General features: G+C 42.4%; 1 protein-coding gene and 1 pseudogene across 2 annotated transcripts; both read right to left on the bottom strand.

Moving 5' to 3' along the window:
- Positions 1 to 5,448: 5,448 nt before the first annotated feature.
- LOC116634629 lies at positions 5,449 to 7,498 on the bottom strand (annotated as a pseudogene).
- A 16,072-nt stretch (positions 7,499 to 23,570) lies between these two features.
- On the bottom strand, positions 23,571 to 139,327 carry PREP (prolyl endopeptidase). Of its 2 annotated transcripts, none has more exons than XM_032408154.1 (15): positions 139,259 to 139,327; positions 134,100 to 134,174; positions 115,911 to 116,044; positions 114,620 to 114,750; positions 111,961 to 112,170; positions 106,484 to 106,605; positions 90,091 to 90,196; positions 76,395 to 76,586; positions 71,952 to 72,149; positions 66,255 to 66,358; positions 36,637 to 36,773; positions 33,884 to 33,978; positions 30,748 to 30,879; positions 27,210 to 27,366; positions 23,571 to 24,336 (listed from the first exon to the last, which is right to left on the bottom strand). In XM_032408154.1, the coding sequence occupies exons 1-15, from the start codon at positions 139,301 to 139,303 to the stop codon at positions 24,042 to 24,044; spliced, it is 2,133 nt and encodes a 710-aa protein (XP_032264045.1). In that variant the 5' UTR covers positions 139,304 to 139,327; the 3' UTR covers positions 23,571 to 24,041. The 2 variants fall into 2 exon arrangements, with proteins under 2 accessions (XP_032264045.1, XP_032264046.1); XM_032408155.1 differs by lacking the exon at positions 139,259 to 139,327 and adding an exon at positions 138,988 to 139,026.
- Positions 139,328 to 144,179: the final 4,852 nt, after the last annotated feature.

Genomic DNA, 144,179 nt, shown 5'->3' with positions numbered 1-144,179 from the left:
TTTTCAAGAACCAGTTCTTAGTTTCCTTGATCTTTTCTACTGTGTTTTCAGTCTCTTTCATTTCATTCTGCTCTGATTTTTTTTTTTTTAAAGATTTATTTATTTAGAGAGAGGGCATGGACAGGAGGGGCAAAGGGAGAAAGAATCTCAAGCAGACTCTGTGCTGAGTGCAGAGCCTGACAAGGGGCTTGAGCTCATGACCTGAGATCACAACCTGAGCCAAAACCAAGTGAGATGCTTAACCAGCTGTGCCACCCAGGCGCCCCCCTGCTGTTTTTATTATTTCCTCCCTTCTACCAATTTTGGTCTTCATTTGTTCTTTTTCTTGTTCCTTTAGGTGTAAAGTTAGATTGTTTTGAGACTTTTGTTTTTTGAGGTAGACCCCTATTGCTATGCTATGAATTTCTGTCTATGAACTTCTTAGAACTGCTTTTGCTGTACCCCATGGATTTTGGTATGTTGTATTTTCATTTTCATTTGTCTCGAGGTATTTTTTTTAATTTGTAAATTTTAATTCCAGTGTAGATAACATACAGTGTTATATTAGTTTCAGATGTATAATATAGTGATTCAGCAGTTCCATATATTACTCCGTGTTCATCAAGGTAAGTGTACTCTTTATCCCTCAAAGTGTACTCTTTATCCCTCAAGGTATTTTTTGATTTCCCCTTTGATTTCTTCATACACCTATTGGTTGTTCAGTAGCATGTTGTTGAAAATTCACATATTTATGATTTTTTCAGTTTTTTTGTGATTTCAGTTTTATACCATTGTAGTCTGAAATGATGGTTGATATGGTTTTAATCTTTTTAAATGTATCAGAACTTGTTTTGTGACCTAATAAGTGATGTATCCTTGAAAAAGAATAGTGTATTTGAAAAGAATGTGTGTTCTACTGCTTTTGGATAGAATGTTTTGTATATATCTGTTAAGTCCATCTGGTTTAATGTGTCAGTTAAGGCCAATGTTTCCTTATTTTCATCTGGATGATCTATCCACTGGTGTAAGTGGGGGGTGAAAGTCTCCTGTTTCTGTATTGCTGCTGTTAATTTCTCTGTTTAGGTGTGCTAATGTTTCCTTTCTATACGTGCTCCCATGTGGGCTATGTAGTTCGTTAAAGGGTTTAGTGTTGTTGTTACCAGTAGCATCCCATATCCACCTACTTTTAGTAGTACAGCTTCGAGTACCATGTAACCAGCAATAGTGTCTTCTGTGTGTGCTTTTGGCAGTCAGAGGTATAGCCTATAAAGGGGTGTTTTCACTATGAACACTATTATGCATGCAAGTCACAGGAAAATGTTAGATCGCGAGTTGGACACTGATCGGGCTCAGTACTAACTTAAGAAATTTAATGACTCTATGAGGTTTTGGTTGTAGATAAATGAAATGAGAAGTGGGAGTGACCCTACTAATGTATAAAGTAGGACCTAGAGCCCCTCATTCAATCATTCTGTTTGATTCCCTCAGTGGGTGATGATTAAGGTTGGTACTAGTGTGGCTTCAAACAGGATATATAATAAAATTCTGTGGCAATGAAAGTTATGATTAAGAATATGTGTAACAGAATTAGTATTATACAGCTTTTTCTGGGTTAGGGCTTCCATTGATAGATGAAATTGGCTAGCTATGAGTGTTAGTGGAAGAAGTCATGTTAGTGCCAGTAGGGGTCCCAATAGGGAGTCAGAGAAGAATAGTAATGAAAAGTTGAGGCTGTTGTTAAGTTGATTTAGGAATATTAGGCCAATAAGGCTATTTAATAAGCTGTAAGCTGTTTTGTTAGTTGAAATTATATTGTTTTTTGATAATCATGTCAGTGGTACTAGTATAATGGTTAGAATAATGATTTTTAGCATTGCAGGAGGTTACGGTTTTATACATAGTGCTGTAAGTATTAGACACCATAACTAGTAGAAATAGTCATAGTGTAGCCTCACAAGCCATGAATATTAAGAAGATAATAGGTAGGGGTGCCTGGGTGGCTCAGTCGTTAAGCGTCTGCCTTCGGCTCAGGTCATGATCCCAGGGTCCTGGGATCGAGCCCCATGTCGGGCTCCCTGCTCCACAGGAAGTCTGCTTCTCCCTCTCCCACTCCCCCGGCTGTGTTCCCTCTCTCACTGTCTGTCAAATAAATAAATAAAATCTTTTAAAAAAGAAGATAATAGGTATTATGCTAGCTAATGTAAAGTGGGTGTTTAGAATTATTATGGTTACTATAATGAAAAGTGAATGAATATACCCTCTAAACAGGGAAATGATATTAAATGAGATCAATATATTAATAGTTCCATGAAGGATACAATGATTGCTAGAATAATGTTGATATAGACTAGAGACATTTGATAATTATAAAATTAGCCATAATTTAATGAGTTGAAATCATTGGTTTTAGTTTAAACTAACTATCATTTGGTTCATTCTGATTCTTTTTGGGTTCATTCATAGATGAGACTTATGGCTGGTAATGAGATATTAATGCCATGATAAGTATGATTTTTAGGCTGTTTGGGACAGTGAAGGTAGAGGTAGAAGAACAGCATTTCTAGGTCGAATAACAGAACTGTAATGGCTACCAGAAAGAATTTTATGGAGAAGGGTAGGTGTGCTGATCCTATGGGGTCTAATCCACATTCATATGGGCTAATTTTTTCCATGTAGATGTTTAGTTGGGGAAGTCAGAATGCAATTAATATAAGCAATGAGTTTAGTAGTGTGTTAATTGATAGGGTTAATACTATATTTATTATTCTTCCTCGGATTGTACTGAAACTGATTAATTGGAATTGTACTATTTAATACTAAAAGAATAGGACCCTCCTCAATAAGTGGAGACATATAGGAATAGTCATACTACATCTACAAAATGTTAATATCAATTTGAAGTGATAAATAGATGTGAAAAGAAACTTTAGTTGCAGCAGGAAACAGATGATGAGGAAGGTAGAGCCAGTAATTACATGTAGTCCATGAAAGCCTGTAGCCATAAAAAATGTCTATTCATAAACTCCATCTGAGATTGTAAATGATGTTTCATAGTATTCGAAGGCTTGTAATAAAGTAAAATAAATTCCTAGAGAGACTGTAATGAATAGGGCTTGAAGTTTGTGTTTGTGATTTCCTCCTGTTAGGCTGTAGTGGGCTTAGGTGATAGATATACTCCAGAGCTAATAGGACAAAGGTATTGAGAAGTAGTACTTCCAGAGGATTGAGGGGATGGATGTCAGTGTGTGGTCTGCAACTACCTAGTTCAGGTGTTGGAGCTAGACTTAAATGGTAAAAGCCCAGAGGAAACTAGTAAAGATTTCCCCGAAATAATGAAAAGAATTACTCCATACTGAAGCCCTTTTTGAACAATTGGTGTGTGGTGACCTTGGAATGTACTTTTTCAAATAATGTCTCATCTTCAGTGATACATAGTCAAGACATTAGTTGTTGATGCCTAAGGATAGGAGGAAGATTGAGTTAAAGTAAAACCATATTACTAGACCTGATGTTACAAGGAAAGCTGATAGAGTGCCTATAAATTGTTGGGAGCAGGAGTTTACTATATGGTACATGTGGGTTTGGTGGGTCATTAGATGTTATCATGTAAGGGGAAGGCTTACTAGTAGAGTGAATATGTGAGCCTGAATTAAGCCCACAGTGAATTCAAGGATAGTAAAATTAAGAGTGATGGAGGTAATGAGAGCTATAGTGAGGCTAATTTTCATTAAGGCAAGGCTTCCTCCTACAATTAAATGAATGAGTAGGTGTTCAGCAGTGATACTGGTAGTTAGCCATACAGCTAGTGCTCTTGGTTGGATGAAAAGGCTAATGGTTTTGATAATTGCTAGTATTGGAATGAGTGGGATGGTTATTCTTTGGGATAGAAAGTGGGCTAAGATGCTTTTGTTTTGTGACACAAGCTATTAATTACTGTTCCTGCTCAAGGTGGAATGGCTATTCCCAGATTCATTGAGAGTTGTGTGGTAGGTGTACCTGAGTGTGGTAGTAGGCCTAGTAGGCTTGCTAAGCCAATAAGTAGAATGAGTAATAGGAATATTAGGGTTCAGTTTTGTCCTTGATTGTGTCCTATGATTATGGATAGTTATTTGTTTTGATGCTAACTGAATTAGTCATTTTTTGATAGCAATTAGATAGTTGTTGATTAGTTGGTTAGGTTGTAGGGAATATAGTAATTGAAACTATGATAGATAACCCTATCATTATTGGGATAATGAAAGAGGCAAATAGATTTTAATTTACTTTTTCTCTCAAGGGGTGAAGTACTCCAGTGTCTTTGTTGTTTTTAATTTTGAGTTTGATTGGTCATAGTGATTTGAAATTTTTAGCTGAAATACAACAAATAGGTTTATAATTATTAATATGAAGGTGATAAATTACACTGATGTGTCTAGTTGTGGCATATCATTAAGGAGAAGCTTAAACTCTGTCCTTAACCTTTTAAAGGTTAATAATACTACTTAGCTTCTTTTACATTTTTTTTTAATTTTTATTTTTTTAGGGGGGAGAGGCAGAAGGAGAGGGAGAGAGAGAATCTTAAGCAGGCTCCATGGCCAGCTCATGAACCTGAGATCATGACCTGAGCCAAAATCAGGAGTCGGGCACTTAATCAACTAAGCCACCCAGGCACCCCAATACTACTTAACTTCTTAATGACATTACAGTATAGTTGCAGATAATTTTTCTAAGTGTTTTAGTGGGATTAATTCAAGAATAACTGGTATAAAACTGACTTGACCCACAAATTTCTGAGCACTGCCCATAATATAGGTTTGTCTGTATAGGTATTAAGGTTGTTTGATTTGTTTGAGGATGGCTCATGAGTGCAAGGTATCTGCCAATGAGATTAATATTTGGATTGTCATTTCTATGGGTAAGACAACTTGGTTGTCAACCTTTACTAGTTGTAGTTCTGTTGGTTTTAGGTCTTGTGTGGGGATCAAAGTTTAAGGAGTCAAAGAAGTCAGGAAGTAGAAGTCAAAGTTTAAGTCTTTATAGTCCATATATTCATAGCTTCAGTATCACTGACAGCCTAGTTTTTCCAGTTACTGGTGAGGGGCTGTTGATTTCATCTATTATATCAAGAATTTATAGTGATGGCAGAGCAATTAAGATTAGGATAATGACTGGTAAGATAGTCCATATTGTTTCTACTTCTTGCACATCTATTTTATTTGCGTTAATTTAGCTGTTAATACCAGTGAAATGATATAAAGAACTAGAGAGTTGGTTAAGATGATTATGTATGGTCATGAAAGTGTAGGAGTTCTTCTATAATGCGGGATGTTGCATCTTAAAAGCCTAGTTGAACGGATATGCCATGGAGACATAAAGACTTAAATCCATAATTTAACTTTGACAAAGTTATGTAAGTTTTACTAATATTTCACTGTTGAAAAATAATGGTTATGGTATTGGCTTGAAACCATTTTTAGAGGGTTTTTTTTCTTATTTTAGGCTTATGTAAGAGGATTCTTTAAATATATGATATGGTGGAGGGCATCCATGTAGTCATTCAGGATTAGTGTTAGTTAATTCCACGATTGCTACTTCTCATTTAGATGCAAATACTTCTCAAATTATGAAGATAATTAATATTACTGCTGTTAAGGAGATGAATGAACCGATAGATGACATAGTGTTTCATGTTGTGCATGCATCTGGATAGTCAGAGTAATGTCAGGGCATTCCTGAGAGGGAAGAAAGTTACATTAGTTCCAATTACTATGATTGTAAAGAGGATTTTTGCCCAAGACAGTTGACTGTGTAGCTTGTAGAAAATAATGGGAATCAGTGAACAGATCTTCCTGTGATGGTGAATAATGCTCCTATTGATAATATGTAGTAAAAATGTGCTACCATATAGTATGTGTCCTGGAGAACAATGTCTAGGGATGAGTTGGCTAAGACAATTCCTGCTAGACCTCCTATGAATAGGAAGATAAAAGCTAGAGCTCATAGTATGGCTAGTGATCATTTAATGTTGCCTGTGTGAAGGGTTGTTAGCTAAATACTTTTACTCCTGTAAGGGTGGCAATAATTCTAGTAGCTGATGTAAAATATGCTATATGTCAACATCTGTGCCTACTGTTAATATATGATGGGCTCATACAATACACCTAGGAATCGAATAGATATTATGGCTCAGACTATTCCTGTATATCCAAAAGGTTCTTTTTTCCCTGAATAATACATAATAATATGGGAAATTATTCCAAATTCAGGGAAGATAAGAATATAAACTTTGGAATATCTGGAGAATCAAAATCAATATAAGCATTGGTGTCAAATTGGGTTGCCTCCTCCTACAGGATCAAAGAATATGGTGTTTTAGGTTATTGTCTATTAGTAATATGGTAATTCTGGCTGCTAAGACTGGATGTGATAGTAGTAATAGGATGGCTGTAGTTAGGAGGGATCCAATGAATAAAGGTGTTTAGTATTGAGATACAGCTGGTGGTTTTATATTAATGATTGTGGTAATATGATTGATAGCACCTAAAATTGAGGATACACATAGATGGAGAGAGAGGATTGTTAAATTGACTGAGGCTTCTAGTGAGTTAGGTTCCTGGTTAGGGGTGTGTATGCTCTTCAAATGGTTCCTGATGATGTAAGAGCAGAAATGATGGTGGTAATAGTCAGAAACTCATGTTATTTGGGGCTCCTGGGTGGCTCAGTTGTTAAGCGTCTGCCTTTGGCTCAGGTCATGATCCCGGCGTCCTGGGATTGAGCCCCACATCAGGCTCCCTGCTCAGTGGGAATCCTACTTCTCCCTCTCCCACTCCCCCTGCTTGTGTTCCCTCTTTCGCTGTCTCTCTCTGTGTCAAATAAATAGATAAAATCTTAACATGAGTTTCTTTTTTTTTAAATTTATTTATTTGGGGGAATGCTGAGGTGCTCTGATTATTAAGGGGACTAAACAGTTTCCAAATTCTCCAATTATAATAGCTAATACTATAAAGAAAATTATCGTGAATGCATGGGCAGTTATAGTTACATTATAAATTAGGTGATCTCTCAGTAAAGCTCCAGGTTGGCCAAGTTCCACATGGATTAAAAGTACCATTTAAAATCACACCAAAAAAAAAATATTTACGTATAAATCTAACAAAATGTGTCCAGGATTTATAAGTAGAGAACTTTAAAACTGATAAAAATAAACCAAAGACTTAAATGAAAAAAAAAATAAAAGGATTCAGACAGGGACATCTGGGTGGCTACATTGGTTAAGCGTCCGACTCTTGGTTTCAGCTCAGGTCATGATCTCATGACCAGTGTTGGGCTCCACGCTCGGCATGGAGTCTGCTTGTCTGCTTGTCCCTCTCCTCTGCTCCTCCCCCTGCACTCTCGCTCTCTCGAATAAATAAATAATCTTAAAAAAAAAAAAAAAAAGGCTTCAGGCAGTTCCTTCTATCCTAGTTCATGCACCAAATAGTAGGTATGGAATGCTGATATCTTTATGGTTTGTTGAGAATAGTAAGCAGTTTATGAACATAGGTAAAATAGCTGAGTAAGCATTAACCTCTAAATCTAAAGACAGAGGTAGAGTCCTCTTTTGCCAAGCCCTGTGGGGAATATCATACTGAATTACAAATTCAAAGAAGCAGCTTCAACTCTGCTGGGGCTTCTTCTGCCTTTCTTCCCCCTAGGTGGTGGGAGAAATAAATTGAAGCCAATTGATTCGGGTATTTAGCCATTAACTAAAATTTCATGGGGTGGCAACCCACAAATCTAGTAAGGTTTTAGCTTAATTAAAGAATTTGATTTGTGTTCAATTGATGTAGGATAAAGTCTTACAAACATCGTACTTTTTAGGAATTAAGTGAATACACTTAGGGCTTTGAAGGCTCTTGGTCTTTTCTAACCTAAATTCCTACTCCAAGATTGATAGTATTGGTGTTAGTGGGAGAATTGTTGTTGATGTTATAATTAGTGGTGTTAAACGAGTTAAGCATTTTGTACTTTCAAATTGTCCTTTTATTTTTATGTTGTTTATTGATGGAAATATAATTAGTGATGTGAAGTTAATTGCATGTAGAAGTACAGATTGAGTAGTGCTATAATGGCTATTAATGTTGGTATAATAAGCTAATTTTTTGTCAGCTCCTGGATAATTATCCATTTGGGCAGGAATCCCAAGAGAGGAGGAAGGCCTATTGATAGTATGGTGGTAAAGATTAATGTAGTGATTAAGGGTATTTTGTTTCATATATATGAGAGTGATAGTGTTATGTTGGATGAATTACACATAAAAATATGAATGTGGTGAGTGTCCTCATGATGTAGATTAATAGATTTTGGGTTATTATTGTTGGGTTATAAATTGTGATAGGTGTTATTCATTTCATGTGGGCAATTGATGAATAGGCTATGATTTTTCATATATGCATTTTTGTTAAGTCCACCTCATCTTCCAATTACAATTGATGTAATAGCTATGGTTAGAATTAAGTCTGGATTAATGGAGATGAGATTTGGTATAAGATTGACATTGATGCAAGTTTTTGTCATGTTAATAAAATCAGACCTGAGGATAATGGAATTCCTTGTGTTACTTCAGGTACTCAGAAGTGGAAAGGGGCAAGTCCAAATTTTATAATGAGAGCTATTGTTACAATGGCAGATGGATGCTGTTGGATTAGAGATTTTTGTAATTGTTCATTGTCCAGAGTATATTAAGTTAATAATAGCCATTATAAGAAGTACTGATGTTGTTGCTTGTGTTAGGAAATATTTAGTAGATGCTTCTATGGTTTAAGGGTTAAGTTTTTTTTTTTTTATTAAAGCTAGGATAATAGCTAGTATATTTATTCAAAGCCAATTTAGATAGTCAGTGAGAGCTTGTTATTACAATGATAGTTCCTGAGATAATGGTTGTTATAAGGTAAAAATGAGGGGGTTTATTAGCATGGGAAGGATATTAACCAATATTGGAGGGGATGGGCTCAATAGCTTATTTAGCTGACTTTATTATAGAATATGCTATAACTTTTAAGGTTTGATTCCTATAATTATAGGAATAAAAGAAATAACATTAAAATATATATTACAATAATATAATAAATAAGATTAAACCTCTATTATTTACTCTATCAAAGTAACTGTCAGAGGTATTTTTAGGATTGTGGTATAATACCTGATCTAATGATAGGCAAGGATATGTGTCACATACAAAGAGCTAATCTAGTGATAGAAAGTTTTTTCACAAGAGGTGTATTGGTTGTACTGGAATTGTGGGTAAGATGCCCAAATTCATGGAAAGGTAATGGTTAGTAGGAGGGTTTTGACAATGATATTAACTGTACATAGTTCTGGCATGTAGGGGCTGTGAAATGCTTCTAGGAAGATGATTGTTGTGAAAATGTTTATTAGGAGGATTTTGGCCATTCTGCTAGGAAAAATAGGGCACATGGGCCTGCTGTATATTCAGTGTTGAAGCCAGTGACTAGTTCTCTTTCTCCTGTTAGGTCGAATAGAGCTCAGTTGGTTTCTGCTAGTATTAAAACGAATCCTATCATGGCTAGTGGTCATGATGGAAAAATTAATCGTAAGTATTCTTGAGTAATGATTAATGTTGATAGTGTAAGCAATCCATTTATTAGTAGTACTGATAATAAGATAATTGCTAGAGTTACTTCGTGTGAAATTCTCTGTGCTACTTCGTGTGAAATTCTCTGTGCTACTCCTCAGATAGCTCCAGGTAATGCATATTTGAATTTGAGGCCTGTCCAGATCAGAGGATGGAACTTATAACTGAGCTTGATATAGCTAGCATGAATAGTACTCCTAGGTTTATATTGATTAGTGGGTATGGTATAGGAAGGAGAATTTCTATTGTAGGGCTATGGTGAGGGCTAAGATTGGTTCAATAATGGATATGGATATTGATGATGTTAGTGTTTCATTCGTTCTTTAATGAATAGTTTTACAGCATCAGCAATGGGTTGTAATAGACCATGAGGGCAAACAATGTCTGGTCCTTTGCAAGGTTGTGTATGTCCTAGCACTTTTCATTTGATTAGTGTGAGGAATGCTATGGCAAGTGGGGTGGGGATAACCAATGAGATAATGTTGATTATAAACATTTTGTTAGGAAGAGAGATTGAACTTCTGGGTATAAAGGCTTAAGTTTTACGCAGTTAATGGGCTCTGCGATCCTAACAAATCCTGTTCTTGGGCAGGGTAGATGTAAATTAAGATTATATAATCTATTAGTTTGAGGATGTCTCAAACTAATAAAGTAGGCTTCATTTCTCTTGTCCATTCATATTGGGAGAAATTTATAATAGAAAGAAACTAACCTGAATTACTTTGGTCTTAGATCAGGTAGGATTTTAATCATTGAACAAATGAACCATTAATAGTGGTTGCACCTTGGGATGTCCTGACACAACACTGAGGTAAACCCTATTGTTGATATGAACTCTAGAATAGGATTGCACTGTTATCTGAGGGTAACTTGTTCTGTTGATCTTGCTTCAATAAGTGATGTAATATTTTGGCTAGTGAGTCTAGATTTTAATCACTCAGAGGTTATTTTGTTCTTTAAGGTCACACCAACCAAAATTGCTAGTCCACTTAAAGTCTTACTATCCCTTATCACCTGATGTTGTTCCATAGGTCCCTTAAGTTATTTTTCATTTTTAAAAATTCTTTTTCTTTTTGCTGATCTCTTTGTGTGAGTTCCACTGCCTTGGCTTCCAGGTCACTGATTCTTTCTTCTGATTCATCTAGTCTGCTATTGAACCCCTTTAGTGTATTATTCGGTTATTGTATTCTTCAGCTTTATGACTTCTGTTCGGCACTTTCTAATATTTTCTCTTTGTTGAAGTTCTCTCTGTGTTCATCTGTTCTTCTGTCAAGATTGGTGAGCATCTGTGACCGTTACTTTGAACTTTTCATCAGGTAAATTACCTCTGTTTCAGTAAGGTTTTATTCTGGGATTTTTTATCTTGCTTTTTTTCTTTGAAACATATTTCTTTGTTTCCTCATTTTGCTGGACTCTGTGCTTGTTTCTAGTATGAGGCGAAAGAGCTCTCTCCCAGTCTTAAAGGAGTGGTCACCGGAAGACTGGAGATGTGTTTCAGTCTGCTGTCTGTGCAGTCCGTGCCCTGGGGGTGGTAGCCTACCAAGAACTGCCTCCAACTGCTATTGTTTTAGCCCCATGGGACTCAGAAACACAGTCCCCTCTCCACACCCCTCCACAAGAGCCAGGTGTTCAAGGGGCATCCTCTGTGGGGATTGCATGCACCTGCTGAATCTAGTGGGGTGGGGCCGTGGTGGGGGGCAGGATAGGGCTTTTATTTCTTCTTTGATTCATGATTGTTCCGTAGTGTGTTCTTTAATCTACATATATTTGTGAGTTTTTCAGTTCCCTTCTTATAATTGATTTCTAGTTCTATACCACTGTGATTGGAAAAGATGCTTGATATGATTTCAACCTTCTTAAATTTAAGACTTGTTTTTGTGGCCTACCATGATCTATTTTTGAGAATGTTTCATGTTTTCTTGAAAAGAACGTGTATTCTGCTTTTGGATGGAATACTGACATGGTATGTGTGTCTGTTGGCCATCTGTATGTCTTCTTTGGAAAAATGTCTATTCAGGTCCTCTGTCCATTTTTTAATCAGATTATTTGGGGTTTTATGGTGTTAAGTTGTAGAAGTCTTTATATATTTTGGATATTAACCCCTGAGTGGATATATCATTTGCAAATGTCTTCTGCCATCCAGTAGGTTGCCTTTTTGTTTTGTTGATGGTTTCCTTCACTGTGCAAAAACTTATTTTGATGTAGTCCCTTTATATTTTGGTTTTGTTTCCCTTGCCAAAGGAGACATCTAGAAAAATGTTGCTAAGGCCGGCATCAGTGACATTACTGCTTGTGTTCTCCCCCTAGGATTTTGATAGTTTCAGGTCTCACATTTAGGTCTTTAAAATATTTTGAGTTTATTTTTGTGTATAGTGTGAGAAAGTGGTCGAGTTTCATTCTTTTACATGTAGCTGTCCAGTTTTCCCCAGCACCATTTATTGAAAAGACTATATATTCCCCATTGTATATTTTTGCCTCCTTTGTCATAGATTGACTATATAAGCATGGATTTATTGCTGGGTTGTCTATTCTGTTCCATTGGTCTATGTGTGTCTGTTTCTGTGCCAGTACCATGCTGTTTTGATTACTACATCTTTGTAGTATGTCTTGAAATCTGGGATTGTGATACTTCTGCCTGTTCTTTCTCAAGACTGCTTTGGCTATTCAGGGTTTTTTTGTGTTCTTATACAAATTTTTGCATCATTTGTTCTAATTCTGTGAAAAATTGCCATTGGAATTTTGATTGGTATTGCATTGAATCTGTACTTGCTAAGGGGAGTGTGGAATATTTATTCTGCCAATCCATGAGCATGGAGTATCTTCCATTTGTGTTATCTTTAATTTCTTTCATCAGTGTTTTATGGTTTTCAGAGTATAGGTCTTTAACCTCTTTGGTTAAGTTTATTTCTAGGTTTTTATTTTTAGTGTAATTGTAATTGTCTTCATTTCTTTTTCTGCTTTTGCACTATTGGTGTATAGGAGCACTACTGATTTCTGGGTATTAATTTTGTATCCTACAACTCTACTGAACTCATTTATTACTTCTAATAGTTTTTTGGTGGTGTCTTTCAGGTTTTCTGTGTATAATATCATGTCATCTGCAAAGAGTGACAGTTTAATTTATTCCTTACCAATTTGGATGCCCCTTATTTTTTTGGCTTATTTCTGTGGCTACTACTGCCAGTACTATATGTTGAATAAAAGTTTGAAAGTGGATATCCTTGTCTTGTTCCTGATCTTAGAGGAAAAGCTTGCAGTTTTTCACCATTGAGTATGATATTATGTGTGGTTTTTCATATATGGCCTTTTATTATGTTGAGGTGGGTTACCTCTAAACCCACTTTGTTGAGAGTTTTGATCATGAACAGATGTTGAATTTTGTCACATGATTTTTCTGCATCTATTGAAATGATCATATGATTTTTATCCTTCATTTTATTGATGTGGTATAGCATGTTGATTGATTTACAAATATTGAACCATATTTGTACCCCTAGAATAAATCTTATTTGATCGTGGTGAATGATCCTTTTAATGTATTTTTGAATGTGGTTTGCTAATATTTTGTTGAGGATTTCTGCATCTATGTTCATCAGGGATATTGGCCTGTAATTTTTTTGTGTGTGTGGTGCCCTTGTTTTGGCATCAGGGTAATGCTGGCCTCACAGGATGTATTTGGAAGCTGTCCTTCCTCTTCTATTTTTTTGGAATAGTTTGAGGAGAACAGTTATTAAACCTTTAAATGTTTGGTAGAATTCACCTTTGAATCTGTGTGATCCTGGACTTTTATTTTTTGGTGGTTTTTTTTTTTTTTTTTAAGATTTTATTTATTTGACAGAGAGAGACACAGAGAAAGAGGGAACCCAAGCAGGGGGAGTGGGAGAGGGAGAAGCAGGCTTCCTGCATAGCAGGGAGCCCGATGCGGGGCTCAATCCCAGGACCCTGGGATCATGACCTGAGCCGAAGGCAGACGCTTAACAACTGAGCCACCCAGGCGCCCCTATTTTTTGGTAGTTTTTGATTACCAATTCAATTTTGTTGCTAGTAATCAGTCTGTTCAAATACTCTATTTCTTCTTGATAAAGTTTTGGAAGATGATATGTTTCTAGGAATATATCCATTTCTTCTAGGTTGTCCAATTTGTTGGCATATAATTTTTCATAGTATTCTCTTATAATCCTTTCTGAAGTGTGGTGTCTACTGTTAATTCTCTTTCATATCTGATTTTATTTATTTTTTGGGTCCTTTCTGTCTTTTTTCTTCATGATTCTGGCTAAGTGTTTATCAGTTTTATCTTTTCAAAGGACCAGCTCTTTAATTTTTTTGTTCCTATTTTTTTAAAAATCTTTATTTTATTTACTTCTCCAATTTATCATTTCCTCCTTGGGCTGTGCTTGTTCTTTTTCTAGTTCCTTTAGGTGTAAGGTTAGATTCTTTGAGCTTTTACTTGTTTCTTGAGGTAGGCCTGTATCACTGTATATTTTCCTCTTAGAACTGCTTTCATGGGGCACCTGGGTGGCTCAGTCAGTTAAGCGTCTGCCTTTGGTTCAGGTTATGATCCCAGGGTCCTGGGATCAAGCCCCACGTCGGGCTCCCTGCTCATTGGGGAGCCTGCTTCTCTGTTTGCCCCTCTCCTCTGCTCGTGTTCTCTCTTTCTCTCCCTCTCGCTCTCTCAAATAAATGGATAAAATCTTACAAAAACAAAAAATAAGACTGTCTTCATCATGTCCCAGAGATCTTTTGGACCATTGTGTTTTCATTTTCATTTGTCTCCATGTATTTTTTAAATTCTTTTTTGATTTCTTCATGGACCCATTGGCTATTTAGTATCATGTTATTTAGTCTACACGTTTGTGTTTTTCCAGTTTTTTTCTTGTGATTGATTTCTAGTTTCATACGATTGTGGTTGGAAAAGATGCGCAGTATGATATCAGTCTTCTTAAATTTATTGAGACTTGTTTTGTGGCCTAATGTAATCTATTCTGGAGAGTGCTGCATGTGCACTTGAAAAGAATATGTATTTCTGGATGGGATGTTCTGTATATATCTGTTAGGTCCATCTGGTCTATTGTGTCATTCAAAGACACTTTTCTTATTGATTTTCTGCCTGGATGATCTATCCACTGATGTAAGTGGGGTGTCCCCTACTATTGTATCATCATAAATTTCTCTCTTTACTTCCCTTAGTATTTGCTTTATGTATTTAGGTGCTCCTGTTTTGGGTACATAGGTTATTACAATTGTTATCTCCTCTTGTTGGATTGATCCCTTTGTCATCATATAATGCCCTTTTTTGTTTCTTGTTAGTCTTTGCCCTAAAGTCTGTTTTGTCTGGTATAAGTATTGCTACCCCAGCTTTTTTTTTTTTTCCCACTTCCATTTGCATGTGAGTGCTTTTCCATCCCTTCACTTTCAGTCTGTATGTGTCTTTAGGTCTGAGGTGAATCTCTTGTAGGCAGCATATAAATGATTGTTTTTTGTTTTTCTACCCATTCCACCACTCTATGTCTTTTGATTGGAGCATTTAGGTTGTTTATATTTAAATTAATTATTGATAGGTATGTACTTACTGCCATTTTGTTAATTGTTTTCTAGTTGATTTTGTTGTTCTCTGTTCCTTTCTTCTTTTGCTCTCTTTCTTTGTAATTGATGAGTTTCTGTAGTCCTATATTTTGCTTTCTTTCTCTTTAATTTTTGTGTATCTGTTATAGGTTTTGGGTTTTTGATTACATGAGGTTCATATACAATGTCCTAACTATATAGCAGTCTGTATTAGGTTGATTATCATTTAAGTTCAAACAAATTCTTAAAAACATTTTTTTACTCCCTCCATGTTTTATGTATATGCTGTCATATTTTATATCTTTTTATTCATAGTTTCCTTATGTCTAATTATGGCTATTTTCCGCTTGAAGTCCCTTTAACATTTCTTGCAAGCCTTGTTTAGTGGTAATAAACTCCTTTAACTTTTGTTTGGGAAACTCTGTATCTTTACTGCAGTTCTGAATGATAACCTTGGTTAAAGTATTCTTCGTTGTAAGTGTTTTCCTTTCAGCACTTTGACTATATCATGCACTTTCTTGTGGCCTGCAAAGTTTCTGCTGAAAAATCAGCTAATAACTCTATAGGGTTTCCCTTGTACATAATGTTTTGCTTCTCTCTTGCTGCTTTTAAAATTCTCTTTTAATAATTAAAATATTAAAGGTTAAAGATAATTTGCCATGGTGTGGACTTCCTTGGGTTTATCTTGTTTGAAGCTCTCTGTACTTCTTGAACCTGGATATCTATTTTTTCTCCTAGGTTAGGGAAGTTTTCAGTTATTATGTCTTCAGATAAGTTTTCTGCCCCTTTCTTTCTCTCTCCTGGGACCCCTATAATGTGAAAGTTTGTTTGCTTGATATTGTCTAAGAGATCCCTTAACCTGTCCTAATTTTTAAAAATTCTTTTCTCTTTTTGCTGTTCAGCTTGGGTGCTTATCATTACCTTGTCTTCCAGATCACTGATATGTTCTTCTGCATTAGCTAATATTTTGATTCCCTCTAGCATATTTTTAAATTTCAGTTTTTGTATTCTTTAACTCTGATTGCTTCTTTTTTGTATTTTCTATCTCTTTATTGAAGGTCTTGCTGAATTCTTCCACTCTTCTCTCCAGCCCAGTGAGCATCTTTACAATAATTATATTCTTTATATAAGCATATTGCTTATCTCTATTTCATTTAGTTCTTTTTCTGAGGTTTTGTCTTGTTCTTTCTTTTGGAGCATATTCCTCTGTCTCTCCATTTTGCTTTACTTTCTCTTTTTGTTTCTATAGATTAGCAGAACAGCTACTTCTCCTAAACTTGAAGACATGGTCCTGTGTATGTTCATCCTCTATGTAGACTGTGTGTGCTTGGTGACTTTTGATGGTTGGCTGGAGCTGTGGTTGGTGTGGGCCAGAGGTCTTGGGGCTCTCCATGCAGTAGGCACCCTGCAGGACAGCTGAAGCTGAAGTGACTGCAAGTCAGGGTGTCATGGGGCTCTCTGTGCAGCAGGTGCTTTAGCAGGATATCTGAAGTTGAAGTGAATGCAGGCTGGGGTATCCTGGGATTCTGCACACTGAGGGCACCCTGGCAGGATAGCTGAAGCTGAAATGGGGGCAAACCAAGGGCTCTACGCACAGAGGGCACCTTGGCAAGATAGCTGAAGCTGAAGTGGGTGTAAACTGAGGTGTTCTAGGACTCTGCATAGAACATGCCATGGAGGAGTGGCTGGAGCTAAGGTGGGGTACAAGCATGGGGGTCCTGGGATATTCCATGCAGGGGCATCCTGGCAGGATAGCTGAAGCTAACGTGGGCATGGGCCAATGTAGTCCATGCTCTCCACAGATAATGTGCCCGGGCAGGACAGCTGAAGCTGAAGTGGTTGCAAGCTGGTGTGTTCCAGGACTTTCCACACTGAGGGCACCCTGGCAGGAGAGCTGAAGCTAAAGTGCGTGCAAGCTGGGGTGTCCTGCAGTGCTCAGTACAGGAGATGCCCTGGCCAGGTGACTGGAGCCAAGACTGACATGGGTGGGGGTGTTCTGGGGCACTCTGCATAGAGAGAGTGCCCAGGTGTGGTGGCTGGAACCAAGGCAGGCACAGGTGCAGGGTTCCCAGGGTGCTTCACGCAGGGGGCACCCTGGTGGGGCAGCTGGACTTGAAGCAGATGGCAGCCAGGAGGTTCTAGAGCTCTCTGCACTGGGGGTGCCCTAGCAAGCTGCCTGAAATCCAAGTGGTACGGGCCTGGAGTGTTCCAGGGTGCTTTGCACCTCTCTCCCCGTGGTGCAAAAGCTGGAGTTATAATGATTGCTAACCAGGGATTTCCAGGTATGCATTGCCCTGTGGCTACCTTGGTGGGATGGCTAGGCTGGTGTGGGCTAGAAGCCAGGGGCTATTGACAAGCAGGCTGGATGGGGTGCCTGGACTGTACCCTGGTCTGTGCTTTCAAGGCGGAGAAGTGTAGACTGTGTCCAGCAGTTCTCACCTGGAGAGTTTTAGCAGCTCCCTTACTGTGTGGTGGAGTTCTAGGGCTGGTTCTTTTATATGCTAGTTACTTTTTTAACTGCAGTTCTTTTTTCTGTGCCCCATGATAGATGAATGTGCTCCCAGTCCCTCTGTACCATCCCTCCCCACTGCCATTTGCAGCATCAGGTTGCAGCATATTAATGTGTCTCCGTCTCTCTTGTTCTCTTTTGCCACTTCATCTTTTGTTGTGCAGAAGCTGTTCAGTTGGCCCTCAGTTCTTCTTCAGGAGGAATTGCTCTATAAAGAGGTGTAATTTGTTATGTTCCATGGAGGAAGTGAATTCAGTGTCTTCCTACATAGCTATCTTGGACTGGGATCCTTGATGGGTCTTGTTTTTTTTTTTTTTTTTATCCATTCAGCCACTCTGGGTGTTTTGATTGAAGAATTTAGTCCATTTACATTTAAAGTAAGTCAACAGGTATATACTTATTCCATTTTAATCATTTTCTGGCTGGTTTGAAATTCCTTTATTCTTCTCTTGTTCTCTTCCTTGGTGACTTGATGATTTTCTGTAGTGATATGCTTACATTCCTTTTTCTTTCTCTTTTGTGTATCTAGTATGTGTTTTTGCTTTGTGGTTGCCATGAGGCTTACATAAAACAACTTATAACAGTATTTTCAGTTGATGATGACTAGGTTCAAACACATTCTAAAGCTCTACATTTACTTCCCTCTGACCCCACAATTTGCTTTTGATGTCACATATTATATTTTTTTAACTTTGTGTATCCATTAATAACTTTTTATAGTTATTTTTATTACTTTTGTCTTTTAACCTTCATACTAGCTTTATAAATTAACTCACTATTTTTACATTAGATTATTCTGAATTTTATTATATATTTACCTTTGCCAGTAAGATTTATACTTTCATATGTATTCCTGTTACTAATTAGCACCCTTTCCTTTCCTTTCCTTTCAGCATTTCTTGTAAGGCTGGTCTGTCTAGTGGTGATGAACTCCTTCAGATTTTGCTTGTTTGGAAAACTCTTTATGTCTCCTTCAGTTCTGAAGCACACCTTTGCCAGACAGAGTGCTCTTAGTTGGCACTTCCTTTCAGCACTTTGAATATATTATGTCACTCCTTTCTGGCCTGCAAAATTTCTGCTGAAGAATAGCTCATAGTCTTATGAGAGTTCACTTGTATGTAACAAGCTGTTTTTTTCCCACTGCTTTTTAAGATTCTCTCCTTGTCTTTAACGGTTTAATTATGTGTCTTGGTGTGGATCTCTTTGGGTCCATCTTTTTTAGAATTTTCTGGGCTTCCTGGATCTGGCTGTCAGTTTCCTTCCCCAGGTTGGGGAAACTTTCAGCCATAATTTGTTCAAATAAAATTTCTGCCCCCTTTTCTCTCTCTCTTCTTCTGCGACCCCTATAATGTGAATATTGGTCTTCTTGATCTTGTCCCGTAAGTCCCTTAAGCTTTTTCATTCTTTTTTTCTTTTTGCTGTTCTGATTGGATGAGTTCCACTACCCTGTCTTCAAGTCCACTGATTCCTTGTTCTGCTTTATCTAGTCTGCTATTGAATGACCTAGTGCATTTTTTAGTATACTGTATTTTTCAGCTCTGTGATTTCTATTTGGTACTATCTTATATTTTCTGTCTCTTTGTTGAAGTTCTCACTGTATTCATCCATTCACCTTCCAAGCATGGTGAGCTACTTTATGACTGTTACTTTGAACATTTTATCAGGTAAATTACTTATCTCTGTTTCATTGAGGGCTTTTTCTAAGGTTTTATCTTATCCTTTTGTTTGGAACGTATTCTTGTTTCTTCATTTTTCTTTGAATCTCTGTTGTTTTCTTTTAAATCTATGATTTAAATAGCCACCTTTCCCAGTTTTGAAGGGGTGACATCATGTAGGAGATGAACCTTATTGCTCAACCCTGCCCTAGCTCTTGGCTATCTCCCAAACCTTTGTGATTGTTCAAGCAGCCTACTGTAGATTTAGTGGCTTCCAGTAGGTGAGGGTTTACCAAGATCTTAACCAAGATCTCTCAGTGTCCCAAAGGGGAGTATCTCGGTCAGCACCTAGATTCAGGCTGATTGGAAGCCAGACACTTAGACAGTTTTTAAAGTATGCAAACATATCTCTTTCAGGGGAAGCCTGGGAGATGGGCATTTCTGTGTACTCCCTCTGTGCTGAGCCTTGGGGTAATAGCCAGTTAGGAACTGGTTCTGTGTTTGCTACTGTTCCATTAACACAAAAACACAAGCCCTGTGAACACAAGCACCTCTGGCCACCAGAGCTAGGTTATCAAAGGATGTGGTATGGCCACAAATGCTGGAGACCCTGGTGACCTAGGGTGGGACAGAGGAAGCATGATGATGATACTTGGCAGCCTCCCTGGTCTCCAGAGAGGATTATAGTTGGCCCTTAGAAGTGCTTTTAATGAGAAGTTTGCCCCTTGGGCCACAGTTATGAAGATAAGCTAATAGGCACCTTTCACAGAAATACTGGATATGCATTTCAGACTGCTGTCTCTCTGCTGTCCCTTGGCAAGGGGGGAGCCAGTAAAGAACTATTTCTCTATTGGTTGCCGTCCTATGGCACCCACGAATGTAAGTCCCATTGGCCACCAGAGCCAGGGGATCAAGGGTTGTCCCATAGGCAGCAGCTGCAAAGACCAGGGCACCAGATGTGTGCATAAGTGCCTTTCCCAGAAATACCAGTGATCTGGAGGGAGGCAGAGGGAGAGCATGAAGATGGCTCCCACTGGCCCCTGCAGCCGTTAGAATACTTCAGAAGGGTGCTCGGTGTGTGTTAAGTTAGAAGCCTGCCCCTCCCTCAGGCCAAATCTTTCAGATAAGCAAGCAGGTGTCTTTCATAAGAAGACTGGACACTCTTCAGTGGGCTACCTCTCCGCTGAGCTCTGGGGGTGGCCAGCTCAGTCTGCATGAGCCCTCTAAGAACTATTTCTCTGGTGGGTGAAATGGAGAAAGGGGTCACAAGTTATAAGTTAAGTTCTGGGGATGTCACATACAGTGTGGTGCCTATAGTTAATAGTACTGTACTGTACATTTGAAAATTGCTAAGGAAGTAGATCTTAAAAACTATTAGAAATTTCTGTATTCTCATGGACTTTTTATCTTTCAAATAAAAAAATGTGAGTAGACTACAGAAAACGTGTAGTTTGCTGTAGCCTGTGGGTCTCATGGACACAAACCCCATTGGCTTTCAAAGCTAGATGTTTTGGGGGCTCGTCTCTTAGATGTAGGTCTTAAAAGTTGGGGTGCCAATTGTGGGGTCCAGACCCTTCACTCCTCAGGGAGAAGCTCGGAGTTGTGAGTTCCTTCCTGACCGTGGCTGGCCATGCTGGCGGAGGGGGGTGCTTAAGGGAAGATCGTGTCTCAGCCTCTCCTGTCCGTTTCAATGTGGGCTTTTTTCCTCATTTGCCCAATTTGTAGGAGTTGCTCATCTAGTTTTTGTTTCTTTCAGAAGATGTTGTCCTATATGTAGTTGTAGATTCAGTGCATCTGTGGGAGGAGGTAAGTTCAGGACCCTCCTGTGTCATCATCTGGAATGAGAACCCTCTTGTTTATTATCTTATTAATACACCAGTGGGTAAGGGTGCAGACTCCAGGGTCCAGCTGCTGGGGTTACTGTCCTGCCTGCTCACTTCCTGGCTGGGGAATTTGGGCCTTTGCCAGATTGGGGTAAGTGTAGCATGTGGCTTGTAAGGTTGCTTGAGGACAAATAGCCACACACAGAGTGCTTAGGGCTGGGTGGCACAGGGGAGTCAGTAAAATCATTTCTCATCTGTCTCCTCCTTCTTGAGTGTCAACTTCATGAAGACAGGACTTTAGTTTGTACCCCTAGCCCCAGGATGGAGAACACGGCTAAATATTCCATATTCATTGGCCTCATCCCTCATCCTGCTGGCCTGACCACCCCATTCCAGTCCGACCTTTGCTTTTTTTAGAATCTTCACAGCTTTCCATCCTGTCCTTTACTCATCTTTCTTTGAGTCTTTGTAACCTTTCGAGGCAATGGCTGTATCGTCTGTCCCAGGGAACTCCCCGAGGCTGGTTAAAGTGTCTGATAGATACAGACAGATGGGTGACAAGCTTTCTTAGCTGAAATTTAACCTTTTCAGCCTGCTGCACCATTTGTGTGTAATTGGCTAAGTTTTAGTGGGAGTATTAGGAAACCGTAGTTGCCAACTTTTACATTATTCCAGGCGTGTACGCATTAACTGTCAGAAATGTGACTTTATTTCACTAAGGTAGCAAATTCTGTGACCTGCGTGGCAAGTTAGACTACCTGTATAATGTGTGCTTTTTTTTTTTCCCCCAAAACACCATAGACCAACGTAGGACAGAGCAGAGAGGCGGAGCACCGGACATAGAGGAGGGTGGCATCTAATAGGGAAGGCCCTGGAGATCTGGTAAGGGGCCAACTTCATATACTCCCAGTGTTTAGGGCTTAAAAAAGGCTACCTTCAGTTTGTGGGTGCAGGTGTCCTGCTTAAATCTAGATGTGAAAATTAGCTTAGGAAAGAGAACTCACAATTAGAGGCCAGTTCTTTGGTAGGCACTTTTGTAAGTGTATTTATAATGTCTGTTCCTAATTACCACTTACGAAATGCGAGTTGGGATTCGACCCTGGGCCTGACTTCTCCTGAAGACCTCCTGAGACCCTACGCACTGTGCTCTTCACTTTCCACTGCTCAGTAAGAGCCCTCCGTGGGCAAGTAGGGCTGGGTTCTGTGCAAGCTTGAACATGCTCTGGACCGAGTGGGAGTAACTCGGCTGTCTGTACCTCAGACTACCCAGCAGGTCTAAGAAAAAGGCTGCCTCTAGCTTATCTCTGCAGATGTAGTTTTTTTTCTCCTGCCATGCTGGCCGACAGGTACCTGGCCGTTAGCCAGGGTTCGCCTCTCTCGGGGGCGGAGGTGATGTCAGTTCTGCAAGCGCTGATAGCCGGGGGCACCCTTGTTCTCTGGGGTGGGGTGGCCGGGGGAGGCTAGAGTGTGCATCCCGTGCGCCAGGGACAGCCACGTTGTACACAGTGCTCATGGACGCTTTACTAGAATACATGATCCTAGGTGAGAAAAACCAAAGTAGCCACCTTTCGGCTATGTTCGATTTGTAGTGATATGCTTGACAGAAAACTGTGTGTGTCTGATTTCAGACCACAATTTGAGAGGCAGAGCGCTAAAGGAAAGCACAAATATGTATGATTTGGAAAACAGGACTTCTCTGGAAAAGTACAAGTTAATGGAACAGCGAAGTAATCTTTTAAGCCTTTTTAAGGTTAAGATACTTCATACAAAACAGAGAGGAGTTATTTTTATCATCTGAAGCAAGACAAAGAAGAAATGGTTTTCTTCTCATAAATGAGATCAGCATTTCCCAAACTGATGCCCAAAGGAACAGTGTTTCATGAGATGCTAATGCCTTGAAATTGTATGAACAATAGTTTGAGGACTGGTATATCCTCCTCTTAAACATCCGGGGTGGCAGGGGTAAGGGGCCAAAACCGTTTTAAGTGTGACTATTCCTAAGAAGCGGTCTATGGGAGGGAAAAACAGCTTGGGAAATGCTGAAATTTCTGATTTGAAGGTAAGTTTGGATAAATATATCTGGATAGTTCACTCATGTGAGTTTTATATGCCAGGTACTCCGACGTCCAGGGATACTTTGTAACCAAATTGATAGGCCAATAATCTGAAGCTTCTGGTCCACTGTTTTTTCAGCATGAGTATCCAAATCAAGAGAGTCCGATTATCCGCTGACTGAGTGGTTAATACAGAAGCTAGCGAGCTGCCTGATAGCTTCATCACCATAAACAAGGGAGCTGGAACGGATGCACACACCTTCTCAGCACTAACATTCTAGGACTTCACTGTTTGGAAACTAACTTGTGTGGAAAGGTGAACTGCTTGTTCCAATAGAAAAGTGACACGATCCGGAGTGAGTGCCCCTCAACACAAAGGAACCAGAACTAAAGCCTCCCATTCTTAAATAACATTTATTATTGTTGCAAAGAAGTCTTTCATGAGAACAGTTCTCACATTTAAAGCTATATTGGTTATGGTTATAGAAGCAGATTTCATTGAGTGTTCTAGATGAAGTATGCCTGACTACGACTCTGAATTCAGCAATCTAATATTCACAATGTGTTGGCTGCCACTTAGCTATTGATCCAAACATGCCTTTTAATTTTTTTTTTTTTTTTTAAAACATGTGCCTGCACAGGGTGGAAAAAGAAACGCCAAGGGCTTGCTAAAAAGGAGAAGCCTAAAAAAGATAAAATTCCCGCAGCAGTTCTGTTCAACTGCAGTCTGTGAGTGCAGGAATAGTGTCCGTGGGGGGAGCATTATGCCCAGTGGTTTCTCCGTGTGAACGGTGGGAAAGCCCTTGAGGTTTTCTGCGGCTGTCAGGAGGGAGAGGGAGAGTCCGTTTACTGGATCCAGTCGATGTTCAGGCACCGCGCTATGAACGCAAACATATCTGAGACCTCTTCTATCACTTTGGCCGTGGGCTTCCCGGCCCCGTGGCCGGCCTTGGTGTCCACGTGGATAAGCAGGGGGTTGCTTTGCTTCCGGCTCCGGCCCACGACATACTGAAGGGTGGCGATGAACTTCAGGGAGTGGAGTGGGACCACGCGGTCATCGTGGTCGGCGGTGAGGAGAAGCATGGACGGATACTGGATGTCGTCTGCCTCCGGGAGCTTCACGTTGTGCAACGGAGAGTATCTGAAAGGCAAAGGCAGTGTGGTTTGTCCACGAGGCTGCTCAAGGAGCACTGGCGGGCACAGTAACCCACGTAGTTTACCAGCCTAACTTCACTAGCCATGACTGCGGCCTGACTAGTCCCCGCGTGACCACCGCAGTCTCTGCGTGCATCGCCGTGGAGGTCAAACTGGCCGGGGCTACTGCAGAGTGGGGAGCTGTGTCACTTCTGTGGCTCCCACTTTGGAAGACTGGGTAAAGAAGAAACTCCTAGGGCTGCTGAGATGACCCTAACTATGTGTGCACGCTTACGGTCTGGAATAGCTCTGTATTCTTTAGACTGACTTTCTCACTACTACAAAGTGGACTGACTTTAAGCCACTGATTGTGAGTATAATAGGAGCCAGCCTTTCTTTTGTTGAAAAACTTGAAATTCAAAGTGAATGGCAGCTTTTTACCCCTTTACCATCTATAAACCGTTTACTGCAGGCTCAGCATGGCAGTCTTAGGAAGAACCCGGGTCCTGTCTGGGCCTCCTGCTGGCTCTCACGGTCCGGCAGAAAGAAACGGCCTTTGGCTGATGGGGACAAAGTTAGTGGAGGGGCAGAGGAAGCGCCTTCTGAAGTACAACTTTTCAGGTAAGGGAACAAGAGGGTTTTAAGAATAAAAGTATAGTCGGGGGCGCCTGGGTGGCTCAGTTGGTTAAGTGACTGCCTTCGGCTCAGGTCATGATCCTGGAGTCCCGGGATCGAGTCCCACATTGGGCTCCCTGCTCAGCAGGGAGTCTGCTTCTCCCTCTGACCCTCCTCCCTCTCATGCTCTCTGTCTCTCATTCTCTCTCTCGCAAATAAATAAAAATCTTAAAAAAAAAAAAGTATAGTCGAATTAAACAGTAACTGATAGTAGTTAAGTGAGTGAAATCTCTGGACTTTTTTTCTTTACATTTTACTCAATAATATGGATGTCCTGTTTCTCAGTGTTCACTATTACTGAATATAATCGGCTATTTTAGGAGACTTTTATTTTGGAGGGTAAATAGTCAAAAACAGTAAAATTTCTGCTCAGTTAACCAAGTCAAGACTGAAAAGTTCTGGAGTTTAGCCTCCCAACAGATAAGGTGGGGGCGGCAATGGATCGGTTTTCTGATCTTATTTCAGAGTGTTGTTCTTGGATCAACCCTAGCCCTCCAGATAAAGGTTAGTTCTTGGGGAAAAAAACTCTGAGAGGTTCTGTAGAAAATTTATCCAACTATTCCCAAATGTGGAAGTCCAGCTCCTTCATGGGGGGGACACGCTGCCAGGTTTGAGCAGCTCTCGGTAAGGCCCTCTCTGGCTCGAGTGTGTAGGGCTGAGCTCTCTGCTGCTCTGGGAGCAGCAGTATGAGGAGAATACAGCCCCGTGAGAGCTAGGTTGGAAAAGTAAAGATACTTTTCTTTTTTTTCCCAAATTAATTTTAGAAGTATTAGGTTCCATTGAATATTTTGTTGCCTTTGATACACAATTCAGTCAGTATTTTTGAGTTTAGATGGGACTCCCTAAGTGTGTATTTTCTTTACATTAATTTGAACTATAGCTTCTTTATTTAGCTTTTACTGGGATTTGTCAACGAGGTTATTGCAATGATAAAACTTTGGTCATTTTAGCTGAGGAGCTAAAACCATAAAAAGCACATAAAATGAAACAAAAAAGCTTGACTGGAGAAATTATTGTATTGAAATGTGGAGTCGACTGAGAAGACTGGGACAGGGGACACAGGCAGTTCCTAAGTGCTGAGGTTGATCCCCAACCCCCTATGCGTGGGAAGCGAAGACAATGAAGAGCCAGAAAAGAATGTAGCTTGCGGTCTTGAGAGTCTAAATGTCTGTCATTTTCTCATTGGTCTTGCCAAAGCGGTTGAAGGATAGGAATGCAGTTGTACAATATTTTAATAATGTGATTTGCAGTTTCAAACATATATGGTTACACTGAGAGAACAAAACAAGTTTAATGTACCTGCATATATCCCTCTTTATTTCCTTCTTAAAATCCCATACATAGATGTTAAGTATAATGACACCTTTTTCTATTAGTTTTTGATTGCTATGGTAACAACCTACCACAAGTTTGGCAGCTTTTAAAACAACACAGATTTCTTATCTCACAGTTCTGTCAGCCAGAAGTCTGGGTTGGCTCAACCGGGTTCTCTGCTCTGGGTCTCAGGGCTGAAATCAAGGTGTTGGCTTGCTGGGCTCTTATCGGGGAAATTCTGGGAAAAAAATCTATTTCCAGACTCATTCAGGCTGTTGGCAGAACTCAGTTCCTGTGTGATTATAGGACTGAGGTCTCCCTTTTTTTGATGACCACTGGCTGGAGGCTGGTCTCAGGTTCTAGAGGCCCCTTCCTCCATCTTCAAAGCCAGCAATGGCAGATCCAGTCCTTCTCCGGCTTCTAATCTGACCTCCCTTTCTGCTGCATTCCCTGCCTCCAGCCTGAGAAAGTGCTCAGCCTTTTAAGGCTTTGTCATTAGACTGGGTCCACTTCAGTAATCTAGGATTATCTCCTTATTTTAAGGTCCACTGATGAGTAACCTTAATTTAATCTGCAAAGTCCCTTCACAGCGGCACTCAGATTAGTGTCTGATTTGAAGAGACCAGGGGACGGGAATCTGGGGGTGGGAGGATGACTTTAGAATTCTGCCTGTCACATCTTTGTCGTTTGTTGTTTTTGTAAAGACCAGATCAAAACAAGGAAGACAAAGAGGAATTTCCATCACTTCCACTCCTTTTGCAGTAAATGATATGCAAACAGGAGACACTGAAGGGGACGAAGAGTCAAACACTTATCCTTTTGACTGCGTTCAGTATTCTATCAAATTGTTAGCAACATGTACCATATGTATTGATAGGAATCCAGACTTACTTGATAAGCCATTCGAAGTGTTGTTTGCTGTCTGAGCACCCGTAATCGGTGGTCCAGGCATGGCCAATGGTGTATTTATGGAACTTCAGCATGTCCATTACTCCCACTTGGGCAATAACACAACCAAAGAGGTCCGGGCGCTGATTTGCACAAGCAGCTGAAAACCAGGACAGAAAGAACGGAAAAGGAGGGTGGTTTGTCTTTAAACATCTAAATAAACAAGGACAAATCACTTTAAATACATTTTTTCCTGGAGCACAGGAAGAAACCATCATAAACCACCTGCCTAATGGCCACAAGCTTTTCTCCCTGCTTCCAGTATATCTGAGGGGTAGGATGTTCTCACCGGTGATAGAGATTCATTCCCTGAAGTGAATCTCAATGGGGGAGTTATTCAGAAAAACTCAAGGATTTTCTGGAAAACTTGTGTCCACTGCTCTCATTCCTATTTTTTTTTTTCCACAAGGAAAACTTGTTCAGAATCTCAAAAGTAACCTGTGACATTGTGACATGATAAGAAATATATAGTTATTGTCCCCAGTTCCTGGCACAGAACTCCTAAACCCCTTGGAATTTCCTGAGTGACACAGGCGAGAAGCATGTCTTTTAGAACTCATGGCTGCCCCTTTCAACCATACCTGAGTTTATGCTAAAGAGGTGACACCTGGTGGGCCCCTAGGGGGCTACACGATGGGGGCTGTCACCACACAGCCAACCCCGTGGTTAGAGGGGTGGGACTCTCAGCCCCGCCCCTGACCTTGGGGGAGGGGAGAGGGGCTGAAAATTAAGTTAATAATGGCTAATGATTTCCTTTATCATGCCTGCCTAATAGAACCTCCATAAAAACCCCTAAGCAGTGGAGTTCAAAGAGCTTCTAGGCTGGTGAACACTGAAGTGCTGGGAAGGGTGGCCTTCCCAGAGAGGACATGCCCATTCTGCAAGCCCCCCCTCGACCACACACCGTACTCTCCTCGGGTCTGGGAGCTGTTCTCACAAATTACCAAAGCCGAGCAGGCGGAGCATGGGAACCCGACAGACAGCAAACAACACTTCGAATGGCGTATCAAGTAAGTCTGAACCTGAATGGGAAGCCAGTCAGTCAGAAGTATGAGGGCCCCGGGCCTTGGAACCAGTCTTGGGAGACTGAGCCTGTACCATGTGGGGTCTGTGCTCACTCTGGGCACTATCCGAACTGAAGTGCAGGACCGCCAGCGGGTGTGGGAGAGTTGGTTGGTGTGAAGGAAAAAACCCCATACACTTGGTGTCAGAAGTGTCGTGAGGAGAAAGTGTTCACACAGCCCAAGGCAGGCCTGAAAGCGAGCACAGGCTCTAACCAATACTGGTACACGTTCTTGTTCTGGTTTAAAACTACTTGTCTTCGTACACTGAAGTTACATAAATGTATTCTTTTGTTTTGATGACTCAACAATATTTACTGAATATCCCGCCACGTGCCTGGCACTGGAGTCAGATCAGTGAGTGTTCCAGTGGGAAAGTTAAGTGCACGAGTGATTACAGTGTGGGAACCACCACTGCGAGGGAGCCCAACCCGGGGTAAGGAGTTAGGGAGGCTGTGGGAGGAAGTCACATCAAAGCTGGCATGACAAACAAACAGTGAGTCAAGGGAATCTGGACTTCTCCCACTTCTGGCAAAAAACCTAGTTCTGATTTTGGTGCTTATTCCTAATACCAGATCCTGAGTCCTACCCTGGGAGACCCTGATGCTCTCAGATATTAGAGGGGCAGGAATCTGTCCTTTTAAATTAGCCTTCAACACCCTGAGAAGGGAAATCCATTTCTGCAAGTTCCTCAAGGAACCAGGTTTGCCAACAGATGTAAACCAATAAACTGAAAATATAAAGGAATTACTGGATGAAACTGTGAATTACTGAACAACTCTCCCACTATTGGAATCAGATGGCATTTTCAATATCCTTTCCCATTAAATCTTAGATTTATTTGCCCTTCGTGCTTCTCTTTTACAGTTTGCATATGATCCACATGCAAATTCAGAACAAACCCAGAATCTGACCCCTTCTAGCAGCCTCCATCACACACTCCAGGGCCAAGCCACCACCGACACGTCTCACGGGGACGGAGGCCTCCTACCTGGCCGCCTGCTTTCCTGCTCTTGCCTCCTCTAACACCATAACACGATCAGTGCAAGATCGATCCCATTAAAAAGTAAGTCAAATTATGACACTCCCCCAAAGGCTTCTCATTCACCCAGAGTAAACTAGGTCCGCTAGCCTGGCTCTGAGGTCCTGCCTGGTTCCACCTCCTGCCACCTCTCCTGACACTCTCCCTCGCTCACTATGCCCAGCAACAGCCGTGGGCCTCTACTCTGTTGCTGGAACACTCTGAGCCCTTGCTGGCCTCAGGGCCCTTGGTGTGTGTTGTCTGCCGCCTCCGACTAGAACGAAAGCTCCATGGGGGCAGACGTGCTGTCTGTTTTGTTTGAAACCTATCACTGCCCTTTCTAAATTTAAATTATTTTGGACATATATATTTTACCTACATGGGAATTTTTTTTTTTTTCAAGACTATACTGGGGTGAAGAGTAAGAACAGGTATTCAGGTTTTGCAATGACCCCGTATATTTCAAGGATAAGGAAACTGAGTGAATGTGCGGCTCCCCTGAGCCCGCTTCAAAAACAGTGGATTTTCACTTGTGTTTTAAGTTGAGCCTATATTTGTACAACGCCCCCTCATATACTGACATTGGATGTAGGACCCAGCAAGCAAAGCCACCATAAATGTTCATTACAAGGTAAAATGTCATTAACTACCAAAAATTAGGAAAAGCTACTTAGAGGCCATAGCACTTGCAGGTTAAAGGAACAGAATCTAAAAGCACAGTATTAGGTTCCGGCCCCAGCATCACCACTTTCCAGCTGTGTGACACCAGGCAAGCTGCTCAACCTCTCCGTGCCCCTGGGTCCTCGGTAAAATGGGAATGCTACCAGTTCCTGTCCCTCAGGCTGCGTGCATGACAAATGAGAGTGTGTGTGCGAAGGGCTCAGCGCCCAGCACACAAGGTGCTCAACAAGTGTGAATTAACACCATGAACGATTTCCTGACTATTCTGCTGTGCATCGGTCTGTGTGCGACCTCATTTTCTTTCACTACTCCTCTCTCTGCACCCACAGCATAGATATTCAACAGATAGATGTTTAGTGGTGATCACATCTTACAAGTAACACAATCACAGGGGTTATCAGGCTCAATCCTGTGCTGGCTGAATCCTAGAAAGGGTCTAGTGGATCTAGTTTGTGGGGCGGGGGGTCCCACCCAGTGTGCAGCCAGAAGAGCTCGGGGCATGCAGGGGAGAAGCTTCTCAGGCTATCGTGAATCAAGCCTGTGTACAGTGGGTTCAGCTGGGTCTTTATGTGTCTTTTATCAGATGCCCTGATACAAATGGGTTTTGCTTTCTTTGCTCCCATCCATGAGCCAAAATCAGTCAAGAGCTGTCTCCGGACAGTGTATCTGAAAGCCCCAAGAGTGTTAACTAGTAAGTACAATAGAATCCAGTTCTCACCCACTAAGAGGCCTCCGTTTGAACCTCCATTAATAGTCAGCCTCTTGGGAGATGTGTAACCTTCCTTGATAAGATACTCTGCCGCATGCTGGAAGTCATCAAAGCAGTTTTGTTTGTTTGCCAAGATACCACCTGCAATGTACCAAAGTAAAAGATGGTTAAGAAACAAAACATTAAAACACACGCACACACACAAGTTTAACCTAAAGGGAATTCAAACGATAGGGCAGAGTTTCAACTATGGATCACTTACACACAGTGGGCGAACACCACATTTAGAAAAATGCCTCAACTGCAATTTTGTTACACATTATGGAAATCCATCAACACCACAATCACTAATCCATAGGGTAGATGTGTGTATTTCTAAATACAACGGCAGTGCCCCATAGGGAAGAGATGATCTGTTAGGTCAGAGAACCATGAGGACAAAAGTACGACAACAGGTAACCAAAAAGAACCTAGATATTAGAGAGGCTGAACTTAACCTTGAGCTGTGCTCAAGCCTGTGCTCTGAGTAGTGAGCAACGACCCCCTCTCGGGGACGGGACGGCCATGTGCCCACAGGGGCGCTTCTCCACCCTCCTCTTGGCCGGAGCTGGAAACGGTCATGCTGAGAAATAAGCTCTTCGGTTCCGCCCTTCTTTAGGGAATGTAAGCAAGAGTGAGGCGGGGAGGTGGTGGTGTACAGAGCAGCCTGTTAGAGTTGCTCAATTCTTGAATGAAGATCTCAGACCTCTCCCCAGAGAATCTGGATTTTCTCATCCAGAAGTCATCCAGTGTATAAAACCACACAAAGAAATTATGTAAAGAGAGGAACATTTGTAAGGTCTTGGAATATCTGATAGTAAAGGCCAAAAGTCAAAGATGGGCCCTCAACGGAAGAGACGTCTGAAGTAACTGCCTATGAGACGAACCAAAAGCAGACAGGTCTAATTAGATATTTGAGATTAACCACTTCTGCAGAAATTCAATTAAAGATGAAGCTGTGCTACTGAAGCAATTTTTTCAGATGAAAAGAAATGTTGTTAAAATCTTAATAAGAAATTATCGGTGAATTAGAATAGCTAGAATTACTTAGTTTCCAGGAATAATATCATTTTGGGTATAGGACTATATTTTTTAAAGAGCATTACATTTTAAACTCAATAAACCGAATGGAATTTAGATCTATCAATGTTTAGTATACTAGGGTCTAACTGGAAAAATCCATTTCTGGCCCCATGACTGCCTAAATATGGAGAAAGTTTATGAATCAGTCTAAATACAGACAGTCTACTTTTAGACTCATTCAAGCTCCAAACTCCCCCCTCCCCCACCCAGGGCTTTTGGACAATTAAGTTGGTTCATTAATACAGAGATGCGAGAGTACTGGTGTCTACCACGGCACGGTGCACCTGATGACCACGGGGTTCTGGAGAAGAACCTGGGTTCTCTAGGGGCAGGCCACAGGACCAGGAGTCCATGCAGGGGTGTGTGTACGCCGCCAACGGTTTAGTCAGTGACGTGTGTCGGGGGTCCAGACTTGGCACATGGATGGGGAACATAAATATCTATGTCTTGGCACATGGATGGGGAACATAAATATCTATGTAGAGATTTTCTTATTTTTCTTTGATCAATCATCTCAATATCACAGTATGATTTTAGTGTAATTAAACTCTGGTATCAGGTCAGGGTCAAAATTATGCAATGACAATTTTGAGGATGACACTCGGGAGCAGTTGCCCTAATGATGGCAGGCAGGCCAGGAGCCCATGTGTTAATGAGAAATGCTCACTCTTGCTAAGATGCTCATAGTATGTTGTCTGATGTCAGCCTCTAGGGTGCTTGCTGGATGTTCAGGGGGTCAGGCCTGGCCTTTCCTACATCTTGTCATCTAACAGGTACTTATGAAACATCTCTTTACAGATCTACCCTCATCTTTGCAGACTGGATTTGGTGCAGAAAACCACAGCCTCTGGCCTCAGGTTCAGGCACAGGTCTGCTGCTCCTCCCGTGGGAGAAGACCCCCTTTTGCCTGATGCTGCTGCCCAACACCAAGGCCCGGTGGCTACCTGTGTTCTAGGAGGCCTTCTTATAAACGATGGCTGATGATGAGAGTGGGGAGCAGCCTGAGGCCGGTGGGAGTGAACGTGCCTTCCCACATCCTCCTCTGGCTATTGGTTAGTCTAAGAATTCCAGACACACAAAAGTCTGGGGGAAAGGATGTGCTCCATATGGAAAGAAAAGGAAGAAATAAGGCTTTAAAAAAATTTCGACGAAGCCTGGGGAATGAAGCTTAGTATCGAAGCAATATCCTCAGTGAAGTAGAATACATGCTTCAGGAGCCCGGAGAAGAGACTGAATCATTAAAACCAGAAAAGAAAAACGAGTGAGCTCCTGAGTCTAAAACCTGCTCACGACAGAGTCACAGCCGTAATGCTAGGAGGTTGCAACTTCTTAGCAACATCGGGAAAATCAGAGAAAACAAGCAAAAGGATGCTCACTCTGGGAACAGGAAAGCTCTATTTGAGATGGCTCTTTTTAAGAGAAAATGACCTGGTTGGAGATGGCCATATAATGCTAACCAAACAGCCTGGTCTTGACTCAAAAGAGATCCAATAAATGCCAAAAAGTTGGGGCGCCTGGGTGGCTCAGTTGGTTAAGCGACTGCCTTCGGCTCAGGTCATGATCCTGGAGTCCCGGGATCGAGTCCCGCATCGGGCTCCCTGCTCAGCGAGGAGCCTGCTTCTCCCTCTGACCCTCCCCCCTCTCATGTGCTCTCTCTCATTCTCACTCTCTCAAATAAATAAATAAATCTTTTAAAAAAAAAAAAAAACAAAAAGCCAAAAAGTGCCCCGCAGACCCACTTCTGACAGTGATAAGATAAAAATGTACCCTGTGCATTGCTAAAAAACCCAATTCTGATTATGCTTTATAGGGAATGTTTCTGAGGAGTGTGTACTTCATTAAAATAAACAGATTACAAAGGAAAACAGAATGTGACAAAACGGAGCTGTTTTTAGAGGGGCAGTGGTGCCTGCAACGTGTCTGGACACCTCCTTATTTTTCGCTTGTCTGCCCTAATCCCGTCGGCTCGCTCAAGCACAGCTTTGGCCATGCCGTGTTTGTTTCCGCAGAGAAAATCCCTCACCTTTATGCCACGTCTCTCCGTACTCGCCACCTCCTCGGATGTTGGCCACCGCAAGGACACCGCCCATGTGTCTCACAAAGATGAGCCTGGACACACTGAGAAGCAGTTCAAATAATTAACCTTCCATGGACCACCTGGTACAGACCACGCTGTTGCTCTCCAGCCAAAAAAATGTATCCCCGAAGACACTCCACAGGTAACATTACTGAAATAGGAGCCCAGGAGTTTTATACTATTTGATTACAAAGTGCAAAATATAAAAGTTCTGATTAATGTTTAACTGCGAAGTTCATACATTTTCATGTGCATTCAGTAGATCTCATTTTTCTATACTGGTCAATATTTTACTACAGGAAGTGGGAATACACAATTCAGGATGCAAACAGAGAAAGAACCCGAAGCTCTCATTTCATGCTGAATCCATCTTTTAAACAATTACGTTGGCAAACGGAGTATCTCCAGCCACGTGACACAGCCCTGGTGTGAATGGCTCTGGGCTTGCAGGAATCCCCAGTGGTGGTCCCTGCTCCACTGTTTCTAGCATCTCTTTCCTCATTGTTCAAGTTGGAATAGAGAAAGTGGTTTCTGAAATTGGGATTTTAAAGAGGTGTTCCAGTTTTATAGACATTTAGATGCTGAACTAGGTAACATAAGGTGTGAGAGGGGTTGAGGAGACCAAGGACACAGTCCAGAAAGGAAGCATGGAGGGCTCAGGGCTGGAGAAAGTTTTCTAGAAATAAGTAGAAGAAACTATAGCACAAAGCCCTTAAGTAAGTCCTTTGGGAAATCTGGATTTTGTTTTCTCTTCTTCTTTCTACTCTGACCCTGACGGTGCTAAATGACATCCATTATTTCTAATACCTAAAATTAATTCTGCCTTGAGAAGTGTTTATGAAAATTTTATCATTCTCCCTTTTAGTAGCTGGGTAAACGCAGGCTTCTGTAACCTGGGGCTCTCGATGGCCTGAGTGCTAATTTCTTGGGTCTTGAGGACTCAGAGAAAAGGGGAGTTGGGGGAGGTGATCATACCACACAACTGTATTGGCCCAACAGATTTTCAATCACTTGGTCTTCTCATCAACATTGTTCATGCACCCCTGGTGGTCTCTACGGAAGCTCCCAGCATATCTGATGGGTTCTGGGATAAAAATGGTGCAGGGACCCTTCCTTACTCATCCCTCAAGTCCCAGTGGAGCAGGATTAATAACTACTTGTACAAATGAACAAAGACAAGCAGTTTTAGCTATAGATCTGCTCGAGAATCAGGGTTGTCTCCATGCAAGACCCACTGCAGGGACTAAGGAAAGTGGTGCTCAGGATGCGAGTCTCTTAACTTATTCACTGAATGAAACACATGCTCATGGGCCCTACACTCAGGCATCACCATGACTTGAAACTGAAGCTTGAATTTCATCACTTTGAGTGATAAAGAAGGGTGAACAATGACACATTTTATTTTTTTGTTTTAAGGATTAGGTCAGTCTAATGAACCAACAGGTACTGGTCTGCATTCTTAGACTAATCATCACAAAGCATAAATATGGCATATGGTTTAACCACACAGACACGGGCATACGAATGAGAGAGCACATCTGACTGCCCGGGAAACTGGCAAGAGGTGGGCAGCCCATCTGTGGCTCAGGCCCTGCCCTGAATAATGGCTGGTGCGGAGGAAACACTGCAGAATGCAGAGTGGCACTGTCATCATATGGTGAATGAAGAACCACCCGTGCTCCACTCTTTTAACTGGTTTCCCTTCAATGTATTCATATGATGATTTTACAAATTCATCAGCTCCTCACTAACAAAAGGATAAAATCCAACTCTTTTACCAGATGTCTAAGGCAGTTCACAATTTGGCTGTAAGCTACTGCGAGGCAGGGACCATGTTTCGTACCTCATCAAATCCTAAACACTGAACCATCAAAGGCTCAAAACAAAGCAACAGTTTTCTTGTCTTCATATTTGGGGCAGCCAGTTGATCTACCCTGAATTTATGTCCTGGGAGTCACAAGTCCATAAATTTCTTCCTGAATAGGATCAGATTTCATATGAGGCTCTATTTAGAAGTTGGCTCATGGCTGGTCTTGCTGGTAGGAGACTCCTTGTTTTTACTAAAAATGCTCAACACAAATTCCATTTTATACTGTGAATGGGATATTAAATCCAAGTTTGCAAATAACAGAAGATATTTATTTAAATAACAGCAAATGTGGCAATGCAGACTTTTCCCTCCCTGAACCATACTTACTGGGAAATAATCACATAACAGTTTAAAATGGATGAAGTAATAAATAGCAGATACAGAAAGCATACTTGTGGCTGAATATTAAGATGGTCCATTTTAAGACTCTGTGCTGCTGAAAAATATAATCAGTAGCTAAGAAATCATTCCCTCTGAAGAGAATACTGAGGGCAGTGGCGGGACAGCAAATGACAAACTGTGTGGGGACGACTACTTTCCGTCCAAACCTCAGCTGACACTCCCCGTCTGTAGCCTGGCAGCTCCAGCCTCAGCGTCTAGCTCTCAAACAGCCTATTCACTGAAGACACAAGATTAGCTTGTGCTCCTGAAATTCCTGACCAAAAGGGCATGTACTTAACACACAATCCTGCCCCTCCACAAAAAACAAGCAAGAAATATACAGTTACATACATTTGAAACAATGAGTTAGTGGACTCGTCTCTGGTTTCTTCCCACCGTAGGGGGAGGATTGCATCCACGCTGAAGTTCCCGAGCGTTCCATGCTTACCTGTAGTTGGGCGTGATGGATATGTTGAAGCCGCCGTAGCCGTATAAGAAAGCAGGATGAGAGCCATCCAATTTTATGCCCTTTTTATGCACAATGAACATTGGAATCTTTGTGCCATCCTTGCTGGGGTAGAAAATCTAGAACAAAAGCAAGCAGAATAGATTTAGTATTACTTAGTTAACGCTTGCTTGCTTTTAAATGGGAGAAATGTGCAGGTAGTCAATTGTCTCTTCAAGATGTAGAGCAGCACAATGGAGAGCCAGTCCCCCTGATGTATCCGATGTGAAGCATCTTTCAGTTTTAAGGAGACTTTGTGGAGTAGAGAAGTGTCAGAAAGTAGGGAGACCTGAATTTGAATTCTTATTCCACAATTAGCTAATTAGGTTACCTTGGGTGACCCATTTATCATCCTTTGGCCTCAGTTCTTCATCCCCAAATGGGGCCATTGTGCCCACCACACGCAATACAGAAGAGAACAGGCCGTCAGTTCTTTGCTCCTTGTCACCCTCCCAGGACCAGAAAAGTCAGATCGGCCATCCTACCAAACAATTCAATCTAGGGAGACTCTTTTCTAGGAAACAAATTTCATATTCAACTTCCTCTCTATTCATTAAGATACTCAACTCTTCATTTTTCTGTGTTCAGCTATTATTAAGTAAATGTTAACAACTACAAAATATGTATTAGGTGAGAGAATAGAAGAACAACAACAAGGAAAGCCTATTATTCCTATTAAAGACATTTTCTCCAGCATTTTTTTTTTTTTAAGTAGGCTCCGCACCCAGCACGGAGCCCAACGTGGGGCCTGAACTCACGACCCTGAGGTCAAGACCCGAGCTGAGACCAACAGTCAGATGCCCAACTGACTGAGCCACCCAGGCACCCCGTTCTTCAGCATTTTTTAATTAAGGCTCATCACACTCTGGGCAGCCTTGGGCAAGTTCGATCAACATTTCTATATCCATTACTTCTTGGATAAAAGGGGTAAGAGAAAAAGAATAAGAAAGAGAACACTGAATGCTAATCAAGTGATGAGCCCACCAAAAGCAGATAATGGTTTCGTCCAGACGGAAAATCTGTAAATAGTTTTCTCTTTGGGCAAACATGGTGTCTTTACCCCAAATGATACCTGGAAAGTGTTCCCGCTGAGAAATGTCTTGCTGACCTCCCATGTTACACTCAAGGACATAAGTCTTTGCACTTAGTGTGGTTTGGAGCCATATTCTATCCAAGGCTTCTGACGGTAGCAGTTCTCCTGCAGAGAGTTGCCACAAAGTCCTTGGCAATCAACGGGGGGTGGGGAGGCGGGGGTGCAGATGTAGCGAAAAGCACTACAAGATGAAATAAATGCCTGCAAGGTTGGTAGTTATCGGAAACCTGCCAAAAAATAATAGCAAAAAAAGCACTGGTTTCTGATTTTGGAGAGATCCTGAGAGAGATGTAAATTTGAGAGTTCAGGAATCATGGAGAACCCTCCTCAGGATTCAGAACTACCAGAGGGACACACACTTCTACTGGAAGTTGTCAGTGGCAGCCAGTCAGCAGCATCTACCGGAGTGTAACTGTGGGGGTGGACGAGTAAATGCAGAGTGAGAGGAGCAAGTTCCAAGTCACTGGCTCGGGCTAAGGAGTTCAAATACAGGGCCTTCAACTCAGACGTGGGGAGAATCTGGAGCACTCCAACCACAGAAGGAGCAGGGGAACAAATGGTCTCACACAATTCTACCTTAAACGAATCCTCTGTTCAAAAATCGCATTCCCTCCAGCTTACACCTGTCCTCAAACCCCTGGCCCGGCACCTCAGCTCTCTCCGGTCCAGCTCACCCGCCCACAACACCCTCCTCTGCTCCCTGCTCTCCGCCCAGCCAGCGGGGCTGAGGCACCTCTAGTCTCCACTCAGCTGGCTCTCCTTCTGTCCCCAAAGGGCTCCAGCTTGGTGCCCTGTGACAATGTGGCTCCTCTGGTCCCACTTTTCTGGCTGCCACCTAGAGATCTCCAGCGCCTGTGGGTCAGTGTGCGAGTCCCCCTCCCCCAGCTGGCTCCAGGACAGAGGAATCCTTTTAGAATACCAGCAGAAGCCCCAAGTCCCCTTCACGCCCGTAGATGCAAAAATATATGCAAGCTGAAGTTGGTGTGGTTCAGATGTTAAAATAACACCACTCTGAATGCTGTCCAAAAGCAAAAGGGCACTGTGAGGAGGATTACAATAAAATCCACTTCAAGAAAACTCCTTACAAGAAGGCTATTTCAGACTTGAAATGAATATACACACCATGTGAACACCCGTGTACGCAGAGTTCGTCACATCTCTGTACACACACACACACACACACACACACACACACACGAGTGCTCTAGGCCGTTTCTATTTATGGCAGGGCAACTGATAATAAACCTTAACCCGACTCTTCAATAAAAGGGCAAATTGAATCCTGAGTCTTTTCGTAACCATGGAAGGAATCCATGTGAACATTTTAGAAATAGTCATTACAACAGCCCAGCCATTTTCCATCACGCACTGTCTCCTTCTTTGACTTCACTGAAACTGCTTTCCTCTTGAAGCCACTTCCTTCAAAGCTTTTCTTTAAGAGGCTTTGGGGTGTCTTTCCCACTGCTCTGGATTTGTTTGGTTAGGAAGAAAAGCTAGCAAACTCCTTATTTCCATTTGCTTCCCAAACCTGGCCAAACCAAACAGCTCCCCTTCAGAATCTCACTAGTGGTTCTTGAAACTCACTGGCTGGGCCTAAGCATCTGTGTCGAACACGTTACAAATACACTTTCCCAGACTCCATTCCCAGAAGTTCCAATTCAACAGGGTGGAGTGCTCAAAGCTGCGATGTAGCAAGTCTCCTACCTACTCTGGTGCAGGTGGACCGGGGCTCCAAAACTAGTCACACAGTCTGCTTTTATCACTCCCTGTATCCTTGTCAGTTGTATCGACTAAAACCAGGTGTCTTCCCACAATCCTTAATAATTCAATATGGGACTCTCTTGTTCTCCCCCTGGTTCTCATGCGATTTTCTTCAGTGACTTTGACAATGGAATCGATGACCTGTTCAGCATCCTGTCCTTACAGACGCCTGAATGCCTCATTGTCCAATCTGAGCTTCCACACCACCCTATCCACTTGTTCATTCGAATGTTTGCTGGGTGTCCATCACGTGCCAGGTGCTGGAGAATCCCTTCCCGCACGGGACGTAGGGTGTACGGAGACAAGCCAGCAGGCACTACGAACACCCGTGACCTTGGCTCTGTCCTTGCCCTCAGATCCTGAAACTCTCTGCAAGGAACGCTGACGTTCCCCCTGTGATTCCAACTTGTTCTTCCCCCTTCCTTCCCTTCCTCACTCCTGAGTGCAACGTCTTATCACAACATTCAATCCCTCGTATTCTCTCTGGCTCTGTCAGCCTCACTTGGGCTCAAGGCCCTTAGCCAGCTCTCTCGGTGTCACTAATGCCTGAAATCCTCTCATTCTAACCTAAGTCACTGGATTCCTTCTCCTCCTCCAGGTTGCGGCCACTCAGAAAATGCCAGCTCACTTCACTGCAAATTAGTAATACCTGAACTCACAGGCTCTGAACTTATGCTTTCTGTAGGTTTTCTCCTTTCCCTAAATGAGTTCCTTATGTTTCTCCTTCTTTTCCTTCCTATGTCTTTCCTAAATGTCTTCCTTATACTTTTTGTACTGAAATCAATTCCAGAGTAGCTGTTTCCAACACCTGCCATCTTCTTCCATTCCCAATACCACCCATTTGCATCCCCTACTCTTTGTCTTGTCTGCTGTCATTGAGGCCATCTGCTTGGAGTTCGTAAAAAACCTTCTGCCAACTTCACTCACCCTCTACAACCCCAGAGAAAGACTCAGCCTTGATTCTAGTCCTTGCCAATCCCACCACCATCACACTCCCCACTACCACAACGTATTCTTTTGCATTTTCTCCCTTTCCTTGGCATGCAAACACATTCAGAGTTCTCCTATCCTATATAACAAAACAAGACACCAAAACCTTTTGCATTGCCCTGCGTGCCCCTCAAGCTAAATTTCCATCTCCCTCTTCCTTCCTGATCACACATCTTCCACGGTAACCTACACCCACAGCTCATGCCTTCCGACCTCATTCACCACTGCTGGTAAAGTGGTGTCTTTACCACCACTTTTTTTTTTTTTTTTTAAGATTTATTTATAATTTGAGACAGAGAGAAAGAGCGAGCGAGCGAGGAGGAGGAAAGGCAGAGGGGGAGAGGGAGAGAAAACTGACTCCCTGCTGAGCACAGAGCTCTACGCGGGCTCCATCCGATGACCCCGAGATCATGACCTGAGCTGGAACCAAGAGTCAGATGCTCAACTGCCCGAGCCACCCAGGTGCCCCAGCTTTACCACCACTCTTAAAGGGCATCAATGAATGTTTTCTGTCTTTCTCCTTACCCCTCCAACTTCATCTCTGTCCCAGTGGTGTGTGTGCTTCCCAAGTTTTTCATAAGTTTATAGAGACACATCTATTCTTACATATTCACACACACACAGGTTACTGTCATGTGGTGATGCATAGAGTCAGGCTAATATTGGCCTACAACATAGACTCTCCTCACGCAGCAAGATATCATGGGGTTCCTTTCATGTTAAAATCCCCAAATTTACCTCTTTAAAAAAAAAGCGCACACAAAAAAAGGAAAAACCAAACCAAAAAAACAAAACAAAACAAAAAACAAACCTAGCATTTCATTGTATGAATGTACACAAATGAATTTAATCATTTGCTTACTGATGGATATTCAGACTGTTCTTTTTCTCTTAACAATGATGGAATAAATCCCTTTTAGATAAATCTCATATATTCATGCTATAATTTCATAGGATATATATTCTTAAGACATGAGCTTGCCAGATCAAACTGCATATAAAAATTCAATGCATTCTGACAAATAGTTCTTTCAAATGGTGTATCAACTTAAGTCCCTAGGGACACTGATTACCTAAGTGTCCATTTCTTACCAGCAGTGGATGTTACAAAAATGGATTTTAATTTTTGCTAGTCTAACAGGCAAACTTTACCATCTCATTATTGCTTTAAGATTATTTTTAAATTCACGAACATTTTCATCTATTTATTCATCATTTTATGTCTCTTTGTCAGAAAACAAAACGTACCTGTTTTTATTGCGTTACTTTTCTGATTAGTTTATAGGAACTCTTCTTACATCAAGGATATTAGCTTTTTTTCTGCCAAGTTTTGTTTGTATCTCCTCCCCATCTATAACCTATCTTTTAACTTTCTTTGTGGAATCTTGAATATACACACCACATAGACAGATAGGGGTTTCTCACCCCAAGTTATAAAAATTTTTGAATTTTTACATTTATATTTGTAGTCCAAATGGGAGTTTGTTTTTGCATATGGTCTTTCCCCCAAAGACCAACTATCACGTACCACTCACTGAAGGACTGTTCTTTCCCCCACTGTTCAGAAATGCCACTTCTGAATTGGTTTCTTCCCAGGCCTCATCTGTTCTGATTTCTATCTGGCAACTGCTTCTTCGGCTTCCTGGGTGGAGTAGTAGTTCTTTGGTTCTTTATTTCTCTAATTCTTTTTCAACCTTCCTAATGGATCCATTACTAGCTCTTCTTCCTCCCACCACATGCTACTGTGTTGCAAATTTTATGCTCTGTCTTCCCTTTTTTTCCTGCAAATTCCTCCTCTGCCATTCTCAGAGAGTGCTAATAAACTACTCTGTGCTAAGGACCTTCAAGTCCGCATGTGATCTCCCAGGGTGGGTGGCCCCTCTACCTCTCCATGTCACCATGCCCTGGATATACCTGGGGACGTGCTCCTCCTCGGAGCTCTCTTAGTTTGGCTAACAACAGTGGTCCCTCGTTTCTTTCTCTTCTCAGCCACCTGCCTGCCAACTCCTATCTTATACCAAGGACCCCACACCCAGGCACCCATGCAGTCCTTCCAGTTCCCACAGCCAGGCCTCTCCTCTCCCATTTGCTCTGGCAAACCCGCTCAGGATTCCCTACTGCACGAGCCTCAAAACCAGCCGGTCTCCCTGATGCCTCACGTTTGCTAAAGTGGTGCTGTGGTAGGAAGAGTAGCACCGTAAACTATGATTAGTCACATACAGAAATTAGAATGTAATTTTTATATATATATATATATATATATATATATGTATGTATGTATGTATGTATACATATAATACAAAAGCCATTAATGCTTTATGAGTAGACAACTGCCAAGCTTAAACCCATGTGTTATTTTTCCATTATTCAACAGGGTATTGCCACCACAATACCTAGGTTCAAGTTAAAAAGCAAAACAACTTACTTTTCTTCCCTCCTCATACTTGTAACCAAATGAGAGTTGGCAATACACATCCATTGTTTTTGAGCGTCCACTGTGGGCACAGCCCTTTAATGGAATGCCAGAGCTTTTATGGGATCCTTAATGGGCAGGAAAACAAAGAGCTCACATGGGATCTAAAAGGCGGCCACTTGAGCAATAGAGAAAGTCTCTGTGTCATCCAGGGCTAATGGCTCGTCATGTGAAGCTGACGGGCCCTGCCTTCCCCTTCTTCCTGTCAGCAACAGGGTCTGTCCTCTGGCACACACCTTCACCTAACAGAGTGCAAGGCCCGCCAAAGAACCTGTGGCCAGGAGTCTTCAGAAGCACCTGTGAGATCTCAGAAGAGCCTCTGCTCTAGCATGTTTCCACACGAAACCTTCGTCAAGGGCACCACAAGTAACAATAAACATCATGACAGCAATTCAAAGCCACCGTTCATTCTAGACATTAGTGAGCCAGCCAAAGGTTGCTCAAACACTGCACGAAGAAAGCTTCCCTCCTTGATTTTATTTTTTTCCCCCTTAAAACTTATATTCTTCATTTTGGAGACTCTCATAGCAGTGTAACAATGTTACTCCACATCTCGAACCAAGAGCATTCAGCACAACAAGGCAATGAAGGTCTATACCCTCTGGGAAGCCCACACTGTTTCTCCACAGAGGACAGCGATGGGTCTTCTCTGAGCAGTCCCAAGACTGTGCCACTTGGTACAGAAAAGCTGGTGTCGGTTCTTTCTCAGCCCTGGGGAGCTAATAAGGTCATCTCAAATTCTGGAGATTTACAATGTTTCAGACACAAGGAGAGATCGTCACTCTGGGACCTCATAAACTGGTCACGCTCTTATTATATAAAGGACACACCTGAGATCCATGAAGATAAGATACCTGCCAAGGTGACAATGCCAGTTAATGGAAAATTACCACCATGGTCTCCTAAGTCCCTGGTCCAGGGTTTTCTTCCCCCTCTTATCACGAAGTAATTCACTCTATGGTATTGCTTCCTTGTAAATATCTTTGTTGGGTGTACCTGTGTAGAATTCTGCAAATGTTAGCAGCTTTGGCACTGACTTAATAGATTTTTTTTCCCCTCAAGACAATAATCATCAGTCTCTAAGGAAACCAGGGGACAAATATTCTGCCAGAGATACTGTGATTTATTTGCTTTTCTGTTTTTGTTGCCCTCTTGAAAAGGAGACTCATTCAAGCATGTCAAAAGCCATATTTCAGATACAGAGGTTATTATATTTACTTTTTTAAAGCAAAGTAAGTCTGCGTGGAAAGATGATCTTTCTCCAAGCAGTCATCAGTGTTACCATCTTCAAGACAGATTATTAAAATAATAAAAAGCCCAGTAATATCCTGTAATACCATGCTACTAAAAAAATTGTTTCAATAATATTTTTAAAAGGTGTAACAGACACAGTTAACAACCCCCACTTCCTAAGCAATCACTTAAATTTAAAGCGGCTTCCAATTTTGCATATTTAAGGCCATAGTCTAATGAATGATTATTTCGCAGATAAGAGCTCACAGATCTTTGAGTTGAAGGCTTTAAATTAAAAAACTATTGAAGGTTAAGAGACATATAAAGCATGTAGTAAAAAATGTCAGAAATGACCATCCCTTATTGCCAAGCATGACTTCCCAGAGGCATCACCAAATATAAAGCAATGCTACTCTACAAGCGTGCTTTGGCACGAGATGACAGTCACTGAATACATGTCCAGCTCTCCTAACATGGGAATCTGGTTTCCAATAGATGAGATAAAAACATCTTCCTTTAAAGGAAAAAAGCAGAGCAAGGAAACCTAAGAAATCAAGGAAATGTTACCGTTCTCCAAGAGAATGACATCAGTCATGAAGAGACCAGCCATCTCTACTGAAATGATTACTTTTCTTGAAATGAACACACTTAGTACTAAAATCAATTTTGCTAAGACATTCAGACATGGGCAACCACCGAAGCTTCTGAAAACAATCAGTCTTCAACCCCAGATGTGTTCTCGTTCGGGTTTGGTGCTATTGGAGGCAAAGGCCGGCACTCTCACTTTCCCCAGTAAAGGGACATGCTCATCCACGAAAGATGAAGATAAACTGCAAAGGGCAAGCCCTTCGGAGAGAAGAATGTCTGGTGATCGCAGCTCCTTCCTAATTTTAGGGCCTGACAGGTTTAGAGGAGAATGTTCATGAAAGGGTGTTGAGCTTCCCTTTTTATCAGAGTTGACAGAGGCCACTTGTGTGCCCTGTGCTTAAGTGTGGCAAACGCATGTGACGAGGAGCAGAGCCGCTCAGAAATCTGGTCAACGCGAACAGGGTCAGGACATCCCACTGCCCAAAGAACAAGGCAGAAAGCAACCGCTGAACCTCCATTACATTGTAAAGCAAGGACAGGGAGAACCTCGCAGGGTTTCAAGGGGGTGCTGCACATTTCTGTACCGTGTTTAGGTTAAAGATACCCGCCAGGCATTAGGAGGTCATAATCCTATCTAATTTCCAGGCGTTTAACTTTGGAGGAGTGGGGAGGAGTTTTAAGAGTCACCTTTGGGCAGAAAATATAAAGGGAAATTTCTATTCCAGATCCTTTTCGTTTGCTTTTCAGAGGGTGGCTAGACAGTTTTCTAACCGTGGAGGTTTAAAAACTCCTATGGGGCACCTCAATAACAGCAACGTTAGTATACTTAAAAATCTATTTTAATTTTTGGTCCGTTTCTTGAGTATCAACAACGGGCTAAGTGCTCTGCTGATAGTCTCTGCCGAAATGCCTCAGCTCTCCAAGGCTGGGCCATCTGTTCTTTGGAATAATAAGCCTATTCCCGGTTCCAAAATGTGGAGCAAGAAGCGAAACAGAAACGGGAAGGTGCTGAACACAAGGGAAGACAGACAGTGGCCCACGTGGACCGTGGCACTTTGATGAGTTTGGCTGGAGTCTGGAGGCTTTCAGGGCTGTGATGAATAAATAGGACTCGATAGCAGACCACAGTCGCCATCTTCAGTTCCACTGATCTGACCTCTTTGTGGTCGAGGCCCACATAGTCAGACATCCTCATAAAACGGAAGGACCTACTGCATGCACAGGTTCAGGGAAAGCAGCCTCTGTGTTTGTCTCAGGGTGCCCTCACAGAATACATCAGGTGTGGGCAACGAGGCTCACTACAGGGGCACTGAGGCGGCACGTCAAACGGACACGTGTTTGTTCTGCTCTTTATGAGAACAGCGTCATGAGTCCGTCGTCAGGGGGGTAGGAACCTGGCACTGCTCGCATTCAGTGAACGTTTGATGAATGACTAAACAACATAGAACCGCACATTAAACACTCTCCTTCTGATCCCCCCCCCCCCCCCCCCCCCCCCCCCCCCGCAAGACCTATGCCAGCTTGCTTCAGTTCCTGAGGCTCAGAGGCACTTCGGATGCTTCCTGCACACCGTCCCCTCCCCGCCCACCTACGTGAAGGTCCCCTGGCTTCTAACAGGATTCCTGCTTCCAATCTTTGGGCATTTGTTACCAGATTAATCTCCCTGAGATCAAGGAGAGAGAGAGAGAGAGAGAGAGAGAGGGAACCTTCCTTTTACTCGAGGTCACTCCCCTCCTGACAACGTGTAACGCCTCCCCATCCTCTACACAATGAGGTCCACGTTTTAGACCAGTCATTAAATCTCTCCACTTTCTACCTTCTACCTTTCTGAATCCTTCCCAACTGCAACTGTCCCCTCCACTGAAACTGTCGTTCCCATCTCTAGGTCCCCAGGTCAGCAGGCTTCACAGACTAAAGCACAACTGGAAAAAAAAAAACAATTCACTGGCTCTAAGGAATTCACTTATCTGATCCCCCTCGAGCTTCCAACCAATGCAGGCATCCCCAAAGCTGTATCTCAGGCAGGTTCAACCTTTGCTTGGCTATTTCTAGTAGTAAGAAAGAAATTAACACCACAAACGGCAGCTCATTTCACTGGGAGCCTCTCTCACTGTTAGAAAGTTCTTCCTTACCTGAAAAGGTCAAAATAAATGAAAACACAGGGCACAAAAGTCAGCCGAGGCTCTGGAGACAGAACCTAGTGATAGTAAATTTCCATATAAACTATCAACTAAAGTTCTGTACATTAAAAAAAAAAATACTAAAGTGCCCACCAGTACGTTTCTATATTTTTCACAATAGGATTTTCCTCAGTCCTTAGGTCAAAATAGATGTTATTTTACTTGATTTGTTTAAAACACTTAAATAGTTCTTACCATGAACCAAGCACTATTCTAGAGGTTTATAAATATTCCCTCATTTAATCCACATATGAGGTTTATACCATGAAGGCCCCCATTTTTTGGGGGGGTCACTCTGACCAAGAGAAGTAACTTGTCCAGGTCATATATCCTGGGAGTGATGGAGTCAGGATTTTTAGCTGGGCCGACAGACTCCAGAGTCCTTGCTGCCAGTCACTAGGAACAAAGGATCAGCAAACCCCCGGCCCCCCTCCAGGCCCCCTCCTGAACCCCCTGTTCACGGCTGTGGTGCCGTCATGTTTCTGTATACCTCTGTACCTAGCACGGTGCCTGGAAGACAGTGAGCACTTAGAAAACAAGTCTGGATCCCTGCATAAACACTCAAACTGGACACCACGCTGCAATCAAACAACAAAAAAGTATTTCGGGTGGCAGTGCTTTGAAAAAAAAAAACTATAAAATAAAGCAGTCTAGAGTCTGGCATCAAAATGCTTATAAGCTGAAAAGGAATAAAATACAAATTAACTCGGGTTGAGGCACTCAAGAGACTGTATAAGGTCACAAATTTCCAACTTATTACTAATGAAAAATATTTAACATCTGATATTTTCTTTATGTGTAGCTGTTAATCTATTAATTTAGCAATGCCATGGCAGACGAGCTTTATGGCTCCGAAACGGTTTAGTTATGGTAATTTACTGCATGAGATTGCACCTGCGTCATAAAAACCCAGAAAGAATACTTGAAATCCATTTCAAATTCTCATTAACTCAAAACTATGGTGGACCACTTATTTTACTGCCTTAGAAAAGTAAAATTAACAAGCGAAATGTTGACATGACAAACTCCGGCCAGAATGTTCAGTAACAGAAGGGAAGCAACCATACAGCTTTAAGGATCTGGGGCTGGTAGCTCTGCATGCCTTAAAAGGCTGGACTAGGAAAGAGAGACAGATGTTAGTGAGAAGGGAGAGCAGTGTTTGTGCAATCAAGCACCTCCTGGTGGGGGGGAGGGGGGCTGGGACAGAACCACGTGCTGCCGACAGTGGCCCTGAATCGAGGGCAGCACCGACAGAAGCCCTCGAGCCAGGAAGCTGGCACAACTGTCCAATTGCCATTTTTTCATTTGTATATTCAAAGGGAAAGGGAGACACATCAAAACACTGTGAGGAGCAGATGCACACAAAAACCATTTCGCTACGGAGAAATGAATGACTGGAATACTGAAAAGGGGAATCTGGAAGTAAAATCCTCTGGCCTAAAGACGTTTCGGGGAGTTTCTCTTGCACACCTCCAATGCTGCTAGTACACCGATCTGCTTCTACCTAGAGTCTCTCGGACACGGCAAATGCAAATCACCAAAATAACCCCCTGGGAGAGTCAGAGGCAGGAAAAACCCATCTGAGATGGGATTTCAGGTTGCTTCAATGACAATCGTTAGGGAGCTCGTGAGTGCCACAGTGCGTTTCACTCCCCACCGCTGGGGAACCTGGAGCCAGAGGTGGACTCACACTGGTGAAGGCGGGCTGCAGAGAGGTGGTCAATGGGGAGACACGCAAGTAGAGGCTTCCGGGAGCATCACAGCCAGCCACTGGAGGCCACTCACCAGGGGTTGGAAGAGAGGAAGGGGAGCAAATGAACACAAATCACAAGGTTCAGAAGTCCTGCTGCAAAGCTACGAGCACAACTTCTTCGATTTATATTCTACGCCTGGCTGTGTGAAATGGTTTCCTATTTGTGCAGTAGAATGACAGTAGCAAAAATCTTCCCAGTGGAACCGTAATAACCTTTTTTTCTTTTTTGATGACTATGAAATGCCTCCCACCACCTTGTTCACCCCAGCGCTATCATGATAAGGGAGATCTTGCCTATTCTTTTTTAAATGCTTTAAATGTGGAAATAGTGTAATTTTAAGTATGCATACACACACACCTTTTTATTATCACTTGTAATCAAGGCATTAAGGGAGTGAAATATCAAAGTCTAAGGAAAATGAATGTTTCAGATGAATAATCGATTCATGTTCACGGAAGATCTAGAAAAGAACAGCGTGCTGTTCTGATGATAGATGGCATTCAGGACGGCGGATGGGGAACATTTGATGATATGAAGCATCAGGGGTGTGTGCAGAAAAGCTGGCCACAAAAATAGCACACTGCGGACAAAAACTTCCATCTAGTGAATTCCGGTGCTATCTGTGCTGCCTAGTAATTAACAGGCAAAGCCCAGGGCTGCAAGGAGACTCCTCACTCCCAGATGGCTGGGCTCAGGGGCTCCATTCACAGCTTCTTCAGTCTACTGCTTTCCTGGCCACCTCCCAAGTCCTTAACTGTTAGCGCTCCCTTTGGTCCTCCCCCCACCGTACACGCCCCTGGGGGTTTCAGTCTGTGCCCAGGTGCTCAATGACAACCACCACGGCCAGCCTTCATGACTCTCCCTGACTCCTGACCCTAATTCTCTGAGCGCCTGGCAAATGTCACGTAGGTATCCAGCACAGTCCCTTTCAAGGGCTCCCCACTGTCCAGGGGATAAAATCTCACCCTATTTGGGTGCATACCAGACTCTTACGGTTTGACCTGTCTGCATCTCCAGGCTCATCTTCTGCCAGTGGGGTGCAGCCCTGGTGCTAGGGATGCCTCTGCGCAAGCTCTCCTCCTTCCCGTGACCTTCCCCTGTCTGCCCGAAGCTCCTTTCCTGGAAGCCCTCCAGGGACAGTCTTAGACGTTCCTCCTCCTCTGGGCTCTCACAGGACCTGGGATCACCTTTTGTATCGTTTCTCCCACCGTCAAGTGCTACAAATGTTTGATCACATCATTTCCCCTAGTAAATGCTATCCTCGATCCTTATAGTCCCAGCATTGCCGGTTACAAGGTAGCAGCTTGATAAGTGTTTGTGAAATAATTATTTTTATTTATTTATGCCATCTTCTCATTTAGAAATTCCATTTTATTTAAATTAGTATTATAACTATCACTGCCTTAGGCATCCCCCCGGCTTCTCTCTGTGAGGCACTGGGACTTTGGGGACCTTGCTTAGACAAACACAGCAAGGGAATACGTTACAAGAAACATGAACAATGAAGAAAAGAACCGTATGTACAAATCAATAAACTATTGAGGAGTGATGAAGGAAAGGGAAAGTGGCACGTGAAATATGAGAGGCTGCTTTAGAAAACCTGTGAGAAAAGCCAAAAGCCAAAGGGAGAGAATTAAGTTTCCAAAGTCTGAAAGCATTAATTAAAAAATCCAAATGATCACACACTCTCATAAAACGTAGCAAGGAATCCTGGTCAACTAAATTTGCACGTTAGTAGAACTGTTTTTTTTTTTTTTTTATTGCTCAGCTTGTCTATAAGTTTCCCAGACACCTGCAAGAAAACAACACAATAAATGTGTACCAGGAAGATATTAAAAAAAAAAAAATTTAACTTTGATGCTCTAAAAGGAGGGGCAGGATTATTTCCTGCTTTGGTCACAGACTTTGAAGACTATACTTTCAGGGATCATTTCTATAGTGTGGTCACAGACTATGACCCGAAATACACTTAAAGACTAGATCACACAAAAACTCCACAGAAGTACAGACGGTAACAAACATTCGTTTTCTGACACTATTTGCTGGTTTTGAATAGAAATTACCTTTGGAGGGGAGAGGGAGCTGGCTCCTTTCGGAATTTTACAGAAAGGGAATGATCCATTCGCATAGGTTTGACAGTGATAACTAGATAATTTCAGACTGGCTTCTCTTACTCATTTGTCAGATATTTATGTGGATCTGCTCTGGGCTCTGGGGACAGAGCAGTGGGGAAAGCCACTTTCTGAAGGGAAGACAGAGGATCACATAAACAAATGAAGAGACAGAAGGGAAGCTGGGATGGGGAAGGGCTGCTAACTGGCCCGGGAGGGAGAGAAGGGAGCTCTGGTCAGCGCAGCGGAGGTGAGTGAAGGAGTGGAGGTGAGCGGTCCAGGCAGAGGAAGGCAGCAGGGAGGGAGGGAGAGCGAGGCGGCCAGCGTGAGTGCGGCACAGCGCCCGGCAGGAGGGGCCAGGGGCCAGCCTGGGGGAGGCCTGTGGCATTACTCGAGGCTGGTCAACCGGCAGACAACCGTAATCATAAGGGATAGGCAATTTATTAAGAAGCCACATTATCCTGTGAAACGAGAGCAAACAGTCTCTTCCTTTGGACCACACATCTCAGAACTGGCTGTCCGCCTGCGGATACTGACCCCAGCCAGGAAGTCGGCTAACGTGTCGCGAGTAACGCCAATCATTCCGCGCCACCACCACCACCACGAAATCTCGGTATCGCGGGACTCAGGTCACCACGAGGGACGAGCTCTATCCTTCCACCGATGGGAGGGTACCGTGGTGGAGCAGAGCCCCAGTTTCTGCTGCCGGCCCCATAGCTCAGGCCGGCCTGGGGCCGTGGAGGAGAGAGCAGTCATGGCGGGGACGCAGCTGCACAGCCAGAGCTCAGATCGCACAGGTGGGCGCGCGCGGGAGGTGGCCTGCAGGGGTGAGGAGGTGCCAGAGCGAGTGCACGGGGAGACGGCGGAGTGCCTGCTAGGCTGTGCTGCCCGCCCAGGGGTCACTCGTGCGGCCTGCAGCGTCCTCCTACCCTCCTCTGACCGACTGGTGGGGCCCGACGCAAGTTCCTGCGTCCAGACAGGTCCACCGAGGCGTGATGGAGGCCCGAGAGCTCGGGCGACTTCCGAGAGGCCAGACGGCCGCAGACCTGTGACATGAGCCGCACGCGGTCACCAGCAACTCAGGCGGAGCAGTGCTGTATGTTCTTTATGAGGTAAAGTAGGAAAATACATGTTACTTAAAACACTGTTCAGGACACAAACTCTGCTACGATTTGAGTCCACCAGAAAAATGCCTGTGGAGAAACTAAAAGGTAATGACTTACTAAGCTCTTTAGAGCTGCTTGTATTTTTAAGGAAAATATTTGGAAAACAAAAGCTTAAAAAAAATGAAATGGATTTCTACTGATAGAATTTCAGGTGCTACACGTCAGAGATGGGGCCCGGGGCAGAAGCAACCCCGTGCTCCCCCAACAGCCCCCCTGCTTTCTCTGGGGAGGGAAATGTGGTGTCATTGGAGCGGGCGCTGTTCTCTCTCCTTCCAGCACGTGGAGGATGGCTGACCATCACCATCTGCCAACTCTAAAGCTGGTTTGTCCCCATCACATGGGGTTGGCCAATGACATGTGGCCAGGGGAGGGAGGGGACACTTCTGGACAAAAGGACTGAAGGCCACCATGGGATGGGATGTGCTTCCTAGAACTCTGTGCCACAGGGACAGGCAGTGCGTGGTCAGGGAGGCTCCTCAGGCAGGGCCTGGACAGAGCCCCAGAGGAGGTCCGACAGATAGTGTACAGGGAGAAAATGTCAACTTTTCTGACTTCAAGCCTCTGAGACTGTGACGGTGCTTGTTAACTGCAATAGCCTAGCCCATCTGACTGATCTAGAAAAGAGCACTCAGAAGGAACTCATTCATAAGAAGCAGAAAATTTCTCACACTCACTATCTGAGAGTCTTCTGGCCCTTAAACTTACATAACAAAAAATGCACATATTTCAAAATTTCAAAACTACTTCTTCATTTTTAGTTAAAACTCAAAAATTGTTTGGAAAAAACAGTAGGTAAGAAGATAAAGAAAATGTGGTGTACACATACACACACACACATACACAGAATGGACTATTACTCAGCCATCAAAAAGAATGAAATCTTGCCATTTGCAACAACGTGGATGAAGCTAGAGGGTATTATGCTAACTGAAATAGTCCGAGAAAGACAAACACCATATGATTTCACTCATGTGGAATTTAAGAACAAACAGATGAACAAAGGAGAAGAGATGGAAAAATAAGATGATAACAGAGAGGGAGGCAAACCATAAGAGACTCTTAACTATAGAGAACTGAGGGTTGATGGAAGGAGGTGGGTGGGGGATGGGCTAGATGGGTGATGGGCATTAAGGAGGGCACTTGTGATGATGAGCACTGGGTGTTACATGTAAATGATGAATCACTATATTTTACTCCTGAAACCAATACTACACTACATAAAAACTAACTAGAATTTAAATAAAAACATGAAACAAAACAAAACAAAAGAAGATAGAGAATTCAGGCCCTTAGAGGTCTCACAGAAGGAAAATAAGGAGCTGGCTTCCTTCCTGACACAATGGAGGGAATGTCCCTCCTATGAAAGCCACGCCTTCCACCAGGGCTTGGGACCCTCTCACCTTCTCAAGGAACTTGGTTCCTGGGGTGGTTCCTTCCTACTGGCCAACCCATCAACACACCACAATAATCTGGTTTCTCCCCCCTTCATAAGACAGGCCGTTGACCTTCTACACCCCTCTCACCTCATGCAATTCAAGTTCTCAAGACTGTCTGCACACATGGTTCCCCACTTCCCTCTCCTCTAACTCCCTCCTCCCTGACCTTGAACACACTGCCACAAAAGCTATGGAAGCCTCCATCTGTAAAATGTTCTATGAAGTTAAAATTTGATTTTTTGGATTGATTGGTTTTCTTAGCACAGCTGTATTTTACAGCAAGAAAATGAAAAATCTGAAAAGTAATCTGAAGGACGAGGAAGAAAGGGAGGGTAGGAAGACAAACCACAGTTGTTAAAAGACAGAGATACTCAGCCTACCAAGGATTATTTTTTCTTAAGAAATTTTTAAAAGTTTTAAAATATAAGCTTTTCAGATTATAGCATTAACACAAGACTGTGCTAACTAGACTAATAATGCAATACAACAATGTATGAAAAGCAAAGCTAATCCCCCAATCCCTCAATCACACCCCCCCCATAAGAAACCACACGTCTTCTCCCCTCTCCCTCAATATCCCCTGTTCAGCCACCAGTCTGACCCCACTGCTCCTGAAAGTGCTCTTGTCAAGATCACCAAGGAATACACCCGGTCAAATCCGAGAACTTTTCTTCTTTGCTTATTGACCAACCTCACTGAGTGCTGTCCGCCGCCGCCTCCTTCTAACACCCTCCCCTTGACCTCCTGCTCCCCCCTGGTCTGCAGTTTGCTGGCTTTTCTCGTACCTCCCTGGCTACTGCTTCTGGGGTTCCCCTGCTGGCCCTTCCTCCAGCAGCTAAGCCCTGGCTGTGGGGCTCCTCGGGGTGCAGTCCTGACCCTCCCTCACTCTACTCCATGTAATTCTGTCCTTGCCCCAGATTTAAACAACACACTTACACTGAAGATGCCCATGCTTATAACTCCAACTCAGATCTCTCCTTTGAGCATGAGACTCAAATACCCAACTCCATATGTGACATTGTCACCTGGCTGACCATGTAACATGCACAAACTTGACACGTCCAAAATATTCGTCCTCCCAAACATGTCCTCCCCGACCCACTGCCAACAACTTGATACGTGGTACCAGTTGCTCAGATTCCAAATCTCAGAGTTATCCTTGATGTATCCCTTCCCCTCTTCCCATCACGTGCAATCCCTGAGTGCATCCTGTTGATTCTACCTTCCAGGTATTTTCCACTCTTCCTCACGTCCACAGTCTCTCCCGTAGTCTAGGCCACCTTACGTCTTCCCTGGTCTAATGCTACAGATGTCTTCTAGCAGTCTCTACAGCCGCATCTTCCCCTTCCATCTATTCTCCACAAAATGGCAGATGGTTTTCTTAAACCAGAACATGTCCCATTCCAGTATAAAACCCTGTAAGGACTCCCACCGCACTTGGGATCCCTAACAAACCCCAACACACCCATGAGGTCCTGCCTTCCCTCTCTCTTACCAGTCCTCTCTCGGGTCTTCTCTGAGGCCAAGCACCTTGTTCTCAGGGTCTTTGCTCTAACACATTTCTACTTGGTTAGTTCCCTTGCATATTGCCTTTATGTTTCCACTGACACAATGCAAGGGCACTCTGGTTGCCCACTCAATTCACAGTCATTCCTGGCCCTACTTATTTCACTCACGGCCCTTCTCCCATCTTGCAATCTTCATGCTTATTTTCTGTTCACTTGTGTTTTTGGGGGGTTTTTGTTGTTGTTGTTGTTTTTCTTTCTGCTTGTACTCCTCATAAGGGCAAAGACCACAGCTCTCTGGGTCACTGTTTAACACAATGCACAGTACAGAGTAAATTCTTAATAAACACACAGACTGGATGAATGAAAGTGGTTCTCTTCCCCATCCCACCTCCCCGCAACAAGGCTGACCAATTTCTGATGGCAGGTGAGGAAGTCACCTGTCGGCAGCTGTACATGGACTAGAGGAGGAGTGGGAGCCTAGGCAGGGAGCAGAGGTGGTGCCGGCAATGCCCCGCCACGCTCCTTGGTCCCTCCTGTCTCTGCAGATTCTGAGCAATGGTTCAAAGTCGGCACTTCAACAGTCAAATCTGCAGATTCTCTAGCAAAGCACCAGCCACAGTTTAGAGTATTTATACTCTTCTCTAATCTTTTCCAAATATTTAAATTAGCTCTATGCACATTAAACTTTGGAGCTGAACTAGCTATATCCTATGCAAAACATGGAAGGCTTCAGGGTCCTGATGAAGGCAGCACATACAGTGATTTTACTTGCAGCCTAAATGGTTTTCTGTTTGAGAGTCAATTTAAGTCATTTAAAGATATGTTTACATGCATATTAATAATGGTATCTACTCATATACATACACATGTAGACGAACGCAGCTGGAGGCAAGGGAGGACACAAGGTCGGTCAGTTATGACTTAACTCAGCAGAACCAACTAGCAGACGATTTTAAATGTGTAAGAATTTATATGGGCTGCATTTATCAATACAGCTTGAGTACATGATGTACATTTCCTTCTTTTGAGACATTAACCAAGGTGAGTGATGAAGCTTTCTCCAGGGTCTTAATAAAGCCACAGCATTTTCTATCAGTTCCTACGTGAAGACCTAGAACCACCTACCTCCAGGTACTCAACTGGTGAACTGGGACAACTGGGAAGAAGCCGGCCGAGCTCCTCAGGGCCGACAGCACCAGCTATGCCACCGTGTGATTAGGGACAACTCATCTAACTTCCCTACACTACAGCCTCTTCCCCTCGAGAATGGAAATCATGAGAGTCCTGACTGTGTGACGAAAGGAGGAGAGGCACTGAGAACGACGGGCACGCAGCCTGGCGCAGGGTGTGCCCACATCCATGCTCTACTTCCAAGTAACAGCACGCTATCCCCTTTCCCTGTCTTTTGCTTTCGCCAGAGTTTCCTAGGCCAGGAACAAGAAGAGAAGCTTCTATAGAAGCTGGGACTTGGTTGAGTACTCAAAATGTACAGAATTTCAGAAAATGCGGTAAAGAAAACGAACAGTACGACGATGGAGCATGGAGGAAGGAGAGCCAGGCAGAGGTAAGTCTGCCCATGGTGGGCAAGGACTTGGTTGGGAGTTGAGCCTTGACGATGCCGTGTATTTGGGGTGGGGACTTGGGGCAGTGAGGCAGCACTTTTGCGGGGTTGGATGAAAGAGGGCCTCAAGAGTTGGGGAAAGGAGCTCCCACTTGACTCAGACAATGACCAGGAACCTGTGTGTGTCCCTGTTTAGTACCCTCACAATGCCTTCTAACTGGCGGTATTTTGCCATCATGTTTATCACTATTACAACATTTCTAATCTGCCACTTACACTTATAGAGTCAGCACTGGGAATGAATAGAGAATGATCAAGTCTACTTCTCTAAGCCCAGGTCAAGGTACACTTGACCCCAGTCAAAAGGTTATACTTATGGACATGGAACATGTTTCCTTCCTTCTTCACAGACCAACGAAGTTAGGCCGTAATGGTTTTTCCTCCAGGGAGATAATGGAATGTCTGCAGCGCCAGGTCTATTTTTACTCCATCTCTCATCCATCGGCCATCAGCGTAATGCAGGCAAAGGAGAGGGGAGGGAAGAACTATGTAGCAGGTGGGGAGCCCACACTAAGCTCCTATGTTCTCTTCTCCCCATCTGCCCGAGAAGACAGAGCAGAGCAGGAAGCCAAAGAACACTTGTCTAGGTGGCAGCCTACATTAAGACGTACCCCTGGGGTTTAGGGGTGATACTATCACAGAAAAGCAGGAGAAGAATTACTCCAACTCTCTCCTATTGAGCCTTCTCCATACAGAGAAAATCTAAGCAATTTCCAGATTCCAGTTTCTAGATCGCCACCTAATCCTATTAACTTTTAATCTAACTTCACCCATTAAGAAGGCAGAAATGATGGACAGACACTGGAATGGGTGTACTTGTCTAAGAAAAAGCAACTGAGAAGGTCGCCTGCTTTGGGCATAAAAGTGTCTTTCCGGGTTCACTGCACAAGAAGCCAAGGTCTTGGGCTAGCACTTCCAAAATAAACCTAAGGATATTCTTCTGAATTTGAGTTTGAAGCAACCTGATACCCGAACTGGTATTAGTGCCAACCCCTGAGAAAAGATCTTGGGGGAAGTCCAGCAGAGATAAGATGACAAAAGCAAAACCATAAACACTTCAAGTTTTAGTTCACTTTTAAGTGGAGTTTCAAGCTGCCGTGTAGGGACCAACATTTAAGACTTACATAAAACTCCTCCGATTAAAATATAATGTATGTATGTATTTGTATCTGAATATATCATATATGATCTAACCAAATGGATAAGGAAATGAGAATCTCATTAACATGCAACAAGGAGATTAGAAGTGAACACTAAAATAAATCATAATATTTATAAGCAATTTTTAAAATGTATTTTGGGCCCCTCGTGTTTCCCCTTTCACAAAGAGTATTTTTATTGTTTAACAGGTTCTACAAGTATTCACGAAGTAATCGCTGGATACTTACATGATGCAGAAACGTATTTTTAAAGGTAAGCAGGCATAGAAACTTAGAAGGCTTTTAGTCTAATTTATTTTAGAGGTGAAAAAAACAATAACTGAGCTATGGAGAGTGCAAATAATTCATCCTGATAACAAAGTGTGCAGATTAGCACAGCTCTGGAGTTCTGTCAATTACTTTTACACTGTTACCTTTGTTCAAACACATTGATTTTTGGTTTCCTCATTTGTAAAATGAGAGGTCTCAACTATATGAACCCTAATGTATATGCAACTGGAAAGCATACAACTTTGTCCGCAGCCCAAAAACATAGGGAAGTGGAAGAATAGATCACCTAGGAACAAGCAAAGAGGCAGCTATGAAATTAGAGACTTGACCCCCTCCCCAAAGGCTGATGCATGCCATGCTTCCATTCTAATGAGCAGGTCCTGCAAGGATGGCCCGTGTCCACGTCCTTCACAGAAGGGGTGGTTGGGAGTTGGCTTTCCCAGGCAAGAAGACTCTAGCACGGAGTCGAACGTCTGGAGAGCCATGTGGACCTAGCTTACCTGGTTTCTTCATCCTCCCCGAGATAACCCCTTACATTTCATCTTGACTCTAATTCTCAGAGTCCCATGTTGCCTTGCATCACACTTCTGCTAAAGTTAATACCAAAATTCAAGAAATACATATACTCATGTTCTGGAAGCAATATTAAAGGTCTTTCTTCATGGGAGAAGAGCCTCTTTTAAAGGGTGCTTCTTTGTAGTACATGATTTCTGCTGTCTGTAATTATAATATTTGAATATTCACCTTTTTCAGTCTTTGTTTTTCTAATCCTGATCCTGAGGTTTAGGTACCGAATTCCCTGGTCTCAGGGTCCACACCAAAAAAAAATTTTTTTTTAGATATTTATTTATTTATTTGAGCGAGTGAGTGATCGAGTGGGGGGGAGGGGGTGGGACGGGTGGGGAGAGAGGGAGGGAGAAGCAGGCTTCCCGCTGAGCAGGGAGCCTGACGCAAGGCTCAATCCCGGGACCCTGGGATCATGACCTGAGCCGAAGGCTGTTGCTTAACCAACTGAGCCACCCAGGTGCCCCATCCACACCAAAAATTTTTGCTGAAGTCCTGCTTTGTCTTGTGTGACAGGTTGCTAGTTGTCCCCCAATGTCTATTCCCCTTTTTCCTCCATAAAAAGGCCCAAATTTTTAGCTGCACACATTTTTTTCTGGAACTACATCTCTAACCCTCACTGCACTAGGTGTGGCCAGATGAGTACTTTTTCACCAGTAAGATGAAAGCAGACAGAATACATGTCACCTTTAGCAAACATGCTTCTAAGATAGCTGGCATGCACCTTCCCTCCCCCACCTCCATCGTCTTCCCTACTGCTGCCTTCCTGTCGGCTAGAAAGTGGGTATAATGTGGCTGGATGGCCAGCAGTGTTGGAGGACCAGGAAAAGACACTGGGAACTGAAGCGACGGGTGAGGAAGCAGCAAGAGAGCAGGAGCTTGGATTCTTCGAACCTTAGATACCAAGTCGGCCCTGGACTGATTCCTCCTGTGCTTCTTTTCTGTGGGAGGGAAATAAACGTCTCTCTTCTTTAAGCCATGGTTATTTTGATGTTTCCTGTTGCTCACAGCTGAATCTAATCTGAATAACATACCTTGAGATTCAGATTCATTTTTATTTTTTTAAAGATTTATCCCTTTATTTAAGAGAGAGAGAGGTGGGGCCAAGGGATAGGGAGAAGCAGACTCCACTCTGAGCATGGAATCTGATATGGGGCTCGATCCCAAGACCCTGAGATCGTGACCTGAGCCAAAACCAAGAGTTGGGCGCTTAACCAACTGAGGCACCTGGGCGCCTCAAGATTCAGATTCATTTTTAAAAACAAAAAAAAATTATTAAAATGACAAAAGATAAGTACCATTTGTACACATACCATTATTCAGATGATACCATGCTACTGATTCAGTTATAACAAGAAGGGAGTTACTTGCTACTTTGTTTTCTATATGATAATGAAATAGGACATTCTCTTCCTAAGATAGTTTTCTAGCAAGGAGCTGGAGCTAAAACTGTTAGCAGTTAGCTGAATTGTTTTCAGTTAACTGAAATCGACCCACCTGCACATCAGCAAAGCTCAGTAACCTGCAACTTTTTATGGATCTCAAAAGCCATGACTCTTAGAACAAGGTAAACAAAATTTGAATCTATTTAAGTGGCTTTATTACGTATGACAGTAAGCTCAGTATTATCTGTAGATATCTGATACATTGTAATGTAATGTTAATCTGCTCAGATTAACAAATGTAATATAATTTGTAATGTACAAATTACAAATTTTGTGTGTACTAAGAACAAATCTCCAGTGAGTATAGTTGTCACCTATGGTACTGAGTTTCCACATAGCCTGATCTCTGACATTTGGGGCCTCTAATACAATAAAGAATAATAAACCTAGACGGCCTTCTAGGAAGTGAATCTGAGCCATTCAAATAGAATCAACACCTGTTAACTCATTAACATCTCAGCAAAATAAGCTGAGCAAATATGCCTGCTGCTGAGTCACCACCGTGTCCCGGGAGAGCCAAGCAAATAGGGCTTCTTTTTTCCTGGCTGCCGTCCTCAGGCTCTCAGTCACCAGGGTGGGTTCAGCGCTCTTCCTGGCCCCCATCTGCATGCAGACCCATTTCCTCAGCACAGTTCAGAGAAGCTCCGAGCATGGCAGCACAGGCCTGGCTCTCAGCCACGCTGCCACAGTGAAGCCTCACAGGATGCTCAAGAGACCTCCCCAGGCTTCTCATTAGGGGACTGACTGCTCAACGCTCAAGGCCACCTTGTGATTTTTACTGGAAAAGGGTTACATGTTTGCAGGTTGCCGCAAAGTGATGTCCTTTTTAAAACACGGAAAAGGATTTATATACAGTGGTATGAGGATGGCACTGACTTGGGCCCCCATAACTTATTTCTCTATTATAAGACAACAAAAAAACCAACTCTTTAACAACCTTTACAGTCAAATTATTTTAACATAGCTGATACCAAAAGGGGAAAGAGACATAAACATGTACCCTCTGAATACAAACGTTATACCCTCAATCTAGAATGCCTGCACGACAGAGAGTTCTAAAGAAGGGTGGGAATCTGTTTATGCAAGAATATGCCGCTATGAAACATAATATCTCAAGTAACTGGGATGCTCAGGCACTAAATCATCAAGAACAACTTAAAGCAGTTTTCTAATCATATGCAAGCACAGTGACCCCTCAAAAAGTTCTTTTTGAAAATGTTCCCCCAGTCACTCTTCACTAACATTTCTGAAGGTTTCTGACTGGTACCTGCGAGAACACAGCGCCACAGAAAAACATGACCACCAATTCAATGGTCAGCTCACTGGGGATGTGCATGAGTCAATATTCAAAAACTGGGTGTGCCATGCGCTCAGCACAGAAGTTAACAAATGTTAAAAGACTAATTAATGTTCTGAGAACATGTTCTCTGAATGGCAAAGCCTGTGTATGCTAGCAACCACAAACCAGTTATCACCAAGGTTAGAAAAACCTACACTAAATTAAAGAAAAAAATTCCCACTCCCTCTACCTCAAGGCATCTTAGTAAACCCAAAGAATTATTTAATTTTAACATTTCTTTTCAGTTACCCAGCAAACCACCTTTGGGATGTTCCTGGTGTTTCATATGCATTACTACAGGTAAACCTCAGCAAAGTCCCTACTAAGCATAAGAAAACAGGAATCAAGATGATTCTTACTATTTTCATACTATATTGTTTGCTTTCACCCATAAGATGGACCTTCCTTCCAATTTATTGTCTTTTATGAAATGTGGAAACTGTCGATAATGGAGTTTATTCACAGTACACTCCGTTCACTGTTCTTTTTTAGGTCTATAAATTTTGTTTTTCATTTGGGGAGGAAAAGAAAGCCAATCTCTCAGCCTGGCTGGACAAAAATGAGGTACTGAGAAACCAAAAAGTGTACTTTGCTCCACTACGTATCATGCCACGTTCCACCACAGTGCAAACATTACCCCATCCACTAACGACAAAAGGCAAGCCCACTGCACGGGATACTGAGGGCATGATTCCCTCCTTGAATTTGCGGTGAAATTATGAAATTAACCTGCCCCGAGAAGGCAGAGGCAGTCTCTGAACGAGGGTGGTGGTAAAACTGGTCAGGAGTCTCATGGGGAGCTAGGGATTACGGAAGCCCCCACCCTCCTGTGTCTTCAACACTGCAGCTCTGACTGAAGGCTGCACCCTGCCCTTGCTCACGCACAGAACACCCTGGCGGTGTCTGACCTTTCAGATCTGTATGTCTCAACTTTCCAGTCTGACTGTAAATTTCCCAGGGTCAATGCCTTTTGTCTAGAAATTCTCTGTATTCAAACAGTACCAGCGGCACTGAAGGTCAGGTCATACTTGTTGACAGACTAAATTTAACTACCATGTCCCTATTACTTCACGTTTGTTTAAAATGAAACACATTACTGATTATAAAGGTAGACAGATTTTTTTCAGGTAAATCACTTATCACCAAACTTATTTTATGAATGTAATTTCTAATGTTCAGTATTTCAGCTTCTTTTTAAAAAGAGGGGCGCAGAGGTTCTAATCAATATTATGTGGACGTGTCATTCACAACGAAAAAATAAAGAAGACAGGATTAGTCAACTGCAGATTTGATAACCCTATCTAAAACTAAATTTTTATATGTCACCCCTCCCCCCCGACTGGAAGAGAAATGAACAGTTTTTCAAGGATCTGATTTTCAAAATTATATTCCTGATACAGATCAATTTTCCACCCGCAGCTGCAGTCAGGAACGGGTAAAGGTTATACGGACATTTTTGTTCTATGCCTGCCAGCGAAATATGACACCATATCCTCCAAGACCTCCCACCCCTCCCCCCCGCCCAAATTCAAGATGCGCTGGGTCCTGGGTGAATGTACAGCACACAGTACAGAATAGTCCTCTGTCGTTTATTTAGCCACATGTTTCTCTGACCTTCTCTTTCTCCCTGTCCTGGTCTATCTTAGCAGCTACCCCACCAGGTAGATGTACGTGGTCACGACCATCATTAATTGCATTGACCAACTATGCAGCATAATCTGTGCTGCAGTGTTTGCTCCCAATGATAACATTCCTCACAAAATGTAAGAAGGAATTGCAAATGGTCCAGAGGATCTTCTTGTTAAATCACATATGGAATAAATATAAACACCAGGGTCGAGAGGAATCAAAAGTGACATTACCCTAAAGTGACTGAAAACAAAAATATCCTTTTTCCCCCCCAAAATGCTGTGGTTTCTATTACACACCATCATGACATTTTCCATTCATGCACAAATCCGTCTCTAGGGCCTGCTTTTACAATGGTTAGGTCATTGTTGGCAACACCACTGAGAGCCTAATCAAAGTGTGAGAACATCTGTCACGCTCACATTTCACGTCAAAGCTCTGCTGATACACGTGACTCTAAACCACTGCACAATGGAGTTTAAGTGACATAAGTCTATGGTGTTGTGGTATCAAAGAGCATTTCAAAGGCACCTGTAAACGATGAAAGAATTCTGTTTTGTTAACTCACTACAAGACGTCTGACGTGTATGATCAATAGAGAGAAACTCCTGTAGGCATTATACATCTACTCTGTCCACAGGCATAGCTCCACTTTCTAAAATCCGGAAATGAGGAGCAGTGCACTGAGATGTGGGATGCAGTGTGTTCTGTCCAGTTACTACCCTTTTAAATATTTATCATCTTTCTCCCTTTTTTCTTCCCTACTGCAGTGGTAGAAACAAAAGGTTGTTTTGGGGGAAGTTTTCTTTGTGAAGCAGGGAGCCAGACACAGAGGAGCTGGGTTGTCCCATGATACAGACTACTGGCATCACCCCAGCTCGTCTCTTCCCCGGCTAAATGGGGAGATGTCAGGCGACCTACATGGCGGAGAGATTTCTACTCCGCCAAGCACTTGCTCAGCTGTAATGTTTTATCTTTTCATTTATAAAAGAAAACAATACATATTAGCTGGTAACTAGTTTCTCTGTGTATCACCATCAAGAATATTACTATTACCAGCACGGACAAGAAGAGCTACTTGACAGGAGAAACAACTCCAACTGCCCTCGCCGTGAGAAGAGTTACTTCCCTGTAAGCAGCTGCCTCCCTGGCATTATTACAGGTGCCTCTCCCTCACCTGAACCCCAAAGGTAACTGCAGACTTGAGCACTCATTATTTGTGGGAAGCTGGCAAGGAGAAGACAATAATGTGTTTTTTAAATAGAGCTGAGGGGCTGCATAGTAGAGATGAGGCGATGACAGGGGGTCTCTCCTGGGTGACCGCCCAATTCTAGGGCAGCCAAGGCTGCACCCTTGAGGGTGAAAGAGGGAAGTCAGTGGGTGCTGCTTGGGCATCCCTGGCATTACCGATGGGGGAGGCGATGGTGTGTATGTGCACACCCTGGCCCCGGGGTTGCTGACTAGACATAGGTCCTGGGGAGGTCACATGTGACATCTGGTAAGGACAAATTTTCAATACATGGAGAAAAGGGATAACGGCAAAGAACGATAGCCTAAAAATGATTTTTAAAGTCTAATACAAGACTAGGGTGAATTAGCGAACCATGTAAGCGCCAGACGGGCTACTGGCTCCCACAGGATCTCTCTCCAGGCAACAGCTCACCTTGAAAATGAATGCAGCAGCAAGCCAAAATAGATACAGAAGACTAACAGTCTGTTATATTTATTTCTAATATTGACTGAAAAAATGGATTATATTCTATGTGCCAGACACTTAATATACATCATGTCATACAACCCTACTGGAATTCTGTAAAATGAATACCATCTCTATATTACAGCTAAAAAAACTTGCAGTAGAAAGGTTAAGTGAGGGACACCTGGGTGGCTCAGTTGGTTAAGCGTCTGCCTTCGGCTCAGGTCATGATCCTAAGGTCCTGGGATCGAGCCCCGCGTCGGGCTCCCTGCTCAGCAGGGAGTCTGCTTCTCCCTCTGCCTGCCACTCGCCCTGCTTGTGCTCTCTCAAATAAATAAATAAATAAAATCTTAAAAAAAAAGAAAGGTTAAGTGACTCCACCCAGTGTCACCCAATGAGTATATGCACATTTCAGGCCTGACAGAGCCTGAAGTGACAAAGGCCCTGTGCACCTACTGAGAACATTTGGATTTTAGAAGTACTTTTTAATATAGACCAGGGATCAGTAAACTTTTTCTTAGAGGGCCAAATACTAAGTAGTTTAGACTTAGTGGGCCATATAGGCCTGCTGCACCCACCCTATTAATGCACCAACACTATGTAAACAGATGGGCATGGCTGTTCTCCCACAAAACCAGAGGCCCGTTTGCCAACTCCTGATCTAGAACAAGGGGTGACAGGCTGCAGCCCTGGGCCAGATCCTTCCCACCATGGGTCTCTGTAAACAACACTTTACTTACGATCTAGATCTAGCCCATCATCTTGACTGTTTCTAGACAGGTGAAGGGTAACTCAATAAGCTAAAGTAATGCCCTGGTTTCACAGAAACATCCTTGGGAGCGTCCAGCTCTGTGTTCTACACTTCCTTCCCAGAGTTCGGATTCCTAATCTGTGGTCTGTGTGGTCCAGCCGTCCAGGTGGGAAAGGCCTGGTAAACACCTGGTACCTCACAGGTGACCTTCCATTGCAAAGGAAACAGACATGCTACATCCTCAATCAATAAGTGATTCAGTTTCTGGAAGACTTAATGCCTTCGGGGAGCTGGAAAAACAAAAATGGAGATTCTTAACCTGAAAGGACGGGTGGCCAGAGACGGAGCTTGTGGCGCCGTGACAATCAGTTAAGTCATTCGTTCTAGTACTTTACGGAGCGCCTCGGCTGAGCCAGGCACAGGCACCTGTGACCGTCAGGCAGAAAAGACAGACTGGCAGCGCTCGCGTCAAGACTTTGTATAGAGCAGATCCACGTTGTTACTTGAGACACCCCAAGACCTGGGCTAGCCAATTCTCAGGCAAGCAGACAAATGGTGTTGCCTTGGCAGCTCCTGCAGGAAGACCCCCGCACGGGGGCTCCAGCTTCCCGTGGAGAGCAGCAGCTATGCGAGCAGAAGCTGCATGCTCTAGGAGGGCGGGACGATGCTCCGTGCCCGGGACAACACCTGTGGTCCATACTCCTGAGCACTCCCTCCCCGGCTCCTGACCCACTAGGGTGAGGACGGCCCGGCCTGGCAGCCAGGTTTGCTGACTCTTGTAAATGCTCCATACCTGGACTGTCTGGTAATCGGAAGCATCGATCCCTTTCACAGTAACCTCTCGGAAGACTCGTGGCTCCAGCTCCTCTTTGGTGAGGTCACAGTGATAAATGATACCTAGAAGGAAGCAGAAGTCCTGGGTTAGTCCACAAACTCACTGGGGGGGTCGGGGGGGCACGAGGATCACAAGGCACAACCGGACCCCATGAGTAGCAAGAGAGGAGCATCAGTGAGGGACCGAGGTATTCTCTGCTGCCGAGTAAGGGTCACTGCACCACAAGTACTTAGAACAGTCCGGTGCGTGGGGTGCTAGGTAAGTGTTCACTCATCATCGCCACCACATGCGGCCTTCAATTTTACAACCGTAATCTGCGAGGACGTTTTAGAAGATTCCATAGCCTTCTGTGAGTATGAGAAGAGGCAGAAAAACGTCACAGTGGAAACTTAACAGGTCTTCCCTATGCCAGGTCGCTTAGGAGTGCAGGTCAAAGAAGATGGGAAACTTCATGTAGGGCCGTTTCACCTGCAAGGTGAGTACAATGAAAAACTCAAACGATTTGCCCAAAGTCAACAGCCAGTCAGGGTCTCTTGATGGGAACTCTGGGGCTCCAGATACCTGACACCCCCCTATCTGTGGATACATGTGTGGACAGCAATCAGGGACCCGAGATGATCAGGTACCATTTTAGAGTTGCTTTTAAAATTTTGATTATCCCATTAACTGTGCACAACACAAATTAATGAATATACATCAAGAATGCCAGCTTATTTAATCACTAATTAAAATTCCATTTCCTGAATTTAATGCTATTACACTCTAACACTTACGAACTCAATCAAAGAAACAATAAGTAAGATGAGTCGTTGCTATTTGGAAACAACGACACTGGGGTGGTTTACGAAACAGAATTAGTCATCCAGAGTGGCTGGTGTGGAAACAACCCTCCCACACGATACTTTAAACATATGCTGTCAAATATATGAAAAATCGATTTAGTGATCCCAATACTTCCTGGAAAACTAGAAACCAAACAGTACTCCCACAGGGTACATTCAAATTGACTGATCACGTATAATGGTGGCTTGCTTTCTTCTCAACTCCTCTGTGCATGTATTTCATTAACAGATGGGAAACAATACTCTGCACCCCCAATGGCAAAGGATAATACGTTTACATTCATTAATAGCATGACTGCTGATCCCTATGAATGTCATCGCAAGTTTCACACGCTTACAGACAAATTATTTTAAGGTACTATAACAGGAAGTCTGATTAATATCGACAGAAGATAAGTAACATGACCAAAGTATTGGCTTTCCTAGTTTAAGTCATACTTGGGTATCTGTTGAAATATGTCTTTATAGATCAAGTAGTTGCAAACTACACTCTGGGCATACATTTTTTTTTAGGGGGGGGCATACATTCTAATGTACCAAATATACTGAATTGTCCTTGTCTAGATGAATGTAATCTTGAGGGTGAGGCTATTTTCAGAGATATGTTAATTTTTGAAAAGCTTCTTGATCAGTATGTACTTGCCCCCCTTCCTCAAAACACACAAAAAAATCTGAATCCTTAAAAACAAACAAACAAAACCAAGCCTGAACCACCAAACAACTAACAAAAAAGACTGCAGACCAAGCATGTGCCACCCTGACTCACCCTGGGACCACTGCAGCCTGCACCACAGTGAATGACAAAGGACCAGGCAGCCAGGACTCCCACCTCTGACAGGTGCTGGGTCCATGACCTTACACAAGTCACCAAAGTACTAGAATACAAATTCCTCTGTGAAACACAATGAATAGGAAATGTACTCTAAATGCCTGTTTATCTGGAAAAACTAAGACATCACATCCTGTAACAGCAGAATGAAATAAGTAGGAAACAGGGGCTGGCTACTGTTCAGAGAAAGGGTGCCAAGAACCTGACTTCTACTCTTCTGTCCTGCGCAGAAGTGGCACCGTGGAGGAGGCTGGGTTAAACCTGAACGTACCAGGGCTTAAGTTTGATCAATACTTTCTCTTTATAGATCCATCTGGGTTAGCCTAGATGAGCCTACTGCACATTCACGTAATGTGAATCCCTATTATCTAATGATGTTTGTGTCCTGTCTGGTTTGGCTTGGTAAGTCCAAGGGATTTGGAGAAGACATCTTAGAATCATAAACTGGAGGACTGGTTAGGTGATCTCTAGGAAATGAATTTCCACGTTTAGGGGTGAAAGAGAGAACTGGGTTATGGAAGTCCCTTAAGGCCAGAGGAGGTGCCTGGACTTGAGGAGACAGGTCTCCTGATGAAATCAGTGGTTTAACAAAGCCATTTTAGTAACAGGAAGGAGGCAGGGACGATCAGCTCATATATTCCCAATTATCTAAAATAAATGTAAGGAGGTAAAAGAAATGGGAGTGGGAGTTAAAAGGAAGGGGAAACTCTGGGAGAAACTGTGAAAGAAAAAATCAAAGGATTTAAAAAACTGGGTATGTACAGAGAAGGCAAAAGAACTTTTTTCTAAAAGATGACCCATATACACCCACCCGTACAGGGTGGGTTTTAATGTTATTAAAAGAAAAAAAACATAAATGGAAACTAAAACAAATCTTAAAAATGTTTGCACTCCTTGGTATTTACACAAAGGAGTTGAAAAGTTATGTCCACACAAAAATCTGCACACGGATGTTTATAGCAGCTTTATTCATAACTGCTAAAACTGGGAAGCTTCCAAGATGTCCTTCAGAAGATGAATGTGTAAATAAACCTTGGTACATCCAGACAATGGGATATTACTCAGGGCTAAAAGCAATAAGCTATTGAGCCCACGAAAAGATATGGAGGAAACTTAAATGCCTAGTACTAAGTGAAAGAAGCCAATCTGAAAAGTCCACATACTATATGATTCCAACCATGTAACATTCTGGAAAAAGACGAAACTGGGGAAACAGTAAACAGATCAGTGGTTGCCAGGGGTTGGGGGGTTGGGGAGGGGTGAATAGGGGGAGCACAGAGGATTTTTAGGGCAGTGAAAATATTCTATAGGATACTATAATGATGGATACATGTCATTATACATTTGTCCAAACCCACAAAATGTACAACAGCAAGGGTCAACCATAATGTAAACTAGGGACTCTGGGTGATTACGAATGTGTCAATGTAGGTTCATCAATTGTAACAACTGTCCCACTCTGGTGGGGGATGCTGATAATGGGGGAGGCTGTGATGTGGGGGCAGGGGTATACCAGAAATCTCTGGTACCTTCTCAATTTTGCCACGAACCTAAAACTGCTCTAAAAAATTAAGTCTTAAAATTTTTTTTTTGCCTTTCCCAAACAGTCTGGCAAAGGCTTCTTTGCTCATCCCTGTTTCCCAGAGCCATGCACCTGGGACTTGCTATACTGGATTATTACAAGGTACAAATCTGTCTGGAGCCAACCTTAGACAACCCTCTGAGGTTCCATGAATACAGAATTAATCAGCTCAACCACTAAGTGGTTTGGGCCACAGGGAATAAGTGCATTGTGTTCCAAATTGCCCTGGCTGCTCATTGTCTCCTAAGTTTGACTCAAGGTACAAAAGTCCTAAATAGCTTGGGCTCAAGACACACAGTCTTCACTATGTGCCTCCATAGGAAACAAAGTCAGCTGGTGCCCACCGGCCAGATGCACCACATGTCCTAAACACCTGGAGCCGTAGTTATTTCTGGCCCTGAGGCTTTACTTATAATTTAGTATCTCTGTTGTTTACTCAGTAGTAGACAGCTAATCTTCAGAGACCAGGGAAAGGCAGCCTCTGGTATGCATGTGCGTGGATGTGTATGTACACACACTGACAGTTCTTGCTTTCGAGAGATCCAGTTTAATGCTCTGATGGCTGTTTTTACTTTGGACCAGAAGGCCTGAGTCTAGAAGCCCTGTTCTCTGGTTTTAGATATAAAAAAAATTGCATTAAAGGGAGAAAAAAGAAAGATGGAGCCAAATGAGTACGACAAGACAAAGGGGAAGAACAAAGCATTACAACAACAAATTAAAGCTTGTTCAGAAGCTGCTCAGCAGTACAGAACTTTTCAACTTTTCAAACTTCCCAGCCAGAATAGTCACAGACAGTGTTTCACTGCTTGGCACGGAACCCATCCTTTTACACTAGGTCAGTGAGCCCTTTCTTGCCCAGGTAATGATGAGCTTGTTCCTGAAATAAATGGTCACATGGAGTCATTGAAGGAGGGTTACGGGCCTTCGGGGACTCCGGCTTTTATTAAGAATGGGTGAATCACCCTTACCCTGTTCTCCTCATTGCCCTTTATCCATTTAAACTGTTTAAGCTATGGGATTTTCAAAGTAAAAATTCTGGACCAGTTTAAGTTGGGGAAATAAATGGTGAACCCCCACAGCAGTGGGTTGAGAATGGTAATCTGGAAGAAATGGATTTTTCTTGGTTCCGGTCCCCTGGCTGCCACTGTACCCCAGGGCAGAAGGGGTGTGGCATAGGACCCCCCTGACATGGGATTCCTGACCTGTTAGTTTCCGACTCCTGGCACTGGGCCCGGTTTCCACATGGCTGCGGGCACTTTCCCCAGCCCCCCTGGGATCCTCTGAAAGGCACATGGGAAATAGAGCTTGCTGGTGTTCTGGGTCTACCATCAGACCTACTTACAGAAGAACATCACTCTCTTGGTTTCAGTAACCCTGACAGCAAGCCGTCACGCCAATAAGATTCCTCATGATTGCCTGCTCTGTGACTCAGATGCACGTGCACGCACACACACACGCGTAGACGAGGCATCGCTGCCATCTGGCTGAACCCCATGAGGAAAGAGCCACTTCGGTACCTGCCTAGTTCTCTCCCCTACACCTGCTGACTGTGCCAGGGACCAAATTATTGCCATAAAGCCGGACGGGACAAAAGGGCTATGAAGGAGCTTGAAAAACAAACGAGGGAAGTGCAGAAATGTTTTCAGCCAGATTGCTTTTAAGATAGGGTCTGCTCGGTCAACTGCAAGCTGCCAACTCAGCCAGGCTCCTGGGACAAATCAGAGTATGTGTGTGGCTTTGGCTACAACAAAACCTGGGCAGCCAAGTGGAGAAGCAGGAAAAACCAAAACAGCAAAATGAATGTGACCAACTAAAAAAAAGTTAAAAAGAGAAATATGTTTACTTTGGGGAAAGTTAACCCATACCATGGAACACAGTATCATAACTTATAAGCATGTTTTTTTCCTTTTCCCTTGAACCACGTTTTTTTTATATGACGTAAGACTACACTTTTAGAATTATATTTTAATTCAGTTTAACAATAGCACAAATTATTCTCAGTCTGTTTAGAAAATGGGTTTTTCATGTCAGATGAGACTATAGATTTTTCTTTTATGCTTTTAGTTACTCTGCACTGTGTATCCTGATCCGTATAGACCAAAAGCTGAATCTCAGGTTCTACGCATTCATACTAATTTTTTTAAATCAACCTAGTATAGCAGTTGGTCCTGTCCCCAGAAGAGAGACTCAGGATATAAGATGAATGAGTGTGCCATTTTAGGCATTCACATTTCCCTGCGTTCTAAGCATCTGTCTTACTGTTTTATTCCCATTATGTAATTCTGGCTATAATATAGCATATGGGATTTTCAATAATACAGCATTCCATTTCCATTTCCCAAAAGAAACCCAAACATCAGTCTGATTTTAAAGCTGAGTAACACTGGTGAAAAGACTCTCACCTGGAGATAAAAAGGAAGTAAACTGATAGAAGACTTCGGTGTCCTTCTTCTGCCCGCTGTACCCCACCACGCTGCCGACCTCCAGTGGGAAGGTCTTGAGGAGAGCACCGGTGGCTAGGTCGTGAAGCTGCAGGACGTTTCTCACGTCGTGAAGGTAGCATAACACCAAGAAGTTAGACCTCACGCAAGCTACCCATTCTGAAAAGGCAAGGGCAGGTAAAAGCTGACGTAGCTTTGAAAGGAGTGAAAAGCATACTCACTTCACTGAACAACGGTTCTTCAGCTCTCCATCGTGCTATGCAGCAATGAGACTTGCAAAGTGATTTTATAACTGGATGTAATTGTTCATCTAGTTCCAGCATATTCCTTTAATAAATGATTGTTACTGTCATGTCCAGAGGAAACAAAATATTCTACAAAGTATTTTGTGATACAAATAATCTTGTCTACTTATTTTTTTTTTAAGATTTTATTTCTTAATTTGACAGAGAGAAACAAAGCAAGAGAAGGAACATAAGCAGGGGGAGTGGGAGAGGGAGAAGCAGGCTTCCCGCCGAGCAGGAAGCCCGAGGTGGGGCTCGATCCCAGGACCCCGGGATCATGACCTGAGCCAAAGGCAGACGCTTAACCAACTGAGCCACCCAGGCGCCCCAATCTTGCCTACTTATTTTGTGCCCAGTATCATGGTATAGGAGGTAGAAACATGTCTGTCAGGGCTGTTTTTCCGACAAAAATATATTGTACTCCGGGTATGTGCCAGATACCCGGCAAGGTGCTGGAGAAACAAGCAGGCAGATGATGTCACTTCTGCCCTTAAGACACAATCATATAAAAATACAAGTAATAACATGTAAGCAGAGGTGAGAGGCTGGTTGGGGACCCAAAACACACAAGAGCCCTTAAACAAGCGCTGAACCGCATCTTGAGTACAGGGGTGTGAGGTGACAGGTGCCTAGGGTGGGGTCAGAGACAGGACACCTCTCTGGGGGATGAGGTGGTGGGAGGACAGGCAACTCAAGGAAGGACAGCCAGAGCTGGAAATAGAGAAAAGGAATATGAACAACCAGGAGGGAGGGAAGGGGGAGGAAAGGAGGGGAAGAGGGAGGGAGACTGGTAAGGAGAACAAGTGAGACATCCATTTCCAAGAAGAAAAAAGTTGCTCAGTGTGGGGTAGGTGGAGAGGGTGGTGGTCTGCAGGGGATTTGGTGAGCCAGACAGGGGAGGTTAGTTCTCACTTAGCCGTTACTGGGGAGTTACTGTTTGGATAGATGGATGACATAAATAAAGATGATAGCAATGAAGGATGCAGAACAATGGAGGTCTACGGAAGGATGGAGGGGAGATGAGGAAGAACACTACTGCCATTATTAGCCAGTCAAATCAAATCAAGCTGGAACGAAGTCTAGGGAGGGAAGAAAAGAAATGCATTTTCCAAGAAGAATCATCAGGATGTGGTAACCGTGGGGATATGGACAGTAAGGCAGAGAGACGAGTCCTCCTCAACTCCTGGGGTTGCGACAAGGTCAGGAATGGTGCTGTCAGTGACAGAGCCGGGACAGGAGGTAAAGGGGCTGATGGGGAGAGGAGAAAACGAAGGGCAGGCCCAGAGCACTACCCATTCTGGTGTGCACAGGATCAGCCTGAGGTAAAGACGGGGCCCCCCGCAGAGGGAGAGATGCTATAGTAAATGGAAGGACAGGGTAACAGGTAATATAGCTCAAACATGCAGAAAAGACAAGCCTTTTATGCTGTGGGGTGTGGTGGGGGGAGGTTCTTGACATTTATTCTTACAACCCAAGAAACTAGTGGTTCATGCTTATAAGATTATTAATTACCAATATGAACCAGACACTGGCCAGAGGGAACTCTTAAGGATCACCCGGGGCCTCAAGGGTGCTAGGTTGTTTGGATTACCATAGCAAGCTTTTCCGCCAAGTGAGGACAGAAAAACTCTTATATCCAAAAGTGATTTGCTCATTGTCCAATACAATTTTTTTTAAAGTGCCTCAATCAAGCAATATATTTCAGGTGGCCTTAATGTTTTAAAGAAAGTACGGGGGAAAAACTGAAGTAAATTATTTCTGTCAAAGAATAATCACTCTGTGTTAATTATGGGCATGTCGGAATTATAAAACAGAGTGAATAAGAAAAAGACAAGGTGATTTGTAGACTGTCGTTAATAAAAGCTCTGACTTTATGGCTGTACTTTATAACTCATCTTTAGTTTTTATTCTCCATAGGGCATTCTGTGCTAATGATACATAGCAAATGCAACAGCACTTCTCTTTGAATTGATGAGTTCTAGTGAATACTGAAGGTTTCTTCTTTCTAAAGACCTTATAACCTTATAGAAGGAAGATTATAAAAATATATCACCCCCCACCCCCAAATCTCCAAGCATCGATTTACATCTCATTTGATCTATAAGTGAAAGAGAATGTCACCTTAAGACATAAGTAAAACCGCTTCTTTGGGACTTTAAAAGGCAGAAAACGGACATGGGTCTGGGGAAATATTTCTATCTCTTCATAGCTCCCTATGTGAGGATCACAGATGCAATCTGATTTGCTCCTGAAAAGCACCCAGGGCACCTACATGAAGACTTATGCCACTAAGGCTCACTTGAAACCAAATATGAAATCAATTCATGTGGAACTTAGGAAGCACTCACTAAATGCTGGCTCTTACCATCCCTGGGGGGACATTCTGTCTCAGTTTGGACAGAAGCCATCAGGCTACCAAAGTCACTACAAACCGTATTCCTCATATGAAGATGTTAAAGGAAATGGCCAAAACCCTGTTCCTTGGCTCATGGATCCCTCATCCAAATACAAATGAAGATTTCTGAGGAGGCAGGTGGAGGAATTTCCTTGAAGAGAGCCCCTGTCATGTTCCAGGTCCCCCTCCCCCCTTGGGAGAACCCCAGCTTATGAGACAGCCAAACCTGAGAAGCTAAAGGGACTATGACTGAACATCTAGAAGCCAGGGGAAGGGCCTGGGATGCGTGGCTGCCTCAGAGTTCCAGATGTCGGTTTTGCAGGAAAGAGCAGGCATGGGGTTGTCTTGGGTTCCATCTAAAAGAACTGCCCAGAAGGATGTGGAGACCTCAGTACAGAAGAAAGTGGTAGACTGGGGCGCCTGGGTGGCTCAGTCGGTTAAGCGTCTGCCTTCGACTCAGGTCATGATCCCAGGGTTCTGGGATCAAGTCCTGCATCAGGCTCCCTGCTCAGCGGGGAATCTGCTTCTCCCTCTCCCTCTCTGTCAAATAAATAAATAAAATCTTTTAAAAAAAAAAAGAAAAAGAAGAAGAAGAAAGTGGTGGATACAGCCAGATGCCCAAGAGCTGAGAAGACTCTCAAGCAAACACCCAGAGTAGTGCTTCTTCCAGGGCCAAGGGAACTACAGAAGCAAGGGCCCAGCAGGAAGCCCTCCCTGAGACAGTCAGTCGTCTGTCTGTCCTTTCCCTTCTACTCCTACCCAAGGCCAGGTTGAATGTGCCAAGCACAGAGCATACTGCCTTGAGCCAAGGGAGAAAGAGTCCCTTACTTTTTCTAGGACGTGAACCTGGACCTGTCTGATTCTAATACTTGTGCTTTAATTCACTGAAAAACACATTAAGAACTGCTCTATCAGACCCAGGGCCACTTTGCAGATCTCAAAAGGAATTATTTTCCCAATTTTATATCTAATACCTTCACAATTTGGGATGGCCTTAGATTTTACCCTATTCAACCCATCAGCAGAAGTTCACCTCTAACAAGTAAACTCTTCATTGGCTTGAAGGTACTGGACTTTCCTTTTGTGTAAAAAACGGTAGCAAAATTAGCGGGTCTTATTCTAATCAAATTAGCTTTCAGGCAATGAATAATTTATAAAGCAGCATATCATTTTTGGAAAATCACAGAGAAAATGAGTAAGAGGGAACTTAAGGGCACTCTGAAGCTAAAGGGAGGTTCTCAAGAGGTTAGTGTAGCTCAGTGCACACACCAGCAACTGCAGTGAGTTGCAATGACATCTGACAACAGTCTCTTCTCTTTTCTAACAAGAGGACTGTGAATCCACTCTGAGATCTACAACAGGTATAATACAAACAGCCAAAGGTTATTCAAAAGCTAAAAGCTAAGGATTCTGGTCTAAATGGTTTAGAAAATTAAATGTTAGTGATGATTATCAAATAATAACTACACAGAGAGGCAACTGATACTAAAACAACAACAAACTACCTTTGAAAGCCACAATTTTTATGAAGACCCTGCATGATATCGTACTACCCACACAGATGTCATCCAGTAAATATTTGGTTGTGCTATTCAGACCCTTCACTCTCGATGACTAAAAGGTTCTTTACCGTGTAACCAGTCACCAGAGAATGAGAGTTGTACCAATTTGTTGGCCTTCTCACCCAAAACAAAAGCACAGTGTTCCAGTAGCATGTAGTCTTACCTAAGACATCTTTCTCATGCTCAGGAACGAGCACTTTCCACTTCGACTCCTCCGGATCCGTGAAGTCAATGTTGATCAGGCGATAGTTGGGCGAATGGCGATTTGTCTTGAATGTGAACACTGTCCCCTCGTTGGTCACATAGTCATACTCTCCTTCAAAGTTGTCGATCAGTTTTACCCACTTCAGGATTCCTGGTGAGAGACCAAGCATCCCTGTCACCTCTCCTGTGTTGAAAATGGTGTGCTTTATTTATGTGTAGGGAAGGGAGGGCAGGTCTTTTCTGTCCACAGAACACAAAGCAGACACAGTATTTGGAAGATGTAAGGCTTGAGAAAGAGCAAGGACAAGTGCGGGTGAATTTAAAGGTTTTTAAAAATATGAAGAAATTCTTTTCCTGAAAAACCCAGCCATTAAGGAGACTGAAGGAACTCTCCTCTCCGCACCCTGCCCCATGTAATCTGGGAAATCCTCTTCTACCTGAGTGTGTCTCAAATCTGAGCACTTCCTTCTACCTCAACTGCCACCGCATCATTCCACATCTTCATCATTCCCCTCTGGGTCTCTGGCAGTGGCTCCTCCCTAAGCAGATTTCACACACACACACGACACATAAAGAGACACACATACACAGAGATGATTTCACTAACACACACACACACACACCCCCAGGGTTGATTTCACACTAAATGCCACTTATAAAAATAAAAAATATAAATTATAAAAAAAAAAACCACTGGGAAGACATCTATTTCACAATGTGACCGACAGAGATGCTCAGAGTACATTTCAAAAGTTTTATAAACAAACAAGCTCTATGATTTCTGAACTACTGAAAGGCAATGCCAGATCTTAGCTATTCTCTAATTAATCTCCTGCCTTAAATTTCTCAGTGAAATTGCTACATTAATTTGGATAGTTCGTTTATATTCCTTCAATCTTTCAAGGCAATTTTACATTATCTCATTCATCTCCATAGCATAATATCTTTATATGATTTTTTTGTTGAATTAAATTTATCAAGAAAAATACACTCCCATGGTAGAAAGAGAGGTTTTTTTGTGAGACATAACTGAATTAAAACCCCAGCTCCACTATTTAGTTGTGTGACCCTGAGCAATCTCTTTATCTTCCACTAAGCTTCATTTTCTCAACTGTAAACTAGGACAAGTAAGTCTATTCAAAAACTATTATAAAGTGACTACTAATACCTACCCCACAACGAAAACTCAACAAATATTATTTTAAAACAAATGACTAAAATTAAAACTAATAATAAGATAAGCAGTTAAACAAAATCTATAGCTTTCTTATAGGCCAGCAATAACCAGTTAGAAAACATGGGATGAGGAGGGCCCTCTCTTACAGTAGAAGCAAAATTAATACTTAGGAGTGCACTTAACATGAAATGTGGAATCTATATGAAGAAAGCTCTAAAATTTTCCTAAGGAATCCTAAAAGCAACAACAAAAAACCCTGAATAACTGGAAACACGTATCTCTAGATGGGAAGACTCAGTATTTCAAAGCTGTAAATAATCCCAAAGGAAATCTATAAATTTAACATAATTCCAATCAAAATTCAAATGAGTTTTAGGGCATTTGACAACATCATTCTAAAGTCCATTTGAAAGAATACACACGTAAGGATGCTCAAAACATTTTTCATAATAGGAGGATGCCCTATGATGTTCTGAATGAGCCCCCCTCCTCCTGAAGGTAATCATCATCCTGATTTTTACATTAATTACTTCATTTTCCTTTGTTCTTTTCCTGCTTTAATATGCATCCATAAACCCTACAGTCTAATTTTGCCTTATTCTTGAATCTCATGTACAGTGAAGCCATACAACATGTATTCTTTCGTGTCTGACTTTTTTCACATGATGTTATGTTTGTGAAACTGTTCATCCTCTGGTTATTGTTAGTGACTTTTGGCTGAATCCTACTGTGCTCAAAGAACACACTCTGTATGACTCCAATCTTTTAAAACTTGCTGAGAAAAACTTTATGACCTAATTATTTTTCCATTAGTGATTTTTAAATGTTCCTGTATGTTCCTGCATATTTTGCAGCTGTCGGGTATGATATGCTAAATATATCTATTAAGTCATTTGTTACTCACATTGTTCAAATCCATGTATTTACTGATTAGGGAGCCATTTTTTTCTGTCAGTCACAGAAAAGGTCTGTTAAAATGTCCCTCTATGATTGTGGATTTATTTTTACTTGCATTTCTGTTAAATTGTTCTCTGTATTTTGAAATCATGCCTTTCAATATACACAAAGTTAGAATTATTATATTTAAATAAAACTCAACCTTTTAATGGTAATGAAGTTTTATCTTTAGCAATGCTTTTTACTTTGAAGTCTACTTTGATATTGAGACAGCTATGTGATTTTCACGGTAACATTTGGGCCAGTTGTCCTCTGCAAAATGGTCCCAATTGCATTATCATTTCTGAAAAGATTCCCTTGTTTCCAGGTCTCTTAACCACTCATGCTTTCCACTTCTTGGTGGGCTACATTCTAGGTAATTTCTTTACATCCATATTCTAATTCATTTATTCTCTCTTCAGCTGTGTCTAATTTCTTCAACCTAATAACTGAATTTTGTAATGTAAATAACCATATTCCTTATTTGTAGAAATTCTTTTTTTTTTTCCCCAAAGATTTTATTTATTTATTTGAGAGAGAGAGTGAGAGAGAGTGAGCACGAGAGGGGGGAGCAGGAGAGGGAGAAGCAGACTCCCCGCTGAGCAGGGAGCCCGATGCGGGACTCGATCCCGGGACTCCAGGATCATGACCTGAGCCGAAGGCAGTCGCTTAACCAATTGAGCCACCCAGGTGCCCTATTTGTAGAAATTCTACTTAGTCTCCTCCCAATCTGGTCATTCTTTACAATATGTCGTTTCCTGCGCATACTTCCAAGCTTCTTGTTTATTTTTTTTTGTAAAAGCAGCATCACATTGTTTATTTTTAAAAGTGTATTTAATGTACTTATTTTACATTAGGAATGGGATAAGTCCACTCTGCTACTTCTGTTGCTCTATTTCTCATGCTGGTGATTTTGTCTGATTTGTTTTTTTTTTTAATTTGAGATTTTTGACTGTGAAATGATTTCCCTTGAAACATTATCTGTGGCAATTCGTGGAGGCCTCAGTTAAAGTGGCACTCCTCCAGAGAAGATTTCTATTTGGCTTCCATTTGCCTGTTGGGAGGCAACCAATCTGGGAGCCCTTTAAATTAAATTCTTGGCATGAGGATGTTTGGACCTCAGAGGGACAATCCAGACAACCTGTACCCATGTCAGTCTTTCTCATATTTTAGGAGAATTCACATCCTGCTGCTCCCTCTCCCTCACTAGTGTGAAGGTAAAAACAGGCAGGTTTTCTTCTCCTCCCCCCTCCCCATCCCCCCACTCTCAGGCTTATTTCTTAATCACCATTACATTGAGGGTATCCCTTATTAGATTTTCCAACATGGACAACCAGAGGCTTTATCCTCCATTCCCCTTGCCCTAAGTGGCCATCAGATGGGAACTCAACCCCCAAAGCCCAGCAGGAACATTCCAGAATAATCCAGGATTCCTGCTTTCATTTTTGTCTTTGGTCTCTATGGTTTCTCTTTTTTCTTTTTTTTTTTTGTGCCAACTTGGCAATATATTTAGAAAGATACTTTATAAACTTTTTACGGCATTTCGGTTGTTTCAACTGGGAGGTTACTCAGAATATATAATCTGCTAAACTCCCTCAAAGAGAAATCCTTACAATGAATTCTTCTAAAGGTTAAGCTGTGCACTCAAGTTACAATTTTTTTTCAGTGACAAACTGCTAATCTCAAAAGCAGGTGACCAGTCAAAGGTAACCTCATTTTAATTTACATAAAACAATACTTTAAAAGGAAAAAAGCCCAAAAACTATTCCTTAGAAGAATAAGTAAATAAGTAAAAATTAGCAGGTAAAGCAAAAATTGCAAACAATCAGAAAGGTACATTTGTTTATGGTAAGAATGATGAATCACAATTTTCTGGACTATGACATTTGTAGACACAGAGTTTTGGTTCAGGAAAATGTCAGATCCTTAAATGTTCCCCTGACAATAAAACATTTCCTGATGTGCAACCTTTATTTCTCAAAGTAACCATCTTATGGTTTCTGCCTGAAAAGGTCTTGCAGCCATTGTACTGATATTTATGACCCTAGACACCACTCCCCCAACACAAAAAGTCACTGAAATATCTACCAAAGGCCCAGTAGAAATTGCCTTCAGTATCTCTGTGTAATCAGGTGAGCCTGAAGATGTGGCACATTTGTTTTAAATAATCAAGGCTCCAATGAACACCAAAATAACAGAGTTTGTGGTCGTATCTACCACCAAATTCTGGAGTATTAACCTTAGTCATTAATAAATACTACAAGTCATAAATTCACTCAAATTTAGGTATGTGACTGGATTTATACAAATGTCATTCAAAGTACCGGCCCCCATGGGGCAGCATGTTTAAAACGGAGCTCCTTCTGCTCTCCTGAAACCCTTGCTCCTCAGGGCTCTGGCACAAAATAATTCAAGAGAAATGGTATTTCAGTTGAACAATGGGGCTCACTCAGTTTTGCTATTCACAAGTCAGAACACTATTGATTTAAATGGAAAACAGAAAAATTACTTTAAAAAAAAAAAAGACATGGCTTAACTCCCAAACCATCTCACTTTTTGCCAACGCTTTCTTAGATTCTTTTCTCTGTAAGTGGCATTATTCACTCTGAAGCCAAAAGAATTCTATTCCCAAACTTCTCCACATTAAAGTTAAAATTACTTTTTATAGATCTGATTCTTGGTGGGGGAATGATTTGTTTACTGAGTGAAGATTAGCATAAAATAAGTCATCTTATGCTTTCCCTAGAGCAAAGTCATTACTTTTATCGCTTTCTTTGAAAATGCACAGTATTAACTATGTTTCACAGAAAATGTTTGTAAGCTCTCGCAACAGGAGCTAAAAAGTGCTTTTATACTTTACGAAACCCTATGTAACAACAATATACAAATGGAAAGTGCGGTCTTGCTCTAAAACTGAGGGGGCAGAAGGTGGCTGTTCTCCTTGGCCTGACACCTTCCTTCCATCCTCCCCTGCCTCACAGTGAGTTAGAACACGGGCTTGGGAGTTTCAACTGACCTGAGACTGAATCTTTACATCAGGAAAGCGAGCTGGCCTCACCATCCCCAGGTTCCTGGGGATAACAGCATGTGTTTCTCAGAGGTTGTTGAGAAGACATGAATTATCTATGCTCTTAGCTCAGAATTTGGCACTCAGAAAATGTTAGTCAATACTTACTACTATTCCAAATAATCCCAGCATTCTTCAAATGACAAAAATAAGCTAAATGTGGCTTCTGAACAGCATGATTTGCTAATAGTGAACTTTAAAATCTAATTTCCATCTGTCACAGCACACAGCTATTTTCCTAGAAAAAGCCCTTAAAATCACTCATTTTAAAATTAGTAAAAATACTAATTTTATCGCTATTACTTATTTTACTTCAAAATTAACGTTTTCCTTATTTTTTATGCTATCTTTTGATGTTCCGATTCTTTTTGCTTTTCTTGCATTCCCACTCTGAAATGAACACTATTTGCTAATAACTCTCTGCTTCTCCTCACCTGTTGGTCTGGCTCTTCACACTCAGCTGAGCTCGCTAAACTTTGGACAACTCATTTGTTTAGTTTCTCAAATGTTTATCTTCCCTTTCCACCCTGCCCCCAAAAGATGCCCCAGCCCCACAAGGCATGAACCATGGAGTCACTATGGTACCAGCTACCTAGAAACAAGAGGTGTGCCGGGCGTTAGCCAAAGATGGCTAAAGGAACAATTTAAGTGTCTGACAAATACTGAGCTTCCTCTTATTGTTACATGTAACATGGAGTGTAGATGAATTTCTTATACAGAAGCAAGTCAATTTTCATTAATGACATGGAAGCACTAAAACAACATGCTGAGTGCTGGAAACTTCACCAGTCTAAAAGGATCGAACTTTCAGCAAAAAAGGAAAAAGCAGAGAGACAGGTTAGTGAGAGTCTGGATGAAGTAAGGATAAGCTGGTATTTTCTCACAAAGATCAATTATGCCAGCACCATCTGTCTTTGCTGCCGAATGCTTCATTAATGCTGCGGGAGGAGCAAAGACCACTTCGGGCCTGTCTTAAGAACGGCGACATCCGCGCCTAAGTGTGTTCTGTTACTAACGAGGGTTTTAGGCACTGATAGTTCTTTTCACCTAATAATTGCTTCCTAAGGATTCTACTTAAAAACCTCTAATACATGTTTAAATTCATTCAGAATAGGGCCAAATGGTCAGCGTCCCTTTTGTTGGTATCTACCCTATAAAATAAATAAAGTCTCTGACCTTTCACAGAAAAAAATGAAAAGAACCAAAAAGAGAGGGAACAAAAGAAAGAAAACAGAGGGCAGAGGGAGGCAGCTGAGTATTTCGGAACTCCAGAGCTGTCCTACGTCTGAGCCTGGGCATGTATGCTAGGCCAAGGCCCTGCTGTGCCCTGAAATCGGGCGCTGGCGATCTCCCCGCTACTGCCCTGCAGGCGGGGAGAGCACCAGGGGAGGAATGACAGCACGGAGTGGGGCATCACTACAGGTCTGCTTCATAACTAAATAGGTAACATTTACATAATCCTGCATTTTCGACTGAAACTTACATATATTTGTTGACAGTGTGAAGACAATAGAAGCAACTGAATTTAAATTTTAAAGTCGTAGTCTCATACTTTTCCAATAAAACTATTTAGAAATGTGCATTAAATACTTATACTGAACACTAAGATAAATATGTATAAGAGAATGTTGAAAACCATCATTTACATTTTCAGGGTATAAATTTAATTTTTTTTTTTTTTTAAGATTTTTATTTATTTATTTGACAGAGAGAGACGCAGCGAGAGAGGGAACACAAGCAGGGGGAGTGGGAGAGGGAGAAGCAGGCTTCCCGCTGAGCAGGGAGCCCGATGCGGGGCTCGATCCCAGGACTCTGGGATCATGACCTGAGCCGAAGGCAGACGCTTAACGACTGAGCCACCCAAGTGCCCCTATAAATTTAATTTTAATGAAATTTTTTAAAGCCCACATACTTGAAAAAAGAGCAGAGCTAAGGCCTGATATTTAACTGTAATATAGAAAATATGTGAAAATTTATTCCCAATTTAGTTGATATGAAGTAACTTATATACCGTTGACTCTCGAACAGCGCAGGGGTTAGGGACACCATCCCCCTGCACAGTCAAAAATCCACATATAACTTTTAACTCCCTCAAAATTTTACTACTGGCCCACTCTTGACTGGAAGGTTTCCTGATAACATAACCAGTCAATTAACACATATTTTGTATGTTATATATATTATATATTGTATCCTTACAATAACGTACGCTACAGGAGAGTGAACAATAAGAAATCATAAGAGAAAATATATTTATAGTACAATACTGTATTTATTATTAAAAAAAACCCCCAAAATCCGTGTATATGTGGACCTGTGCAGTTCAAATCGGGGTTGAAAAGGGCCAACTGCATATTCAAAATAGGATAATAAACTTAGGAAACAAAAAATATATATGATTCAAAAAACTATTAAGAAAAGTACAGAAAACATAACTAAGAAAATCCAGACACGAATCATTTTCTTCCAAGGTTCAATATGATTAATTTCAACTACTCTGCAGGCAGGAATCACATTAAGAATCACAGGAGTCAAGACTCAGTTGTCTTTTCTACTGCAGAACGATTAAATCGTCATGCCAGCCTGGGGTCCTAAGCGGTTTCCTCACTTTTGATCTTAAACAAGGAACAGACAAAGAGAAGCAAAAATCTTCTGCTCATACAATACACATGACTGGAGAAACATGGTTTGTACCTATTCATCATTCTCAGAGTGTAACAAATGATAAAAATTTAACTAAAAAAAATTAGGTGGCCAGAAAAGTGAAGATTCAAAATGCTTATAAGAAAATTTAACAGTTACTGGTGGAGGATGGCTTATAAAGCAGGGTCCTCTGAGCACCAGAAACCATAAAGGGGCAATGATGTCATTCAAGACAAGCTGGAGCCCACCTTGTATGAGTCTATGTTAAAGAAAAAATTGATCTCACACTTGATAAAATGGTAAAGAAGACTTTATTTATTTAGGACTGCCGAGATAGGTGTCAAGACTATCACAATAAGAGAGAGAAATCAGGCTTAATTCCAAATATAAAAAAGACAGCTGGGGATTTATAGCCAATGAGCAGAATGGACAGAGGGGTAGTCACTGAGAGGACACATGGAGTAGGGGGGATTCTTGTTAAATTGACCCAAGAATATTCTTGGTGAGGGCAGGTCAAGGTCATCAGATATCACATAGGGGATGGTGGCGGGGGAGGGGAGGGGTGAGGAATTTGACCAGATATCAAGGGTGATCTGATATGGAGGGTAGGGGATTCTCTCTAAACTGATGTAGTGAGATTCTTGCTACAACTAAGCTGTGCTGGTCCAGTGAGGGAGTAGGAGGCTGAGGAACCAAGGTTGAGGCCTAGCTGAGGAGAAGCCTGACTAAAGTCTGGTCAAGGACAGAGTCCTTGTTATCGGTCAGGCACTGTTCTAGGTGGACACTCCAGAGAGCAAGACAGACAAGGTCCCTGATGTCATGCAGCTCACAAATACTCACACAGTGTTGTTGTTGTTTCTGCATGGCGAGAATCAGAATAGGGCAAAGGAGAACAGCCAACTGTAGAAGGAAAGGTATCAACTGAAGGCATGAGGAAGTGTGGCAATGGCTAGTACAAAAATCCCACGGCCCTCAAAGAAAGAGGATAGCAACTCAGACAGCAACTCTCTGGCAGCCGGCACTGAAGGGGGTGCGCTGTTCTTTGGAGGGCACCTGCTTAGCTGTTTTGAACACCTGGGAAATTACAGTAACTTCTAAGGCCCAGATGATATGCCCAGTGCTTCTACACAGTGGTGAATGAGGTGAGTCAGAGGACTTACCTGGACAGAAAGGTCAGGAAAGGAGCAGCCAATGACCCTGAACTGCAGTTCTGTGGAAAGGCTATGGCCCACAGTATGTAACAGATGCATTCATATTATTATTATTATTTTTTCTGTATTCATATTATTTTTAAGTGAAAATATTGCAGATGTAAATGGCGGAAAGAAGGTTGTCCAAGGAGAGAACGCTAACAGAGTGGCAAGATGGTCAGCAGGTTGGAGAAGAGAAATTGAAATTTACACAACAAACGTAAATGACAAAGGAATCCAGTTTCACAGGGAACTCCTTTAACTCTCAAGATTCTAGGATTTTTTTTCCATCCTGTATTTATGTAGTTTTGTTTTCTCTATATGCTGTTTTTCCTATGATATTATATAGCCACCAGCCACTTTTTTGTGCTTTTTGTGATTCTCATTTCAAAATGCACAGGGGCAGAAGGTTTTCTTGGGAGACAAAGTTGACAGAAAAGTTAAAAAGTGCTACCTAAGTGAAATTATTTAGTTTTCCCGACAAGCTATTCAGTGATGCCGTAATAAATGAAGAATTAATTTGCATGAAAATGCTGATAACTGTCCCTGCCTTTAAGGTAAAAGATTAAAATCATAGCAGAAAGGCTTTAGGTTAAATTTCAGCAACATAAAATGAAAGATTTCATAACATTGGATTTAGTTTTTGGTCACTGGCTATTCAAGTTTAACTCATCTAATAGTTAACTAGCACATTTAGCATTTAAGTTAAATGTTATTCTTCCCCTCATTTAAAAAATGTAACAAAAATGGAGTGGGTAAAGAAACAGCAAGAAAAAAGATCTCTGGCATATAAACCCCCGAAATTTCAATTATCAAACTGTAAAAATTAGACACTTTCCCACCTAGTCTTGTGTTTCATATGTTTTTGTCAATGAAAGGACGTTTTTTTGATTATGAACCTGGTTTTGCAGGAAATAAGTCAACACCAAGATCTGTGTTTAGAGCAGGTTTGATACTGAAGATAACTATTTATTCTAGGATATCCTCTATTTTCCTGTGGTACCCCAAATCAAAGTGTGCTCATTCCAAATATTTCTCTTTCAGTCAAGAAACAAAGGGGAAAAAAAAAAAGGAGGAATTCCTAAGACCCTACTATATGCCAGGAACCCTGCTAAGCCCTGTGCCATACCTCTTCATTATTCCTCACAATTCCTCCTGAAGTAGGCATTCCTTCCCCATTGGTAGTCATGGAAATAATGAGAGAAAACATTCCCACCCCAGGCTCACCAGTTAGTTAGTCTTGGAGCCGAGATTAAAATGCACATCTGACTTGAAAGTGTTCTGGTTATTGTTGCAATACATCCAACTGTGATCAATAGGGATTATTTAAAGAATTTTTAATGATCACTATCTCGATCTGCTAGGTCTCCCTTGTTATAAACTAAATATACTTAATGTCTTCAACTCACACATAGTATTTGTTTCTTAAACAGCAATAATCATATCATTGACTCCTAATGAACGAGCAGTCAATTAAAACAAACAAAAAAAACAAGATCTCTCTAATATTGCTGTATGCAATTGACTTAAACCCAAACATGGAAATGGATGCCCATTTCATCGTAATTAGTACTGGCCAATCACTGTAACTGTCCCGAGCTTTCAGAATCCCAGGACAGCCATTCAAAGGAGTAACTACTCTGAGGTTTATGCTATCCACAGATTTAATGCTAGTAAAGCAATGATTTAAAAATGATGGCAGGCCAAGCTAAACCCAGACTTCAGCAGCTGTCGCCGGCCAACACTCCCCAGTGCCTTCAGTACGCATATCAGTGTACAAATCAACAGCTTCAAATCCACGTATCCTATTTACTACAAAATCTATAGGATATCACATACTTTTCTAAGTGCCTCAATGAATTCCAAATACTGGTCGGTTTAGTCACCTTATTAAAAAACGACATCAGGTTAGCATGGTCAGACTTGTTTGCTTTATTCCTCTCCCTGTGGTTTTCCATGAGCTCACTGAGATGGTCTTTTTGACATGTCCTGAGTTAATCAATCAAATACTAAACTAGGTGTTACTGTAAAGGTATTTTACAGACGTGATTCAAGACCATAATCAGTTGACTTTAAGCAAAGGAGATTATCCTAGATAATCTAGGCGGGCCTGATTCAACCAGTTGAAATGCCTTCTAGCAAAACTGACGCTTCCCTTCTTAAGAAAGAAGAAATACCACCTGTGGACGGCAGCTTCACCCTGTGCCTGAGAATTCCAGCCTGTTCTTCCCGGTGGCCTGCCCTACTGATTTCAGACTTAGCTAGCCAGTCGCGAAATCACATAAGCCCATTTCTTGCAATACATCTCTTCATGTATGTCTCCTACTGGTTCTGCTTCTCTGGTTAAACCTTGACAGATACCTTCACAAGCCATCAATAGCTCACAAATACAAAATAACTAGGAGTAACTCTAACAAGTAATATGTGGTTATGAGGCACCTGGCTGGCTCAGTCGGTAGGGCATGAGACTTCAAGGCCCCACTGTTGGGCGTAGAGGTTACATAAAAGTTAAAAAAAAAAAAAAAAGTGGTTCCACTGAGAGACAGAAGTAATACCAAATAAATTTATAGGTTTACACACAGTCCTAGTCCAAATGGACTTCTGTTCAGATCATGACAAAATAACCTTAAAGTTCCTCTGGATGAATTTTAAAAAAGAGAACAATCTGGAAAATGATACCTGCTAACATTTACTGAGTAAGCTTACTCTGCACTGGGCTCTTCACCTAAGCTGCAAAACAACCACCTAAGAAGCAGAAAAGACAGCGGTCAGGTAACTCAAGGAAGATCAAAATGGGAAGGCAGGCCAGGAGCTGGCCTGTTTTGTAAACATCTGAATGTATCATCGCCATTTATGGGTTTCTTAGCTGTTTCCCTTCTTTCTCCTTCATGCCCATTCAGGGCTACAGTACCTAATTTTATCTGTGATGGCCTAGTATACCGTTGTACTATCTTCCTTTCAGAATCTCAATCTCTCGGTATCATACCCTCTTCTCTAATTCCTCAGTAATATGGCAATGATAAATTGGGGGATAAGAAGTATGTAAGGTAAAAAAACAAAACAAAACAAAACAACGATAAGGACCAAGAGATTTGGAAGAAAACAGGATTGCCTTAAGTTCTGCCAGCCATTTTGTAAATTTCACACAGAGTATTACTATTATTGAAGTGAACCCAGCAATACAAGTTCAGTATACCAGTCTATGGAAGAAATTCTCTTCCCTGTATTTAGAGTAAATTACGCAATCTGCGTTTTTTGGTTTGTTAACTTGCATCATTTAATAATAAGTCTACCTAATAATTTAAAGATACAATGCAGTAATAAAAAGAAAATGAAACCAGCACTCTCTGGAGGAAGAATGCCGTAAATGGAATTTTTAATAAAGTGGGGAAAGGCAAAGTCCTTTCCACCATCTCAGACTCACACAGGAATACTGTCAGGGTAACAGCACAGTAAAGAAGAGCTGTCACTACTTCTTTCAGATCTCATTCTTCAGAGGTTCAGGTCTGTGTAGACCAGACTTGCACCTCAAATGAACAACTCTTGGGTGCGGGCTTTGCTCCTGTCAAAGAATGTGAAAACTGGTGTGGTTGATGCAACGTTCTTTTGAGATCAAAATGGGTGTATCTTTTTTTTTTAACAGGAAAAGAAAAAACAAAACCCTACATGTATCTTTATTAAATGGATATATATTTCACACCTGAATCAATCTGTTGACTTCATCCTGCTGCATCTGTGAATGGCGCTCTGCAGTATCTAAGAATGTCGGGATGCGGATCTTGCTCAGAGAAGTTTAAAAATGATGCAATGCCCGATCAATAAAAAAAAAAAAATTGTATATTTTCTTATCATAATGTAACATAAATCAGGTACCAATAATGAAGTAATCTAATAATTTAAAATGCACTCAATATTATATAGTTTGAAAATCTGTGTCACAAACTCTATAATATACTTATATTAGCCAGAACACAGTGTAATGAGTTTACTGTCCTTATCCGAGTACCAGCATATCTACGCAGTTTTGGGTCTGGGTATTCTTAGCATAGTAAATTGTGCAGCTGGAAAGCTTTAATGCTCAGTAACGGTGCTAGTATGATCTAGATGTTCAAAGAGAGTAACATTTAAAATGAGCCACCTCCACGATTTGTAGCTGGCTGATACTATGCTTACTAACATGATGCATAAGGCTTCCAGAAAGCAAAATCAGGCTGTTACCGTAGATGCGGCTCAGTGCTAAGGAATGGTCTTATAATTACCTGTTAACCTCGCTAATTCTCACTGGTCTCTTACCTTTCCCTGTGACAGTTTGCACCATTACATCTAGACAATGATAATGCTTTACAGACCAAAGGGCTAGCTCCTCCTTAACACTCTTCATCTGCAATATTCACAGGACATTTTCACATTCATATGCAAAATATATGGTTAACCTCAATTTATGGAGAAAATGCTAAAGCCAACAAAAAGAGCTTCATTCAATTTTTCTTCATTTTATGGAACAATACTGAGAGAAAAATATGAACTGAGGGTTCATATGGTTGAATGGAAGAAGGTTTCTTGGGAAATCAATTAGAAGACCAAAATAATTGCTTCTTAATGAAGCTTTCTGGAATAATTACCTGTCTGAAAGATAACTTACCACTGATGCCATTGGATTCCTGCTGTAGGTCACAGTACCAGAGTCGGTTTACTGGATCACATCCCTCCCTTATTGACAGTAAGACATAGCGACCATCGTCAGACAACTAGGAAGGAAATAAAAACATTGCAAGGGGCTGATGAGAAAATATCTTTTGTGAAAGCACTGTTAAGTAAAAAATAAAGGTTAACCTCAAATGTCATATGGTTACCCCAAATTTATGACTGGCAAAGAAAGTTAGAAAAAACAGATGAACATCAATTTTATTTTACTTTTACATCACAGTTTAAAAAAACATAGTGAAATATTTAAATGGAAAATATCAATAGATATAACTGAATGTCGTGACTCAATGTGATTTTTATTTAAATTTATAGTCTCGGCTTTAACTGAGAATACATGCAATCTGTCATTTTGAGTATCAACATCCCTGACTTTGAAATTTCATCATGGGTCACATATTTTTAAATTGTTGTAAATGAGTAGGAATTAGCAAAATGGGAACGATGCAAGGAAGTTCATCTGTGGTGCACACTGGTGACATGATGCAGTTTCTACTGAACTCTTTGTGTATCTTTAGTCACCTCTACAACACGACGTCAAAGACCAAAAGCCTGTGCTTCTGTAGATTTCCTTGGTAGTATTAAATAGGAGAATCTCAGGTAGCAAAAAGAATCTTGGTAAACTAATATAACAAACAATATATTATGATTTTGAGTTGTTGAAATTGATGTAAGTGGTATCAAACTCTACATATATGCAAACACATATCCTTTTGCAATTATTTTTTTTCATTCAACGTAATTTAAAAAATTAATCCATGTCAATATATGTATATTTAATTCATTTTTTTAACTGCTATGCAGTATTCCGATCTAGAAATATATCAATTGATACATTTTCCCATGAATAGATGTTTTGTTTTTATTTTCTTCCTATTACAAGCAACACTTCACAGAAATTCTGAACGTTTATTTGTAGCCTTATCTGTGTTTCCGAGTATATAAATAGAAGTAAAATTGCTCAGTGGTAGAATATGCACACATTCAACCTTATTAGGTGTTGCCAAATTATTTTCCAAAAGGGTCGTACGGACTTACGTCTTATGTGTCACAATGAAAAACAGTTCCTGTTTTTCCACATCCTACTGTGATGGCTAACTCTACATATCAACTTGGCTAGATCACAGTACCCAGATATTTGGTCAAACATTATTCTGGATGTTTCTGTGAAGGGGTTTTTGGATGAGATTGACATTTAAATTGGTGGACTCAAGGTGATTACCCTCCGCAATTGAGTGTGCCTCATCCAACCAGTCTAAAGTCTTAATAGAAAAACAGCAACCTTCCCAAGCAAGAAGTAATTCTGCCAGCAGACCACCTTTTGACTCAAACCAAAACTGGATTTCCAGCCTGCCAACCTACCTTAAGATTTTGGACTTGTCAAGCCTTCATGATCACATTAGCCAACTCTTTAAAAATAAATCTTTTTCTCTATATACACATACAAATAACCTGTTGGTTCTGTTTCTCTTGAGAAGCCTAACACACTTACCAACAACTGTTACTCTTTCATATGTTCATTCCATAAGTATTTGCTAAGCAGCCATTATGTGGAAGACATTTAAAGGCATATTAATGAACAAGTCAGGAAAAAAATGTTATTTATTTATTTTTTAACATATAATGTATTATTTGTTTCAGAGGTACAGGTGAGTGAAAAATGTTATGCTCTAGTAGAGGAGATAAATATGCAATTATGTAGCATATTATAAAATGATGAATGCCATGGAGAACATGAACAGGTATAGGTAAGGGAGGCAGGATGTGGGGGGGAGGAACTGTACTTTTAAATATGGTAGTCAAGAAAAAATGTCTTTCCATTGTCTCCTGCCTTGCACTGTTTCAGGTGAGAAGTCATTTGCTACCGTTTTCTCACTATACGTAATGTGTGTTTTCTTCTCTGGCTGCTTTTAAGATTTTTGTATTATCATCATAGGTTTTATGCGAAGTAATTAATAAGGGGCTTTGCTGTAGTAGCCTGCTTGTGATTTGTTGAGCATTTTGGAACTGTGGGTTTGTCTACTTCATCAAATTCCTAACACTTTTGGCCTTTTTTCCCTCCTATATATTTTTGTATCCTCTCACCCCTACTGTAGGACTTCAAATACACAATGTTCGATCACTTAGCATCGTCCCACAGGTCAGTGAGGCTGTGTTCATTTTTGTTTCCGTTTTTTTTTTTCTCTTCTCTTTTTGGTTTATTTTCAATTGTCCTGTTTTCAAATTCACTGATATTTTTGTAGTATCTAAATTGCTATTAAGCCCATGCAGAGACTTTTTCATTTCGGATGGCTTATTTTCACACCTAGAAGAATGTCTGGTTCATTTTTATATTATTTCTTTGTTCATTATATTAACATTTTCTCAAATCCTTTAAATATTATTTTATAATAGCTTTTAAAAAGTCCCTGTCTGGTAGTTCTACTACCTGTCATTTCTGAGTCTGTTTCATTGGCTACTATTTCTCCTGGTTAAAAGTCACATTTTTCTGCTTCTTTACACATTTAGCAACTTTTAAAAATTGGATTCTACACATTTTGAATGTTGTCTGGATTTTTTTTTTACTTGTTTGCTTTTGTCTTCCTTTAAAAAGTTTTGAGGCAGTTAATTTGTTAGTGGATCAGCTTGATCCATTGGAGGCTTGTTCTCAAGTTTGATCCATTGGAGGTTTGTTTGTTGTCAAGCTTGTTCCAGCCCCACTGGAAAGGTGTGGCCTTTCTGGGGTTGCTGGTGAATACCCTGGGTGTTCACAAGGTCTTTCCATTTTGGTCAGAAAGTGGCAGTCTCCCAGACTTGTTAAACCTCTGGTAGTTGTCGGCTTATAGTTCCCTGGTAGTTGCTAGCCTGAATCATGGAGTCTCATCCTATGCACGTACTACTTAATGGTCAGCAAAGTCACAAAGGGAGACCAAGGCAGAATTCCGGGACTCTTAGTGGTAGTTCCCTCCTTCTGATACTCTGCCTGCAAATTCCAGTGGCTTCAGTCTTCCTGAATTCTTTGGATACTAAGTTCGGGGAGACTGCAATACTCTGTGGGCTCCTCTCTCCTTGTGCCAAACTCCAGAAAATATCTCCAGAAAGGCAGAAAGATGGGGCAATCACAGGACTTGCTTCTCTTATAGATGATGGTCCAGCAATGCCTGCTGACCATATCTGCAAATGACTGCTTTATTTTGTGTACTTTTCTCGCTGTTTATGGCAGGTGGGCTGCTCTAGGACCAGTGACACTGCCAAGGCCAGAGGCAAATACCTGTCATTATGTTTTTATTTTTTTAAACTCATTTTTAATTGGATAATTACACTTTTAAGAGTATATTATTGTGCATGCTTGAAATACACAGATATAAGAATTAAGAATGTAATTAATATGGAATTAATTTAAAAGATGATACCCATGATTCATAAAGAATATAACAATGACATATTTCCTTCCATGTCATTATACAGTAAGGCATTTTTACTGTTTTCTGTTTTCTATTCCAATAAAACTTCTGTGAACTACCTGCAGCCTTTGGAGCATGCTTTTCTCTTATGCAGAGGTGAAACTGTCAAACATTCACTCTGACTTGCTGCGCTGCTCTCATCAAGCCCACATATACTGATTCCTTCTATCAGTGCAATGTGATGATACCGAGCTAAATGTCATCTAGACAAGAGTGCCTGAGCATGGAATACTTCAGATTTTACTTCCTAGCAGCAGCAAGTGCTTAGACTTGTAGGAATTAGATTCCAGCTCTCCGAAAATGTCCATTCACTTTCTATCTACAGGTTCATTTTGGTAGACCAGCTGTTTCAGTCAAGTTCTTTTGCATTTATAAATTAATCATAATGACTATGCATGTCTAAAGTGCCCAGCATTGTTAAACACTTGGCAGCACACGGGATGTTGTAAGTTGAACATCTCTTTCTCAGAAAAAAACTGTTCTAAAGCACAGAGATAATCTGTACTTGAGAAACAGAAGGAGAATTCCAAGTAAATTATAGTTTTATCAAAGATTCTAGAAAGTCCTGTTTAATTTGGCCACTCTTTCCTGGTGACGTTTTTTCTGAGTTCAGAAGCAGTTTCCCTTAACAAACATGAACCATATTTCGCTGTATGGGTTTTTGCCACAAACTACACATAATGTCTAATGCTGCAGGTGCATTCTCTCTCTTCCATCTTTTGCTAGGCTCCTTAGAGTCTTTTCAAAGATCGTCAAACTTCTGATTTCCATTAATTCTTTTCTCCATTCTCATCCTCACTATATTTCCAACTTACCTGTCATAATGTTAAGTGGGTCTCTTGCAAATAACACTAGACTTGACTGAGTTTAAAGACTCCAACCTAAGAATCTATATTCCATTTCCATTAACTGTTATTGCTGAGGTACTGGCTTCCATTTTCTTAATTTCAAGTATTCTATTCACCTGAGAGTTTCCCCTTCTTTCCTCTTGGTACTGCATTATAAACTTCTTTATGAACATTGTCCCTTCTTTGACTGCTTTGGGAGTTATATATATCCTATTTCTAGGCTTTCATATGTTTTCCTTAAGCTTTTCATATACATAGTTAATAAACTCATGTCTAGAATTTCAGTTCCACCTTATTTTTAATCGATCCTACATGAATATCATCAAGCAACCTTACAATCATAACTTCATCAAATGTAATGAAAAGCAGCTTTATTAATACTTCAGAGCTTTGTTCTCTTATCCTTTAAATGAAGATGGAATTTTTAGCTTAGTGTTTAAAGCCATGCTATATTGATAATAAATGATAGTTAATTCAGTTATAGTGATTCAGCCGACGGAAAAATAGGGCTGTAAAACTCACTGCAAGAACCACACCAAACCTTTGATGACAGTTGTCTCGAGCACGTCTAATGAGCTTTTCTCAGCATTTCTGGCTGGACTAAATATTGTAGCAGTTTATATTTAATCTAAGGCACGAAGTCCCAAGGTACACTGCTGGTCGGGATGCCAATTAAGTCTGTCTTTTTCACTGTAACTCTCTTCATCACAACCCAGTGAGGTTCACAGCCACCAAGCAGATTTGCTAAACTGGAAACAATTCTGAATTTTCAAGTGCTCAAAGTCTCAGATTTCAAAATCATTTATAAGTGTCATTGCTGTCCTAAAATACACAGGTTAGAAATACACCTTCTTCCACTAAAATTGTAACAATGTACATTTATTAACCACAGCTTCACATTCAGACTATAAAAATGAATTTTGGAAATCACTGGGAGGAGGAGAGAAAAATACTGTTGATGAGGAGGACACTTGCATCTCAACAGAAAAAAAGTGACTTTTCTAGGGCACCTGGGTGGCTCAGTTGGTTAAGCATTTGCCTTTGGCTCAGGTCATGATCCCAGGGTCCTAGGATCGAGTCCCACATCAGGCTCCTTGCTCAGTGGGGAGCCTGCTTCTCCCTCTCCCTCTGCTGCTGCCCCTGCTTGTGCTCTCTCTCTCTGACAAATAAATAAATAAAATCTTTTTTTTTTTAAGTGACTTTTCTAAATTCCAGATAAAAAGAAAACAGATAAACAGGTGAGCCAAGGGCCCCATCAGGTCTTCATGAAACACTATAAACTCCCGTTCACAAAATATTATTTTTTTCTTTAAACAATATGGTATCAACTAGAATAACTGTGTTCTCTGGAAGCAATTAATCTGATTCAAAAGCACTGACTTATTACAACAAGGCTGGAATACTAGTCTGACCAATTATAAAAGATGTAATTCTTGAATCTGTGCTTTTCACAGCTTTCTTCTACTTTATGTCTATATTTTTTAGACAAATTTTCCTTAAGTCAAAATGATCCTATTTCATGAAAATCTACCTTTTATGTAAATAAATATTAATTAACAAAAAAAATTCTAAGAATTACTGTAAATTGAATATTTACATTTGCAGATATGAAATCCAGTAACTGCATTCCAAACAATACCAACAGGGATGAAAGCTATCATTTTTTTTTTTAAGATTTTATTTATTTACTTGAGAGAGAAAGAGAGAGAGAGCATTGGGGAAGGAGGCAGAGAGAGAGGGAGAAGCAGACTCCCCCCCTGAGCAGGGAGCCCGATGTGGGGCTCGATCCCAGGACCCCAGGATCATGACCTGAGCCGAAGGCAGACGCTTAACTGACTGAGGCACCCAGGCGCCCCTTAAAGCTATCATTCTTTTTTTTTTTTTTTAAAGATTTTATTTATTTATTTGAGACACAGAGATACAGAGAGAGAGAGGGAGAGAGAGAGAATGAGCAGGGAGAGAGGCAGAGGGAGAAGGAGAAGCAGGCTCCCCGCTGAGCAGGGAGCCTGATGTGGGGCTCGATCCCAGGACGCTGGGATCATGACCTGAGCCGAAGGCAGACGCTTAACTATCTGAGCCACCCAGGCGCCCCTTAAAGCTATCATTCTTTATTTACTCATAAATAACCATTCTTTACCCATTTAGCCTTTCATTATCCGTAACAGGCAAACCTCAACAGAGAGCAACAAATGCAAAAGCTGCCCCAGCCCCAGCTCCCTTGCTTCTGGGGTGGGTGGGGCTGGACACGGCTACCGTCACCACAGTGGCTGGTTTTAACAGGACATGATTTAACATACGCCATCAAACACAGCCGGCCGCTATTCGGGGAGTCGGGGCGGAGGCCGTTTATTTAGCCAACATTTACTGAGAGCCGGCCACTGCTGAACCAGGTTCTAAAACACACAGATCAATAGCACAGGGCGTCGAAGAGCTCATGCTCAGATGGGAGAGAGAGATGGACACGCACGTGCACACAGATGAACATTATAGAACATGAATAGCGAGAAGTGCCGAGTATGAAGGGAGTGCAGAGAAGGGCGGCTAACAGGGAGGGGAGGTGGAGGAGGAGTGAGCTCTGAGAAGGCTTTGGGGGAGGGATGGTCCTTAAGTGATTTTAAAAGAGATGCAGAATTCCTCTCAGAATGGTTGCTTGAATTTTGCCTTCTTACAACTGCTACGGGGGTGTAGCTATCTGGTTCCCAGAACTACGCTGACACACCCGCGAGCTACCTATATTCACTCTCAAGCGTACAGCCTGCCACTGGACGGCAGCATACGCGGTGGCCGCTGTGGTCTGCCGGGTGCCAGGAGCGGGCAGTGCTCGGCTGAGAACCGCCAGGCCTGTCCCCAGGTCGGAGAGAACCGCCTCTCCCAAGGTCACAAATCCTTTCAGGTTCTTCCCACATGTAATAACTGTTTAACTCAAGGGTATAAAGCCCCCAGTCAGGAAAATGCTGAAGGCCAACCCAGCCTGAGAGCTCGCTGTGGGACTGGCTGAGGTCTTTGTAATGACCGCATGACAGTTCAACTCCTTCCTCTCTGCCCTCGCTCCCTGCACAGGTCCTGAAAGCACTCCCGTTCAACTTCCGGGCCCGTTTTCCAAGGACCCTGGCCTGTGACAGCATGCAAAGCATCACAATACCCTGTGCACACACAGTGTGTAACCTGGCACAGCCCACGACTACTATGCTTCCACGCAGTCTCCGGGGCAGGCCCAACAAACAATGCGCTTCTCCTAGTTCATCCTCTAGAAATGAAACAAGAGTCAGCAGATAACAACCTGACTGCGGATAAGGTGCTTACGGAAGAATGTGCCTCAGCACTATGAATCGGTGAGGCTGAGAACTCCCAACCTCCCTCATCTTTAGCCACTGAGAAGCCCTGATTGAGGAAAACTCCCCCAAAAGGAGGCCAGAGGAGTGTGGAAAGAAGTGCTACCATCTAGCCTTTGTGGTTTCTCAGCTTGGCATATTTTGTGGTACTGGAGAAAATCTTCGTTAAGTGTTGGCTTCCATTTTTGAAGAGGGGATCCAGGAATTGGCTGCCATACTCACTGACACTTACCAAAAGGGCATAAGGTATGGGGTTATCAGACTTTATACTTTCATTAAAGAAGCCACATTAATTCACTAAGAAATTTCAGTTGTGTATATTGTGGTATTACGCTACACTGAGGTGATGATATAAGGAAACCCTGACAGACCTCAAACTGTAAAATGGAGTATGTATTTTGTACTTTATTCTGTTAGGTTCACATATGCTGCTCCAACAAACACAAAATTCACATGATTCAGCACATCCAGGATATAACCTCTACAAACCCAGGAGCCATAACACCACAGAATTTAAAAAGATAAGCAGCAACCGGAAAACACCTCAGGAGAATCTAGTCCCAAATAATATGTTTTTATCAAATGTCTTCAGTCAATGCCTCACATAGGTGTGACAGTGATCCATTCAGACCAGAGTCTGGATCATAGCTGCTCCATATTTACAAGATGTTATCAGCTTTATCATCCATTTTTTTTTTTTAATGAATTTACAGAAATGAGCGTGAAATAGAATATGACAATACTAGCAGTTTTTCTGGAAAATGGGATCTTTGTAGTTTATTTTAAACAATAAACCTATGTTGTTATTACTATTACTAGTATTATAAAAATTCATATTATTTTAAATTCATTGAATTTGGCTATTCTCAGTCTCAATACTATACAATAAGAACAGGTGGGCTTTCTAAATGACCTGAATCAACTAACTTTTCTTTATGCATCTCATGTTAAGAGAAAATGAACAGAAGATCACTTAATGTTGTAAACTCCCAATCATTTATCTACAAAGGCGTTTTTTTCTTTTTTTAAAAGATTTTACTTATTTGAGAGAAAGAGAGAGAGCGAGAGAGAGTGGGGTGAAGGGCAGAGAGAGAAGAAGACTCCCCACTGAGCAGGGAGCCCGATGTGGGATTCTTCCCAGGACCCTGGGATCATGACCTGAGCCGAAGGTAGATGCTTAACCAACTGAGCCACCCAGGTGCCCCTCCAAAGGTGTTTTTCAAAACAACAAGGACACATAGCCAATATTTATGTGTGTGTGTGTGTGTGTGTGTGTGTGTGTGTATAATGATGTGGACTTTCATCAAACATATTATTTTTCTTTTTTTACAAAAAAGATTTGACTTATTTGACAGAGAGAGAGAGAAGCAGGCTCCTCGCTGAGCAGGGAGCCCAACACAGGGCTGGATCCCAGGACCCCAGGATCATGACCTGAGCCGAAGGCAGACACTTAACCGACTGAGCCACTCAGGCGCCCCAAACATATTATCATTTTCAAAGAACAGCTCATAAGCTATTTTATGTGAGAGCTACTGAGCCCCAGTCATGTGGTCTTGTGTTAATAACCAAATCTCCACAGACATGAAATTTCTTTGGTACATATACTAATTTCCACTTGGAATCCAACACGAAGTGAATAAAGTTTTTTTTTCATCATTTGAATCTACATGCACTTTTTCAAATTGAGGAAAGTATTCCTTTTACATATTATGACAAAAGAATTGTGTATATTAAAATAAGTATCCTAAAAAGCAGTGAGACTTAAAATTATCTGGAACATTAACAAAAGGAATGAAAATGGGTTTTAATAGCTTTGGGAGTTAATCATGTTCCTCTCAGAGCAGGAAACTTTATCCATTTTATTTCATGGTCTCTTTTGGATTCCTTTCATAATAGTAGTGAATCACAACATCATCTCTTTAAGTATGTTTCCAAAACTTAATCTGGGAAAACTTTTAAAGGTCAAACTAATCACCTACAATGATGGCTTCTCACTAACGGGACTCATTATGGAGTTGTATAACAATAGGAGTAGCGTAGTACACACGGACAGGGGTAGTCATAGGTTCATGTGATGTGTGTTAGCATAAACATCTCCCAACAGGTCGTCATTCAACAGAGCACGCAGCTTTCCCAATACAGTGTGGTCCTAGAGCAGTGGGCAAAAACCAAAATCGACCCAAATCCTATATGATGTGTTCCTTCCTCAGTATGCCAGAAGATTTTAGGGGGGGGAAGAAACCCGCGTTCAAAGTGAAACGAGTAACATAGATCTTCACATGATAGAGCCGCTACTGTTGTTTAAGAATCTACTGTTTGTTTTCTTTTCTCCCTTACTGACCAAGAGGGGTCAGGTGAGAAGCGACTGATCAGCAACTCCAACCCTACTGCTACCAAAACCAACTCTCTCCTGTCAGGAGCTGTTCCACGTATACAGAGCGGCACTGCTTTCTACCTTTACTCAAATTCCAGTCTGTTGTGTGGCTTCCTGACTTTTCTTCCCCACCATGTGCTGGGATTTTCCCACCCGCTACTAATCAGCATGATGGATATTATCACGCCTTGCGGTGCTGATGAGAGAGAGGACCCGGGTGATGAGCCACGGACATGCACAGCCAGGTTGGGAATCCACCCCGGGACCGACAGAAAGACAAGCACTCAGCCGCTCTGGGAGTTGGGAGGAAAGTACAGGCTCTCCGGCACAGCACAAGGAAATGAAGACTCACCGATATAACACGCTGGCAGCCGCCAACTCAGGTCAGGAGGACAAAGTGTCTTTAAAATGACAAATGGAACATGATGGAAATTGTGTCATGAGCCCCAAGCCCCTTGGCAATATTGTAAAGTGTTTATAAATAGAAGAGTTGACCACAACAAGAACATCTTCCAAAGGGCCAGAGCATGCTGGTCTGTGCTCCCGAGGATCGCCTGGCCCTAGCACCGGGGTGCACCAAGCCAATGGCTTCCTGGGCCCCCGGGGAATAGATGCATGAAGTATGCTGACCAGGAAGAGGGCTGCTGAACAATGACTGCTCCCAGCCAGCGCTTTCCAGTGAGTGAGGGGCAGGTGAGGCAGAATTCCCTGAGGGACACCCAGACACCTAGACCATCTATGCTTCGTGAGGCAAAGCTGGGTGCACACCAGGCCTCGAGGGTCTTCACGTGCACGCACCTCAGCAGGGGGAGGGGAGGGGAAGGAAACTAACGCTCACTGTGTGCCCACGGAGTCAAGCATCAGGCAGTGATTTTACATGTTAATATATACATATAATATATAAACGTCTACACAAATATACACATACTTGAACAACTAAGGATCACAAGTGAACATATAAAAATGACTATAGAGATACGTGATAAACATCAAGATTAGGATTACCTTTGTAAAAAAGAAGCCCCGTTTTCAAGACTTGGTTATGACAGAATTAGGTTCTCAATATAGAATTCAGCTAGACAGTCACAAAGAGGCTGGGCATTTTCCCCTTAGTCCTTTCTAAAGGTACTTGACACATTTTCAGAATCTTCATTCTAGAGCACCCTCTGCTGGGAAAAGTGCCTCAAAATACTTGATCTCCTTGTTTCCGCACCACCCCCCCACCAAATACTCTGGGAATTACTTTAAAATAAAGGGAATTTTTTTTTTTTGGATCTAGTAGAATCTTTTAAAACAATTTCTATTCCCCCACAATCCTGCCTTCCAGGTAAAGCCTTATAGTCTATGTTAAATAATTGACACCACTGTCCCTCTAAGCCCAATGCTAGACAGGTGTCATGTTACCCCAGGGGCATGAGGGAGCTGCAGGGACTGAGGGAAGAGGCCCCTGGCTGGCAGGTGAGGAGAGCAGTGGTGACCAGCACCCGCCCTTCCAGGATGGAGCAACCCATGGAGGTCGCTTCCCTCAGAACAAGAGACACCAGGAAGGTAGCCTCCCTCCAGTCATCTTGAAAGGTCCCGGCAGAAAAAGGATGAAAGAGGGGAGGGAATCCTGCTAGGAGCAGAAGCCTTGGAAGGCAACATAAATGTGAGCCAGAGTTTATTATCCACCGCAGAGAACAGCACACAGGTTCCCAGAATGGAGGGTATCTCACTACAAAAGGATGCCATGAGGGAGCCGGCACCAAGATACCGGTCATGACTGCAAGCAGATGGTGGCAACCAGACACCGACAAAAAGCTCTGGAGGAGCAAGAACCCCGTTCCCCTCCTCCAACTCCTCCTCCCTGCAAGGTCGCTGGAGAAACTAATCCACAATGAATAACCGAGGGGAGAGAATTGGAGATGCTGTCATTGCTCAGAATGGCCTCACCTGGAAAACGTCAATTCCAGTGTCCCAGTCTGATCATCCTCCAGAGTTTCCTCCTGCGCCTTCATATCCCCTCCCTCCTGTTCCCCAGCCCCGTCCCCAAGCAACCACTGATCTGTTTTATGCCATTACAGACTAGTCTGCATTTTCCAGAGCGTTCTATAAATGGAATCAAACACTCTGTACTCCTGTGTACTCCTTTCTTCTGGCTTTCACTGAGCAGAATTATTTTGAGATTCATCCCTGTTGTTGAATATATCAACAGTTTGTTCCTTTTTACTGCTGAGTAGTACTATTCTATTGTAGAGATGTACCACAATTCATTCATTCATTCATGCACTTGATAATGGGTATTTGGGCTGTGCTAGTTTGAGGCTATCTTGAATAAAGTCTTTGTATGGAAAAAAATAAATAAGTAAACCACCAACCAGGGGGTTGAGTAGTCCCTATTCCCCTGCCAGTCCCCCATGTGCTCACCAAACAGGAGCTGGGCAGAGGGAAGAAGCATGTAAATTGGAGAGACTAATATTTTGCTTTGGACTGCAGTGGATCCTTCGTAACAGTTCTAATACTCCAAAATGTCCTGAAAGCTATGGGTTCTGCTAGATGGAAGTCAGTCATCCTGGGGCAGATGGTGTCACGGGCAATGATGGAAACGCTAAAGCTGCTTCCTGGTTGTATGTGATGGACTGCTCAAGGCAAGAAGACCTGTCCATGCAGGAAGGCAGAGGAGGCATCTATGAAGGAAAAGGAGTCATAAGGAGACAGTGTCTAGGATTCAAAGGGAAGTCCTCAGTGAACCTGGACTGCAGCAGCCCAAAGGGAGGAGTATGGCAGCTCGCCGGAGAAATCCACACATGTCCACAAGCTCAGCTGGCTGCCCACCCCAAAGACCCCTCTAACCACACCCACAAAGCCCAAGCTGCTCTCACATCCAGCAGCTACCTCCTCACCCAGGAAGCCTGTGTCAGGGTCGGTGAGATGTTGTGCTGAAGCCTCTGTCCATAGACTTTCAGAGCTGAAAAAGCCCCAGGGGAAATGAAGGAAAGAGATCTGGAGACAAGGGAAGTGTCCAAGGCTGCACCGACAGGACGAGGATAAAATGTCCGAATTTCTGTGATAGTACACTATCACTGTAACACTAGTTCTCTATTCAGTCACTGTTAAAGTGTTAAAGGTATTAACAAAATACTGGGTTCAAAATGATGATCCCCAAAGCAACTACTTGAAAAATACCACGCATCAAGAGCGTGGTCATAAAGCAACCAACCCGGGCACCTGGTGGGTGTCTGTCACCCGTTGTAACAAGACCATCCAAGTAGCTGGAATACAGCTTCAAGGAAGACTACACCCAGTGTGTGCTTACCAAGACTGCTGGTTTTCGCAGACTTCCTCTGCATCATTCACTATTAGGCTCTGATCCAATACAAAGTTCCTTAGGACCCACCATCTATGTCCCTTTAGTTTTTTAACAACTTTACTACTTCTGTGCAGTACAGATGCATCCCTTCCATTACTGCCATCCTTTCGACAGTCTTTGCTGCCGTTACTGCAAGACTTCTTTCCTTTAGACCAGAGAGGCTGAGTGCACGTGGTTAGGAAGACACAGGCTGGGGGGTCTAACACACTCAGCAGGCAGTTCCAGCCATGGGCTTGCAAGTTAATCTCTCTGGCAGGCATTTCACTTCGTCCATGCAATGGAATGATCACCTCCTTTTCGAGGCTTTGGTAAAGATTATATTAGATAATTTACATAAAGTGAACATCTTTTTAATGAATGGTAGAAGGGTCACATCAACTACTTAAATCTGCTTTTCTTCTCACTTTCCTAGTAGAATTGAATGCACATATGTTAAATACATATATATCTCCACTATATTTTTATTTTTTATTTATTTTTTTTGAGAGAGCATGAGCAAGCAAGTAGGGGTGGAGGAGGAGAGGGAGAGTGAGAATCTCAAGCAGACTCCACACCCAGCAAGGAGCCCAACACGGGGCTCGATCTCACGACCCTGAGATCATGACCCAAGCCAAAATCAAGAATCGGATACTTAACTGACTGAGCCACCCAGGCGCCCTTCACTGTATTTTAAAAAACTGGGTGCTCACAATAATGCTATGGAAACACACCAAGTGTCCATCAACAGATGAAGGAATAAAATGTGGTGTATACCCACAATGGAATATTATTCAACTATAAAAAGGAAGGAGATTCTGACACATGCTACAACATGGATGAACCTAAGGACTTCACGCTAAGTCAAACAGCCAGTCACAAAAGGACAAATACTGTATGATGACATTTATATGAGACACCTAGAATAGTGCAACACAGAGAGACAGAAAGGAGAGGGATGGTTGCCAGGGAACGGGGGGAGCAGGGGAGATGGGGAGTTACTGCTTAATGGGGACAGTTTCAGTTTTGCAAGATGAAAAAAGTTTTGGAGATGTATGGTGGTGATAGTTGCACAATAATGTCAGTGTATTTAATGCCACTTAACTCTATACTTAAAAATGATTAAACCAGTAAATTTTGTTATTATATTTTACCACAATTTAAAAGTAAAGAAAACAAACCAACCAACCAAAAACCTAACTGCTTCAACCAAACACTAAGAGAGATCCAAGCAACTTGAGCTGCTCGCATGTTCTACTATAAAGCTTGTTTCCTTTTAGACCAATGTGCTAAATTATATAAATATTCTGGCATTTATTTTCAGTATCCATGTTACTATATCAACCAAATACACTTACCTTGATTAAAATGGGTCTGCTGTAATGAAATTATTAGCTTTGAAGTATAAAAACTTCTCTAGGAATGTCTTTGATTTTATGAAGAATCCCGGGGGGAATAAAATTGATTATTAAAATACATTATTTTAGGTTTTCCCCATCAATACCTTCCCTCCAAAAAGATAAAGAGAAACACATGATCTGACATTAAAACATTGTTTGTAGCATATTCATCTTCCTTAATGTTTCACTCAGATGACAATAAAAATGTGTATTATTTTATAAACCAACACCTATTATCCATAATAACCAGAAGACTTAGGTAGGAGGAGAAGCTGAACTAAGAAGGAAACAGTAGAAACAGTCTACAAATAGAGTCAGAAAGCCATTAAAAACAAACAGGTGAAAAAATGACAATAGTAACTACACAAGGAAAGCTCATGGGCGGGGGGGCACTTCAGTGAGAAGGAAAAAGCGTGAAAAAAGGATACAATTTCAGGTCATAAAAGTCCTATAAATTCACTTTTAATATGCTGCGTTAAAGTCTAGCAAGTTTTTTCTATTAAGGGCCAGAAAGTAAATATTTTCAGCTTTGTGGGCCATGGAGCCTTTTGCAGCGACTCAACCCTGATACGGCAGCCTGAAAGCAGCCCCAGACAATACGAAACAAACAGTGGCTGTGTTCTGATGAAGCTTTATTTATTAAAGCTGACAGCAGGCCAAATGTGGCCTGAAGGCAAGCATAGTTTGCCAACCCCTGGTCTAGGGAAACAAAATAAATAAATATAAGAACAATCTGGGATAAGGTGTATCAATGCACATCAACTAAAATACTATGGGTTACTATTCTATCCCCCAGTGAACCAGACCCAGGAGACCAAGTTCAAATATCAAATGTTCCTTTTTTACCAAAGTTCTAAGTAAGTAGCTCCATGAGCTAAAGACTTTCTAGTGGATTTCTCATTCCCACTAAAAAATGGGCCAACAGCCCACCTATCTCAAAACATTCAGAATGCTTTTGTTTAAAAAATATTTCTTAGTACCCAGAAATGAACTAACAAGAGTTGAATTTTTACTCCAAGTACCTCTAAGTCTTTTCACAGTTGATTCTCAAGATACAGAATAAAATCTGGGCCAGTAACTTCAAAGACTTCAAATACAGTTTTGTTATGGTCAAGACTCCCAAGGAATACCTGATCTTCTATCAGATGGGAAAATGTATGAAAATACACATTTTAATGTCAAAACAAGTGAACAATATGCACAAAGAGAAAAGCTGTGTTAAAAAAAAGGAAAACATATACTCTCTCTCCCCCCACATTCTCACTTACACAAAGAAAATTTTTTGGAAGGATACTTTCCTCACCTCTGAGACATAAGATTCTGAATTTCAAAATGTTCATGATTTGCTTTATGTGATACTGTACTTTCACTTTTTTTTTTTAACCATAAGCATGTATTACTTTGTATTAAGGGTTTTATGTTGAAATTGCAGTTAAAAGGTTTATCATCACCTTCACTATTAAGAGTCAATTTGAATACCAATATTTTTAACATGAGAATATTCACTCACAGGACTTAGCACATCCATAAAGATCACACAACAAGAATATCCATATACACAGTCCATGTGACATTGAGTTCGTGGGGCAAGCTCACAGAAATACCATACCTCAGCTCCACCCATCCACTTAGGCTCATCAGGAAACTCAGCACACAAAATATCTTCTGACTGATCAGTTCCCAACACATGGTAACAGAGCTTTTGATGGAGATTGGTGGATGTCTCTGTACCTGAAGGAGTTAAAAATGTATATTGAAGTGCAGTTGGCAATTTTAAGAAAATCTATTCCACCCATATTGCACAATGCTAGAAGCGTTTAAAAAGTTAATTACCTGGTTGTAGGATACAAAGTTAATACGCAAAAGTTAACTGCTTTCCTGTATACCAGCAATGAATAAGTGGCATTTGAAATTAAAAATATAGTATCATTAAGGATGTAATATATAACATGGTGACCATAGTTAGTAATAGTTAATGATACTGTACTGCATATTTACAAGTTGCTAAGAGAGAAGATGCTAAAAGTTCTCATCACAAAAAACAAATTTGTAACTATGTATGGTGATGTGATGGGAGACTTGTGTGGTGACTGTTTCATAATATATATAAATATTGAATCATTAGGTTGTACACCTAAATCTAATATAATGTTCTATGTTGATTATAGCTCAATAAAAAAAATTTTTTTAGGGGCTCCTGGGTGGCTCAGTCGTTAAGCGTCTGCCTTCGGCTCAGGTCATGATCCCAGGGTCCTGGGATCGAGCCCCGCATCGGGCTCCCTGCTCAGCGGGAAGCCTGCTTCTCCCTCTCCCATTCCCCCTGCTTGTGTTCCTTCTCTCGCTTTGTCTCTCTCTGTCAAATAAATAAATAAAATCTTAAAAATAAATAAATAAATAAATAAATAAATAAAATTTTTTTAAAAAACCACAATACCATTTACATTAGTACCCCCAAAATCAAATGCTTAGGTACATTTCTAATAAAATATGTATAAGACTCTGGTAAGCGCTGTGAATTGTGCAAGACTGTTGAATCTCAGATCTGTACCTCTGAAACAAATAATGCAATATATGTTAAGAAAGAAAAAAAAAAGAAGAAGAATGTAGCAGGAGGGGAAGAATGAAGGGGGGGAAATCGGAGGGGTAGACGAACCATGAGAGACAATGGAGTCTGAAAAACAAACTGAGGGTTCTAGAGGGGAGGGGGGTGGGAGGATGGGTTAGCCTGGTGATGGGTATTGAGGAGGGCACGTTCTGCATGGAGCACTGGGTGTTATGCACAAACAATGAATCACGGAACACTATATCTAAAACTAATGATGTAATGTATGGGGATTAACATAACAATAAAAAATTAAAAAAAAATATGTATAAGACTTATATGAGAAAAACTACAAAACTGATGAAAGAAATCAAAAAAGAAATAAATGGAGAGATGCTCCATGTTTATGGATAAGAATACTCAATATTGTCATGTCATTTCTTCCCCACTTGATCTATAGATACAGTTTAATTCCAATAAAAATCCCAGCAAGTTATTTTGTGGATATTGATGAGTTGATCCTAAAGTTTATATGGAAAGAGAAAAAAACCCAGAATGGCCAACACAATATTGAAGGAAAAGAACAAAGTTGGAGGACTGACCCTACCTGACTTCAAGATCTACTGTAAGTAATCAAAACAGTGTGGTATTGGCAAAAGAACAGAGAGGTAAATCGATGGAGCAGAGCAGAGAGCCCAGAAAGGACCTCCGTAAATACAGTCAACTGGTCTTTGACAAAGGAGCTAAGGCAATCCAGAGGAGCAAAGACGGCCTTTTCAACAAACGGTGCTGGAACAACCAGACATCCACATGCAGAAAAATGAATCTAGACACAGACTGTACCTGTCAAAAAAATTAACTCAAAATGGACCACAAACCTAAATGTAAACGCAAAACTATAAAATTCCTAAAAGATAACATATGAGAAAATCAGGATGACCTTGGGTTTGGCAATGACTTTTTAGATACAATATCAAAGGTATGATCCATGAAAGAAAGAACTGATAAGCTGGACTTCATTAAAATAAAAAAATTCTGCTCTGTGGAAGACCCTGTCAAGAGAACAGGACACTTCAGACTGGGAGAAAATATCTGCAGAAGACATATCTGATAAAGGACTCTTACCCAAAAGTTACAAAGAACTCTTGAAACTCAAAAAAAAAGAAAACACCCTATTAAAAAATGGGCCAAAGACCTTAACAGAAACCTCACTAAAGCAGGGGCGCCTGGGCAGCTCAGTCGGTTAAGCGTCTGACTCTTGATTTCGGCTCAGGTCATGATCCCAGGGTGGTGAGATCAAGCCCTGCGGCAGGCTTCGCACGGCTGACTGTGGAGACTGCTTGGGATTCTCTCTCTCCCTCTGCCCCTCCCCTGTGCGTTTGTGCGCTTTCTCTCTCTAAAAAGAAAAAAAATGATATGCAGATGGCAAAGAAGCATATGAAAAGATGGTCCACATCATATGTCACCAAGGAAGTGCAAATTAAAACAATAATATACCAGTGTACTCCTATTAGAATGGACAAAGTCCAGGACAATAGCAACACCAAATGCTGGTGAGGATGTGGAGCAACAGGACCTCCTTTTCATTGCTGGCGGGAATGCAAACTAGTACAGTCACTTTGGAAGACAGTTTTGCAGTTTCTTACAGAACTAAACATATTCTTACAATACAATCCAGCAATCACTCTCCTTGGTATTTACCCAAAGTATTTGAAAATTTATGTCCACACAAAAACCTGCACACAGATGTTTACAGTGGCTTTATTCGTAACTGCCAAATCTTGGATGCTATCAAGATACCCTTCAATAGCTGAATGGATTTAAAAATAGGTGAAAGGATAAAGAAACTGTGCTATATCCAGACAAAGGAATCCTATCCAGCGCTAATAAGAAATGGATTATCAAGCCATGAAAAGACATGCATAGCACCGAGTGAAAGAAGCCAACCTAAAAAGGCTACATAGTGTATGATTCCAACTATATGACGTTTGGGAAAAGGCAAAGCTATGGAGACAGTAGGGAGATCAGTGGTTGGTTGTCAGAGGCTAGTGGACAGGGAGGATGAACAGGTGGAAAAGAGGATTCCGAGGGTGGTCAAACTCTGTATGACACTGTAATGGTGGATACATATCATTCTACGTTTGCCTAAACTCGTGGAATATACAACACTAAGAGCGAGCTCTAACGTAAGCTCTGCATTTTGGGTGATTATGATGTATCAATGGAGGTTCATCGATTGTACCTACTCTGATGAGGGATGTTGATAATGATGTTATCAATGGAGGTTCATCAATTGTACCTACTCCTGTGACGGATGTTAATAATAGGGGAGGCTCTGCATGTGTGGGGGCAGGGGCTGTATGGGAAATCTCTGTACTTTCTGTTCAATTTTGCTGTGAACCTAAAAATGCTCTAAAAGATAAACTCTCTCTCCCCCCACTTTTTTAATGTTAAGTATTGGCTGGGTATCACCCTGGAAGTAATTCACACATTTTTGTTGATTTTGGAAGATGTTATGAGATTGAACTATTCTTTTTTTTTCATTATAAAAAGGTACTAAGGTTTCAGGATGATGAAAAAGAAGTAAGATAACACCACAATATAAAAGAAAGCTTTACAGCACTTGGTGATTTTCCATGGGTTTTCCGGGAAGCACATGGGCACACAACCTGAGAGGCTGTTGAGGTCTTCTCGACAAGAGGGCAGCAAATTACAGCTGGAAATAGATGTTATCTTTCTGAAATCAATCATAGTAACTAATCTTTACTGTTTTTGCTACTGAAAGCTGAGCTTAAATAATAATTTTCATGTTTTTCACAAAATAATAATATTGTTCTCTAACAAGAAATGGCCAGGGAAATACTTTTTTGGTCTCCCAGAACTTGAAGTAGCCATTTTCTAACTCAGCACCACTCTTTTTTTTTTTTTTTTAAAGATTTTATTTATTTTTCAACAGAGACAGAGAGAGACAGCGAGACAGGGAACACAAGCAGGGGGAGTGGGAGAGGGAGAAGCAGGCTTCCCGCTGAGCAGGGATCCCAATGTGGGGCTCGATCCCAGGACCTTGGGATCATGACCTGAGCTGAAGGCAGACGCCCAATGACTGAGCCACCTGGGCGCTCACTCAGCACCACTCTTAACAGAGGCAGCTAATTCAGTGTACAGAGCCCAGAGGTCTTTCTTTAGCCAACATCCTTGAAAAGAAAGCCTACTCTTAAGTCAGCTCTTGTAGTTCACTGGTGAATTAAAAAAAAGGTACTGCACTAGTCTAATCAAAAGGCAGCAAAAGCTGAACATAGCCAAAAGAGATGAAAAGAATTATAGTCTTATTCCCAATTCAACTGGGGGAAATCAGAAAAGAAAGCTAGCATATGTAAAGACAAGAAAGGTACAGCAGATCACGATAAGGGGATAGCGTATGTAGCAGAAAGCACTGTATCAGCTGTGCTTCTTACCAGCCCCAGGCCTCCAACAAGTAACTGAGCCTCTGTACCTCAGCTCCAAACCTCCAACAAAGGGATTGTAAAACCCATCCGTAAAGACCAAGGCAACAGGAAAATGCTACAGGCCATTGTGGAAAGAAGACGATGACTGCTGACAGCTTGCAACAGCAAGATACAAGGTCCGTGGGCCTTTCTCTCTGGAAAGATGAGGGGTGAAGGGGGAAAGAGACTGCTTGAACACAATAGGACCTTTGTATAACCGAAAAGAAGAACAAAGGTGTGTCCTAGAAATTCACAACGAGAAAAGTGTCAAGATAAACCAACCAAGTAACCTGTAACTTCTAATTAGAGGAAGAGATGCCATCACCACAGTAGGAAAATTTTATAATCGCTCAACATCATTAAATAAATAGGTTTCATGGAAAAAAAAAAATCCATCTTCTCCATGACCCCTTGGGGGATATAACATATTTGTAAAGGACTGACTGCAATAATGGCCCAGTTTTTCCTGGTTCCTTCTATCTGCTCCTCCACCCCTTGGACAGGGGCTGGCCCCATGACTTGCTTCGGCCAACAACAGAATGCAGCACCACAACGCAGGGCTGGGCAGCAAGCACAGGCATCGAAAGGCTCGTGCCTTTCGACTCTCCCTCTTGGAATCCTGCTGAGCTGCCATGCAAACCAAGTGGGCTAGCCTGCTGGAGGATGAGAAACCAAAAGGATCAGAGTCAAAGCCCCTGACATGGGCTAGCCTGCTGGAGGATGAGAAACCAAAAGGATCAGAGTCAAAGCCCCTGACAAAGCCAAGCCAAGATCGGCCAACTGACCCACAGCTGAACACAGACACATGACAGAACTCAGCTAATCTAGAAGAACTGCCTGGCCAACCCACAGACTCCCAAGCAAAAGAAATATGGTTATTATTCTAAAACACTAAGTTTTGGGGCGATCTGTCATACAACAATGCTAACGGATACAGCGCCCTTTGAGGAAACCTGGTTCTATACCAAATAACTTCTACGTAGGGTTTAGCTTTTCAAGTCATGTGAAGTCACACTTCTAGTCCATGAAAAAGGTGCTTCAGCTGCCATCTTCACTTACCGTCACTTTTTCCATCCTGTTGGGGATAGGAGTTATAGAACATCCCTTTCCCGTCATGGGTCCATGCCATACAGCTGAACTTGACTCTCTCGAGCACATCTGGAAGCTCTCTGGCACCATCAACCTTCATGAACTTGATCGTCACCCAGTCTGAGCCACTGGCACTCAGACCATAGGCGAAATACTCCCCGTCTTCACTGAAGGCATAGCCTATGGGACACAGGAGAAATTCTCACACAGTGCACATGGGGACACGACCCCTAGCCTTGCCCGCTGCCCTCCGTGCTGCCTGACACGCTCTCTGCCATACGTGCAACGGCAGGATCAGGGAGCCTGTCGTGAGGACTTCTGGGGGCTGAGCCCAGGCCTCACGGGAGTTCACCTCATGAGCCCGGACAAGCATCCTCGCCTCGCCAGGTCTTGGGTTCTTCATCTGTAAAAAACGTACTAGATTATATGACCACTAAGATGCTTCCACTGTTTATATTCCTATAATTCAATGAGCAGTTCAGTTAAAAGCAGAGCTCATCTGAGATTTCAGCATATTTTATTTATACTCTAAAGAGGAGGGGAAAAAGAATAAGGAAACTGCTTTCCGAGTAATGACTGGATTATGACACATACCATGTAACAGAACTAAATGGAAGCCATTAAGTAATTTTTGGGATGGATTCCAAACTATTTGGAATCACTCTTTACAACCTCATTTTCTGAGCATTGCTGGCACTCAAGAATTAACGTCATCCACATCACCTGACCAGCACAAGCCCAGGTAAGCCCGAAGGTTGCAATGAAGGCTCACACAGAGCATATTCCAAAAGCAACCATGAAAAAGAAAGAAAAGCAACACCGTCTATGAACTGTTATGCGTGTCTAATTCTTTAAGTCCATGACAGAATGTTCTAATCACTGTGGAATGTGTGTTGAGAAATTTTCTATGTTTATATTGGCTCTTATAAATATAAAATATATATAGATAGCATCTGGTACCAGACACAGACACCAGAGATTTCCTCTTATAATGTCTGTTAAACTTCACCAGGGGTTGAAAATTATTCTCAGAAACCCAACTATTTTCAGAGGTTTCCTACTGTTTTACATGGAATTTGTTAGTGGTAATTAAGATTTCACAAGAACTACTTATTAATCCTTTATAATTGCTATGAAGTATTGAGGTTCATCTGTCTATAAATACAGAGAAGAATCTAGAAGGCAATGTGGAGAAAATACTTCTCATTCTACATAAATTATATATAATTAGAAAATTTTCAGGAAAAATTGAAATAAAAATGTTGATTTGAAATGTATAAAAAAAAATCATATACTATCAAAAGAATCTGTATATTTACCCGTACTGTAACTTCCCTATATCATTTTCAGAAAACTCGAAGACAGGCCAGGTCCCATGTCTGATTTTCCTTTTCAGCTATCAGGACCCGTACGTGGCAGGCATTCCGCTAAAAAGTTACTGAAATGAACTTTCAGAGACCCTCTTATAATGAAGTTCTTCTGGATGAGTTACAAAAACTTTAATATTAACAAAGGTTCATTGTTTAAATTAAACGATATCCACACAAGGTATATTACTGCACAGAACCAGTGTATTACATTCATTTACAACCACAAACTCAAATTCATGGAAGAGTATCCCTGGTTAGCTGGCTGACATCTTATTTTCAATACTGATTACTTTCAACACGAATTAGATAAAGGATCACTATTTACATACACAGCCCACTTGGGAAAAAGAGGGGAAGAACCACTAAATGACTGAGTGGCTTTATAAATGGGTCTTCACACAGGGCTGTGGGAATAGGGTCCTTGCATTCCCACCTAATCAATTACAGGACTAGAGTGTTCCAATCACTCAACTCCACAGGGCTGAGCCTTCCCCTGTGCTTTCTCTACAAAACCGAAGATGCTCCGGGGGAAATGCTGAGCCAACTTCACTAAAATCTAGGATCCTAACAAGAGATGATTCTCAGAGTATACAATTATTAAACCATAGAACCAGCGAATAGCCAAATCCTTAACTAGCTCTAATGGCACAAACCTAGGGTAATCTTCATGGCGTGTGGAGGAGGTAATCTCGGGTCGGAGTTATTTAGCAGATACATGGCAACTACAGGCCAAACTTACTGATTCGGATTTTAAACTTGCCGTCTTCAGGGAACAGGGTATCAAGTTGTCTAATTTCTACAAGACTGTGGTTTTCTACTTTCAATTCTAAAATGCAACTGAATTTTAAAACTCTGATCACTTCCTCGTCACCAAGGAAAGAGATCTTGTAAATGTTCTTTCCTCTTGTACATTCATAGCTGGAACATTCTTCATAGAGCTTAAATTACTTCTAGAAGAGAGAGGGCTCAGGGATGTTAGAAGCAATGATGATAATACTTAAATATCTCAGAAGCCCTAGAAGCTAATTTGGGTCCAGTGTGAATTATTCTCCAGTTCTGCTTCATGTTATCAGAACCTGAATTCTAGAGATATTCTAGAGATACTGTGCAAAAATGAGCTTTCCTGAACAGAGCATGTGCATCTGTTCTACAATATGGTCCATCCTATCTGGTATTTCAGAGGTGAAGGGACTGCATCAATGTCAGAGCCGAAAGTGAGGGCCCCGGGACTCCTGTGGGCTCAGCCGGGGAGCACTCACCTCGGAGCGCCACCGTGCCATCATCAGACAGTATGTTGGGGTCGAGGAACACTCTGGCTTCACCTTCTAAGGAATCCTGTACATATAATACTCGTTGATTCTGCAAACCCGTATTGTAAAAATAGAAATACCTAGGGGACAGAGATGGTCTTTATTTAGCCATGGAGTTTTCCATTTGTGGGGTACAATCAAAGCAAAAAGAAAAAGAAAAACAACAAATAAATGTTCATTTGCAAACAGGCCATGCCAGGGACATGGGGACTAGGGTGGAAGGTTCCACCACCTCCCTGTAATTAGAATTTGGTATCTGAATTGTTTTAAGTATTGGAATAATTTATTATAATCCTGCATATTAGCTAAATAGAGACAAAGACTGCTTCATTTGTTAGAACTAAAATGGATAATCAAATAAAGCAGTAACTTTTTCTTTTCAATGGAGAAGAAAGCAGATCTTCTAAAATGAAATGCTGGATCCTTCCCTAGATAGGCTGCTAGGCCAGAGTCAGCAAACCTGTTCTGTATTGGGCAAGACTGCAAATGTTTTAGGCTTTGTGGACCACAGAGTCTCTGTTGCTATTACTCAATTCTATAGTTGTACAAAAGCAGCTACGGCTGATACATAAATGAATGGGCAGGTGTGCCATTTCCATTTTATTTACAAAAACAAGCGGCAGGAAGGGTTAGGCATGTAGATTGTACTTTGCTGATTTGTGTGTGTGTGTGTGTGTGTGTGTGTGAGAGAGAGAGAGAGAGAGAGAGAGAGAGAAGGGGAGGGTCTAAGAAATTCTCAAGTAAATTTGTGATGGTGGTTCCAGAGACTTAAAAAAAGAATAAGAGAGTAAGTTTACCTTGGTGTGAAAGGGAGAGGAACAAGAGATGTGAATTAATAGGTGCTACCTCCTGGCCCACTTCCATTCTTGGATGAAAGAAATCCATATAATAAAAGCTTTTCTAGTAGGGTAAGCCAAAGAGAGTTTTAAAGGCAAACAAATCTCCACCGCTGTCTACAAATCATCCTAGCCCAATTATTAGCCATAAGACAACAATAATTTCCTATAATCTAGATTTGCTTTCCTAGGAAATATCTCTACTAAATTTCTTAATCATGATTTAAGAATATGGACAACAGACCAAAAAACATTATTCTCATACTCAAGCACAGAAATGAACTGATTTCATAATGGATTAATTTTATAAAATGATAAGTTATTTAGAATTTGTATTTTAAGATTTAAGAAAGCATTTGATTAGAAAAGTAAAAAGAAAATTAAATAAAAGCAACCTCACATACCGTTTTCCTTTCTTGAAGTGGCAACTATACTTGGGATAGTCATACAGTTCAGTCATTCTCTCTTTGTATAAACCTCTGATAGGACATTGCTCAAGGAATGGCACAGTAATCTTGTTCTGGGCCTCGACGAAAGCCTATAGGGAAAATTTAAATGGACAAAGCAAGTCAGATATAAAATTTTCCATGTGGAGTGTTATCCACTGATATGTATCCATGAAAGCATATTTTTCACTCAATAAACACTAACTAGTCCTTACATGGCACTAACTATGTACTATTAACTCATCTAGACCTCACAATAATCTTACGGATAATCAAAGGTTCTTTGATTTGCCCAATGTCACAGATGGGAAAACTGAGTCTCAGAGTAGATGAAAAGCTGCCCAACATCATACAGCTAGGAAGTCGCAGGGTTGGCTCTTGAATTGATCCTCTTAACAAACACACTCTACTGTGCTAAGATCTCGCAGTCAGTGAACTACCTTCACATTGTGCCAAGGTTTCACTCTTCTTAGTCAGCAGCCTGTAATCCCCAATCCGTCAGAGTTAAAGAAATAAATACCTAGGTGCTATTTTACCACTTTTGTTTTTGACATACCATCTTTCTAAGACCCACTACTTTGTCAACTTTAGAGAACCTTGCTAAAATTTGAAACTAAAGAATATTTTTAAAAAATTGGAGAATGGCGGGGGGTGGGGGCGGGCAGCGCCTGGGTGGCTCAGTCAGATAAGCGTCTGCCTTCGGCTAAGGTTGTGATCCCAGAGTCTTGGGATCAAGTCCCGTGTCGGGCTGCCTGCTCAGCGGGAAGCCTGCTGATCCCTCTCCCTCTGTCTGCCGCTCCCCCTGCTTGTGCTCTTTCTGTCAAATAAATAAAATCTTTTTAAAAAATTGGAGAATGGGTGCCATTAAATGAGAATATCTACAACAATGGCTTGGAAGAAGGGCAAGAGATGGTCTGCAGGAAGTCAGGGGACTCTGGCAGCAAAGGCAGGGCAAGGGGCAGGTTTTACAACAGATCAACCGTAACCAAGCATGCCCTATTTGTAACTAAGCAGTTAGAAAGTTCTTAGTACTATAAAAGCTTGGACTTAGAATAATTCATGTCTGGCTGTTAGTAAGAAATGAAACAAGAATAGATATATCAGCTCTAAATTCAATTGAAGATTTAACCCCATGTCTACAAACAAGTAAACAAATTAAGTCCTCAGAAGAAAACTTCAAGAAATTAAGAACATAATATATTTTGAGTTGCAGACAAAAATGCATTATTATCAGACTCTACTTTTGGACGGATCATCAAGGGCCCATCCTAACTCAAAATGGTCTTCAAATGGGATCTCCTACACAAACCACCAACTCTGCTCTGGAGAACCATGATTCTGTGCTGAAAGCTGTTCTAAAATGCATTAATATTTAAAACGTGCTTGAAAACAAGAGAGAAAGAGTGGAAAGTATGACTAAAATGATGAACAATCTTTTTGGCAAGAGGATCGATTCAAGAAAAATAAAACTGTCACAGGTCACATTTCTTATTTCATCCAAACAGAAAATAAAAAGTATCAAGTCGCAAAGAAATAAACTTCCAACTGCCTATCACTAGGGATTGGCAAACTTCACCCAGGCCTGCTCTCCTATGACACATGAGCTAATAGTAGTTTTTATATTTTTAGAGTCGGAAAACAAAAACAAAAACCTAACAGAACTACATGGCTCACAACATCTAAAATATTTAATACATGGTCCTTTATAGAAAAAGTTTGCTGATTCCACTGTGCCTCATTGAAAAGAGCGTCACTGAGGAAATGGGCTTCTGTTCTGGTTATAGTACGCCTGTCTAGCTGTGAAGCCACACTCAAGGGCAGCCTTGTGGAGAGCCCCAAGCATGTGCGAGAGCATTACCTGTCTTCATGATGGAAGGAAATGCCATGTCTACTTCCCAGACATGGGAACGGAGGCCTGCAGTACTGAAGTCAGCTGAGCAAGGTCACACAGTGACTTAGCCATAGCACTGAAGGGGGATTACGGTTGACCCTTGAACAACACAGGTTTGAACCATGCAGGTCCACTTATATGTGCATTTTTTTTTTTTACAGTCCTGTAAATGTATTTTCTCTTCCTCATGATTTTCTTAGCAACTTTTTTCTTTTCTCTAGCTCACCTGACTATAAGAATACGGTCTATAATACATATAACATACAAATACATGTTAATCAACCATTTACACTATCGGTAAGGCTTCCAGCCAACAGTGGGCTATCAGTAGTTAAGTTTGGGGGAGTCAAACACTGTAAGGGAATTTTCGACCTCGTGGGGGTGGGCCCCTCCATCTCCTACATCGTTCAAGGGTCAACCGTATTCTATTCCAGTCATGGTAGCAGTGACGGAGGCAGACTCTGGGCCTGATTCTGGATGTGAGCTAAGCAAAAGCAGACAATCGGGGAGAAGGACAGCTGGGCCTCCCATGATTTACCCCCACCGGGGCCAGGCAGGGCTGGACAGGCACATCAGGGCACCGGAGCTTCAGCAAGGACTTACTGAGAACCTCGTGTGCGTCAGCACGGGTCCTGGCATTGTGGATAGAGGGGTGACAAGTCTAGGACCAGCTCCCTACCATTGTGGAGCGAACATTTTACTGGGGGACACAAAACACGAGCCAGAGGGTTACAGAGAACAGTTCGTCCCAAGGACACACAGGCAGGGTAATCATGCGCATCTGCAACCTGAGCTGGCCCTGAAATGCTTGCTGCCCGGCCAGGATGAGGCAAGTACAGAGGCTGAGAGGGAGCGCTATAAGCAACTGGACATCACTGTGACAGGTTTGTTACATTTTACAAAAATATCAATCCATATCGGTTTGGAAATTTAAAAGCCAGTCATTCAGCACACATCCTGGGAATCACTGGGAAGGACAGTTTCAGGGAGGGTGGCCAGGAAGGCCCATCTGAGGAGGTACTGAATGAAGGTCTGCTAGGGGAGAGGGAGCAGCTAATGCAGACAGGAGAAGCATTCCAGACCGAGGAAGAGCAAGTGCAGGGCCCTGGGGGTAGGAGCTTGACAGGTGTGAAGGGGGGGGGTGCGGGGGGGGGGGGGGTTGGGCAGTGAGGCTGGGAATGAGTGACAGGGAGCCAAGACCCGGGCAGGAGCTGATTATGTACCACCTGGTGAGCAGTTAGGAAGTTTGAATCTTCATTCTAGGTGAAAACAAGCTATGATTGGGAAAGGAGATAGTTCTATATCTGGTTTATCTTTTTTAAAAAACTAGACTTGCTTTGGATGAAGTGTAGACCAGGGGAGCAAAAGTGGAGGTCAGGAAGGTGGGCCAGTGGTCCGGTGAGAGCCAAGGCCAAGTGAAATGGCTGGTCTCTAAAAGGAGCAGGAAAGACCACTGTAACGGGATCGGGACAGAGAAAAATGGGCACAGTGCACGTTAGTGCGTAGATTTGATGGCTATTTCCCAGAAGGGCCTCATCAGAACATCCTAGCTACTTAGGGCTCCCACCCTGGGATCCCAGCATGCTGAGGGTCTCGGCTGGAGGGGCCTCTGAGGAGGGCACCCTGCAGGCTTGGTTTCCCTTGTCCTTCTGGTTGGTGTCTGTCTGAGGCTGATCTAGGCCTTATCCTGGTCTAGTAGGACCACGGAGGGTCCAAGGGACAGCGGTGGCCCAGTTAGTTTTCTGTGGAAAGGTGGAAGTGTATTCTTGAACTGCTTCCCCATCTCACACGGCTTCTGTTAGATGTCTCGTGAGAGTCAGAGCGGCGCCAGCAGAATCCAGCTCACGCTGGAGCAGACACTTCGGCTTTTCTCATTTTAAATGTTCATAAAACTCTGATGCCAGGCATAATAATGCCACTAAATAATGAAACAATTCAAGGATTACTGTGACCAATTTTGTCACCCCCCAACCCACAGATGTTAGGCAATTAATTACTCTAAATAGAGCAGTATTTAAAGACTATACCCTTCCAAGTCAAATATCTACATGTAAAACCAAACAGTGTTCAAATTCCTCAAAGTCTCAAGTTCTTTCTTCATGCACATCTTTATACTTTTCATGATGGAGGTGGCAAATTTTCTGTAACGGGGCTTCGTGGAATTTAGGGTTCCACGCACTGTCAGTATGACTTCTGGTATTTTAATCAGGAGAATACCTTCTTGGTCACTTATGGATTAAATAGTCTGGCTTCTTGGTCTCAACATTAGAACAAATCAGGGGGAAAGGGAGAAAAGGAGTAAGGATAGAGAAAAAATTGGAGGACTTCCATGATGATAAAGAAACAGGGTGAGGCGAATTAAAATTCTCTTTGTTCCTCCAGAAGCTTCAGTGTGCACGGTCACACTCCAGAGTGTTGTTAAAGTGACTGGAATCTGGAAGCCCATCGATGATGCCCGTGGCTGAGCCTCTAAAGATCAACAGTTTAGATTTTATCGCTATGGATGGATCTGAACACGTCAAAGAGCTGCTCTAAACTAAGAAACCCTACTCGCATCTCATTTTGCCCTGAATATCAGAACGCTCCACCGGCAAAGCAATGTTTCAATTATGCACAAGGAGTAAGTCTAGAGATCCGCTGTACAGCATCGTGCCTGTAGTTAACAATGCCGTACTGTGCACACAAAACTCTGGTCTGAAATGTTCCCATCATGAAAGAAAAGGAAGACGAAAAGCCACCTGGCAAGCGGTCACTCCGGTGGGAAGCTGGAGATTCCTTTACTCTGTCTTCAGAAAGAATTTCTTCATGTTGTCCTCACATGCCCTGTATTTTAATCCACAAATACCTCAAGTCCTTTCATAAGTACAATGCATACATATATGAGAAAAATGAAGCATACGGTTACTCATTAACTAGCTACATATACAAAACACCACAATTAATGTAAGATTAAACAAATGGGTCAGGGATAAAGGTTAGTACTGCAGGAGAACAAATAAAGGGGAAACTGCTTCCAGGACGGGGCAGGGGTGCGGGAGAGTGGGGCACGCAGGCGTCAAGAGGACCAGAAACCGACTTGGGTACGGCTATCAACCTCCACTCTTCCCAAATAAACAACAAAAACTAGGGATGGCGCTATCCACATCCCACAAAATTTGAACACACGCGTGTGTGTGTGTGTGTGTAAATACATATAAATGAATATAAGTATATATAAATTCAACACATATATAAAAATTTATATACATATAAATATATATAAATGAATGACCCGGTTAAAGCAACTTTCAGGGGCTTCTGGAGAAAATGGGTGGTGTCAAGGCCTGGCAGAAAACCATAGTCCCAGCCCAGCAAAGGGCTGAGCGCTTCCTGGAGGCCAGAGGGAGAAGCTTACGTGGGTCCCCTGTCACTGCTGGGAGTGTAGCAGAATTCAGAAATGACTCACCAAGTGCAGGGATATGCTTATAAAAAAGAAGCCAAGGGGTGGCAAAGCTCCTCCCTGAGGCTGCAGAACCCAGTGCAGGAGGCCACCCCAGGAGGGCTGGACAATCACACAGAAAACTGAAGGCAGGTCGTGCCAAGCAGAAAATTAGATGCAGCTGCTTCAGGAAACATGTCTAGAAATTGAGACTATAAGGGAATGGAATCATGTACTTTACAAGACTAATAGGAGGAATGTATTACCAAAAAAAAAAAAAAAAAAAGAGCAATAGCGAGGGAGAGAAGAGTATCCCATATTTTCCAGTACTCACTAAACATTTATAAAAATTAGCAGTACCTCAGACAACAAAGGAAATCTTAAATCTCAAGAAGGAAAGGTCACGATTGTAACCACAATGCCATTAACCTCAACTAAGTGAGGTGCCTTTCTCTTCCTGGCCCCACAAACCCATTGCTCATTCCCAAGGAGGAGAAACGCTGAACTCAAGTGGGGAGAGCCCCAAATCCACTGGCTCGCCTTTTAACATTAAAATCCCAGATCGGGTCCAGCTCTTCTCTCTGGGACATCTGCCCTCAGGTGAGGAAGGCTCGAGCTGAGCTTCCAGCTGCACAATTAACAGAGCAGGTGGGGCCTTCCAGAAGCCCAGACAGGTCTCTTTCCACTTTCTCTACCTGTCCTGTATGTGCAAATCGGTTTGACCTTACAGTCAAGCTTTGTTTTCAAATCTAGTCACTCCCACTCAAAGCTGAACTTTAACACGAATTGGCTCAGTCCTTTGGTACACATGCTACTCACCAGAAACCTGAAAAGGACAGAGGGTACCTCAAATCCAAACCTAACTAAAAACCTGATCATGAAGTTAAATGCATATACATCTTCTCTTGAACAACTATTTTGTCAATGAAGGAATCCAAACTACAGTAAGAATATTTAGAAAACAAGAAAAATGAGGCTATTAAGAATTAAAATTCATGGGGTGCCTGGGTGGCTCAGTCATTAAGCGTCTGCCTTTGGCTCAGGTCATGATCCCAGGGTCCTGGGATCGAGTCCTGCATCGGGCTCCCTGCTCCGTGGGAAGCCTATTTCTCCCTCTTCCACTCCCCCTGCTTGTGTTCCCTCTCTCGCTGTCTCTCTTTGTCAAAAAATAAATAAAATCTTAAAAAAAAAAAGAAGTAAATTCATGAGATGTGTCATGATATCTATTTCTTGTTGGTACCTTGGAGGAGGCCCGCTGATAGCGTGGGGGGGGGTGTGTGTGTGACCTCTGCTGGCCCTCCGAGCACCCCTCCCCTAGATCCCAGGTACTGATCCGGGGCCAGGCAGAACATCCTGCAAGATGAGGCCTGCGCTGGGTCCAAGGGCTTGTGTCATGACTCACAGGCACATTGGGATAGCTGACCTGATCTAGTCCCGCTGCACTGATTTCAGGAGTGGATCTGAAGCTAGCTTGGGGGACCGTGTTGGTGCCTGGGTGTGCCATGTCCTGAAGGACAGCAACACTGTGACAGATGAGGTACGTACGGCACAGGTAAGGTGCTCCGTATCTGAATAAAAAGCCTGGGTCTGGGAAGTGAGTTACGTTTTCAGGAAGTTTGTGGTTTACCCTCTCTCTCCATCCATCAGATTTTGCTATTTCTGGGCACCAGTAGCTTGCACCACTGTCTGTCCTAGATAATGTTACTGATACCTCTGTCTGTATTCTAACTATGCTAACTCCTTTCTACATTCTTTGCATAAGGAAATCCTATTCATCTTATAAGCAGTCTTTCCATCAATTCTTCTCTATGGGCGATGAGTCAATAAAGTAGTCACGAACCCAGGCAAAGCAACCACTATGAGGACTGAGTAACACCTAAAGAGGCAAGGCTCACGTTTCCCTTCCACATGGAAGAGGCTACTGGAAAACAAAACAATTAGGGAAAAGTAGATGATCTAAGAGACAAAGAGAGGTCTCCAGAAATATCATGTGCGCTCCTGGATTGAGCTGTGCCTCACGGCACATACGCCCCAGCCACCAGTTATGTAAGCCACTCAGCTCCAATTTTTTTTTTTTTTTTTTTGAGCTAGTATGAGCTGAGCTGGGCTTCAGGCACTGCTAATCAGGAGTCCTAACATAGCTCTTGTAAGGGTCCTGCAGTCGGCTGAGCAAGGTGAGGTCAGCTGAACACGAGCAGCCCAGAAGAAGAGGAACTGATCAGAAGCTTGCCCAAGTCCTGGCTGGCAAAGCCTGAAAAAAGGTGTATCTACATGAATGGTGCCTTATCAGTAAATGAGAAAGTGAAATTAAACTAAACATTCAAATCAAGAAGTTTTAAAGCAACAAAAGAAAATAAGAAGAAATTAATGAACCAGAAAATTAAAAAGTATAACTTACAAGTCCTCAAACTGCTTCTTTTTTTAAAAAAAGAAAAAAGCAAAAACCAGACTCAACCAAAGCTCTGGCTAAACTAATCAAGGAAAGGTGAGAGATGGTACAGAAACTCAAAATTAGAGGTGATAAAGAAATACAGACATACACAGAGTAAATTCAGTAATATAAGAAATATTACACATAACCCCATGCTGGTAAATTTTAGAATCGCGATGAGATGGACAACTTTCTAGGAAATACAAAGGACTAAAATTGATCCAAAAAGAAAGAAGCTTTGAACAAGGCAATAACCATGAAAGAGGAAAAGAGCCCAAGAATTAATTGCAACAAAAGAACTTGTCCCCAGTAGCTCTAAATTATCACGCAGACCATTTCCGTGCTATTTAAACTGCTCTGTAACAAAGGCAAAGGCAAAGGCCTATTAAGCACTTACTTGAGTCTACCACTTTGCTGCATGGTTCAAAAACATCATCACTTAATTTTCACCACAACCACAGATAGTAGTTTTCTCCAAATTGTAAATCAGAAGATTGAAGTTCAGAGCTGTTAAAAAATATGACCAATGTCACATCTGATGAAATTGTGGCATAAAGATTCAAACCTGTCTTTCTACCTCCGAAGCTGCGCATTAAATGACCTTACACTATTTCCTTCCCATGAATAAACAGGTTCTAAGATCCCTACGGGTTCTCATTAGTTGCTGGAGGGAATGGGGTAGAAAGAAAATTCTAGAAGAGAGACAAGTTAGGAAGCTACCGACTGTCTAGCACGGTGGGAACGCCTGCCCGAACCAGAGCAGCGTCAGCAGAGATGAAAAAGAAAAAAGGGAGAAAGGCATGAGATTTTACAGAGGCAGAACTGAAACTCCCAAGAATCACGTGTCTGATTAAATAGACAGCTAATTCGAATGGCCACAGTGCTGTACAATGTGATACAGGAGAGTCCCAGATGTCTGTCTTCTAACACATGCCTTGGTTTCTCCCAATGAGAAAAGGAAGAACCACAAACACTTCCCTCCAATTTATAAAGATGCTATAACCAACAGTGAGGCGTCTACCAGAACTTTGGCTCCTTGAGAGTGGACCCCGTGTAAATCAAAGGTGTTCTAAGGCAGTTTTCCCAAGCTTTCTGGGCCTCACCTATCTGGTGAAGTGTTTGGGAAACAGCGATTTCTACAGAAATCAGATGCTTCAGAATTACAGCTTGGGCACTTGTATTTTACTAAGTGCCCAAGGAAGGTGATCTTTAGACTAAGTGCTTTGTTCCCTGGACATGGCAGTGTGGGGTGGTGAATGGATTTTAGACACCTAAGTTTGGGGGGAAAAAAGAGAGGCTGGGAGAAGTCAGAGTTATTTCAGTTCTTCAGCTGTGAGCTCTTGACCGATGGTTTTCCCGAACACTCCATATCTGATGTCAGCATTTCTCATGGACACACTGTAGAGGATTAAGACCAAAGCCAAGTTAATTGCCCAGAGGGAAGATATCAGTGTTAAATGTATTCAAGCACTTTAAAGCATTTCGTCAGTGGTCTGGGGTCTGCTTTTCTAAAATGGAGCTTTTCCTGATGGTGAACACAGGGGGCTAGTGTCCCAGCCTCTACTCAAGATATGGCTCAGCCTCCTTTCAGCACTGACCTCTAGCAGCTCAAAGGTTAAGTGGCTTGCCCATCCCCAAATCATGGGTTCACCTGTGCTGGCACATAAATTCCATGCCCACAGGGGCCACATCTGTCTCGCACAGGTCAACGTAGGCTAGGGGAGGAAAGCCAGGGAACCGGAGGGGGGACACACACCCATGGAGAGGGAAGACATGATGAAGCCAGCAGACCTGTGGCATTTGGGAGAGCCAGCATCCATTCTCCCTTTCCAGCGTCCCCCCTTCTTAGCAGACAGTAACTCCAGGTAGCTTTCTGATGCAACAGAAGGCCAAAGATGGTCCCTGGGGCTTCTACCGAATTTCTCATGGCCACAGTTCAGCCAAGGAATGACTGACCACACCTTTGGAGTTTGGCCAATCAAAACTGTCTCATGGGACAGTCACGAAACAAGGGACAGAGGGTTCAATGAGTGAAGATCACTGATGCCATTAGCAGTGCTGGGTGAAAAGAGGAAATTCCTGCCACGGAGCCCTAGAACAATCTGGTTCCTGCCTGTTCCAAGCCTAGCCTTCAGTCCATCCAGGAGCTGTCCTCATGCTTGCCATAAATTCCCTATTTGCTTCTGTTGGCCAGAATCCATTTCTACTGCTTGCATAAAAACCCTGGTTACAGAAGGCAGGAGGAGAGAGAAAGAAGAGAGCCAGTAGCACTTAGAAAAGAGGACAGTCCAGTACCAGCAACTTCCTTTTTTTTTAGAAAGACAGTGGAAGTGGGGGCGGCAGAGGGAGAGAGAGAATCTTAAGCAGGTTCTACGCCCAGTGTGGAGCCGGACATGGAGCTCAGTCTCATGACCCTGAGATCATGACCTGAGCCGAAATCAAGAGTCAGACGCTCAACCGAGACACCCATGTGCCCCATTTCCTCATACTTTTGATGATTACACCATCCACAGATCAAGAGGAGTTGTTCCCTACTTACATATTTCAATTGTGGATTTATGAGAAGTATGTTTACAAACCATGATAAGGGTAAACATTTCCAAAGGAGGTGGTGAGATATTTAAGACCTTACAAGTCTTGGAGATTGAGAAAATATGTGGTAATGTATTTACCTAAGGCACTTCCTGTTTCCACTCAAGAATGGACAGCATAGTAGTAATTCTGAATCCAGGCCCTTACATGAAACATTAGTGAATGGGGGGGAAGGGCGTTTTATACGCCAGCTTTGTCAGTGGAATTCACAAGGCCCCAATTAAAAGGGGCACCACCAAACAGCTTCAAGGTAATCTCTGCCCTTTGTTGAATCGTCATGCTTTAGAACATGGAAGCCTCACTTAAAGGTCACAGTTCCATGGAAAAACACCAATGCCCAGAACGTAAGCACATTTATCCAAAAAACGTAGGCTTCAAAAGGAAAATCCTGCTTAGTTTTCTGGATGAAAATAAAAAGAAGAGTGTTTAAGTTCGACATTCTGACTAAGGAGTTGGAGCACTCGAGTCTGAAGGTGTGGACCTCAAGCCCTTTAAGCAGCAGCGCCCCACGCTGTGCCATCTTTGTACAGACTTCTACTGTGTGTGGAAAGTGAATTCTTCCGTGCATTTTCTGAGTTGAATGTCATTCAAACCTTGGAAGCCAGATGAACTGATTATGGTTATATTCATTTTAGAGATGAATAAAATCAATCTGGGCTAGGTAGCCTGCCATGGTCATAGCACAAGAAAACGCAAGTATAAGAGCTCTGATTTGTGCGTTGACTTCCAGTCCCATTTGGCAAATATCCTCTGCCTCCACACTGCCTCCCAACAGAAGGATCATGAGGAATGCCTGCAAGTCCACAGGATGAAGGAACTAGCCACAAGGAGGATATTCATAGTCTGTCCTGAAGTCTTCAAAGAACACCATAAACTCAAACCAGTCTTTTATACTTTCAATTAATTTCCAGTAAACTTTATCTGCTGTCTTTTGGCTCAGAGACATTGAACTAGCCCTTCACAGTATTGGAAGTCCTGGGAACAGGCTTCTACTCTGTTGGCTCTGCAGCCTGACCGCACAGGGGCCTAATGCAGAAATGCAACTGGACAGATGAATCTTGCTCACCTAGCTCCAAGCTGGTTCTTCCACAGGTTGGCTCTGGTTCCATGCTGGGAAAAGCAGAGTGCCTAGGGAGATCGAGGCCAGACTGCTACCGAACAGAGCAGAAACTCCTCACACTACGTGCTTTTAGGGTTAACCTTTAACAATGAAAACAAAAGCAAGCAAACAAACAAGAAAAGAGACCTCACAACAGGCAGGAAGGATGCCTGAAAGCAGGTGTTGACTTCCCTAAATGTTGTTCTCCACTGGCCTCTGTGACACTAAAATACCTATAGTGAAATTCTAGCCTACCTCAATATCCTAGAGATGGTCAGAAGTCCTTTAAGATTTAAATCTTGCCTGCCAGGGAAGGAAATAGTACAAGAACAGGGGAAGAGAGAGGTGATATGTCCACGTTCCTTACTCTGAAAGACTGAAGGACTCCTGCTCTCCTCCCTACTTTTCCTAGCCCCTCACCAGCAGGTGTCATGAGCTAGCGACCTGTAACTCTTCAGCCCAATGGGAGAATGGGAAGGAAGTGCAAATAATGTCCTAGAAAAGAAGACCTATGTTGTGTATTCCTTTGATCCTCTCTGAAAGAGATGCTAATTTTATTTCATTTTATCAGAAGGCATGAATATAAATAAAAACTCTTTTGTTTTGTTGTTGCTGGTTCTTACTAGCATTCTTCTCTCATGATCCACCAAGGAAATGGAGCTGTCGTTACTCTCATTTTGCCTAGGGCAGCTCTCAGGGAGGAAAAAAAATTAGTCATTAGATATATGCAGGTGATATTCTACTTAGTTACTCCTGTAGCAAAGTCCCAGGACAGAGTTTCTGTGAAAGTCTGATCTGACAATTCGTTACAAGTAAGACAGCTATCCCTTTAAAGATATAACTTCTTCCCTTCTCTGTGTATCTCCCCTTCAGTAACTCAGTAACAACTTCTGGAATATGCAACTAAGAAGGTGGAGCCACAAAACATGGAGTGAGACCAAGAGACTCAAGAGCTTACAAGGACATTGCTTCTACCTGGAACTTGGGGCTGCAAAACCAAGCCCAGTGATGTAAAGGGAGGAAGTTATCACTATCAGGAAGGGGAGCAAATGGTGAGGTGTGGACTGACAACACCACGGCAGGGGGAGAGGCCAGGACAAATACGCATTCACTACTCCCGGTGAGACCACCACTTCCACCGTGAAAACAATGGAAGCAGAGTCCGGGGGCCTGAGAGGCAATGCAGGGCCGAGCGGCAGAGCAGTCCCCCAGCCAGGATACACGCACGTCTCCACGACTCCCCCAGACGCATGGTCCACGTGCATAGTGAAGAACATTGGGTTGGGAAGTTTCTGGATTTGACAAGTAGGCCATGGCTGCTCATGATGGAGGTTGGTCTACACTGATGGGAGATGTTCCTGGGAGTGGTGACAAAGGAAGGTGGCTCAGCTACATCAAGGGAGCATGGAAAGTGGCTTGTGGATAGGCAGAGAAAGAGAGGGAGACAGCCCATAATAAGATCTGAAAAAACATCTGAGCAGGGCACTTCCCAAAGGGCCAGGGCACCAACACAGAGGAAGAAAGAGGTTGCAAAAAACTACAGCAGAGTGTGGGGTTTGGGGACTGCTTGTTTGCCACCAGAAACAAGAAAGAAATTTAGAAAGTTGAAGATGAGGATGCCAGCCACATGCACGTTAATGTCAGTGGATGGAGATGGGGGAGCGGGGCCTTGTTATTAGACTGAAGGCTCAAATTAACCTCTGTCAAAACATCGGCGTGTAGGGAGACTCCTCCGAACTGCATCCCACGATGTGCACGGGACACACTGGAAATGCCTGCTGAAAAGAGAGTATGAGCTAACTGCCCGTTGGGACCTGCCTATTTAGTCCTCAAATCATTTCTAATGACTGCAAACGTCCCTCTCTAGCACTTCATGCTGAAAACTCCCAAGGTGACCCTGGGGTTCCACTTATACCAGTGAGATTTCACTGTGGTTCCAATGCTTCAAGAGTCATGCCTAGGTCTCTAAAGTACTTTTAACCCAGAGCTTTCCCTTTAATCTGATTTTTGTTGCTGAGTTCCTCTTTCCATATAGATTCTCCTACAGTCGTTTTTACAAAGGTCATTTTTAAAGTTGTAATCGTTTGGAGCACTGGAATTTTGCATCCTTCTCCCACTTAGTAATCTACCATAAGCACTTTTTCAGGTTGGTAAGCAATCTTTACAGCCCAACATTTTAACAGATGCATCTACTACTTCGCTGAGCAGATTCAATATTTTCTACTCAAACATTACACTACTGTTGGAAATTTTTCACTATTAGAAATAATGCCCCCAACTGAACCTTTTTGAGATGTCCATATTTCCAAAATGGCATTATTGCTCTCCCAGGAGGCATAAAATCTCTTTTTCATTCCTAAGTGTTTGCTTTTTTTTTTTTTCTAAGTGTTGCTATCAGATAGGTTAATTTCTGATTATCAATGATATATATGAGGGTTAAGTTTTATATTTTGTACATATTATTTTGTACATACTCTACTGAATCATTACTTCTGATGTTTTCATTTGTTTCCCTTAAGTTTTCTAGACACATGATCATATAATCTACAGTTAATGATAATTTTCTTTTCTTTTCTCCACATTTTGGTTCATGTTTTATTGTACTGGTCAAAGCTTTGTAAACATAAAAATCACAGTGACGGAGACATTTTAGCCTAGTATTTCAGTTGTTGTTTTTGAATGAGATGTCATCTTGATAAAGCATTGTTATTCCTACTTTAGATTTTCTTTCATTTCTTTTTGATATTAATTAGAGTAATTATATAGCTTTATTTAATCCATTTCTATGTTAATATTAAACTCTTCTTCAATTCCTGCGATAAATTCTGCTTTCTTTTAAATCTACTAACATTTATATTCTTTAATCTATCGGTCCACACATCTTCATTGTCCAACACGTAGCCACTAGCCACGTACGGCTGCTGAGCACCTGAAGTGCGTCTGCTCTGAACTGATACGTGCAGGAAGTGTAAAACACAGTGTTTCAAAAACTTAGTCTCAAAAATAATGTAAAATAGTAATATTTCATATTGATTACCTGTTGAGATATTAATATTTTGAAAATACTAATTACATAAAATATAGTACTATATAATTAATTCCACCTGTTTCTTTTTACTTCTTACAATGTGGCTACTAGAAAAATTTGAATTATTATGTATCTACTGGGCAGCACTGGTCTGTTTCCTCTTTACGAAGTATCTCAAGTTTTCACATCGAGATTGGATTTACTTCAGAGAATCAAGTGAGTTGTGCAGGATCTTCTACAATCTGGAACATTTGCTATAAAATGGGGTTATATGGGCCTTGACAGCTTGAAAGGATTCGTCTAGATTCAACACCCTCCTACCCTGGTTTTTTTAAGCTACAGGTCTGGTCTGATATTCTTTTATAAAGGATAAAGCGTTAAATGCCAGACACTGTCTGAAATGGATAACCCATATTAAATACTAGATTAAATCAAAGACCTATTGATAGCATTTCAGATTTTGGTATAAAAGAACTACATATGTTCCACACTTCCTGACTGGTTTTTATTGAAAAAGCAGCTTTAGGGGCGTCTGGGTGGCGCAGTTGGTTAAGCATCTGCCTTTGGCTCAGGTCATGATCCCAGGGTCCTGGGATCGAGCCCCACATCAGGCTCCCTGCTCGGCGGGAAGCCTGCTTCTCCCTCCCCGACTCCCTCTGCTTGTGTTCCCTCTCTCGCTGTGTCTCTCTGTCAAATAAATAAATAAAATCTTAAAAAAAAGGCAGCTTTTTGTTTTGGAGGCTATGTGAAGATAGTCTTCTTTACACCAAGATATGACTAATCCACCTTTGTGTATATGTGTATAACTATGAGCAGAAAATGTTCACGCTGCTCTTTTGCTCATTGGAAAAGTACATGCTACCTTTTCAGTCTGACACTGAAATTTAACTCCTTACAAACCAGATGATACACTATTCGTCAATAACGAACCTGTCTGGAGAAGAGTGAGAAGGGTGTGCAGGAAGACTGTAGAGGGGAGGCAAAAGCTGCAAAGCCCCCCGACACCTGAGTGAAGCTGTCCACACAGGTTAGCATGGGCATGGGGCCGGCCCACAGTCCTCGAAGAACGACCACAAAGTCGAAGTCCCATGGCAAGCACAGATATGAATATATTCCTACAGCTTGCATTCTCAAAGCTGTAACTCCCAGAGTCTTTTTTCTTTTATTATTTTTTACTTATAATTGATAACCACCTGGGCTACCTGGACGGCACTCCTGGCTCCACACCTACTAGCCCAGTGACCTTAGACATGTTACTTAACCATTCGGCAACTCAATTTCCTCATCTGTAAAATGGGGAAAGCAAAAAGATGTATTTCAGACTTTGAGAATTAAATGAAATAGGGCATGCAAAGCTACCAATGAAGTGCCTGGCACACAGTAAGCATCCAGTAAATGTATACCATGAAAATAACAGCGTATACTCATTAGCTGCCACCAAATGTGGACTGTAAGGTCACTACAAAGTTCCATCTACTAATAAGTGGCTTGTTGACCATGGGACCAGCCAGTGTCAATTAAGGAACCGCAAAGTTTATATGTTACGTTCATCACCACATAAACTAAAACTGGGTCATTCTGACATTGCTGAATCCCTCAATCACCACCAAAGCTTGAAGAAATCCAGGTTGCACCCATTACCCCAGACAAAGTAATCATCATAGAGACAGGCCTTGGGGACAGTTTTCTAAGAGATGCACAGGAAGTTCACTCCCTCCCCCGGTGCTTCCCATCCATCATAGATTACGCAGCTGCCTGTGACTCTCCATCTCAGGCTCAATCCCTGTCTCCGCTCCAGCTAATGCTGAGTGATCAAGGTCATTCATGGCAGGGTCGAGGTGAGGAGGCAGCCCCACACCTGCTCCCTGCGCCTCCTCGCCTTCTCTGCAGAGCTAGAGCCTTCGCCCGCTCCTAAAGATCTCCATCTGTTGCTCGTTTTGGAATCTCTACCCATCCACCTCTATAACCAATGCTTCATGAAAACCCAAATACCAATCATTTTCACCCATGAGACCTCTGTCTTTCTTAAAAGGTCAGGAAAGGGAGATAAGAAGGATTAGAAGTAGTATTAGGGAACACCACTAGAAAATCTCAAAACGGTGATGTGCTTATTTCAAGGACAAAAGGTAGGGAAGAAGTTGTAAGAGCTTCTGTAGTGAGCAAAAAAGGACAGACATGCTAGGAAGAACAGGAGAGGGTGACAGAAAAGGAGCATATTTAACATTGCTTTTTAAAAAATGGGAAATGTACTCTGGGATTCTAAAGAAGCTCACATAAATTTCTGGAATAGTGAGCATATTAGAAATAGTATACATATTCCCATGAATTAAGTAATATGTAAATATAGTTATAAAAAGGAGTCAAGGAACTTGAGATGGATTGGAGAAACATGATCCCCACACCCAAGCAAACTTATTAACCACATACAGTATATGTAAGGATGAGTCCCAAAGGACAAGTCCTGGGTACTCCAAGGAGAACAGAATATCTGTAGGACATAGCACTCAGGGGCAACTTCATTAACGAAATGAGACTTCAGCTCAAAATATTATATGTTTTGGGCACCTGGGTGGCTCAGTCGGTTAGGCAGCCGACTCTTGATTTTGGCTCAGGTCATGATCTCAGGGTTCTGGGATCAAGCCCTGCATCAGGCCCCATATTCAGCAAGGAGTCTGCTTGAGGATTCTCTCTCCCTCACCCTCTATCCCTCCCCCCATTCATGTACTTTTGATTGCTCTCTCTCAAATAAATAAATAAATCTTAAAAAAAAAAAATACTGTGCTTCTCCAAAAGAACAGGAAAGCTTTGTATTTTTAGACAGAACAGAAAATTCTCCCCTCCACCCCCTTACTTCTATAAAATATAAGAATGTTCTTATTTATAATTTGGTTTTTGTTTTATTGTTGTTGCATTAAAATCAGTAAGTAATCCAAGACCAGCATTCACTTTTTAAGACCTGATATTTGTTCAATATACAGTTGACCCTTGAACAGCACAGGTTTGAACTGTGTGGGTCCACTTAATACATGAGCTTTTTACAGTGCAGAACTATAAATGTATTTTCTCTTCCTTATGATTCTCTTAATACCATTTTCTTTTCTCTAGCTTCCTTTATTTTAAGAATACAATATACAATACGTGTAACATACAAAATGTGTGTTGACTGTTCATGTTATTGGTAACGCTTCTTGTCAAGAGTAGATGACCAGTAGTCAATTTTTTGGAGACCCAAAAGTTATAATTGGATTTTCAGCTATGTGGGGTGGGGATGGGGGGTCAATGGCCCAAACCCCCAGGTTGTTCAAGGGCCAACTTCACAGGATTTCTTTTTCCTTTGGAAAAAATGTTTTAGGCAACTTTCCCTTCACATTATTTTATGTTTTCATTTTTACTCGGTAAAAATCAGTTTTCTTTCTTTCTCCTATTTTCATTTCAAATACTTTGTTCATCAGTGTCACCATAAACCATAAACACTATTGCAAACATTTTATTTTCTCTGGGACTAAAATGCGCTCATCTTTCTCCCATGAGTCATTCGACAAAAAGTGGTAGCACCAACAGGTTCACTCACCATCCCACGGCAGGACACACAGGAAGACACCAGGAAGGAAAAGCCGTAGCTACCAATGGCTAGGGTTTGGCGCCAGGTACTAGGTCTACCTTATCTTTAATTATAAGCCCCAATTACCTTTGTCTGCTCGCTGTCTGGGTCTTCAAGCCAAGCATAAGGGTCATAAATTTTATGTCCATGATAATCCTGTACCTGCAACAGACAAAATGTGGTATTGGACAATTAGTGTCTAACCCCCAATTACATTAGTATCTTCTGAATGTAACAGAGAAAAAAACAGAGGAGACGGACAGGCGAAAATACCCCAATTGGCTCACTGGCAATGTGTCTGCCCAAATTACCACATGAACCAAAGCTGGCAGGTTCTCAAAGGTGTCAAGCCACCCGTCATGAAAAGAATGTTTTAGCTGGAGAGGGAAGAAAGATGAAAGGTCAGAATAGGGAACCGCTCTGCCCGTACAACACAAAACAAAGGCCCGCCGCTGTGCTAAAGAAACTTGGCAATGTGTGGTCAGGGGCAAAGCACAGAACCGCACAATGCAGCCGGGGCGCAAGAAGGGCATGTCTGTGAAGGAGCTACCACACGCGCGCTTACTGGCAGCTTTTCTCGTCCTGCTAAGCTTGCTAATGATCAGAAAATCTCCCTACAATGTACTACACGATACCTTTTGTCTTTAAGTCTCAACTGCCAAAAAAGCAAGTTACCAAAGTGTAGTATAATGAATCTGGTTGATATCAGCTAAAAAAGCTGGAAATTGGAAATCATGTTAGGCCCAATGAAAGAACATTTCTAAGACTGAGGCCTTTCTTCCCTTTTGTGTATTGTTATGAAATGATTACAAAAAAAGAGGCCCGAAGGCATCACCCATTCCGACTAGCCTGGTATTTGAAGAAAGACACGGGCTCGTGCAGGCAGGGTCTGGCTGAGGGGAAGGCTTCAGGAGCTCCCATGGGAACCGACCATCAGAAACACCTGCAGGCTTCTGCAAAGCCCCCATCCTGGCCTGTCCTCAGAGAGGGAGCGAGGCTGCCAGAGCGGGTGGGAGTCACCACGCCCCAGGTGATCATGCATAAAGAAAATTCCCAAAGGTAAAGACCGTTATGCAATCTCTCCATTTCATCCTATCCTGATAAATCTAACTGAAGCCACATGGACATCTGTCCAGTAAGTATCTCGAACAACTCCCAACTTTTCAGTTACGGTTTCTCAGAATACCAGGGTCTCAGATGAATTTTTAACCTGTCTCCTTGCTTCATCTCTACTATCAGAAGGTAAGGGTTCCTCCCTAATGGGAAACAATCTGTTTCTCCTGCTGGTCATAGTTCCAATGTGGCTCCTGGCCGGGTGAGAAGAATCTCCTGGTGCCTAAAACCCCAGGCTTTTCCGCAAAAGGCCTTCATCTCCTTCATGTGGTGCCAGGTGAGAGAACACCTGGAGAAATGCACACCTGGAAGACTGGGCAGTTAAGTAGAACACTCAGAAACTGTCCTCATTAAACAACTGACAAATTCAAGGGATGTAACACCAGGCTAAAATCTCTCCTGATGAGTCTTCATAAAATCACCAACTTTCAACCCTTAGGGAAAACCTCTCTAAACTGTAACTGATTGTTACCACTGAATGAGAACTTTTTATCTTTCCTTCTTATCCCCAAGGCTTTCACATTTTACACACCCTGAAGTGGTTTTAAATACGCTTAAAATAACCACCTTCTTCTGACAATAAGAAATCAGAAAAATTTAAAGTTGTAAAGGATCTTCCAATCCAATATTTTTAGGAGCCATGGCAGGCACAAGATGGCAACATGCCCAGGGCCGCACCGAGTTCAGAACCAGAGCTGGGACTAAAAGCAAACTGCCAACAGCTTTTCCCCAAATATTCTTTGGATGTGACACACCAGATTTAAAAATGTTCCTCGATTATGTCACTAAAACTCAGACGTTTCCATAAAGTTAACTTGCCATAAGAAAGCAGAAAAGATTAATTGGAAATCATGTTAGTTTTGCCTAATACTAGATCCAAAGCAATGAAGAGTTGCTGACTTATCCACGCTGTTGTGCCTAGTGTTTTAAGGCAAACTTTTAAGAGGGTGGATGATATTCTTAGTTTACAGAGTATGGAATGCAATTCACAAAGGTTAGCAAGCGTAAAGGCCTCAGATTTACTGTTTACTTGGAGACCACGGTGGACTAAACACCGTGCCACAGATTTTAGCCACGGTATCCCCCTGAGAGACTCTTACTAACGCAGGAAACTGAAGTCAGATGGTTAATAAGCAGTAGAACTGGTGACCCTCTGTGAGCCAACCCCAAAGCCTGTGGACTTACTTAACCTCTTGCTAATGAACCAGGCCAGGTGTAACTTGGCAGGTCCATACCTGGACCCTGACTCAGAACCCAGTGTGCCTCTGAAACAGCCCCATCTTCCTGGCACCAGCATTACCATCTAAAACAGACTGAGGTCAGTTATGCAGCAGACATTTTTAACCAGGGTAGGAAACAGATTCTCTCCAGGACAATCCCAGGAGCCAAGGGCCACCACCCTACTCCCCTGCCCCACTACTTCTTCTACAAGACCATTCCCTACAAATGGAGTGATCTTATAGCCACATCCCCTGAACTTAAGTTATGCAGTGTCTGATTCTAAGTTTGCCAGCCATTCCTCATCTCCCCAAAAGACTTTAAAAATAGAGCCCTGATAAGGCACTGTTACTAATCAACATTTTAGTTATACTATTCAATAGCTTACCTGTTGACTTCAGGATAAATTGCAGAGTCCTGCACACAGCAAGCAGAGCCCATCAAATCTGACCTTTTTTTTTTTTTCCTTCCCAGCCCCCATCCAAGCTTATCCACCCATGGATGGTCACAATGGCCCTCCTGCCATCCTACAAACAAGTGCACCAGTCCACAACTGTACAGCCCTACATAACTATGATTTATTTTGGTCACACAGCCAGGAATGTCCTTTCTACCTTATCCAACTGGCCAACTTCCAGGCTCAATTCACATATGATCCCTTTCCCCTGATGGAAATTAATCCCATTCTCCTCTGTGTTCTCCCCTCACCCTACACACTCTTCTAACCCCTGTAGCAGGCCTGAATATTTCCTGACAGCAACACGCTGGGGATGGGGGGTTGGGGGGGAACGATGGCATTACACTGGAAGTGTCATGGTTTCCAAATTTCTGAAATCCACCAAAAATGGCTGCATGCTCCAACCCCACAGTTCAACAGAAGACTGCCTGGTATATGGCTGAAAGATGTTCAAGTGACAGAGAGCTGCAGCAATCTCTAGCACCTGCTGGAGAGAGACAAAACCATCCTAGAAATCAAGGCTACAATTTGAATAAATGCGTTAAGTCTAGCCTAAGGTTTAGTAATCAGGACTCTGTTACAGGAAAAAGATACCCCATATAGGCTATCAGGGCTGGGATAAGTACACTGTGGGAGCCACACAGCAGGGTCCAAGCTGGACCAGAGCTACATTCCCCTGGCCATGAGGCTTAGGGTTTTCATGAGTTCTCTGGTGAGAAGAAACTGGAGAATATTAAAATCCATGGCACCTTTCAAGTTAATTGTTCATCACTGTTTTAACTGTTCATAATCTTTTTGATGTCTTCATAAAATCCTCACTTAACCCTTTCTAGAACTGCAGGATTTTGGTAACCCAAATGGAAAAACTTAGCAAGAAGCGATCCCTACTAAAAACAAAACAAATCTAAAACGGTACTTATCAAGGCACACAGTAGATAGTTCTTTATATTTTTATTTACCCTGAAAGCTCAAAGATCCTGAAGAACCGAAGTGAGATATTCACATGTCTTCCGATTTCTAAAGTCTGGCACACTGCAGGGCTAGACTGTCATGTGAATAAATGAATGATGATATTCTCACTGCCAACGTAAGTCCTAAGCCCTGTGGCTAGCCAAGCCAGCACTAATATTTCATATATGAGAAAGAAGGCCTATAACAGGTGAGTGATCTCTCCAAAGGCATCCAGCTAGTGAGCAGCAAAACCAGAACCAGCACTCAGGTCTTCTCACTTGGTCTGTCCTCTTTTCCATTCTGGGCAGGATCACTTTACTCCCATATACAAAAGAAACACAGGAATAGAGCTTCTTGGACTGTTAGAGTAAATTTAATAAGCAAGCAGCTGAACAGACTGAGAAAACATGGTTACCAGATGGCCACTGGTCAAAGAAACCATGAATGCACAGTGCCACTTGGAAGTCTTAATTTGAAACAATATGTCCTTTACTCTAAAGTCTCAGTACCTTTTAACCCAAAGTGAAATGTGCTTTGAAGTACAGACTTTCTGGCATAAGTCAGGTCAGAGTAAGCAGAAAAAAAACTAGATGTATATATACAAAATTTTTTTATTCTGATTCTATTTTAAGTAATCTGAGAAATTTGGCTACTCCTAAGAGAATCATGCCCACAACGTTTGGATTCACTCCAGTTCTTAAGATGCCAAATTAATTTTTACACAAAAAGGGTGTTTGCCCAGATTTCCACCCACTAGATCTCACCAGTTACCCAGAGCTAATCTACAGCTTATGTAAATGAAGGCTAACCCCTCCACTAAGCAAAACAAACTCATTCTGAAAAAGGCCATCCCCTCTCCCTTCTAAAGGCCTCCTCTCACCCCCATTAACTCCTTTTCTTGTTTACGAAAACTTGGATCAGCACTGCAACCCTATGGGGTCACTGCTCCACCCTCCCCATTACTCTGTCTAGTCTCTGCATTCCCAGCGCCCAACGCCCAGCACCCGGCCTGGGGCAGGGCAGGCGCTCAACACACGTTTTAAAATCGAATGAATGAACTTCAACTCTTAAGGATTTTAAATCTGGAAGTTTAAAAAGTTTGCTTTTGTTTTAAATTTTACATTAGCCACACACATCCACACTTACTCCTACCACCATATTCAAGCAAGAGCCTCCTCCAGTCAAAAAGCAGGGACAGGTTCTGTCTTCCCAATTCCGTAAAACGCCCATTCCTACCTGGGCGTCTGCCCTTGACCCCATTGATTTCAGGAGGCGGCCAAACGGCGGCGGACCCCGGGCTCCGCCGCCACCAGGCGGCCAAAGACGGCCACCAGGGCCCCCGCGGCTCGGGAGGAGCCCCGCGCCCCCGGCCCGTTTCTCGCAAACAAAGGCCGAGGGGGAGGGGAGGGACGCAGGGGGCGAGGGGCTGCGGGGAGAGGAGCTGCGGGCGGCGGCAGACGCGGCACCCGCGGCGGGCAGCGGGGCGGGCGCGGGCTGGGGTACTCACGGCGGTCTCGTCGCGGTACACGTCGGGGTACTGGAAGGACAGCATGGCCAGGGGCGGGCGGGGGGGCAGCGTGGGGGCGCGGGCTGCGGGCGCGAGCGGGCCGGGCTGGCCGCGGGGCGAGGCTGGGGCGCTGGCAGGGGCCGAGCGGGCGGCGGCGGCGGCGGCGACTGGCGGCTCTCAGCCAGGGCTCCCACGACCGGACCGGCGGCGAGGCGGCGAGGACGTGCTGGAAGCAGGAAGCAACTGCCGGCGAGGCCGGGAGCCCCTCCCCGGCGGGCGGGCCCAGCGGCGGCTGCGGCGGCAAGAGGGAGCGGGCGGCGCCGTGCGTGCGCCGGGCCGGGCGCACAGCTCCCTCTGCAGGAGCGCCGGCCGCGCCCGCGCCGCCCGGGCACACGGGCCACCCCGCCGAGGCCGCGCCGCAGCCACGCCGGCCCGCCGCCCGCGGCCACCGCACCGGGCACCCGCCGGAGACGCACCCGCGCCGGCCGGGGCCACGGTGCGGGGCACACGTCCGGTCACGCCGGCCCGGGGCCACCACGCCTCCTCCCTCCCTCCCCGAAGTCCCTCGCTGTCAGCTTAGCCACAGCCGCGCTCGCGGGAGAGTGAACAGCCGGGTTTACTTATTAATCGATTCCCCCCATCTTCCTGTTCCCGGGCGTGGTGAGGCGGCAAAGGGAGACCTTGCCTCTCCCCAGCCGTGAGAGCAGAGGGCTTGAGGTGGCCTAATTTTCACTGCCTACTACTCCGGACTTGGAAGGGAAGGAATAATGGCTCATGATAACCGTGAAGGAAACACATCTCCCTTAACTCCAACACCCCTAGTGGGCACTGGGTGGTTGGGCATCCAGATTATAGAGGCGCTTTGAGGTGTTTGTAGGACAATGGATGAGCCCTTATCTGAGCTTTGCCAATTGAGAGGGGACTAAGGTGGGAGCATCTAGGGTCGTTTAATCATCCTGCCATTCCTTAATTCCGTTCCTGCCGATGTGTTTGTTTATCGAGCACCTACTGTCACCCTGTCGGAGAAAAAGTAGTAGCCCAGATGCTTGACCTCAAAGTCATGACATTTTAATAGTTCTATTTCTTCATCCTTGGGCTAGGTTTTGCTTTCTGGACCATTGGAAAGAAGCTTTATAGCCCCCATCATGAGAGCTGTTGTGTATGTCCCATGTGTTATGTACTCCTGACTTCTTAAAAAATCCTGAGAGGATGGCATGGGTGTGACCAGAAAGTCCTTCCCGTCCTAAATTCCAAGTGGACGTGGTAAGGGTTGTAAACTCGTGTGTTGTTTCTTTTGTATTATTCCAATTCCGTGTCTCAGCCATACTTCAGTGTTTCTGTCATGGCAGGATATTTGATAACCATGTTTTGCATCTGTTTCCAAAACCCCCCTCCTTGGGCAACCTGAGAATCTTCAGTTCTGGGAAAGCTCACATTACTGATGCCAAGCTCCGTGCAAACACAGTGCTCTGCAGTCCAGCATTCCTGATCCCAGTCACCACCCCCCACCCTTGCCTGCCTGTCACCTGGCCCAGGGACTGCCAGGCACTGCCCGATGCTTCTGCCACTTGTGGGAGGATTAAGAGAGGCCCAGGAACACCTGACCCAGCTGATCCCCTAATAACAAGGACAGCAATAATAGTTAATGCTTATTGAGTGCTTCCTATATGCCAGGAAATTATCTTATTTAAACTTTATGAGATAACTAATATCCCAATTTTATAGTTGAGGAAAACTGGGGCTGACTTTTGCCCGGGACTTCACAAATAGTTATTTAAAAAAAAAAAAAAAAAGTCAAAAATAGAGCCAGGATTCAATCCCAGATCTCTCTGATGCCAACACTCAGTCATAATAATAAATAAGTAGGAGCACTCTGTGGTCTATAAGGACACCCATAAATAGGTAGAACTTTCCCAGGGCTTCATTTTAGCAGGAAAGGTAGAAATTATGGGAATTGTGGTACCCAAAGGACAAATCAAATCTCAGGGATCATCCTTCTTTCCTCTCTAGGCAGTTATCCTGGCGCCCAGCTTCTCTGGGCCCTGAAAGCCAAGGGTTTGTATGGGGCACACACAGTGCAGTGGGCTGCCAGCAATAGATTGCCTGCAACTGGAGTGAGGTGGAGTACAGAAGAAGACCCATTCCCCTCTTTTTGGCCAGACTGATTGTACACTACCTACCTTTGCCACATATTTGATATGACTTGTCTGCTTTAATCCTCCTAAAAAAGCCCATTTTACAGTAAAGGCATCTCAGCAGTCTTAAAGGAATTTGCCTGAAGTCCTCACATAGCTAAGACGGAGCCAAGGTTCAAATTTGTCAGTTGACTGCAAAGTCCATGCTCTACCTTGTCCATAGAAAATGAAGAGAAGGGAAGTGTTTGAACCATCTCAGAAATGGAAATTCTACCTCCAGAATAAACACCAGTGTGCTCTTTGACCTCTGACATTGCATGCTATTTCCAGGGGAATTACAGAATTAACTCTTTAACAATTCGTACTCTAACCTACAACCATTCCCACAACACAAGGCCCCTTGGGGAATGGGGCTAGCAGAGACATAGAAGGACCTCCAGGGAAGCCTGCAGCCCGACCTCTATAGCCTGACCTCCAACTTTGTAGCCCACTCTGTTAACCTTACCATGGTAAGGAGGCTGGTTAGTGATATTTACTGCCACTTGGCTGTCTCAAACCCACTCTAAGTACTTGTCACAGCATTCTTCCCATAGTAATCTCCAAGAGAGGATTTCTGGTAATTAGCCAAGGAGGTTAAGTGTTGACTGAAATCCATCTTACTCTCTACTTGCCACACTATGCACAGGGGCACTGGCTGCATTCATCTGGAAAAAATCCATATTCTCACAAAGGTCCACTGGCAGGGGGCTGCATCTGCCCAGAGGAAACATATTTCTAATTCACACAAGAGTGCTATCTTGTTAGTACCCCTTAAGACTGATGCCTTGGGTGTTTGCCTGGATAATCCTTTCATTTGACTCTGGTTTCCAGGGAGCTAGCTAACCTACTAATTGGTAGAGTGTAATTTCCAGCTATGTTTCCTTAAAGATTTACATAACTTTTTCCAGTATGGCTTTTAATGAAAATTCTTACCTATTCCTGTATATCTAATCTCTGCAAGGCATCATTAAGTGTGAAATAGCATCTAGAGTAAGAGTGACGTTCTCTTCCTGGCCCTACTCCTATTTCCCTGGCTTTGAACAAGTCTTTATATCATTGGTATATTTTTTTAAAGATTTTTATTTTTTTAAATAATCTCTGCATCTAACATGGGACTCCAACTTACAACCCCGAGATCAAGAGTCGCATGCTCTACCGACTGAGCCAGTCAGGCACCCCACATCATCTATACCATGAGAGAATCGGATCAGGTGGTTTCTAAGTTTCTTTTGTTCTAAGTAGAGGTGTAGGAGCCTCAAAACTATCTCTGGAATTCAGAATGACATTGTCCTGGGGGAGTGTTACCCACATCTCCTGGGCAGATGGAGGGGAGAGTGGGCAGTGATTATCTACTGAAAGGGCTTTCTCCATAGTTTTCTTCTGTTTTCAACCCATCCGCAAGCATAGATTTGGCTCAGAGGCCATACGTAGGCCTCTGGTACTTACTAAATTCATAGATCTGATCTTTCCAGAAACTAGCTGTTCCCTTCTAACACCCTTCTCTTGATAGAGGCATGTGGCTTAAAGGCTGGGTGTCTGGCATTTTAGCTGTGAAATCTAGAGTCTCTACTTCCTCCTCCCCTCTTCAACTTAATGCCTGGGCTAGGACTGAATTAAATCCAGGTTTAAAAAAAAATGGGGTAGAAAGAGTGGATCAAGAATGAATCTGCAGTATTTTTCTTTAGTTCATGAAACTTGTCTATACCATTTCTAATGAAGCTCCCAAGAGTGTTTCTAGATCAGTAAAGAGGAATCTTTTTTCCTATTCTGTTATTAGGGGAAAAATCAGGCGTGGCCCCCGCATGTAAAATGAAGTTATTTTATTTAAGTGGGGAGAGAGGAAATAATCTATTCATCTGTTTTAAATTCAGGACTTAAAACTATTCAGTAAATACAATATGTAATACTCAAAATGTGTCAGTTCAAAATTATTGGCTATAAAAGCAGAAGGGAGATTAAGAAGGAACAGAGAGGGGAAAGAAGTGATATAGACAAGGCAAGATGGAGACACAGCATCCCAGACTGGCTAATATTAAGAAAGATGAAGATAAGCACAAAAAGATAATATGGAGTCAGACAACAAGCACATGAAAACACATGCAGAAAATCAGAGTTGGACACACAGGAAGATAGTCTTGCATGCAACAACACCTCATCTTATAGCCTTTAAAATATTAATGTTAAAAATGTTAAGTTCTATTGGAACTTTTACAACTCTGGGATAATTAATGGTGGACCCCTTGATGTTTTCCTCATTAATTTAAACCAAGCAGGATATCTGCCCTGCACACAAGAGGTTGTTCACCCTGTTCAGCATCTCCGTTTTCTCTGGAGTTACTGAGTAGCAACCAGACTGTCTTTCCATTTCCTACAGCTTCTGTCATGTAGTCCTCACAGGTATCATCTTGAGTCAGTCAATTCTAAAGAACTAAGCCTATATTCAAGTTCACTGGGCTGGTCTTAGTTGACATTTATAGTTTAACCATTTCACTATAGACCAGTGTAGTATTATAGCCTCTAATAAGTAATACATGCTGGCAAGCATTAGTCTTCAGTCCATTACACTCTGCGCTTTTGGGGAATCAGTATCCTATGAAAACTAAGGAGTTGGGTGCCTGGCTGGTTTAGGGTTTGCCCCAACTCTTAGGACAAGCTAAGACCTCTACATCTCTCTGGTTGATAGCACAAATTCTATTGAAAAGTAGCTGACAGAATTTTCAACTCTCTATTGGCCTTACCATTTTTCT

Source organism: Phoca vitulina, unplaced genomic scaffold (assembly GCF_004348235.1).
Source record: "Phoca vitulina isolate PV1807 unplaced genomic scaffold, GSC_HSeal_1.0 scaffold9, whole genome shotgun sequence".
Taxonomy (NCBI): domain Eukaryota; kingdom Metazoa; phylum Chordata; class Mammalia; order Carnivora; family Phocidae; genus Phoca; species Phoca vitulina.
Note: the sequence above shows the minus strand (reverse complement) of the source record. Positions and strands in the feature narration are given on the sequence as shown.

Excerpts from the sequence above, each read along its gene's own strand:
- PREP (XM_032408154.1), bottom strand. The coding sequence starts at position 139,303 with ATGCTGTCCTTCCAGTACCCCGACGTGTACCGCGACGAGACCGCC. Across the intron at positions 112,171-114,619 it reads TGGCACGGTGGCGCTCCGAG|GCTATGCCTTCAGTGAAGAC; the intron begins GTGAGTGCTCCC and ends TGTGTCCCATAG. Across the intron at positions 33,979-36,636 it reads TCCATCACGCCCAACTACAG|TGTGTCCAGGCTCATCTTTG; the intron begins GTAAGCATGGAA and ends ACTGCTTCTCAG.